This window comes from Tamandua tetradactyla, chromosome 12 (genome assembly GCF_023851605.1).
Source record: "Tamandua tetradactyla isolate mTamTet1 chromosome 12, mTamTet1.pri, whole genome shotgun sequence".
NCBI lineage: Eukaryota > Metazoa > Chordata > Mammalia > Pilosa > Myrmecophagidae > Tamandua > Tamandua tetradactyla.
This window is the reverse complement of record NC_135338.1, coordinates 91,712,388-91,856,566: the sequence shown is the minus strand read 5'-3', so window position 1 is coordinate 91,856,566 and position 144,179 is coordinate 91,712,388. Positions and strand designations below refer to the sequence as shown.

Genomic DNA, 144,179 nt, shown 5'->3' with positions numbered 1-144,179 from the left:
AAAACATGGAAATTGTTCATCAAAAATTTAAAAAGAAGAGGTATAGTATGCCCAAGAATTGGAGAAGAGTTAAGTGTCACACACCTACTCTATAACCACAATGAAATCACAAACAGGTATAGAGTGCCTGCCTTTGATGTATTTTTTCATTAAGTTCTCATAACTTCTATAAAAGGTAAATGATATTATGTCACTTTAGAAATAGAATAGAGTCAGAGAGAGAGAGAGCAAGCAATCACATTAAGGGGAGGGTGACAACAGACATTTGAAGACAAGTCTTTCTGGCTCTAAAGGTTTTGTCATCTCTCAACACCAATAGCCTCATTTTACTAAGTGTGCAATAATTTAAATATATAGTAAAAAGTTTCCATAATAACTTGGAAAATATGTTTAATGTTTCCTTAAAATTAGCATAAAAATGCATATGTATATTTTGTTAATATTTTACAGTTTTAAAATTTTACATGAGAGGAAGTATTAATTTACACCAAAATGTTATACTGGTTGCATTGAGAGGTAGATTTGTAAATAATTTTTTAAATATATTTTCAAGTGGTTGGTTCTTTTATACTTTTAAAAAAAGCGCTATGTTCATTCAAAGGAAAAGTTACCAACACATTATTTACAAATGACGGGGTGCGTGGAAAGCTCCCAGGATTGCAGATGAGCAGTGTCATCTGGCTCTTCCATGGCTGGGGGCAAGGACAGAGGTGGTGCTCTGAGCAAGGAGCTGGAGACGGAGCAGAGAAAGATTGATAGACTGGTGCAAGGTCTTGGCTGGCATCAAAATTGAGGGCCCTGAGATCAGAGTGCCCTGAAGTGCCCAAGGACAATGCCACTGGCAGGCAAGACCATTCCAGAAGGAAGGTGGAGAAGCACCTCATGCTCTGTCCCCTGCTACTTACAGGGACAAAAACCACAAGCAATCTTCTTTTTTCATAGGTGTTTGGACTTGATGAGTTGCTGAGAAGCTCCCATCATGGTTCAACCTTCAGGTGTTATGGCCAAGATATGGTCAACCCCGAACAAGCCTCTTGTGTGCTTTCAACCAGGTCTATTGTTCAAAGGCAGGGGCTGGGGAACAGTGAAAGGACAGCTTCTCGGTAAGAGGAAATTCCTCTTGTTTAAGATTGTTTAATCATTTCCATGAAAATGGAGTTGTCTAGAACCAGGAACTGGAGCAATAAATGGACTTCTGTGCTTTGGGCTCCTCTCTGAACGTGAGCTCCTTTCTTTTGAAGGAAGGGAATTAAATATCTCCTTTTAACAGCATTCTTATGACAGCTAAACACCAGAAACATGCCCAAAAAGCATTACAGATTGCTCAGGGCAACTTGTGTGTGCTTCAACTTGAGTTGTTTTACTGTTATTGTGTGATATTTTAAAAGGACAGCCTAACAGAGTCATAGATTATCCTGGAGAGGTGGCAGGGTACGTGGGACAGTGCCTGCATGCTCAGTCCTACAGACAGAGTGGAAACCCAGCCTCCTGCTCTCTAGCTGGGGGCCTCAGGCAGGCCACATAACCTTCCTGAGCCCCCATTTTGTCACCTGCAAAACTGGGAGGCTTTAACAGCTGTCAAAGTTAAATGAGCCAAAGTTTTGTGAGAGCCTCAACACAGTGCCTGGCACATAGGAGGTACCCTAGAGGGATCCCTACATATAGCACAGTTTCAGATGTGTTTTTGGCTGCAGAACACTTTTCTTTATAAACAGAAGCACTATCTAAACAGGTAATAAGAGCAGAGCTACCTGTGTTTAGCTAACCCTTCCATTTGGTCGCACCTCTGGAATCACACAGCAGGAGCTGGTCTTCATAGAACACTTAAAAAAAACATTTATCAGACTATTCACAACAGCCAAAGGAGGAACAAAAATGTCCATCAATTGGTGAATGGATAAACAAAATGTGGCGCTTCCATACGATGGAATATTATTCAGCCATGAATAGAGATTAAGTACTGATATACGCTGCAACGTAGCTGAACCTTGAAAACATAACGCTAAGTGAAAGAAACCAGGCACAAAATACCACTTATTGTATGACTCCATTTATATGAAAAGGCTACAATACACAAAGATGTAGAGAGAAGAATTAGCTTAGAGATTATGGGGGGGGGGATAAAATGTGGGTACAGAGTTTCTGTTTGGGATGGTGAAAAGGTTATGGAAATAGATAATGGCGATTCGCACAACATCGTGAATATAAATAATGACACTGAATTGTACATTGAAAAATAATTAAAAGTACTTTCTTCTTCTCCCCAGAACACAAAGACCTCCAAATAGTCACAGCTCAGGCCAGCAGGACCTGGGTTTGTAGACATAGGGCCACATACTCCCCCTCGGGACAGCCCTGCCTCTGTTCCAGCATCTCATCCCAACTCCCTCTGTTCTCTCTCCAGTGTCAGGACCACACACAGCTCTCCAAGTGTAGGCTGCGTGATGCGCAAATCCCCTCTCAACACACCCATGTATAAACATCCCTCACACACACACAAAAGGGAATACTTAAGATGCATTTCTTTCACGCTTGAGGTTAAAAATTTGGGAGAGTGGTGCATGCACCTTGGGTCTCAGTTTAGACAAATTTACTAGATTTAGGAGTCTTATGTCCTCCGCAGGAATTGTGTGGAGGATTACAAAGTATATGATTCATAAGTTTTGCATTCATTAGTATCATTTCTGTGCTGCCAAATGCATAATTCTGACTCACAATTCCCGCTGAACCTATAAGCAAGAGGATTTATTTTACCATTTCATTTTTATTCACTGTTTTTCCTTCCCTTTCAGTGTTTCCCTAGGACCATGTCATAGGAATATTTCAATTATGGTTAGCTATGGGATTGCCGGGTTAGGGGGTGGGCAACTGGGGGCTGGCTCTGCACGGACGGTACCTAGCCCCTGGCGGGGGACGAGGATGCTGCCCATGAGTCTCGTAACCCCAAACCGGCCAGGTCAGGGGAAGCACCCCTTTCAGGAAGTCACCCCTCGAGGCCAGTGTTCAAGCCAACCCCAGGTATTAGGATTTCCTCCTTAATGTTTTCTATTTTTTTCCGTACCTTGATCAACCAATGTATTTTCTTTTTGATCTGACTATCCTAAAATTTTAAAGTAGCCCCATCATGAAGAGACAATTCGCAGAAGAAACATAGGGAAAGATGTTCACTCTCACACATAATGAAATAATTTGCATTTTAAAACAACAAAATGTCATTTTTTCCCACCTAGCAGATGGCAAAGACCAGCAAGTTTGATACTACACTCTATTAACAGGTGTGAAGAGACATTTTGGTGGGAGAATAAATTGGTATAACTCTTCGGCAACGGCCACCCAAATGTGAAATGTCCATGATCCTTGATTCAGCAATTCCACCCCAGGGGCTTTGTCCCAGAGCCACAGTGGCCTGTATGAGTGTTGCTGGAAAAAATACTGCAGCTGTGCAAGCTGGACTTGCTTTATATTTATAACTTCAAATGTGAAGCTGGCACTCCAACTCTGCCCAGCAATTCTACCACTCTTCTGAGCCAAATACTCCCTCCATTCCCAGATGACCAGCTCCTCGCTTCTTAAACCTCCAACATGCTCTGCTTCCTTCTCTCAACTAGGACCTTTTCTCAGGCTTCATTGAGTTACAGATGCAGACACAAACTTACTTTCCCATGTCCACATCTGCCAGCATGCCAACACCTGTGCCCATGTTCTCTGCCTTCCCTCCTGAATAACACAAGAAATGTCCTTGCTCCTAAGGCTCTGGGTCAAAAAACTCATCACCCATTCACAGACTTCAGTCCTACAACTGCTCCTTCTCTCTCCTGCAACACTGGTTTCTCCTGCATTGTTCATGTCTATCGATGTGTAGACTTGCAGTCATCTCAGCTGTGTTAAAATAAGTTCTCCTTGACCTTTTGCGCACCTCCAGTTACTGGCCCATTTCCTTGCACCCTTTCATAGCAAATGTCCTGAATGAGTTGGCAATTCTCCGTCTCCACTTCCTTTACTCTCATTTCCTCCTTAACCAATTCCAGGTAGGGTTTCATCCCACCGTTCCACTGAAGTGGATCCTATTGAGCTCACAGGTGGCCTCCATTTGCCAAACCCAAGGGTCAGTTTTCTATCTGCATCTTACCAGACTTCCCAGGAACGTCTGGTTCCGTCGACTACTTCGTCCTCTCCAAACCCTTCCAGCTCTAGGCTTCCAGAACAACACACTCTCTTTGTTTTCCTTCTGTATGGCTGATCCCTTCCTCTCTGGGTCCTTGACTATTTCTTCCTCCTCTGGCCAACCACTACTTGCAGGATGTCCCAGGACTCAGTTCTGAATCTTTTAATGTCTTCCCCAGCTATCCACTCTCAGGGTCCTGTCATCTTGGGGCTCCAAGGCTTTTAAGTACCGTTTATGTGCTGAAGACTTTCACATCTACATCTCCAGTCCAACCTTGCCCCCAAATTTCAGTCTCAAATATCCAACTGCCTCCCTCGTGTCTTCTCTTGGATGACTCAGAACCTCAGATTCAACTCTTGTTTTCCCCCTGCTCTGCCTGCTTGTCTGTGCCAACTCAACACCATTCTCCCCCTTTTATGCTCTGCCTTCTACCACAGGAGCTGGGAATCTGGTGATTGTATTTCTAGAATTCCTGCATACATGTTTCCAGTTTAGATTCCATCAATAAGAAGCATTTGCATGAGATTTGCAGGGGAAGAAGAGAAGCAGAAATCAAATAATTGCCCTTCCTGGGCTTCAGCTATGGCCTCTAGCATTTTTCTAGGAATTTCTGACCTCTGAAGCTGAAATTATTAAAAAAGACTTCCTGAAATTCCTGCAACGTTCTCCTTCTCTGAAGGCTGGAGATGAACCAATTTAGCAAGGGCTCTTTTCTCTGAAATTTGTTCCTTTACTCTTTCAATGGTTTTGCAACTACCTACTACATGAAATCCTTCTCTGCTTAAAACACCTAAAATCGTTTCGCTTCCACTATAACTTCTAATTCTGGTTCTCAAACTTTAACAGGCATCAGAAATATCTGGAGGGGTTGTTTAAAGGCAGATCACTGGGCCCCACCCCTAGAGTGTCTGATTAGGCAGGTCTGGGGTGGGGCCAGGGGACGCTCAGGCTGCCTGTCCAGAGGTCACGCTTTGAGAACCACTGATCTAAACCTTTCTCCGTTAATGGTGCCACCATCTATGCAGCTGCAGGGCCAAAAAACTCAGAAGTCCTTCTTGATCCTTCTCCATCCTTCACAGCCCCCACCTCACCCAACACTCCACCCAGTCCATCAGTGTGTCAGTGCGCCCTCTGAAACGCACCCCCAAACCAAACACCTCTCATCATTTCCATGGATCTCATCGCAGTCCATGATAATGCCTACTTTGCTTTACTAACAGCCTCCTAACTCAACTCCTTGCCCTGTCTGTTCTTCTCCTACAGTTCATTGTCTATACAAAAGTCACAGAGGTCTTTTAAGTAATGTAAATCAGATCATGCATGTCTCTGCAAAACTCTCCAATGACTTTCTGTAGGAATTTAAATAAATCCCTTAATATGTCTATGCTGGTCTGAATTTTTTATGTACCCCAGAAAGCCTATCTTGTTTTAGTCTATCCCTGAGGGTACAAACCTACTGTGTTTAGTCTATCTCCATGGAAATGTGACCCAGCCCATTCAAGACAGGTCTTAATCCCTTTGCTGGAGTCTTTTATAAGAGGAAAAATGCAAGATATTTTGGAGAGAGCTCAGATAGAAAGAAAATGCCCCAGATGAAGCAAGAAGGACCCACAGGAGCTGAGAGAGCCGTTTTGAAACCAGAGTCTAGGAGAGAAGGACCAGCAGATGTCAACATGTGCCTTCCCGTGTGACAGAGGAACCCTAGATGCCAGCAGCCTTTCCTCAGAAAAGGTAGCTCCTTCTTGATGCCTTAATTTGGACATTTTAGACAAGTGGAACTGTATGTTTGTAAACTAATAAATCCCCTTTGAAAAAGCCACCCCATTTCTGGTATATTGCATCTGGCAGCTTTAGCAAACTGAAACAATATCTTACATCAAGGGTCAGCAAAATATCATCCGTAGGCCAAATCTGACCCAATGACTATGGTTATAAATAAAGTTTTTGTGGAACCCAATCATGCCCTCTCATTTATATATTGCCTCTAGCTGCTTTTGTATGACATCTGTAGAGTTAAGTAGATGGGACAAAAACTGTGTGGCCCACAAAGCCTAAAACATTTGCTATTTGGCCCCTTTACAGAAAAAGTTTCCAATCCTTGGCCTGCAGAGCACCAAATGATCTAGTATCCACCTACTTCTTCAGCCTTGCTGCCAACTGCACTCTCACCCATTCACAGGGCTTCAGCCTCACTGGCTTTCTTTCTGTTACTCTATCTAAGCTGTTACCTGCCTCTGGGCCTTTGCATTTGCTGTTTCCTCTGCTTTGATTTTTTCCCGCAGATCTTGACATGGTGTTTCCTTCTCATGAATCCAGAGAAATGTCAGCTCTGCAGAGGGGCCTTCCTTGCCCCCCTTAGCTAGCCCTGGCTAGCTCTATCACATTACCTTAATTTTCCTCATTGTACTTGTAAATCTACTGGATTATGTCCTTTTTAACTATCTGTTTCTCTATCTATCATTTATCTATTTATATTGTGATGTTCATTGAGTCTCTTCTTCTAGCTCACTAGATTGTAAATACTCTGAGGGCAGGGAGTTTTTCTCATTTACTGCTTCATCTCTGAAAAATATCTGGTGCTCAGTAGACATTCAATAAATACATTTTAAAGGAATTAATATGTGTGCAAATTTTAGTGCATTTTGATGTGCTTTGCAAATTTTTTTGTAACAGCAAAAGATAATAAATAGTCTTAATATCCATCAGTAGGAAACAGATTAGAAAAATTATAATTTTTCATTCATTCACATATTCACACTCAATTGGAAAAAAAGAAAGTGAGATCAATCTATATTTGTAGATATGAATTTGTTTCTAAAAAAACAAAATGGCAAGAGGTAATATGGTGTGCATAGGATATTCCCATATGTGTTATTTAAACAGTGGGGGAGAATTATGTGTATATACACATATGCAAGTATATATGTATATATATAATATTTTTTGAAGGAGAAACTGGGAAAGCAGTTAGTTACCTTCAAGGAAGAGGTTTGGGAGGTGTGAGATGGAAAGAAAGTCTTTTATCAAAATCCATTTTGTGCTATTTTAAATGTTTACTATGTGCATGTATTAATTTTAAATGTAAAAATCAGTGGAAAAAAGAAATTTCTTATACAGCATGAAATTTATTATTTTTCTCATTTTACAGGTAAAAAAACTGATCTCAGTGAAGTTAAGTAGCTTGTGCATAGGAAAAAAGTATATATATATATATATATATGCCCTGACTCCCAGCATGTTCTTCCTGCAATGAGGCCACAGCCTTAAGGCTGTACAAGGATGACATACCACCTGATATATCACCTGATGCCCGCAGGGCTGGGCTGGGGAAAGAGGTAGACGTGTTCCGGTCTCTTCCCTCTGCACTAAAGAGATAATTAGGCTGCCCCGTCCCTCAGCCCTGGATATCACCGCAGCCCTGAAAGAGGAATAAAAAACAGGAATACTCCATGACAAGGGCCTCTCAGGAGCCATTTCTACTTTGGCTTCCTCAGCAAACACCACAAAAAAACTCTCTTTCTTCCTTCAGAAATTCTTCTCCCCAGTAGGTCTCTAAACTGAGGTTGTAAATGCTCTCTTTAAAGGACAGTCCCCGAAAGTATTCTCAATTCAGACCTCTCCTTAAGAACTAGAACCTTCCATCGGAGAAGCGCAAGTGGCCTTCCATGTTGAAAAATAACCACATGTGACTACGTTCCAAATGTTCTATAATGTTCTAAATTTTCAACCACCACACAACCATAACTTACACTGCAATTATGATTTAGAGCCCAAGTGATATTTTCAAATTTAGGATCTTGCTTATTTCAACAAAGCAACCAAATGTCAGAGTTTATATGACTTTACCAAAGTCTCATACTAATTGGAGACATTGAAATCTATTTACTCCTGAGGCTGTCTATCCCCAAATCCTCTGCTATGTTCTCTGCCCCAGACAGAACCTGCAGGTTGTTCTTTCTCTGCTGTTTTCCCATAGTTATTGGAAAGAAACTAAATTCCCCAGTTACTCCTCAAAGCCTCTTCTCAGGAGGTGACTTTTCTTATTGGAAGAGAGAGATAATTAAACATAAAAGAAGCAGTGGTGAGGCCCCAGGCTGGTCTTTGCATCTTCAAAAGCCAATGCCTTCTACTAATTCTCTCCCATAAGTACTTCCACAGAAGAATATTCAGAGATAGCAGGGAGAAGAAAGATTGATATTCCTTCCCTTTGATTGTTTCAGATTAATAAGCCAATATTTGTGGGCATGTGAATCTAAGCCAGCCAAGAAAAGCAACTCTAAAATGAACAAAGCATGGGCAAGGCAACACCTCACTGGGAAAGGGGCACCATCTGCCTGTCACTCACCATCTTCCCCCAAGAACATCAAATGGCGCTATCTTTCAAGGCATAGGCCATCGGATTGGCCATTAGATCTGAATCCCTCTGTGTGAATGCAAAATGCACTTGACTTATTCAACCCAAGAGGGACTCAAAACCAACAGAGGATTCCAGAAGGTGTTCAAATGATCTATTAATCAACTGGTGTGACTGAATTTTCCTCTATCCCTACCAAATATTTGGGATCCTGGTCATACATGCTACTTTCTGCTCTAAGACATTATAACCGAATTAGTATTCTCACAAATCAAATCATTGAACTAAGAAAGGGTGATGTGATTTGAATTTCACCCTCACATAGAAAATAAATGTCCCATTTTCCTACTTTGTTAGTTTGATTAGAAAAATAATACATGAACATTGTAAAACAAAAAGGAGGGGAGAGAGAAATTTCATATGGACAGTGCGGTGGACGTGGAGATGCACCATCCACAGTCCCGTTCATGGAGAGACCTATTGCCCAGCTACCGGGAGTACGGTCAGCTGCAAGCTCAGGCCATCCAAGCCCTTCCCGGGAGAGCCCACCTTCAATGACTCATCACTGATGCCTGGCCATTTTGGCCTGATAGGGGAGAAGTTTGATGGGCCACACACACTCCCAGGTTCCCCATGGGATTGGCCTAGACTTTGGCAAGCCTATATCCCAGTTTGACTTCTTTCTTGCCCAATCCTGCTGCCTCTCCCTCCCCTCAGAGGTGCTGATCTCCATAAAAACCCCCATCTCAGTCACCTTCTGGAGAGGTCAACCTGGGACAATTGGCACTGAGAGTAGTACAAGAAGGCAGGCAATAAGACAGAGTTTGGAAGGTAGGATCACTCCCTGTCTGGCTGACAGCAAGGACTCCATTACTGGTGGAAGGTGGAGTACAAATGGCCTTTAGCGCACGGTAACAGTCCAGTTGTTAAAACCCTCACCACCAGTAAGTTGCAATGGTGTCCCAGTGGAAAGAAGTGCATTTGTGGGCCTGATTTATCAAAAGCGCAGGGAAATGTAACCATAAGGACAATATATTGGATGACTATGGCTCAGCACCACTAATACCATAGAAAAATTAATGAAAAACAGGCAATTAAGAATCAGTCTAAAAGTTAGAAGGCCTTTTTGGTAGCTTACAAAGAAGCTTTCATCTCTTGCAGCAGGAGGACAGAAAAAGCTGAGCACCAGGCTCATGACTCAATAGTAAGAGTGAACAAACTCTAGAGCTGGTTAAAACACCAAATAAAGGTAGTTATGTCAAGATCAGGGTCTCAGATGTGGAACGAAAAAATGGGACCCGGATATTTAGGATGAGGAACTGGGCAGATGCCCCTGGAATTTTTAATCCCCAGATTGTTTTGAACCCTCTGAGTCAGTAGAAGAGAGCTGACACTCCCTATTAAGATGTAGCATTTCCCATTGCTTAAAAATAATGCAGAAGCCTCTTCCTCACAATACACACCTTAAGATATACCCCGCCTTAGGATGTCTCCCCATTCCTGGCCACTAGACCTATAAACAGCATAAGTTACAGTATAACCCAGCTGAGGACATGCTGAGCCTGATAAGGGAGAAAAGGAAGAAAGGAACCATACTCCACAGTCTGGTGAGACCTAGCCACCATGTAGCAGGAGCCAGGAAAGCACGCATGGGTGCTTTATCAAGGGGACCAGTACCTAAGATTGACTAAGGCAGAGTTTATTGATTTGGAAGCTCTCTCCCAAGATACACTCTGGCATGGACCTCAAGAGATGGTCCAAACTTGCTCCTAGAACAGCACCTAGAAGCATGGAAGTAGTGATGGCTCATGCAAAGTGAAGTTGAAATGCCAGCATTGCCATGTAAGATGCCAGAGGAAGGAATTAAATGGTACAGAGAAGTGGTTATGCTGTATTCAATATACCATATAAAACCAGCAGACACAACAGATGATTATGTTAAGAAAGAGACAAAGAATATATCATTTTTTAAGGCCATGATGCATACACTGGTTAAGGGGCACCAACATCATTAAAAAGCCTGGTGGTGGCTGTCCTCTGTAAGGCAGGGCTGATGGCAGGAGAGGCAGGGCTGATGGCAGGAGAGATCTGGACTCACTGAGAGCAGTGGAATGATAGGACCCTGGAACAATAAAGGCCAAGCATCAGTGATTAACCACCAGAAGCCAGGTAGACCCAATGATCATAAGAATCAGAGATGGGGTAGCAGCAAAGGAAGTCTGACCCAAAGAAAGCAAAAAAGATTAGAAAGTTATAGAGATAATGAATAGAACACAGTCACTAGGGTTAAAAGAGATAGGCAGCCAACAAAGGTGCTACTGAGCTTGTATCATTAGAAGAAATCAAAGCTGGATGACCAGAATGCTGAGGGCAGTCACCCCAATAAAATATCACAATCTCTTGCCCATATTCTAGATTTGAGCCAGTTCTCAGGCTCAGAATTCATTGACCAAGAGGAGAACATGGCAAGTATGCACAGCAATGATTTTCCCAGTCCTTCCTCAAAGAGACTACCACCATTTTTTTTAGGTAGCTATATACTTGGGAAAGGGGAATACTCATGTATTTTGAGAACTATTGGACACAGGGTCTGAGTTAACTTTGATACCTATACACCTGAGGCACCACCATTCCTTCGCACCCCTCATGACCCCTCATGAGACCAGGTAACAAGTGAGGTTCTGGCTAAGTTCTGGGTTTCCATGGGCCCGTGCTGTATTCACTTTAAGCAGGAGGGGCCCAGCTGTGCATTTGGGATTGACATCTTTAGTAGTTGGTGCAACCCCCATATTGGGTTCTTGCCTGTGGGGTGAGAGCTATCATAGTGGGAAGACCAAGTCGAAATTACCGAAACTGATTCCTTATTTAGGGACAATTCTCAAAAATTCTGGCATTTGTGCACAATTTCTGAGAAAAGGGCACTGCAAGGATGCAAATAGCCCTCGAGGCTAGAGATAGGGTCTCCCTAAAAATAGAGACACTTGGAGACATTCCAGAATAATAAAATCTGCCTCCTCTTCCAGGGGAAGTTTTTTTTTTCCTTCCAGTGTAATAAAACTGATCTTTTCCTGGAGGGGAAGATGAGCAGCCCTCTAGAAGATTAATATTTTCCAAACTCAGTGTTACTTGCCTATGAGACAGAACTATGAGTTCAGCATTCATTTGAGCTGGCTCTGTATTATTCTTTTGGAACTTGTTGTGCCACAGGCAATAACTTGTTTAAATCTATTTTGGCTTGTTGTTTCCTTACTAATCAAATTTATAAAAGTGTGCAAAGCAAACCTTAGGGACTTTTTGACTGCTTGATTTGATACTCTGTCTTCCCCCAAGACCAAATACTAAACCTAAATCAGTGTTAAATCCTAAGAAGGACAGTAGAAACTAGAGCCACTTTTAAGGAGCTATAGCAAGGGCTGACAAATTATGATTCTCGGGCAAAATCTGGCTGACCACCTGTTTCTCTAAATACTTTTATTGGAACACAGGGAGGCCCATTTACTTACATATTGCCTAAAGCTGCTTTTGTTTCACAACAGCAGAGGAGAATATTTGTGACAGAGATTATGAAGTCACAAAGCCTAAAATATTTACTATATGGCCTTTTACAGAAAAAGTTTGCTGAAAACTGATCTGAAGAGTTCATGGTATGTGACCTTCATCATATTTCAAATTGATTCATTATGGTCCTTGGCAGAAACCAGATGGATCCTGAAGTATAACAATAGACTACTGCAAACTCAACCAAGTAGTAGGCCAAATTTCAGTTGTCATGCCAGATGGACTATCTTTCTTCAGTCCAATTTAGCATGGCCTTAGTTACATGGTTGTGGGTATTGATTTGGCACATACTTTCTTTTCTACCACTATCAGAAAGAGGACTGGAAATAGTTTGCATTCACATGGAATGGGCAACAATATACTTTCATAGTTTTGTTCCAGGGATTAGTGTACTCTCCAGACCAAAGAGATGTATATGTGTTGGTAACACACATACACACCTAAGGATAGAAGATGAACTCAATGAGGATTCAGGGCCTGCCGCAATACAATTTTATAGGTTCAATTATTAGGGGTATTCCAAGATATCTGCTCAAATTAAAAGGTAAAATCTTGCATCTTGCATCTCCCAGCATGAAGAAGGAAGCACATGGGCTTTTTCAGATTCTGGAGGTATCAGATTCCACACTTTGCAATAACATGTTCAACCCATATACTTCATGAAATGAAAGAAGTCTATTTTGAGTGGAATCTGGAGCAGGAAAGAGCTTTTCAGGTCCAGGCTAAGGTACAAGCAGTCCTTCCACTTGAGCCACATGACCCAGTAAAATCTTTGATATCAGTGGTGGAAAAAGATGCTGGGTGAAGGAGGTGGTAAGTTCCAGTAAAAGAATTACAAAGAAGGCCACTGGGGCTCTAGAGGAAGGCCATACCATTTCCAGTGGGGAATTACTTGCCTTTTTCAAAAATCAACTTCTGGTAGAGATGGAGTGCCTGACCATGGAACACCAGGAAATCCTGAGTCCAGAACTACCCAGGTCTAGGTCTGTCAGACTCACCAAGTTATAAAATGGGTGGCTCATCAGCCCATGGAAAGTGGAGTGGGATGAAGCTGAATAAGAGTAGGCCCAGAGGACACAAGCAAGTGGCATGAGCCAGAGTCCAGACCTTCCAATTCCCACAACTGTTGTACCAGCCCTCCTTCCTCACCCCACACCCATGGTTTTATCAGTAGCCCATATGATGAGCTAAAGGAAGAAAAGACCCAATCTTGCTTTGTGGATGGGTAGTTTGGTATGTAGGTACTAGTTGGAAATGGATAGCTCCTGCACTAAAGCCTCACTCAGGGGTGGTCATAAAAGAAGGTGATAATATCAATCTTTCCAAATGGGCAAAGCTTTGATTGTTGCATCTTTATGTGGAAGGAGAAATGGCCCAAGATTAGAATACATATGGTTCATGGTTCATGGTAAATGGTCTGGTTGACTTATCAGAGGTCTGGAAGGAGAAAGATTGGGAGATTGATGGCAAATAAATCTAGGTAGAGGCATGGGGATGGATGAATGGCAGTGAGCATGAGGTGTGGAGATCTTTTATCATATATTAACATCTATCAGACCACCTCAATGGAAAAGGCAACAAACAACCAACTGGACAAAATGATTCAGCCATCCTGGTGTTGCCACAGTGGGCAAACAGATGGAGGAATGTTTGGGTCCAACAGCACAGGTCTCACTCACCAATGCTGATTTAGCTACTGCTGCTACTGAATGTCCAGTCTGCCAGCCACAGAGACAACCATGAGTCCCTGATATAGCAACATGCCTCAAGGAAATCAGTTGGCCACTTCAACCCTTCCATCCTGGAAGAGCCAGAGACTTGCTCTAATAGAAATGGATACATATTCTAGGTATGGGTTGGCCTTTCCTGCCCATGGGTTCTCAGCAAACACCACTACCCAATGGCTTATAAATTCTGCATGGGATTTTATATAATACTGTGTCACACTTTGCAGCAAAGGAAGTGTGGGAGTCGGCACCATAATGTACCACCCAGGAGCTGCTATCCTCATAGAGCACAGGAATAGTCTGCTGAAGGCTTAGTAGAAACACCAGTTTGAAACAATCCTCTATGAAGATGGAGTGCCAGCCTCAAGGATGCAGAGGACACCTTGAATCAAAGATCTTTCTATGGTATTGTGCCTCCAATAGGAAGAATGCATGGGTCTGAGTACCATGGGATAGAAATAGTAATGGCCGTATTTAATATTATTCCCAGTGGCCCACTGGAGCACTCCATGCTTCCCATTCCTGCAACTCTGGTTCTGTAGGGTTAGAGGTCCTGTTTCTCAACAGAGGCACACTTTTTCCAGGGGAACAGCAGAAGTCTCTCCGAATTATATGCAATGGTTGATGTCCACTCGTTTCAGACTCCTTGGATACACGGACAAACAGGCAAGGTGAGGAATCTCCATCTTGATAGGGGAAACTTCCCTGAATATGAGGAGGTAGAACTACCACTGCTCAATAAGAACATATGTCATACCAAGTCAATGCACTTGGGTGCCTCTTGGTACACCCTTGCCAAATTGTGATGGTAAATGGGCAAGTATGGCCACCCTGACTTAAGAAAGACCTGGACACCAGTGTCTCAGTCCCCTCAGGGACAAGGGTCTCGGTAATTTTAGCAGATAAGAGACTGCAGAAGTAATAGCTGAGGGTAACCGGAATCCAGAAAGGATAGTGAAAGAAAGAGATGTTGCGTTCCAGGCATGGAAGACCAGCTGCAATGGCAGGCACTTCAGTGCCTACTAACCTTCTTCTAAACTTCCCACAGGAAGGGAGGAGGCTCACTGGAAACTCAAAGAAGCTGTTACCAGAATGTATAAGTAGATGAAGTGGCACAGCATGGAATGTGGATACTGAGATGCACCATCCACATCCCCACTGAAGGAAGGATTTGTTGCCCTAGCTGTGAGGAGTACTGCAGTAGACAACTTCCAGATGTCAGCTCCTCCAGGGTTTGCCTCAACCACAGAGTTACCTCGGTCAAGGGGATGCCCTTCCTGGGGGAACCCACATCCAATGGCCAGTTTTGGGGTGTATAAAAGTCTGGGCTTTTCTGCCGAATAGGGGGAAATTCTGACAGGCAAATATGTTCCAGAGTCCCTTGTATGGTTGGCCGAGCCTGTGTTAGGTCTGCAGAGCAGTACAGCTTCTCCTTCTGCCCAGCTCTGCTTCCATCCCCTCCCATCTACTGTGGTAGACACAGAAATGAGCTGCATAGAACCCCATTCATGAAAGGACTTGCTGCCCAGCTGCAGAAGGAGCAAAGAGCATTCAACCTCCAGCTGTTAATTCCTTCAAGGTCTATCTCAGGGACAGAGATCTGTCCAGTCAGAGGTCAGTCCCTTCTCTTGGGCAGCCTATGTCCAGTGGCCAAGGAAGGCAAGGTCATAGAGGCCTGGCCATTTTGACCCCATGCACAACATAGCTGGTGGACAATATTTGCTCCAGAGTTCCTTCCTGAGTTGAACAAGTTTCTACTGGGCCTGTATGCAGTTCAACCTCTTCCTCTACACATTCCTGTTTCTCATCCCCACCCCCTTCACACATGTTGATCCCTAGTAAATGTCTTGAACCCCAAACTCTATCTCAGTATCTGCTTCCAGAGAACCCAACCTGCAATAAAAAGAAAGAAAAAAAATGTGAATTAAAACCACCCAAAACTACAACCCCCACCATAAATATAGAGTATGTCTCAAAGACATGATAACTCTGTCATAAGTACATGAAATCAGCCAAATAAATCGTAAACTGTTAAGTCACCCTTCTGTTTATTGAATGACAGTGTCAAAATCTCGATGTTTTCATCAGGACAGAATATAAAAGCCTGCCAGTACCATATCTGTAAACCCCAAACATTTTAGGAATGCTGCATCTGTGCCATCCAGACATGCTGACATCCAGTATTTTGCTGTAAATATCTCCAGACCTCTTACATGGGCATTACTTATCTGTTGCTACATAACAAATTACCACAAACTTAGCAGCTTAAACTATGCACTCTTATTATTCTGCAGTTTCCGTGGGTCAGGAATCCAGGCACAGCTTGGCTGGGTCCTCTGCTCCAAGGCCTTTCTCAAGGGTGCAATCAAGGTGTCAGCCAGGGCCCCCCTGGGAGAAGATCTACTTCCAAGCTCACTCAGTGCTTGTTGGCAGGACTCAGTTCCCCGTGGACTGCTGTTGGCTGGAAGGCACTCTCAGTTCCTTGCCAGGCAGACCTTTCCAACATGGTGGCATGTGTCATCAAAATGTGCAAACCAAGAAGGCGATAGAGAGAGTGTACTACCAAGCCAGCAGCCCCCATCTTTTGCAACCTAATCACACACGTGACATCCCCTCAATGTTGCCACGTTCTATTGGGTTGGAATCAACTTAATCAAGGGAACGAATTGCACAGGTCATCAATACCAGGAGGTGGACATTGCTGGGGGTTGCCTGCCATGCCATGCACATATATACATGTCTATGTTTGCAAAATTGAGATCATGCTATTTAATAATCTTCTTCAACTTTCTCAAATGTAAATACACTTCTATATCCATAAATGTCATCCATATATTATTGTTAACGGCTACATAGTATTCCACTTAATGGCTGTCACATATTTATTTGTGAAGCCCTATTGCTGGGCATTAAGTTGTCTTTTATTTTTCATTTCTATTAACGACACTATCACGAACATTCTTGCATCAACACATTTCCACATGCATAGAGATATTTCCTTGGGAAAAAAACTCTGAGAGGTGGGTGGAATTGCTGGGTTGATGGGCATGATCTTTTTAAAGACTTTTGTTCCATCGGGAAACATAACATTTAACGGACCTGTTAGGTCAGCAGGAGCCCTCCATTCTTCTCTGTAAATCATAGCACTGATCCCTGGGCATGCTGGATACACAGGAGACACAGGCCTCTTCCTACCCTGTCTACACACTTCTATTCTCACTGAATGGCAATTCACCAGCCTGCTGATCCCCCAGGTGGGATATCAGGACTTCCATTGTATGGCCAAATTGCCTTCCAGAGAAGTTGTTACAATTTAACCCCCTGTGGACAGTGTCTGGATTTCATCCCCATAGATTTCCAATCCTTTATTTGAAAAGGTGCTGACCCATCCTCAACGAAGTACATACATTCTGGGTTCTTTCTCCCAATAACAATGTAGGTCTCAAGTCTTCATTTCTTAGATGCTTCTGGAATGTGAATCAGACTAGAGGTAACACAGCAGGGAGTGGTAAAATCTGGTGAAGCCCAGACAGTCTGTGCCTCACTAATAGCCTTCAGGTTCAAAAACATTTTTAAACACTTTGCTGGCCCAGTGAAATATTTTTGTGCCTGGGATTAAACCTGACCTGCCAATTTATGATACATGATGTATACTTGACAGATGATTGGTCGGATAGTTATTGTCTCTGAACATGGGTAAAAAGCACTCTCTAAGCAAAACCAACTGCCTCAAACTGGTGACCAGAAAGAAGTAAAGACAACTGCCTCATATTGGTGACACATACAGAAAAAAAAGTCATACAAATGGGCCTGGCGCGAATTCCAGGATGGGCAAAATACACAGACAATTAATAGGCTTTCTCTTCTTGGCAAGCAAAACTAGGCATTGTGAAAAATGCAAATGAATAAACAAATGATAACAGCTTCTTGGTGCAGTGTCCTTTCCTCCTTACCTGTTACAGGAGCAGAGCTCACTTGCTTTCAGAACCTGCGAGCAATGGGAGATGGAGTTGAATTATAAACTCACCTACACTTGCCGTGAATCTCAGCAGCTTCAGTGCCACATCCCTGGAGAACTGACTGTGGGATTCATTAAGTTAATGAGGGGGTGGGCAAAGCTATAGCTGTGCAACATCTGACAAGTGTCACCTATCAACAAATTGGGGATCTTTGGCAAAGACTCTGGGCAAAGAGCTATGGCTGGTATTTGTTCACCACCAGAGCTCTGGGCACATTGCTGGGCACATAAGGGGGATATATTTAATAGGTACCCACTGTTTGACACATGAGTTGTAAGGGTACAAATACTGTGTTTATATCACCCTCCTTCCCTCTCCACAAGGAAGTGAATTTGCTGTTTTGGCATACCTTCCTCTGGTTATTTAATTTGGGTATTAAAACAAAGACTCTAATTCTTGATCTAATAATATGTAAGGATAACAAGGGAAGATGGGGAGATTTTACATTTAATTTTTTTTTAATTTAAATGGCTAGAAATGCACATCTTTTCTGGTTTGTGTACAGGTCAAGGACTGTTAGTCCAAAGTATCAATCTATTATTGGTTTTCATTCTTCATTATTTGAAGAACTGCTCTAATTGAATTTCTTTATAAGTCTAGAGAAGGAGTGTTAAGAAAAGAGGTATTCTGCATTTTCAACCAAGCCTTAGTGACCAGTGTCCTTCTCCCCGCCATGAGGTGTTAGTGTAGTCTTGAATACTGATTTACAGAGACACAGAATCCACTTTTCATTTCAATTCCAACTATATGGTGATTGAACCTGGCATCTGTGAGTCTAACAGAGATTGGTGAGCAAACTGCAAGATTCTTTTCCTCCAGGCAGTTGTGACCTCCTCCTGTTCTCTCGCTTTCCCTTTGGTCTCTTCCCTGGCTGAGCGTTTACTGACTTAGCACAGCAAATCTATTTCCTATCAAGGACCCTCGTACTGCCCAGTGCCACCTGGTGGCCCCTCTCTGCTGTTACAGCAGGACAACAAAAGCAGGGAGAGATCTTCTCAAAGCAGTGAAAATGAAGACGGATAGAGAAATCCAAGGACTGATGGAGAGAGAGTCCCTCCTTTTGTGGAACTACCCATAAGCTCACAAGTTGTATGAAGGCAGAGTAAGGATTGCTTCTGGTGAGGGTATTTACAAATATCAAGACTAAACTCCCTCCAGACAACATTGTCTCCAGAAATACCTTTTACATCGCATTCTGTCAGTGGATGAGCATGACTTTCCAGTGGCTAAACACTCCCCAAGGAAGCTCTCTCTTTACTGGCTTCTGAAAGCAAACCGGTTTTCCATTTTCTAGGAAATTATGATGAATCATCAATATTATTGATATTTAAGAGTTTATCCTTTCAAATGGCCGCAGCAACTTCAGAACGGCAATTCCTACTTCATTCAAAGTATCTCACTCTCACAATGGCGAGGGGCATGCTGTAATCCTGCCTCCCGGTTCGCATTTGGCCACGTGAAGATAAAAGAAGAAGGAAGAAGTTATCTTTTTCAGCCATGCTTTGGACATGACCACAGCAATGTTTATTGGATGTGATTTTTAAATTCCTCTATTTTTAAAACGAGTGCTGCTTAGTGATTTCTGCCCTTTTTCTTTTTTTGCGGTCAATTCCATTGTAGAAGCAGAATAAAAAGTTCTTTTCCTGCCAGCTTCATCTTTCCCATTGATTTCCTCGCCCAACGCATGCCCCTAATGGAGGTTGAAATGAATGCAGCTTTGCTTTTGTTTTCTGCCTTTGCTGGCACACCTCTGCCAGAGGCCAGCTGTGGTCTGAGCGTCCATGCACGCAGCCTGTGCGGGGAAGACAGGGTGCCCCCCACCCAGGCTGCCAAACAGAAGGTGAGAGAGGGAGGATGTGTTTCCCTTTGCTTGGCCTTGGACTACAAAAGAATTGTATTATTTGAAGTGAGCTGTATCATTTAAAATAAAATCTTTATAAGATACGTAAGAGAGCCAAGAAGTTAGCCATCCAGTTGGAAAGATAGAATTAAAATGCTGGAAATTCCAATATCCCTAAAGACTGGGAAAAGGAGCAAAAGAGAAAGAGAAGCTATAACAGAAGTGAGGGTTTAACAAATGAGTATGACTACCGAATCATTATATTAATATTTCATTTTAGTCTCCAATGTCTTGGAGCAGCTAGAAGGGAAAATCTGAAATTGTGGAACTATAACCCATATCAAACTTTGACATCAGTTCTATAATTACTTGTTAAAATGTACTCTGAAAAAAATGTGCTTTGAAATTTATTGGGTTTTTTTGTGTGTGTATATATGTTCTATTGCACAATAAAAATATTATATTCAAACCTTTTTTAGAAAATGCTGGAAATTTTTATAAAATGCCAGATAAAGTCCCTTATATTTGAAAACCTACAAAATAAATGTAGTCAAACTTGCCCAAACGGTCTAAATGGGGACTACGCACACAGACAAAAAGGGAAGATATTGTCAAAGAAAGTCTTTAGTCTTCTCCAAAGGCCACCGGTGCTCTATTCCTGTCGGGCCCCCACCCGCCCCCGCCCCACAACCGACAGCCACAATAGACCAGAAAAGCTGCACTGGTGGACTTTAGCCAGTACGTCCCTCCGATAAAATTGAGAAAGTTTAGCCTAGGATCTTATGGGAACTTGGTGGGGTATAATAAGCTTCTATGGGGCCATACATACCCCTTTTTCCCTTTTGGAAGAAAACGAAAAGACTTTGCTGGCCTTCCCTGCCTCTCACACACACACCCGCCATCCTGGGGAAACCACATGGTGTTTCTCTGACTCAGCACCTGAGTAGTGTCATGCTCAGAGGGGTAGTGTGGTTTCCCCAGAAAACTTCCAGAGTTGTCAGATGGCCTGAGGCCACAGCTTCTCTCAGGGCCACTCAGGAAACTTTACTAAAGGGCTTTGCATGCTCGTCCACTCAATTAATCTCAAGAGACCTGCAAAATGGATTGTATTTTCTCCATCAAAACAAGATTATAACTGAAGGTTCTGTTACTAACCAAGGACTTGGTAGCAAATCATAGCTGTTAGCAGCATGTTGACAAAAAGGCAGATACGCAAAATCAAAATCACCTCCCTGTTAGTAAACATTTACTTGAAACTTTGGTCATGTGCATGAGATTCCAACGAACCATAAAGAAAATCTGTAACACACCAAAATGCAACACTGCTGGATCATAAATACAGACTTCCAAACAAATGTTAACTACAATACATGTTAAGTCGTAATAACACCCTCTTAGAGTCTGAGACAATTGAGATTTTATAAATCTTTGAAAAGCTGTCCACCTAAGCTGAGTTATTGCTTTCTCTTTTGTCTCAATAAATCTCCTCCCAGCAAAAAAAGAGATTTTTCCAAAATATGTAGTGGTCTTAGAGCTGCCTGTGAAGTGACGATTATTCTTCTCAAAGAAAGGATACAGGCGTGGGATGCCTTGAAAAGCTTCGCCAAGGACTTTGGGGAGATTAAAAAAAGGGGGGATCTCGATTATGAGTCTCATGCTTATCTTTTTTCCACTCATATTAATGTATTCCCAGTATTGATGCCTATAGAAAATCGCCGGCAGGGGCATTTGATCAATGATGCAGATGTAAGCGGAAGCAGCCACCAGGATGGGGGCAGCTATGTGGGAGTGAAGTGGCTGCTTGCTCGCCTTGCACACTTATCTCTGAATTGCCCCCTTGCTCGGGAGCTTGGTGGCTCGACCATGATGGAGCACTCAGCAGAAAAGTCCAGTTAGGGCGATGATCCGAGGGCATCAGCTGCCAAGGGCATGCGCCTAAAGCATCTCCGGTGCTTCCAAAGGCAGCAGGGGAAAGTTTTGTGGGCTATGCTTTCCTTCATTGGAAATTGCAGTTTGAATATTAGGTAGGTGTTTACAAAACATCAGAGAGGTTGGAAATTGTTTGCAAAACCAATCTTACTAAATATGTGTGTTTATATTGAGTTCTTGAGAAACTATATTAAAGTCTGGCCAAAAAAAAAAAATCCAGTGCAGAGAAAATAGCAGAACAAATTTTAATGACTTTTTCCTGGTTACAGAGTAGTTCATGATCATTGCAGAAAATGGATAAGAAGAAAAAATAGGAAGAGACAAAATAAAGATCAGCCCAAATTTCATCATCCAGAGATAACCACTGTTAGGATTTTATATATATACAGATATCCTTTCTATCTTTGCAAAAAAAAATCACAAAGAGTCTCTATTTAAAGAGCATTTTCTTTATGCCGGCATTCTGCTAAATACTTTAGATAAATTAGCTTAGCTCATGCTTACCAAAACTCCATGAGTTAAATATTACTATCATTCCCATTTAATATGTAGATCACACAAATAGCAAGAGGCAAAGCTGAGAGCTGAACCCAGATCTGTGTAAACTCAAAATCAACTCTAAACCAGAGCTAAACAAAGCGAGGTCCGTGGACCAATATTCGCTTATATGTTCACTGTCCAGGCTGAGATAAGCAGATGAATCGAGGGCAAGCATTTAGAAACTTCTGTTGTGATTCACATTGTCTTATCTCTGTGTGTGATATCAGGCACTCCTCTTGATGAAGAGGGCTCGGGAGTGCCCAACTTGTATGGTGAGTGGCATGTGGTGTGAGCTCCATGCTGCCACACTGTAGGAACATGTGTTCATCTGCAATTGATTGGAAATTAAGAAAAAAAAAAAATAATACCTGGACTTTCACCCAAATTGAGTTGATTCTCATTATTTGCAGATTCTGTGTTTGTGAATTCGTCTACTCATTAAAATTTATTTGTAACCCCCAAACCAGTACTCACAGTGCTTTTGCAGACATTTGGAAACATGCTCAGAGCAGTGAAAACTTTGAGTCACATGACACATGCATTCCCAGATGAAGTCAAACAAGGTGACACTCTACCTTCTTGATTTGGCTGTCATATTGTAAAGAAGTGCCCTTTGTTGTGGCAGGCTCAGTGCCATGTTTTTCTCATTTTTGTGGTTTTTTGTTGGTGATTTCACTGTTTAAAATGGCCCCCAAGTGTAGTGCCAAAGTGCTGTCTAGTATTCTAAGTACAAGAAGGCTGTGACGTGCCTTATGGAGAAATTACCTATGTTTGATAAGCTTTGTTCAGGATTGAATTATAGTGCTATAGGCCATGAGTTCAATGTTAATGAATTCACAATATATATTAAATAAGGTTTCTTTAAACAGAAACACACATAAAACAAGGTTATCATTACTTGGCTGATGGAAATGTTGTGACAGCCTTGCAGGGCCCTGACCCTTCATTTCTCCTAGGAACAGCAGTTCAGTATTTGCTGATTCAGAACTGACTGGAGCTTGAAAAGTAGTGCTCTCAACCACAAGACGCCTCTCTAGATTGATAAAAATGAAGTAAATGCAGCAAAGTAGAGTGCTAAAAGATAGGAAGATACATGCAGTCAGCTGTGGAAACAACGGGTGCCCACAGTAGATGTCAGTGACTTCCTGCTCTGTGTAACCATCCTGAGAGACGGCTAGTCGGGTTGTGCAGAGCCTGAGATGGGAAAGAAAAATCCTAAGAAGTCCTTTTCCATTCCCACTACCAGTTGTCCCTCATCTCTGTCCTTCCCCTTAACATGATAGTAGTCTCTTAATAAAAGAACCTCCTTATTTTGATAAAACTTCAAACTTATGGAAATTTGCAAAAACAACTCAAAAACAATTCATAGAACCTCACCCAGATGCCCAGAGTTACCAACTTTTAGCATGTTTCCAAGTTTATTATATCATTCTATCTGTGTACAAATTTTCTAAATTTTTGAGAGTAGATTGCATGTTGCATACATCCTGTTCCTCTAACATTTAACATTTCCATGTGCATTGCCTAAGTAAAGGACACTCACTTATATCTTCAGTATAGCTATCAAGTTCAAGAAATTTTACATTTATATAAAGCATATAGTCCATATCCAACTTTTTCAGTTATCCCAATAAGGTCCTTTTGGGAAATTTTCTCCTCCATTATTAAATCCAGTCCAGGATCATGCATGAGATTTAATTGACATTGTCTCTTTACTCTCTCTCTCTCTCGTTTAAATTGTGATAACATAAAATTTTCCATCTCACTCACTCCCAGTGTACAATTCTGTGCATTCATCGCATTCACAGTGTTGTACTGCCATCACCACCATCTATTACCAAAACTTTCCATCGCTGGGAACAGAAACCCTGCACCCATAATCACAGCAGCAAACCATTCCCCACCTCTCCCCACCCCTGGTAATCTGTACTCTACTTTACCTCCTGAATTTGCATATTCTAGCTATTTCATACAAGTGGAATCAGAAAATAACTGTTCTTTTGTGTCTAGCTTACGTAACAATAGATTTCTTAGGTGAGACATGGAAGCCCAGAATAAAAAGGGGTTCCCTGACTCCCTTGCAGCTAGGAATGGCCACATAACTGTGTTTGGACAAAGAACACATACGGTGCTAGGGGTTAATTTTCTCATCTCTACCTCTTCTTCCACTCTACTGCTTGGGACGTGGGTATGATGGGTGAAGAAAGGGCTTCCCCTTAGGGCGGTGGAGACGAAAGCTGGAAGGATCCAAATATCTACAGGCTCTTTGGGGCACTATGGCTAGTCCATTGTGGGGACTTTCACATGAGAAATAGATACTCATTTTGAATAAGCCTCTGGCATTCAGGGTTTACTGTCTCTTGCAGCCAAAACCTCCTCTAGCAGTTTTCCCCGGTCTTCTATGTCTAACTGTACAGGAGAACCAGGAAGGGAGGATTTACAATGATACAGAACGGTGAGTAGGAGAGGATTCCCAAAGCTACATTTCATAAGAAATCCACTCTCCTTGGACCAGTGTTTTGTGCTGAGAGCTCGGCTGGCTGACATTCTGGGGTTGCGGCCAGGCCTTGGGGGACTCCTCACCTGGGGTTGACTTTAGAGATGGTGGCTCACCAATCCTGCTCATTAACTGCGCCACCTCCTGTTGCCACCGGTCACCGGGGGTGCTGGAGATGGCTTATTCCAGTTACGTACATCATTATTAAAAATTAAATCATAGGGCGATGTGACAGTAGCTTAGTGGCAGAATTCTCACCTGCCATGCCGGAGACCCGAGTTCCATTCCCGGTGCCCGTCCCTGAAAACAAAACACAAAAAACAAAACATTAAAGCATATACACTTACAATAGAATAAATTATTTTAAAAGCAAAGGTAATAAGTACTCAAAGCCCTTTGTTTCTTAGTTTTATTCTCTACACCTTACCACTGTCTGTACCCTTGAGAACCTCGGCATTTATCGCGCAGAAATTCTCATCCTGCTGTGCCCGCATTCATCTCCTCCCAGCTCTGCGTCCAGTGACATTACGATGGGGATGGGTTTTGACTGGGTTTCTACCGGGCTAGACAATGTGAGACCAGAAAAGGAATAAAGGTCCCTACCCTTGGGGACTTTACGATCTCATTGAACTGTCAAGAAAAACTAAAATAAAATAGCACGTGTCATCTCAGACTAACAACACCAAACTCAACTAGGAGACAAGAGAGCAAGAATCTGTTCTCAGTTTTGAAGCTGACAGTGGAGCTGTGGGCAAGCCTCTCGGTCTTGAGGTCCCACGTTTTCCCATCTGTAAAATCCCACTGGACTCTAAGCTCCAGCCAGGCAGGAACTGTGCCTCCTGCCTCACCGCTGCAGCCCAGCTCTCTAACATAATTTCAGATACATAGTACGCCAGGAAGCAATGCTTGGTGAGCGAATGCGTGGGCAGGAGCACCTGAGTTCTAGCAGCCCCTCCAGGTCTGAGAACAGGGCAATCCATGATCCAAAGCAAGGGGTGAGGGAAAGTGACAGAAGGCAGCCAGCAAGGGATGGTCAACGCAGGCCAGCTTCCTCGGACACCTCAGGGGGAGCAAGTCACGCTGGGCTCTGTGGCAAAAGTTGGGCAAACCAAGAAATCTGATTCTGAGATCACAGGATCATTTTCCTGAATATGATTCCTGGTGAGAATCATCAGATGACTCTCCTTTTCCCTCACCTCTGCTATCCAGTACCTGACTTCCTGCTTTGGTTCAAAACCACCTTTAAGACCAACTGAAGAGTATGTAAAAATCCCACCAAAAAACTTGAAACCACTTCTCGCAACTCCCCCTCCCCCATCATTCCTCAGCAGTAGCTGGCTCCAACCCCGATAGTCCCAGCAACATTTCCAGCAATCGCTATTTGCAAAAGTTACAAATGGAATGCAAACGTGCTAGTTTGTTTTGCAATGTGCTTACCACTCTACTTCTGATGTGGAGGGGCACAACATCGCCTGGCTGAGAACATTCAAATTCCGTCCTATTAGTTAATTTCGAGCATGATATTCTACCTCTTTACACCCTCCTCCCCACCTCAGCACACGGGGAAAGACACACACAGCTGTTCACAGCTTCTCCTTCGGAGATCATGAAAAAGCAAGGCCATTACCATTTTGTAGTTATTTAACATTCTCAGTTGCCTTCTGAGAGAATCCAAAGGTCCTGGCTGCTAGGTCAGAATTTTGGATGAGATAGTCATTATTTATTCTTGAATTTTTAAAAAAGACGCTGGATTGATGGAAAGGAGTACAATCTTCAGTGCAGAACGATGAACATTGAGATTTATGATGAAGACACACAAATGATGAGAGGTGTCAGTGAGGGAAAGATTTGTTCCCCGAATCCTGACATATCAGAATTAAGGGGGTACAGTAAGAATCAAAGGAGGCAGCTGTTTACAAATCCATTTAGGGGGACCATGGTGATCATGTGACCCCAGAAGTTTGCAGGGGTGCTGGGCGAGCCCGGGACTTCCCTGACTTCCCCGGGTCAGCGCTTCGCTCGGTTGTCAGAACAGGTGATGAAGGTCACAGGCCCGATGGGCAGCCCAGGTGGGTGCCTGAGATCGCGGGTGCCCTCATTAGGGGCGAGGAAGACCAGTTACAGGTGATTCCTGATTCTGACATGACCTCGAGCAGGTGTGCATATAACCAAACGCGAGGTCTTTTGTGCACTAACAAGCTAAGGGCGGCTTCACCACTATTACCCAATCAAGATGGCTCCGAACCAGACCAGCAAAGAGGAGTTCCCTTCCATGGAGGGATGGTGGGCCAAATGCATGCTCTCCTCTGTCGACAGAAAATCCAGACATTTCAGGTGGTCAGAGGGCCTGATGCAACACTTAGGGAGGGCTACAAAGCCGTCCTGCAACACCTGGTACCAGAACAACATTCTGCTTCTCATCTTTTCTGCAAGCATTGGTGATGTCCTGGAAGGAAGACACAAGTTTTCAACCCCAACACCCATCTTGTGTCTAACTAGGAGGGTTTTGATGAAAATGGCTTCTTACAGGGATTCCAGAGCCAGCTCACAAACACATATGAGAAGAACAATTCTGCATGAGAATTCCAGTTACTTCCAGCAGCTTCAGGAAAACCAACATCCTCCTTCTTGGAGAGTCCATGGGGGGTGCTCACTGTGGCCCAAGGGTGTTCTGGTATTAGAACATGTTCAGGGTTGGCATCTAAATGACGAGCTGGGGGAGCAGAGGCAGCCCTAACTGGACGTCTATGACATTGTGCTGGAGAAAGACAAGCAGCTGGATGTGCTCAACTGCAGCATATCCTGAGGAGAGACCAGAAGGAGGGCCAGAACTCCCGAAGCCCGCAGCTCTGGCCAGGCCTGCAGGCTGTGACAGGAGGGGAGCCTCTCCCAGTGGCTGCTCTGCTGCAAGCACTGCTCTTCCCGGTGCACAGAGAAAAACTCGGCGCCGCCTTGATCTGCTGGACCCACACCCCTCTTTACTCCTTGCCCGGCGCCCTCCACTGTGCTCGCCAGAGGCTTGGGGGAAGCCCTGCCAGCTGGGAGGGCAGCAAAAGCTGTTCCAAATGTACCATGAGCCTGCTGGATATTAGCATGCTAGGGATCATCTAGTCCAGAGATCATTTTTTCCCCCAAATTTGTAAGCATTGGAACTTGTTCTTCAAACAAATCTAACAGGTGGAGCAGATCAAAATGAAAAATTAAAAAATTAAAAAAAAAAAACAGGAAAAATTACTTTCCTTTTGTTCAACTGAGTTACCTTGGGCAATTTGGCCTCTCTGAGCCTCAGTTTCCTCATCCATAAAATGGAGATGATCGTGCCTATGCAAAAGCGTCATCAGGAGGTTTAAATGAGGAAATTAGCCCAGCTCAGTGCCTTGCACTTGGGTGTTCAATAAAGTTAGCTCTCCTCCCCTATGACTCCCTCAGCCCATCTGCCCTGCCCTTTCTCCCCAGCCAGGAACTTGGCCAGGTTATTGTCAATACAGACATCATTATTCCCAAGAAGTAGATCAAGCGAACACTTTACATAGTTTGGGCAAAAGTTTAGTTAGATGTACAAATGGTAGACACATTTGGGGGGTTCCATGACTTGGGGCTCTGGGTGGGGGCACCTGACTCTTGAGGTCGGCAGCAGGAAGGACGAGCAACCCCTTAGCCAGTGTTGGAGATAGGGAACAGCTGCCCACCTGCTGCATGTGAGCCCACTGGACCCCTTGGGGCTGCTGCAGAGCTTCTGCCTACATTAGCCCCAATCTATACACACTTCTCAGGGCCTGATAAGTTGCCTGAAAAGCTATATTACTCAAATAATTTGAGTTAAAATAGGAATGGGTGGTGATGACTCTAATTGGTTGCCACTCCCATATAACTCCAGCATTTTAACCCAAACATTAACGACTTAGCCTAAAGAAGTTTCTTGGGAAAACCAAGTCAGGAAAATGGACTTGCTTAAACAGAGGGGTGAGAAGGATAGAAGGGGGCAGGGGGTACCAAGCCAAGTATGTGGCCAAGTGGCAGTTGACCCAGCAGCACTAGGCCTGACATTCGCTGCCAATCAGGCTGCCTCTTTCCAGATCCCAGGAACACAGCCGTTTTTCAGAGACAGCTGCAAGGGGCAGTCAGTGTCCACAGCCTGCTAAAAATAGCTGACCTGGGGATTTTCAAACCTAAGAGTTTTGCACAGTATTGCTTGGTCAGTTATCACAAGGGCTCCTGATCATCTGACAAGAAAACCCCCATCTCAGTGACTCTCATTACAAAGATAGTGTGTACATTACAAAGCTCACTCTATTTCCCAGCAGATGCACCTCAGTGGCATTACTCTCTGCATCTGCCTACAGGGATTTATTTGTAAGGGATGGAACTGTTCAACAAAAGGTGCCACTCTTTCCTGTCCAGCCAAATTCTTCTCAGGTGGGTCCAAGGCAGGAAGACTCTGAGTCTGGGAAGATAACATGGGCCATCTGATAGGAAATGGAAGTACACTCTGCTGGAGTAGTGCTGGTAGTAAAGAGGTTTACCTGACCAGGGATGAATTTGGGGTCATGACAACAATATCTCCATTATGTCCTGCATAATAAACATGTAGTTGGGAGAGAAGCAGACAGTAGAGGAGACAGAGGGGCCAGCTAGCTTCTTCTTGCTCTTTTGGGTGATCTTATGGATCAATTACAAGCTACTTAGGAAACCATCGCTTTATTGGACCTCACATCGCATGCAATTATGCATGTGCATGGCTATCTTCCTGCTGAACTATGAGCCACTGGAGGGCAGGAACCCTTATCTCCCCTCTGTGTATCTCCAGCCTCTAGCACTGGGCCTGGCCCGAGGTAGGTGCCCCATAACTATTGCTGAGTGGTTGAATGAATGAGTCTGTGATGGAAATACTGAGCAGCAGGACAGATGCATTCTGTTCTCCCTCCTCCCTCTTCAGACACCCCGACCATTATAGCAGAAAAACATAACAGTACGACAACGAAAACCACTCACAACTCATAAACCAAGCAAGGAGAGGGAAAGGCCTAGGCACTTAGAAAACTTGCAAACTGGATGGTTCAGACCACAGGGCTGGCCTTGAAGACGGGAAATCCTCTCTTGATGTCTGTCCCCAGCTTCTTGTTGGAAGCTCTTCTTCCAACAAGGTGCTCAACATCAGGAAGTGTCACCCCCAAGATAAACATGTGGCAAGCCCAAGGAGCTCGCTGTAAAAGGAGCAGAAGAAGTACACGAGCTTTGCAAGGGGCTGGGAGAGAAGTGAAGTGCTATCGTGGGAATTCCTACATTCCTTTGCTAGGCTCAAGATACCTGCTTCCAGTCTCTCAGAGGAGGCGATGCCGAGTCTCCCCACTTCTCCGCAGGGTGATGGGAATCCCTCCTGCAGGGGAGAGTTTCTTCTGGTCCCAGGGTTGGCCAAGTCCAGCAGGCCCAGAGCTTGGAAATTTCCCCATGCCCCTCCTTCCTTACACACAAAGAAGCAGAAGGACTGAGCTTAAACAGCACTTTGGTGGGAAAATAAAAAGGCCTGGCACCTCTCCAGGGTAGCTGCTTTAAGGGGCTCTCCCCTGCCACCCCTTCACTATGTTTCTCTGGGGCCTGGCTCTGTATGGGTGGCCCTGGGGGCCCAGCCAACCTGATGCTCACATTCATTTGCCTGTCTTTTCCTTTCCAGGCATTAGGACAATCCGTGTAGCTTCCTCAAAGGACTCTTCTGCCCACACTCAAACCTCTTTCATAAACCAGATGATCATTTTCTGGGGAGTTACATTTCTTGATTTCAGGACTTGTTACAGTTAGTGCAAGAAAAGAAAATTTAAGTAATTATCTAATTCCAGTAAAACTTAATGGGGCCCTTCCCACCCCAGGCTAATGGTTGGTGCAAAATGTAATTTGAGTTAAACTGTCTAAGTCTGGGGAAGCATAAAACATTTGGCATGGAGGAGCTGTCTTTTCTAGCAGGCCTTTTGATCAAGTCAGGACTCCAAAGACTTTCAGCTTTTTTGGAGAGGGCCAGAGTTGGGAAAATGCCACCCAGTGTGAGAAGCACCATGAGGCTCCAAGCAAGGGTGATTTCTAAGACTGGTGGGTAGAGCAGCCATTCCAGCAGCGGTAAGAGTTCAAGTCACTGCTGTGTGACCTCGGGCAACTCAGACAACCTCTCTGGACCTAGCTTCAGGATCTATAAATGGAGACCACTATGCTCTTCTGGAAGGGGTGGGTTCTCGAGGACTGCGCACTTTGTCCACATATAACAATCAATCGGCATCTCTGCCCAAGTTGGCCCCTCTCGGATATTTCTTCTCTGCTCCCCCTCCTCCACCTCCCCTCCCAATTCGTCAACTGCTGAAACACCTGCTAGGCTGCAATCGCCTCCTCGCCGGGCGCTCGAGGCTGTCCCCAGGTGTTGGTCTTTGTGTCGGGAAAACTTTGCGAGAAAGCAAGGGCGCTGGACAAAGAGCTGGGGAGGGAGGGCGTTTGCCAGCCGGCGGTGCGCGGTCTCTTCCCTGGGCTCCGCTCGGTACCGGGCGCCAGCGGTGCCCCGAACCCAGCCTCGCTACCCGAGGAGTGGCAGTCTCGGGCCTCCTCCCAACGCGGTCGGGAGCTGAAAGACGTTAGGCAGGAGAAGCAGAAGCTGGACGCTGGAGTTGACTAGGGTGGGAGGAGGCGAGCCCAGGAGCCGAGCAAAGCTGTCAAACTGCGCGCGGAGCCCAGCGCGGGGCGGGGGAAGGAAGGGAGGCGAGGGGAGGCGAGGGGAGGGGAGGGAAGGGGAGGGGCGGGCAGGAGCCGAGAGGGAGCAAGCGGGCTCGCCGCGCCTGAGCAACCCCTGTCTGCCGCTGCCACCTCCGCCGCCGGCCGGGACTCGCCCGGAGCGCAGGGTGTGTGCCCCGCTGCGCGCCGCGCGGAGGCTCCGGCACCCGCCACTGCGCCCCCAGCCCCCGCTCCTCGCCCCGGCCCGCGCGGGTCCCGGCGGGCGCGAACCCACCATGCAGCTGCAATTCCGGAGCTGGGTGCTGGCCGCGCTCACGCTGCTGGTGATCTTCTTCATCTTCGCAGACATCTCGGAGATCGAAGAAGAAATCGGGTAAATAGCTGCGCCCGCGCCCCGGCCGGGCGGTGGCGGGATCTCTCCCCTCCCTCCCCTTTCCGCCGCTGCTTTGTGTGCGCCGCGCCCCCCACCCCTGTCGCTCCCCTGGAGAGGTGGTGGACGGCTGTGGCTGGGGGTGGCGGCGCCGGGGGCCCGGGACGGTTTGGTGAGCTGAGGGAGGGGGGCGCGGCTGCCGTGGGGTGTCCTGGGGCGGGGGACGCGGGCAGCCCCCAGCTGGCAAGCTTCCGGGAGCGGACTCGCCCATCCTGTTCCCCGTTCCCTAGCTGGTCCGTGCGCGGTGTCGCCGGGGTCGAGGGAGGGCGCCGGGGAGTGTCTGGGGCGGGCGGAGAGACCGAGAGTGGAGGAGGCAGGAGTTTCTTTGTCTCCGGCTCGGCCGCTTTCTCGCCTTAGCAAAGTGGGCTGGGGACGCGCGGGGATCTCCGCGTGGGGGGAAGGGATCCCCCGGCCCGAGAGGAGGGCGGGGGTCTGAACGCGAGGATGGGGACGGGGCTTGTTCCCCGCACACACCGCTACACGCACCACCCGCCCGCCCTGGAGCGGGGCCGTGGGGGCGCAGGCTGGCACCGCCAGAGGCGGGGCGCAGGGGCGGGGCTGGATTTGGACGCTGAGGCCACCCGGGCTCCCCCGAGTCTCCGTGCGCTCGCAGCCCGGGGGCTGAGACGTTTCGGGGAAGTCAGTACTGCCTCCCGGGGGGGTTCTGCACCCCAGGCGCGGAGTCTTGCCGTCGCTTTTCTTCCGAGCTCTCCAGGGGCCCCTGCTGGGGCACCCCGGCGCCCCGCGGCCGGAGACGGGGCGGGACCCCGAGCCCAGGCCGTGACGCGGGGCTCCCAGCAGCGCGCACTTGCTGCGCGGGACGCACCCACCGTGGGTTCTGGAGGCCGACCAGGCGCCCCGCCTGGCAGCCGCCCCTGTGTCCCGCCCGGCCCTGCCCCTCTCCGGAGCGGCTCGACAAAGAGCTGCCGAAGGGCGGTGGGGAGGATTCTGAGGTGCCCAGAGGAGAGCTTCCTGGCCTAGGCAGGGAAAATGTGAGCAAGGGAGGAAGGCCCCTTACTCTGTGGCGCTAGTGTGGAGCCAGAGACCCTCTGCCAGTCCGATGTGCTACTCCATTCGTCATCAGTGTGAGCTTAGGTTGGCAACTCTCAAAAGAGAGATGCCAATCCTGGGCCCAGGGTGCGGGGCCCTAAGGAACCAAACCTGGGGCAGGTGCCACATCTTGCTCACTCCTTTCCCCTGACCGCCTCCGCAACCCCAGTTCCTTCTCCGAACTCCTTTGCCCTTCGAGAACCCCTCTCTCTGCTGCCGCCTCCTCACCATCCTTAGGAACTTGGTTTCCCCAGGAGCTCCGAAAAGTTTCCCAAATACTCTGCAGTTAGCACACGACGTGCCACCAGTTCCCACGCGGAGAGGAAGAAACTCTGCTTTCTGTAGCTGTTTGCTTCTATAACGTGGATGGGAAAGGAAACTTGGGGTGATGATGGAGGCCCTGGAGAAGCCTTTCCTCTGCTCCATCTCTTCTCCCAGGTGTGAGCTCTGCCGGCCCAGATCACTTGCTGACCTTGGCTGTGGTAAGGAAGGATCAGCGTCAGCCCGTTGTTCTGCAGTAAAAACAAGATGTGCTAAGCTCATTCAGACGTCCCTCTTTGGTCCATTCACTGAACTCTTACTGAATACTTTCTAGGTTCCAGGGACTTTTAAGTTTTAACTTGCAATCAGGAAATCACTTTGCACATAATGCTTCTCTTTCCTGCCAAGTGCACCCACTCCCCGCTCCCCACATTGAGTTGTTCCAATAGAATGTCTAAGAATAAGCTCCAAAGCCTGAGCTAAGAAAGACATTTACGTTTATATTTAAAACCTGGAGCTCTCCTGTTGTGGGTGTGTCCTCTGGGATCTGTTTCATTGGGGTGGGGAAAAGTGCCTGCTTCCTTTTAACCTGTTCCTGCCTGGGTTGACCCTAAGAAAAATTGCTAAGCAGGTTAAATCTTCTGTGGATTCCTCCTCCTCACTGGTACCCACATCCTCATGCTGACCCCTGCCTTGACCAGTCAGGATCCGCGCCTGATATCCCCGGTCCCAGAATGACGGGGCTTCCCTGCGCTAGCACTGGAGCCTTACCCACAAGCTGCCCCACTCAGGTTTAACCCAGAGGAACAGAAGCATGTCCGGGGTTTGTCATGGTTGTTTGCCAACCACCCCTTACATCTGCTTACCAGGGAGGTTTCAGAGCACGGCCACTTACTTGATCTTTGGAACAACCCCAACTTGAGCAGCCGGGACTCAGCTGGAGTAAGAGTCCTGGCATAGCGACCAGTGAGGGGCCAGGAGCAGGCTCTTTCTTTCTCACCATATACCTTCCCGGGAGACCTCGAATCAAGCTGAAGTCTTGCTACTGCACCAGCCTTGCCCACCCTTCCCCAATTTGACCGTAGCCTGGACTAGAGAGGATTGTATATTCTGTGCCAGTGTCAGTTCCTGGGAGAAAACAATGGTTGTGAAAACGATAACTGTCCTGGAAGAAGCAGCGGGGACCTGTGATCTATTAGGAAGGAAGGGAAGGAGGAAAGAAGGAACCAAGGAACCTCCTTTTGGGGTAGTTTTTCCAAGGATTAAGGAATGAAAAGTGTAAGAGGGAGAGAATTATACATGTGTTGTCTAGAAGAGCAAAACTGAGATTCTCTTTCTTGAAATACTTGCTCCCTTTTTTTTTTTTTTAAATAAAATAAGGCTTTTGATGTGGTGCTCTCAAGGTCCTGTCCTGCCTGAGGGATCATATAACGTTTGTAAGGGCCAAGGTCTTTACTGAGGGCCTTCTCTGAGAGACATGTCTCTTTTCCTGTTAAGTGATTATTTCCATTAAGTTAAGTGATCAAATTTCCATTTCTAACTCATTCTTCAAAGCACTTTCCTGGGGCTAGATGGGAAAAGGAAACAGGCAAAGGGGAGTTCCCTACAAAGTACCCAAACAGCCCTGCCCAGTAGCCAAGGAGTGAATTCAAATTCTATATCAGAGATTGGGTGTGGCGCCTGATGAAACATAACCCCTGATCCATTCATACAGCTCTCCAAGTTTTAGAGTCACTTGGACCAAGTTATAAACTGAAATCTGGTCATCCCGAGCTCTCGTCTTGACTGGAACCTCCTGAGAGCAGGGGGCACAACTGACTTACTCACCACGGTGCCCCCAGAACCTGGCACAAAGAGGGCATTCAATAAATGTCCACTGGATGAATATCTTTCCAGGGTTTGACCCAATGATGGCACCACGACATCCTTGGGGAAGCTGAGACTCATAGAACCTTAGGACAGGAAGGGACCACATATACACACCTTCCCCCCACCTGTTTTTTTTTTTTTTTACGCATTAGGGCATTTTGAACCTGAGAACTTATCCAAAGCCACATGCAGCTGCTTAAGGACAGGATGGAAGTATGTGGAATTCCTCATATGCAACCTAATGCCCTGACCCCCAAATCAGCTCCTCTAATCATAGAGGAGTTTTAGGAATTCAGTTTAAAGGGGAGATGAGCAACGAGTACTAAGAAGAGTAACATTGAGAATGATGAAAATGATGATGATAGTCGTCAGCATTTATTGGGCACTTGTTACAAAGCAGGAACTATTCTAAATGCTTTATAGACCTCAACACATTTCATCCTTATGGCAACCCATTGGGTTACCTACCAGTGGCACCCCGAACTAGTGTTTGGTGAGCTGTATGTGCTAGGCAGTGTGCTAACTGCTTTAAAGCATTAGTCCATGGAACCCTCACCAAACTTTCTAAGCTCCATTTTATCAGTGAGGAAACTGAGGCTCAGAGAGTGGAATAACATGCTAGTGATAAAATGGGTGCTCGGTCTTAGCTCCACGGGACACCAAGTCCATGCTGTCACCATCACATTAGACAGCTTGTCCTCTGAATTCTTCTCCCCCACTACTCACACCAGGGTTCCTCTTGCCTGGGACACTCTCCTTATACGCATTATCCTTCCTTAGCATAGTTCCTCCAGGATACACCATGGTTTCATGCCTCCGTGCCTTCGCACATGCTGTTCCTCTTGCCTGGGACACTAGGTCTAGAATTAGCCTCCCCAACTCATTTCCCGGGGCTCTTCCAAGAGCTCAGAGTTCTCCTTATCTCCTGATCTAATAGTCTGGCCTCGCCTTTGTAGTTTTAGGGAAAGAAGGTGAATGATGAAGACTACAGAAGGACTTCAGGGCTTTTCTCCCCAAAATATCCCTCTGGTCCAACCAAGTTCAGTCTGGTGCTGGAGGACAGAATGGCATTAACTCCTGACCTGCCAGACAAGCTTACACTGCCAAGGTACTAAGCACCCGAGACTCATGGGGGGAACTCTGGGGCAGAGCCCCAATCACATTGCAAACCTGATTCGGATGTCCATCGAATGTGTCTTTGCCACGTCTACATGCCATCTGAATTGGGCATTCAGGAGACTGGAGCACAGGTAATGTTAAATATATTCAGCACCTGGCCCCTGTTTGAATAGACATCTGACCAGTCAGAACCGATGCTGCCCACCACACTGTGGCCAGTGGTACTGGTTCACACCAGCCAAACATTGGGCTGGGTCTGGAAAAGTAACAGGCAAGTAGAGCAGAGCACAGATCATCAGGTGTGATTACAGCCCTGTCAGCGGTCTCTAGAGAAACAGAACCAGCAGGCGAGATCTGTAAATATGAGAGTTATAAGGGGGTCTCACACCACCATGGAATGGAAGAGTCCAAAATCTGTAGGACAGGCTGAGAAGCTGGTGGCTCCAATGAAGGGTCTGGACAAACTCCACGGGAGAGGCTCACTGGCTGCAGGAGCAGTGAAAGGGTCTCTTTTCTTTAAAAGCCTTCAGCTAGCCCTGAGCAGGGAGGCTTAGTGCGCACGTTGGGCCTGAGTCCAGGTAGATGTGAAAGAAAACAACCTTGAGCAGTCGCAGTCCAGACACTCTGTAAGGGGCACACGTTTGCTCCAGGGAATGCAACTTTTCTGGAAAAAGCTCATTCTCCTCCCCAGTGCTGGTGCACTTGTCCAAGTGTAAACCGGACTGGAGGACAGCATGGGAAAGAAAGAAGGTCTGGTTTTAACTCACTTGCTCCAAGTCCCTGTTGCCTAGCATCAAATTTAAATTGTAAATAGATATTCATCTTAGAAACCAATTCCACCACTCAGGGCCTCTCTCCCCCTTGTAAAGCAGGGTTGCTAGGTTTTAAAATTGTTTAGGCTTTACAAATTGGGAATGTTGAAAATTACAAATTATAAATATTTCTCAGAGAGAGTGAAATTCTATAAAGGCTCACCATTGCTTCTACTGCAACATCCAAGGCATTGAGTAGTCTGGCCCCTGTCTCCCTCTCCAGCTTCCCTGGGCTCCAGCCATCCTGAATTGCTCACAGGTCCTCCAGGAAACACCATGGTTTCATGCCTCCGTGCCTTTGCACATGCTGTTCCTCTTGCCTGGAACACTCTCCTTGCACGCATTATCCTTCCTGCCACCCATCCTGCCTTCTCTGTCTCCTTCAAGGCTAAGGTCTGGACAACCTCTTTGCAAAACCTTCCCTCACCCTTCCCTCCTGTGATGGTCTGGGTTAGTTGCCTGTCCTGGGTGTGCCCTTAATGTCCCTCATGAATTCAGTAGTCATCATACTTTATTTATCCCTTACCCCCAGCCCTGGTACTAAGTAGATGGCTTAGTATGTATAGTCATAAAATATTTATGGGATGAGCAAACTCTGGGCCTAGGACATGGCAAAGGGTATTAAATTAAACACTCTATGCTTGATCAGAAAAACCCACTACTCTTCCCAAATATCCAACATAGAAGGCACAGCCCAGGTAAGGGTACGTTCTAGCTGTGACATTAGTCACCATCTCAGAATGGAAATGAAAGTGTCTATCTAGTTTGCAAAAGAGGAGGGATCCAGGGCATGTTTGTCCATTGCCAGTTCAGCTGAAAAGCAAAGATGCAGTGCCCGGGGCTCCTAGCCCCTGCCCAGGCCTTGACCCTTTCTGGCCATCCACGGCCATCCACTGCCACTGGTACCACCGCAGCCACCCCCAGCCAGCCTCCCTTCTGCTGGGCAGGAGGTGTCGGCGCTGTGCACGTTCCTTGCCGTCAGGCTCCCACACTGATTTGAGGGGCAGAGTGGGATGGGACCTGGGGGGCAGCTGATCCATTCCCCAGGGGTTGGTCACCAGAGAGGGTGCGAGAAGCTGTGTGTTTGAGAAATTAAGAGAGTAAGAAACACGGGATCACGTCAGCATGTGTCATCACACAAATTTCCTTTCTTGAGCCCTGTTCAGTGGCATCATTATTTTAAAACGCTGGCAAACCAGGGCTGGAGCCGTGGCAACCTGTGGCAGCCGCGTGGGTCCTAGAAACACTGGGGTTAGCGAGGCAGATAGAAGGGTGCCTGGACACGGCAGCCAGCAGCTGAGGGGGTGGGAGGTCACCTCCCCACCGAGGATCTCCTTAAGGGTCGAGAATTGTCACCCTCCCGGGTGGCAGCTGGGCTAGTTTTAAATTCTCCCCAGTTGCCTGCAGTTCGTCACTCAGCTGGGAAGCGCCCGTGTCCTGCCGGGGCCCGTTGGCCGGGCTGTTTTCTCGGCTTCAGCTTGGCAGCGGCTGGGCAGGGACTGGGGTCCAGGAGAGGCAGCGCGGGTGGCCGGCGTCTGCGTGTCCAGGTGGCCGGTGCCGCGGCTTCTTCAGCGCATCTCAGCGGCTCGGAATCCCGGTTGGCCACTCCCGGAAATCCGGGATCCCCCCCACCCCCCGGCGCTGCGTGGGTGTGGGCATGAGTTCTGAAATTGCACCCCAAGAATCAAACTCTCAGGTCTCTCAAGGCGTTACCCAAATGAAAAGGTTTGGCTGCTACTCAAGGAGCACGGGCCGCCTGGCTCTGCTTCTCGGTCCTTTTCAAGGTCCGGGCCCTCCTCTATCTCTGGCCTCTTCATCCAGGGCCAGAGGCTGAAATGGGCCACTCCTAGGCCAGTGGCTGCCCAGTGCCGGGCCACAGGTGGGTGGCCATCCAAACAGGCGGAGAAAGGAAAAAAAAAAAGTCCAATGTAGGGCCACAGCGGCTCAGTTCTCACCTGCCGTGCCAGAGGCCCAGGTTTGTTTCCCGGTGCCTGCCCGTGCAAAAAATAATAATAATGAAGCCTGATGTAGTCGTGACGATTGTGTCAGTTTCAACTTGTTAACTGTCATTTTCTGAGAACTTTTCTGTATCCTGAGATTATGCTCTTTTTTTTCTTTGGGGGTGATAAAATGTCATCTCTTTTATGAAAGAGGGTTGAAGGGCAGATGCCGGCTGTAATGCTCTTTCTTGGCCAGAGAAGTTAGTGACCCTGTGACGTCCCAACTGCAGTTTCTGGGAAATGTTACTGGTCCCTGAAATCTAATACTTTAGGATCTGCGACCTCAAGGTAACTGAGGGCATCACTTCGGGAAATATCGCCTCGCTCCTCACACGTTTTTGTCCTGTGGGGACTGATGCCTGCAGGGATTGACAACGACAAGTAATTTGGTTTTTCTGTGTCTTCTGTGCGCCAAACGATAGTCGAAGCACTTTAGCTGTGTTGAAGCCAGCAAGTCCTCCCAGCAAGGCTATGAGGGCTGTATTTTTATTTTCATTGCCCCCATTTTACAGATGAGGAGACTGAGGCACAGAGTGGTTAAATAACTTGCCCAAAGTCAAACAGCTGGTAGATTTGAATTGAATAGCCAGGCTATTTGGCTCTAGGAAACAAGGCGACTAAACAACATCCAGTCGGAACAATATGCAATACTTGTATTTTCAAGGGATAAGCTTTGGAGACACAAAGGTCTGTGCAAGAGAGAAGCCTGGAAAACAGCAACACTGAAAGAGACCTTGAGGGACAGTGTGGTAGAGCCGAGGCCGTAATGGGATATGGCAGGCAAAAAGATGGAGACAATTTAGGGTTGCCAGCTCCACAACACCTTGTTGCAGAATCAGGGGAGGGAGGGACCGTCTCTGGTTCTGCCTCTCCCTCTCTCTCTCCCTCCTCTCCCTCCCTGTCCTCCAGTCACCGGTTTCTCATCAGAATGGCCCTGAGGCACTACATTTGTTTGACCATCTCATTACCAGGGAAAGAGAGGTACACACCAGAGGGAAGAGAGAAACAACACAAATGATTAAAGCCTGCAGGAATTTGAGGAAGGACAAGAAGGGCTGGGGCAGCTGGAAGTGCTTTCCCAGGCAGGCTGGAACACAGGTCCAAGAGGGAAGGAAGCGCTGCAGGGGCATCCTGACTTTATGCAGGGAAATGGCATCTGCCCAGGAAGCCCCCATTTTCTGGGAGCTGCCCCTGTGCCAGCCGCTGTGCTGAGAGCTTTCACATAGGCCACCCTGTCTACCCATTTGCAGCCGAGGAAAGGAAGGCTCAGACGGTTCTAGCACTTGGCCAAGGTCACACAGCTTGTCGGTGGGGAGCTGGGATTCCAACTCGGTTTGCTAGAATCCGCTGTCCTGGCTGTCCTTGGGTACTTTTTTGTACTGAAACTTCTCTCCCCATCCCCATTCTTCCCTGGCCCTCTTCCATGGACCCCATTTTCTGTCTCCCATGGGGCCCCTGTAAAGGGGTGCTAGAAACTGTGGAGAGCGTAGAGAAGACTCATCGCACTTCCCCTCCTCCTAGCCATGAGCCCCCCACGGGCCATGACAGCTGTCCCTTTCAGGAGCACATTTCTGTGGGGTGTCAAGAAAGGGCACACGACAGCTGGCCCCAGCCACGAACTGGGAGCACTTGCTCTTAGGTTTCCCATCTCTCCTTTCAACAACAAAAATATTGGCCACACTCAGAGGAGCGATACCAGGGGTAAATTTACATCTATCTTGATAAATGCCGGCGCAGCTTAAATAATGAAAGGAGGAGGCATAAGATGTCTGGGGGAGATGAATTGGTAAACTGATGGGGCGGGTGACTTTTGCCTGCTATTTTCCGATAAGCGGCAAAGCCCTTTCTACTGCACTTCTGAGGTTCCCGAAATTCAGGAATGGACTTTAAATGGCCTACGGGTGCTGCACCATAATCAAAATGTTTAGTTCCTGGGAGAAGCAAAGAGAAGGGCGAAAGAGTAACCGATGACGCATCATCCTGGCCCAGGCAGGGAACCTCGGCTGTGTGCGCGGGCACCAGCATACTGACCCACGGCCTCCCCGGGGCCCGCTGATGGTCCAGCCTCTGGAGTGGACCTGGGCAAGGCTCCATGACTTCTTCCCCAGCTTTGTCAGTGCTGCCCATCAAAGCTCCAACCTCCCAGCATGGTATCAGAGTGACTCACTTAGGTCCTTGTTATAAATCTCGCCCACTTCCCAGGCTGAGACCTCCCTTCATTCCCGTCAGTAAGGCCTGCGAGTCCTCCCGGCGAGCTGGACTCAAGGCTCAGGCTTCAGGACATTTGGGCTACACCCTGGGAGCCGCTGGTGGTAGTACAGCAAGAATTGGGGGAGTGAGGGTCTCGTATCCACTTACCACCTGTGTGACCTCAGGCAAGTGGCCTCACCTCTCTGAGCCTCAGCTTCCTAATTGATACATGGCATTCCATAATATTCAGTTCCCAGTGTTTGGAGGAGTCAATAAAACACAGACCAAAGCAGCCATGAAAGTGCCTGGCAGGTGCTCAGTACACGATGTATTTTAAGAACACAGCCCTGGTTTTAACAAAGCAACTGGAATGCATGTATTCTTTAATATAAAAAATAAGACGGTGCCAAAAAAGTACGGTTGGGAGGGGATGGAGGATGGAAAAGAGAAAAAGACATGGATCCAGAATTAGCAAAATAGCACACTCTGATTTGTTTTATGTCTGTCCGGATATGCTCGCTGGAGGTGGTCCAAATGCCCAATGAGGAGGATTGAGGATTGTGGAAAGTACAAACACACGCTTTTGTTGGGCCACTCACTACATACTTGTTGGCCTGCCTGCGAGTCTAAAGTCAGCCGAGGGCCCCACGAGGTCTGCTGAAAGCCGAAACCCCAGATAGGCAGGACCAAGGCACCCCGCCCTCCCACAACCACCCCCCACTGCTCCTTCCCTGTTGCTTGCATGGAATAGCCTTTATTCAGTGTTTTGAGTTCCAAAGAGAAGCTGAAAAAAAAGAGTAGAACCAAAACGATGATGCCTGGAGATTTGGTTCCTGCCGGGCTGGGAAGAGCTGGTTTACAGCTGTAGTATTCCCTTTTAGGCCCAAACTGTGCAATTTCCATAAGACAACAGGACTGGAGAGCAGTGTGGCTTCCAGGAGCCAGGGAGTGCCAAAGCAGCGGGTATCAAGCTTGAGCTGCACCAGAAATCCCTGGAGGGCTTATTAAAACAGAGTGCTGGGCCCCACCCCTGAGTTTCTGATTAGAGTTTGAACTTCTAACAAGTTCTGGGTGTTGCTGAGGCTACTGATCCAGGGGCCACACATTACAGAAGCCCTGAGCCTTGCCACTCGAGTGAGGTCCTTGGACCAGCAACATGAGTATCTTTTGGAAGCTTCTGAGAAATGCAGAATCTGAGGCCCCACCCACATCTGGACCTGCTGATTCTGAATCTGCATTTTAACCAGATCCCAGGTAATTTGTACACACACTCTGCTAGTGGAAATAGTTGGTTTCCCTGCCTTCTGCAGAGGCTCAGCCCAAGAGAGAGTGAACAGCTGGGCCATCAGTCCAGGTGAAATTTTCCAGGTCTCTCTATTGTCCATCAGAGTTAGCCTAGAATGGCCTTCAAATGGATATCAAAAAAAATGATAATAACTATGACTAAAGCCACTTTTTGGATGAGCTTGTTATGCATTATTTCACATGTTCGTTATACGCAAACCCATTTTATTGTCAAGTAAATTGAGACTCGGGTTAAGTAACTGCTTAATAAACACAGGTTGAAAAAGCAGTTGAATTTTATCAAGGTCTATCTGGCTCATTTATCCATGTGGATTGGCCTCCTTCTCCCTTCATTCCTCTCCTAGATAAGGACTGAGGCAGGAGGCAAGACATGGAGAAATCTTAGCCAAGGATTGAATTGATTTTCTAAGGAGACTACAGTGTGTCTGTTCCAGAAACAACCTTGGCACAGGGCTGGAGCTCCTGACTGAAAGTTCTAGAGAAAAACTGGTCAGCAAAGCAGCCCTTGGCCATGTCACTCAAAGTCTCTCTTGTGCTGGGCTGGGATGTGATCATTCACGCAGTAAATGGCAGCACTTCACAGTTGGCACATGCAGTAACAGCTCCCTAGAGTTCTTGGGGTTCCTGAGTGGGTTTTGGTGGCCTGCCCAGCCTGCAATCTTATTCCAGACTCAGCTCTTAGTTATAAAAAGTGGAGGAATTGAGTGGGGAAGCCTCTCAGGCAATAGAAGGCGAGGATAGGGGAATTTTTTTAGAACTAATCTGCTTCTCCAGATAAAAACAGCCTCCAGATAGGCTAGAAGTCAAGAATGTAATTGTATTTATTTTTTGCCATTACCTTCTATTTAGGGCAAGGGATATTGGTGTTCTATTTATGGTAGAGATATAAAGAGTCCTTTTATGATAGATTCATTTCCATTGTTAAGTGAGTCAATTTAAATAAAAATATTAAGCCGGTAATGTCGAGTTAGCAAAACATTTGCAGATGGACCTGGAACAACTGGTGTCTGGGCAGCGACCTTTCAGCCTTCCTCCTTCCCCATGGCCCTTGTCTCGCCCCTGCGGGTAGCAACACTCCTTGCAAAACTTCTACAGTGAGTGTGATAACCCCAACCAAGGGAGCTTGTTACAGAGATGATTTCGGTCTTGTATCTGGGAGATTGCCCAACACTCAGAAAAAAAAAAAGAAGCCTAGAATGAAATAATCTTGTGGATGATTCAATAGGTTTATGCTAATACTCCCCCAAGCCCGGGTGGTCCCTCAGAGGAAAAGGAGATGATTTGGGTCAAAATAGAGACACTTGCTTTTAGACCCAAGAGGTGCCTCCCACCCCCACCCACCCTGAAACACCACTAGGTTAAATGCCGCGCTGCAACCTCCAGGCATGCTGTCCTCTCTGCAGCCCGTATTGCTGGTGTGGCGTCTTGCTTGCCTGCTAGACTGTAGTTGCCCCCAAGCCAGGGCCAGGTCGGGGGTGGGGGCGCCCTGCCAGGTTGTATTTCCAGCCCCTCCCCTCAACACCTGGCAGAGAGTTGGAACTTGACTGGAGAAGGAAGAACTGAGAAGGGAAGACAGGAGGAGGGAGTTAGCTCCCTGATTGGGGATCACCTACATTTTGGGATCATTTACATTATTTCCACATGACCAAAGGACAGATTTGAAATCTGTTGTCTGATTTGAAATCCTTCTTTATAGATGATGACTGCTTTTCTTTTTTCCCAATCTCATGAAGAAAGACCAGCCCACTATTTAAGTGTTCCTCACAGGGTAGAGTCACGGTTCTATACAGGCTCCGTGGTGGCCTCTTGCCGAGAAGCCAGAGGCTGGAGGTGTGGGGTCTGAGTCGGACCTCGGGAGATCTGGCTCCTGGCCGGCTGAGATCAAGCTGGTGGGGACCAAGAGCCGAGTAACGGTGGGCAACCTCGTCAAGCCTTCCGCGTCAAGGGGGGTTTTTAAATCAATGCTTGTCTGGCTGCCTTAATGGTCCCTAATCTTACCTTTGGAAACTCGAACATTTGGGAGTTGAGATCAATTGACATAAAATAAAGCAAAATATGTTGACTTTTGGATTTGCAGTCTTCATCAGAGTCCCATTGCACAGCCTCGTCTTTATCTTCTTTCTTGCAAACAGGCAGAGATTGGCCACTGGACAGGGCTGTCCTGCCTGGACCGGGTGGTGGCATATTTAACGTTCATTTTAATCATTTTCACCTTCGACTCGATGGTCCTCCATGAGCACAGGATCCATTTCAGTCCAGTTGTCCTCTGTGTGCCAGACACCTGGCACCCAGCGGGTACTCAGTGACTCTTTCTCCAACCTGGCGTTTCAGCTTAACCAGTACAAACTCTGTGCCGTGGTCCAGTCTGTCCCCGATTGGATGCAGCAGTGGCAGCCTTACAAGGCTCCTTCAGTGAATTTCCCTGTTGAATGCAGTCCATTCTCACTGGAAGCAGTGAGTCCTTTTGCTATGCTCTAAATTCTTTGTCCTGAAATTTTGGATCAGGCCAATAAACAAGTGCTGATCTATTTCTCCCATTACTCTAATTAAAAAGGAAAAAAAGCCCACTACCAGGGAAGAGGAAGGCAAGCTGTCAGACACTGAACCTCTACCATGCACCAGACGTTGCGTTATACACTGGCACATCCCAATGATCTCTTGATAAACTTGCAGCAGTGTCAGTCGCATCGTTATTCCCTCATCTCCCAGTAGTCACTTTGAAAGTCATCGTATTACAGCAAGATGGGTGTTCTGCATGAATTATGCTCAATATGCCATGCTCTGAAAAAGCATGTGAATGAGTGCAACAAAATATAGAAAAACTATTATCAAACACAGCTAAATTTTGAATTTCGGAAGCCTTCTTCCTTTGGCTATCAAGAGCATTTATTATTACCAACAAACAGTTTTGTGTGTCTTGAGTGTGCAGTACATCAGCCAAGTTGCAATCCCTGTCCTCAGAGGTGAGCCCTGACGTGTGATAAAAGCAAAATGGCAATATCATACTAATGGTACCTATAATTCATCCACTAGTAGCTTCCCAGGAGGGAGTCCCACCATGGGTGGGGAGCACAGAGAGGCATGTCCCGGAGAAGGTGGGAGTAGGGTGAGACATATGGAAGAGTGAAAGGACTTAGCTGGAAGAAGAATGAACTTGGTGATCCTCAGATGACGAGGATGACCCGAAACACAGAAGGTCAGAGTGTACCACAAGGAGCTGTTATTACCTCTGTTTCTTCACTGGAGTGGAGGCAGATTAAGTACCTTGGCATAGAGGAAAATGAGGTGAGACAGAGGAGATAAGCTAGGCTAAGGGCCTCTGATAGGTTTCAGAAGATCAATGAACCTCTTGAAATTATAGTCATTTTTCTCAGCAAAGGATCCGTACATTTTAAAGGATTCTCAAAGCAATCCACGAAAGCTTAAGAAGAGCTGCTGTGGACAATAGGGACCCTTGAAATACTTTGAACAAGAGCTATACAGTGCAATGTGTAAGGTACTTGGTGGGGGCAGGAGCTTGGAAGACCAGCCAGATCATCCAGGGGAGCAGGGCTGAGGGTCTCGGGTAGGGTGGTACAAATGGATAGGAAGAGGGAGTTGAGAGTCTTGTTACTGAGGAGAAATGACAGCACTCTGGGGACCACCAGCGATGGCTGGGATTGTAGGGGATCCAGAGGGGAAGTTGGGTTTTATGCTGTACATGCTGAGTTTAGTTTTAATGAGGATGATTTTGAGAGGAAGGGGTACATTACGTGGAAATGGGGGCATTTAAAATTCAACTCATTGATTATTGGAGTCGTTAGGGACATGAGGAGCCAGCCTGCCCATTCCCCTTTTACTTTGCAGGTAAGACCCAGAGATGGGAAGTGACTTGTCTATGTAGATGGTGGGCAACTGGGGACCAAGTCACAAAAGACTGGCGAGATCAGGGCTGGAGAGGGAGGTCAGTGTCCCAGCAGGCAGGGCCGTACGTAGGGAGGGGGTTGTTCAAGGACTGCCGGGCTGGGTCCTCAGTGGGTCCCTGGTGACATCTCAGAGGCCTCTTTCCTTACAATAGTGGGGGCGACATAGGAGAGAGAGGTTCCTGATAAAGCGGTTCCTGGCTAGGGGTTAAAAGGGAAGTAGAAGCAGGTTAGGGGTGAGGAGAAGGCAGGAAGAGGATACTTCACAAATTAGAGTATTTGTAAGAACAAGGTGAAGAAACGATGAAGACAGAGAAGAAAAGGGGAGGTTATGTGATGACACCACAGCCTTGACGTGAAAATGGGGTCAGTAAGCCGGAATGAGGAGGGTTGGAGACCCCGAGACCGTCTCTGGGGTGGGGAAGGCCATGGGTTTGAAAAGAGGGAAGAGTTGGATCCGCAAACCTTGGGGCTCTTTCTTGCCACGGGGGCTGGCCCGCTGCAGGCCCCTCTGCTTGGGCCGACCCTCCCACTGTCCTTTGCAAGGCTGGCTCCCCTCTCCTTCAGGGCGCCAGCCAAACCCGTCTCCTTCGGCAGCTGTCCCTGTCCCCTCCCCTGCCTGCACTCAGCCTGTTTCCCTCAGACACTGCTCCTCGCCTGGGCCGTTGGGTGTTCTGTCCGTGCGTGTGTTTGCATGTTTCCTGTCTCCAACATGAGATGTTAAGCAACTTCAATCTAGAGCCTTTATGTGTCTCCATCCCCACTGTGACCGGAGCCCAGCCAAGTCCCCATCACTCAAGGTGTGCAGCCTGGGCGTGGTAATTGGAAAACAAAGATGGGGTAGCTATGAGCTCAGCCAGAACCTCCTTTCTCTTCTCAGAAAAATTTTATAATGACAGTAATCAAACACAGCACCCAATCTGCCAAGCTGTTTAGATGTTTGCATCATCTCTTTTACTCTTCACAGTTCGCTCAGTCTGTGGAGTGGGAAACTCGGTGTTGGATGCTCAGCCAGTGAGGGCTGCGTGCTGAAGCCCTCGCGCCTCTTCACTACCTCTGTTTTTGGACAGTTTCAGGTCAAAGAGGCATTTCTGTTGGGGTAACAGAAAGGCGAGGTCCCCGTTTCTCTCGCTGTACTGCCTGGTAGTGGGTTCTGTGTCTCCTCCCCCCACTCCTGCCCAAGGCATTGCCCCATTCCCATGTTCCCGGGCAGAGCCCTCCGCCAGGTACTCTGCATGAGTACATGGTTCGTCTTGTCCCTTCGCCTGTCAGCCCACTGCGGACAGGTGAAGTTGGCAGGAAACAAATTCTCTTTGTGCCTGGATTATTCTAAACCTCAAGGAGCGGGCTGGCTATGCTCCCCCACATTCCCCAGCCTTCTTTCCTGGCACTTTCTACAGGCAGCTGATGGCAAGAGAAGCGGGGAGAGGGCAAAGCTCTGAGGTGGTCGGCAGATGAGGATCCTCAGTGATATGGCAAGCCATGGTGCCAGGACACTATGCAGAGCTACTAGCCAGATCCTAGAGACAGCCAAGCCTATGACTATGAGGTCCCCTTGGGGAGCTACCTGTTACTCCATTCTTACACCTCTCCCCTGTGGGTGCTTAGGCGGAAACCAGGCTCCCACACTGCACAGCCTGAACCTCCTACCCGAAGCTGCTGGAGACATTCAAAGCATGAACACCGAATCTTCCTAGAATGAGGGGACAGGAGGAAAGTCAGGGGTGTGACCCCAGGCCGCCACATACACGCTGCCTGCCCTGATGTCGCTTCATCCCCTCCTCTTAGCTCTAGCCAGGTGATGCTCCTGGCACCTGTTGGGAGTCAGTTGCGGTGACCCAGGTCCAAAGTCATCTGGCCCTGCTCTCCGCTCCTCTTCTCAGGTTGCTCCTGTTGTGCCATGCCCCAGGTTTCCCTCTGCTCAGGCTCTGAGCTCCCCATCCCCACCTTGTACCTTGTTCCCAATTTGAAGAACCCCTGTCAGAAAGAGCTATATTCAAATCCCATCTCCAGCAACCTCCTGCTGCTCTCCGTCCTTGGATGAGATGCTTAGCATCTCTTGACAAAATGGGAGTCGTTAAAATCCCACCCCTGAGGGCTGGGCTGGGGATGAAAGGAGAAAATCCACGGCAGGGACTTAGCCCCAGGACTTAGCTTACGTTAGCAGTGGTGACTATGACTATTCTCAGCTCTGCTCAGCGGAAGAGAGTTCTCTCAGATCACTGTTTGGACACCTGATGGTGACAGCGACCTGGCCTTGGGTGCCACCATCCTCCCTGTGCCACCAGCCTGCAGTGGGTCACTTGGTGAAGCCATTCCTTATGCCCTAAGGCAACGTGGCCAGGGGGCTTTTTCCCACCCTGAGTTCTAAGGGGACCAGGAAGCAGTGCCCATGGAGGATCCCGGGGGCAGAACCTCTCCCCACCCGCCGTGCCCCCAGAGCACAGATCTCCTAGAGCTGACACCCCAGGCACTTGGGACTGAGTACCCTCCTCAGAGGCGGCAGCGGCTTCCACTGCCTATTCATCAGCGGGTCGACCAGCAAGCTCCAGAAAACAGCCTCATACACTGGGTCATGGGGAGCCATATCTCCTTTTCCAACACTTTTGGTTTTTTGAATATTACAGGGGGAAAGGAGTATGCCCCTGGCTGTTCATTTTCTGGCCCAGTTTCATCAATAAGCACCTTGCCAGCTGGCACTAGATTTAGAAGGAGGGGAAACGAGCTGGGCCTGCATTCTTGCATACCTCCAGCTTCTGCTCATCCTGCAGGGAGGCTGGGCCAGGCTGGGGACATAGAGCTAACCCCGAATCCCCGCTGCACACCACTGTACCTCCGTGCTGCCTTCTCTGACCCCACCTCGCCCTCAGCTGCTCTCCCAGGAGCTTCATCCCCTAGAATTTTAGGTCATGTGGTTTCATCCAGAGAAAATCAAAGCCTGTCCCCACCCATGGTGCCCAGAGCATGTGCACTGCCCTCAGAGGCACCCAAGGGGCGCGAGGATATTAGGAAAGCACCGTAAGTGTGTTATGCAGGAGAGAAGAGCTAAAAAGAGACGAGTGTCAATGCCAATGAGTTACGAAGAAGTGTCCTCAAATTGGGAGGGTTTGACCAGTCCCTGTGGCAGTAGCTCTTGGGGTCTCTTTGACTCAGACCTCGCAGAGTCTGGCCATGGGGAGCTGTCTGCATGGGGTGCAGCCCCTTACCACCCCCTCCTCCTTTCGGTTGCTGCAGCCCCCCAGATTGAAGGATAGGCTGCAGGATGAGGAGGTCGGTCTCGGCACCTGCCTGGTCCCAACCTCCCGCTTCCAACAGCCTCTATCGATGCTTCCATGAGTGGCTTCTGTGTGCTGGGCACTGGGCTGGAGCCTTCACAGAATCATTCCACTTAATTCCCACCCTAACCCGGAGGGGAAGCCACAATACAGAGTTCATGAACTTGGAGGAGCAATGAGGTCATGGCAAGCTGAGATTTTGGAGCCAGCAAACCTGAGCCAAATTCCTGGCTCTGCCACTTCACTGCTTTCGGCAAGTCACTTCACTGCTTTGTGCCTTCAATTCCTTTTCTCTAAAATGGGGATATGCAGATAATAGGTTCTTTACTGGTTGTATTGGGGATTATATGCACTAATACAGATAGCACAAGCCTGGACATAGTAAACATGCAAAAATGTTGGCTCGTCCTCCCCCAGGAACTTACCCAGAAGTCTCCCAGCTAGACCAGAGTCAAAGCCAGTTCATCAGGCCCCCAAGCCTGTGAGCTCATTCCTTCCTGCCCTTGCCCGTTTTAGCTCCTCTCCTGAGCTGCTTCACTCTGGCCAACACCATCTCAGGGTCCTGAGAGTGGTCAGAACCTGTCGCGATTCTGGTTGAGAATCAACAAACTCTTCTGCTTCTTCACCCAAAGGTTGCAGTTTTTGTAACTAAGAAAAAAATCAAGAAAACTATAAGTACAAAGATCCAGAAGCAGAATGTGTTGCCAGCAGAGGTTGCTCAATGGGACGTAATTAAATCTGGCTGCAGGTTTGATTTCCAGACACAGGTGGGCACCCAGAACCTGCTGCCTTTCCTCATTTCCAGCTGGTCTCACCTCCCTGGAGCTGGCCTTGGTCCTGGCGTTCCTGGAGGGCACCACAGCAGCCCTTCCACCCACCTGCCCTGTCTCTGACCTAGCCCCCCCTCTGCCATCCTTCCCCATGCCATACCCTCAGCTGCTCTCCTGAGAGGCTGCAGGATTAGTAGCTCCAGGTGAGACCCTGCATTGGCTTGGGTGGATTTTCCTTTCCAGTCCATTCCCTGCTGGGCACACGAGCCACAAACATCTGCCAACCCTCCCTTCCCGGTTTCTATCACTGCAGTTGTGCTTCTCCTTTCCCTGCCCACCACAGCCCAATCCCCATGTCTTTTAGACCCTCTGCCTTTCCACAGTGCCTGGGGAGTCCTCTTCTACTCTGGGCAAACGTCAACCCCAATGTCTTCTCAAGTGGCCCTGAAACCACCTCCTGAAGGAAACCTCTGTCTTCACCCAGGCTACCCATGCCTGCCATGGACCCCAGTGGGAAGATAAGACCACATACCTCCCACTTTCTATTCTCACCCTCCCTCCACCCCTCCACTCTCATCTTTGGCTAACTCTTAGCAACTGTTCCTGTTCTCCTACTGTCTTGCCATAATCACTGACCATGGGGCACCTCCCTTGATGATTTTAGCATCAGAGCAGTGCCCATGCACCACTTCCCTTTTGCCCCTTCCCTTACCTGAGGTTCAGTCAGCACCCAGCCTGGGAGGCCCTTCATCAGTTCAACTCTGGTGACCATCTTCTCCAGTTCCTTCACCTCCCTTAGGCCTAGACATGCCTTCAAAATATCCCACTCTCCAGGTCTTTTGTTCATCCATCCATCTGCTCACTCACTCATATGTTAAGGATGAACTGCAAGACAGACCCTTCCCTCAAGGGGTTTACAGTCAAATAAGGTGGGAAAGAGTGAATTCTGGGTCCCAGTTCCCCCCAGGTCCTGTGTCCAGGTATCACTGGCAGTGGGCCCCTGAGCAGCCCTGCAGGCACGGGGCCAGGCTGTGCTTCTGTTGAACACTTCCCGGACCCTCTGGGTGACCCCCAACCTCTACAGGAGGCAGTGACCTGAGATATTTGCCTGGGCCTCAGGCCACCTACTCTTAACTCCCAGGTGCCTCCTTCATCTGTGTCCTCTGACTTCACCCTTGGAGGACCCTACCTTGACCCAGCTCCTCTGACCCATTTGCTCTGGTGCACACAAAGTCATCCACGGTCCACGGTTGTGCATCAGGGTCCCCAGGAGTGTTGAGAGATACTGGCACCTCTGCCTCGCTTCAGAGATTTGGTGCAATTGGTCCGGGGTACAGACTGAGTATCTTGTTTTGAAAAGTCCGCATGTGCAGCCGAGGTTGAGAACTGCAGGATGGACCATTCGTTAAGACCAATCCTGCACTTCATGGGTCTCTAGGCTTTGTAGGTGCAAAATTTAGGACTATCATGAGCCAGACTTTGGGTTAAACTTGGTGAAAACAAAGTTGAATAGTCATGATCCTTCCCTTAAGGAAGAAAAAGACAAAACTTACAGCCTTACTGAGAACAACAAGCCAGTAAATAAGTGATTATAATCCAATGGGACAAATAGATGTGTGTGTGTGTGTGTGTGCATGCATGCACACACATGTGTGTGTATGTGTTGGCTTGGAGGTCAGTTCATAAGAGGGACTTCTAAGGGAGGTTCCTGGAGAAGGTGACATGAGCTGTGTTTTCTACTTAAGTAGGTATTAATCCAGAAATGTGAGATTCAAATGCTCAGGGTCCAGGCAGGTAACAGTAATAAGTGTAGCAGCTCATTATAAGACAACATGGAGTGGTGCAGACTGTGGGAAAAATGTAGAGCAGACTCCCCAATCTAAGGACACAGCAGCTTTTCAACTCCAGGAATTACTATGGTTCAGTGTTACCAGATCTTCTGATTGTTCAAAAGAAGTCAGAAATTAGGGTATTTTGTAATGACAAGTCTCATGAGTTTTAAACATTGGCAATTGACTTTAGAATGCTTTAGTATTACACAAGCCTCCAAATACATGTTTGGGCCAGATATGTGGGCTAATGAAAAATAAAGTAAGGCATTCCTGCAAGAGAGCATGATGTTCAAAAACCACCACCATGTGAACAGGTCTGACACATTCCAAAAACTGCATGTTGCTTGGTGGCGTTAGAAGGTGGATGGATGCCTGAGATGGTGGAAGATGAGTAAAGAGAGCAAGGCAGGGCCAGCTCTGTGCTGTGCTATTGAATTTGAACTTTATCCTGGAAGCTCTGGGGATCTGTAAGGGAATTGTGAGAGTTTAAAGGAGGGAGTGACACAGTGCAGTTCGCATTCTAGCTGGGGCCTGCACAGGCTAGGCTGGCAGATGAGTACTCTCCGCGGAGAGGGGAGGAGCCAGGGGCCCAGCAGTGATCTAGGGCGGTGGGACGAGGGGGCAGCAGGCGCAGAGGGCAGGGGCACCAGCCTCCTCAGGCAGTAAAACCCAAAGGCCGGGTGATCTCTGAAGGGTGCCTGGCGAGGGAGAGTGGAGAGTGTAGACTCCTCCCTGACTCTGGAGTGAATGAAGTGGTGGTGCCACTCTTTATGAGAACACTGGGGAAGACAGGGGAAGGGATGGTGAGTTCCAGGTAGGCTCGCGGTCTGCATGGAGCTGCTCAGCATGTCTTGATTCTGGAGCAAGGAGCCACCTCACCAGAGGTGTGGCCAGACGTGTGTCAGGGAGTCATTGGCATCTGGTGGACGACAGAAGTTGGGATTTGGACAAAGTGGTGCATGCTTAGGTTGGGCTCTGAGTAACCCCGACATCTCAGGGATGAGCGAGGAAGGCAGAGGGTGGGGTGGGGCAGGTGGAAGGGTTGTCACTGGATGAAGGAGAAGGTTGCCCAGGGCCCAGGGGAGATCTTGGGGTCTTGTTCAGTTCATGGGCAGAGCAGAGAGAACCGGCCGGGCCTGAGTCCCGCACAGTCAGACCCGCTCAGGAGCCGGGGAAAGAGGAGAGTGCCTCGGCAGCCAGGGCTCCTGGGGATTCAGTCCCCCGGGGCTCCCCAGGAGATTCCGCTGAGCACACCCCATTGCTGAAGAAGAGACTCACAGTGGGGGTGGGGGGGGTTCCTCTAGAGGAGCCTCCTCTGGGCAGGCCCCTCGCACCCAGCAGGGACAGCAGTGGTTCCACTGGGGCTAGTCCACTCCGTTTCCTCACATCCACAGCTTCCTGATTCTCCCTAAGGGAGAAAGCTGAAAGCAGCTTCCCCAAGGACAGCTCTTCCCGGGGGACTCTCCGGGGGCTCCGGAGCAGCGATGGGTCCGTCCCATTCCAAAGGGCAGTAGCAGTCCCACGGCGAACACCGGCATCTGCCCACGGTGTCTCCTGCTAATCCCACAGTCGCACCCCACGTCACAGCTGGGGCGAGGGCTCCAAGGCTAGCACCCTCGGGCAGCAGAACCTCTTCCCCACCTGTTCTCCTTCCACCAGCCATGGGCAGAGACGACCCAATGCCTCCTGCGTGGGGCCCGTGGCAGCGGCCAGGGCCGGGAGTGAACATTTCCCCAGGACCAGGCAGGGCTGTGGAGGGGACCCGCCAAACACCCAGAAGAGAAAGGACTTCAAAACCCTCCCCAACCCCGGAGCCCTCCAGGGATTTCCTCATAAAAAGGCTGCATCCGTCCGTCCGCAGGAAGCTGCTTCTGGCTGTGGGTCTGTCGGGAAGTGAGTGCAAGGGAGGGAGGGAAGCCGGATTTAAGGCAGGGCCCTTTCAAGTCCCAGAGAGGCAGGTTCAAGAGAGACACACGCTCTGCCACTCTTTGAAAGAGCGCAGGTTTATCCTTACATGCAACACGGATTAAGTGAGAAGTTTTCAGGGCTGCCGACCTGTCGGGTCAGGATTTGCCGCAGTGTATTGCTTCTACAATGAAAAGAGAGAGAAACAAGGCTGGCCTGACTGTGCAGCACGAGGCCCCGTGGCAGCCAGGGATGGGCCCTCAAAGGCTGGGCCGTGAAAGAGTGAAGGAATTTTTCTATAAAACTGCTCATAATTGTAGCTTTTAACGGCTGAAGAACATTTTATCCTTTGTGGTGCCGTGTGAAGAGAGACTCTAACCTGAATATTTTCCCAATTAGCTAACCAGCTGTCTCAGAACATTTGTTGATTAACCCTAGCTTCCCTCTGCAGTCTCTGGTGCCTCCTCGCTAGAGTACTAAATCCGGACATGCAGCGAGTAAAGGGCGAGGTGCAGGGGGCTGGCTTTCTGTGAGCACCCGAGGTTGGTTACATGCAGACCTTGATCCAAATCCTGCTGTGTGACCCAGGGACAAATCACTTAACCTTTCTGAGCCTGTGTGTCCCATTTCTAAAGCCAAGGAAGAACTGAGAAAATTAATATGCCCCCTGGTACAGCCGCAGCAAAGACTGAGCCCAAATGAATGAAGTTATTAATATTTGTAATTGGTCTTTTGGGAAATGTACCCCGCTCCTATTTACAGGAAGGGGCTGTGTCTGGGGTTGTGATCAGCACTTGGGATGGTGCTGGTGTCACTCTTAGGGAATACATTTTGGTGGGGACAAGGAGGCTGTAATTCACTGTGGAAAAAACATATTTGACAGTATTTTGTATTTGGACATGTTTTGAACTGTCACTTGGCATGAAACACTAAAGAATGTTAGGCGGAGCAAAATCTTGGGTATGAAAATAGAGAAACATAGAGATTTGTCACTGGGGGCACCCTCTGCCAGGGGAACGTAGAATCAAGGAGGGATTTTATGTCATTGTCAGCGGGACCTGGGTTTTAAAGTGTTGGGAAGAGGTGATTTAAAATAATGGATTTTCTGAGCCAGAAGGAATCTTAAAGATGCTCTGAAGATTCTAAGGCAGAGTCTTACCCTTTCCCTGGGGTCATTCATCACGTCCGTTCCCAAGAACATGTGTCCTCGAGGGAACCCCTCTTGGGGTGTTTGCAGAAATGGGAGCACTGATGTGCCAGTTTGAAAGGATATATGTACCCTAGAAAAGCCATGTTTTAATCCTAATCCCATTTTGTAAAGGCAGCCGTTTCTTCTAATCCCTATTCAGTACTATATGTTTGAAACTGTAATTAGATCATCTCCCTGGAGATGTGATTTAATCAAGAGTGATTGTTAAATTGGATTAAGTGGAGGCGTGTCTCCACCCATTTGGGTGGGTCTTGATTAGTTTACTGGAATCCTATGAAAGAGGAAACATTTTGGAGAAAGCGAGAGAGATTCGGAGAGAGCAGAAAAGAAGGACATAGCCACGAGAAGCAGAAAGTCCATTAACCAGCGACCTTTGGAGATGAAGAAGGAAAATGCCTCCTGGGGAGCTTCATGAAACCAGAAGCCAGGAGAGAAAACTAGCAGATGATGCCGTGTTCGCCATGTGCCCTTCCAGCTGAGAGAGAGAGAAGCCCAGACTGTGTTTGCCATGTGCCTTCTCACTTGAGAGAGAAACCCTGAACGTCATCAGTCTTCTTGAACCAAGGTATCTTTCCCTGGATGCCTTTGATTGGACATTTCTATAGACTTGTTTCAATTGGGACATCATCTCGGCCTTAGAACTGTAAACTAGCAACTTATTAAATTCCCCTTTTTAAAAGCTGTTCTGTTTCTGGTATATTGCATTCCCGCAGCTAGCAAACTAGAACAACCAGGAAGCGCCGCCTTTCCGGGCAGGGGGGAGGGGTGGGGGAGGGGCAAGGGCTGAGCAAGGCCCACTCCCAGCTGAGCCTCCGAGAGCCCTCTTGGTGGAGGGGTGAGGGCAGAGAGCAGACCAGAGTGGGTGGAGGAGTGGGTGGGAGTGAGGAAACTGGCAGCTGGTGTGCACGAGTCTTTAAAGAAGTTCATGAAGAGCTGGGGCCAGACAGAGAATCAGGAATTAAGGTAGGACTGTTATTTGAAGATGAGGAAAGCAAACGTTAGTTTTAATACAGTGGGCAGGAGGCAGCTGCGTGGCGCCGTACTTAGGACCCTGGGTTCTGGAACCAGTCGGGTTCAAATCTCGGTTCCACTACTTCATAGCTGTGTGACCTCAGGCAAGCTTCTCAACTTCTCCATATTCCAGTTTCTTTGCAGAAAGAGGGTAAGAATCATTCCTGCCTCACGGAGCTATTGTGAGGTTTAAGGGGATTAATGCAAAATACATGGAACAGGGGTCCACATATAGAAAGCCCATGATAAATACCAGAAATATTACACTGTGAAAAGAAGCTGTTGAACATACAGAAGAGAGAAAGAAGAGTTGGTAGAGACAGAGTCTCAAAGGGCAGGAAGGGCTGGGATTAGCAGGGCCTCATTGGAAAGGTGACTTTGAGCAGAGATTTGAAGGAGGGAGAGCAAGCCACAGGGAGATCTATGGCAAGATGATCCAGGGAGAGGGAACAGCCAGTGCAAAGGCCCTGGGCCTTCCTGGAGCACACTTGGCAGGTGTGAGTAGGTGAGCAGCCATGCTGGGAGGGTGAGCCCACTTCTCTACCCAGAAGGACAGCTCCAGCTTTTCTGGCTCATCTATTCATCCCTAAATCCTCTCTGGAGTACATATGTTGATGGGAAATGTGCCTCCCATGGGAATAGAGAAGAGCAGGACCTCAATCCTCCACTACGGTCTGGGCAGTGTGAGTAAAGCTGCAAGGAGGCAGTGGTAGCCAAGTGCAGGGAGCACTGTGCTGCTTCAGGGATGAGCAGGACACAGAGGCAGGAAGAAAGATCCAGGTTCACTGCAAACAGGGTCTTCAGAATGGGGGAAGGTGAGGACTCAGGCTGTATAGTCATGAACGCCTTCCAGAAGGAGTCTTCAACGCAACCATCTCCAACTCAACAACAGCATTAATATGTGTCACCCCTAGGGTTTAGCTATTTAGAAGCTGAGTTTTTGAGTGGTAGGGATAATAATGCATGCTGCATTATTTTAGAAGTCTCTATCTTATAAAGTCTGCTTCTTTTATAAGATTGTATAGGCTGGAAGACTCTGTGTTCCACATAAACTAGTAGTTACTCCCAGCATTTGCATCCCCTCTGATTTGGTGCCTTGATTCACTCTGAAAGTGTTCTGGTTTGGAAGATAATTATATGGTCCCCCTGGATGTCGGTGACCCACAGTTTCATGATGAGAAAGAGGAACAAGTGTGGTGGGAAGTACTTGGCATGCAGATGATTTGCCTACTTGTATTTTGATGCACAGATCTCTGTATGACTGCTTTTATATAAAGATTAGGAAAAATTGGCTGGCACATAATCAAAGCCCGAAGTTTTCACGGATGTTTTCTGAAGGTGAGCACGTTTTCTGAAGGGAAAGTCGAAAGCGAGGCAATACCTTTCTGTGCTCCCACAGGGGCTGGCTAACAAGAAAAGTTTGCTAAAATCAAAGCAAATGGATAAATCAAACCAAGCTAATATTTAAAGCGAAGGAAAAGGGGATGGCGAGAAAAAGTCACTGAGTAGTCAATGAGTAGGAGAAAAGCTCAGGGGCCCGTGAGCTTGATGAGTTAACACTTTCCACTGGCACTGATGGCATCCTCTGAAGCTCGGAGATCTCAGCTGTCACGGAAATGCCACTATCCAGGTGAAACCTATGCTGGTCTCTTCAGAGCTGCTTTGTCCAGCAGTGTCTCAGTAAGTATCTCTGAGGTTCGAGAGTTTCGGTACAATGGTGAGATTTGCTGTATAGGATAAGCTGCCTTAAAGGCAGTCAGCACATCAGTCCAGCTGTCAGGCCTGACCTGATGAGCAAGAACTGAGTGTTCTGAAGCCAGAGGAGAGTGATAGACTGTTGGTAGGCTTGGTTGGCACTGAGAAAACATCAGCATTGGGTGCACATACCATAGTAGGAGTGTTGCTTGCTGCTTATAAAGCTGGAACTGTTGATAAGGGGACTCTACTGTCACACCGGAACCTGGCTGCCAGGCCAGAAGAGACTGGCCAGTTCCAGCTTCTGTGTGATTCTTGACAGCTCTCAGACTGGACTGAAGCCGGCAACCTGGGGCTTCCTGGTTTTCCCTGTTGGAGCTGTGACTTCAGGAAAGTTGTGCTTTTACAGCAGAAGTCTGTCTCAACTTGAAGGATGCCATCAAGGGGAAAGATGGCAAAGATGTCTCTGATGTGGAGAATAAGGAGCAATTTTCTTCTGACATCCTAGAGCAGGAGTCAGCCAACTATAGCTCACAGGTCAAATCCAACCTTTCATTGTATGGCCTTCAGGCTAAGGATAATTTCACAGTTATAAATGGTTGGGAAAAAATCAAAAGAATGTTTAAATCAAGTGCTTTACAATATGTCATACATTGTTCTAAAGCTTTGCATTCATTAGCCTATTTAATCTTTGTATCAACCCTGTGAAGTAGGTACTATTACTCATTTTATAGATGAAGAGACAAATGGTAGCTTCTAGATAGATTAATAGTCAAAGATCACACAGCTAATTATTCATCCAGCTAGAATTCAAACCTGGGGCACTCTGCCCAAGAGAAAAGTTGTCCAGTGCTGTGAGAGCAATGTGTAAAGGCCAAAAGGGGATGCAGGTAACACATTCTGGTGAGTCCATAGGAGGGAAAAGCACAGTGTTCCAGAGAAGCAAGGAAGGCTTTGAGGAGACTGAGGCCATGAGTCTACAATGACAAAAGAAAACACTAATGTTTAACCCCATTTAAGCAAAATGGTATACCCGTCTCCCAAAAAAAAAAAAGAATTACGTTCTTCTCATTAGTAGACATGTTGCAGAAATATTATACTCAATTTTTATTGTTTTTAATTTTGTCAATAAGTTTGTAGAAATTTGTTTTCTCTCTTGTTAAATAAGTACCCACATAATACCTCTGGTTTCACTTCTTGGCCCTTAAAGCCTGAAATAGTTACTGTCTGTCCCTTTTAAAGAAAAAGCTTGCTGACCTGTACCCTACAGAATAAAGAAGTCTTGGAGTGACAATGAAGTTGGTTGGCTACACTAATAAAAGGTGGGAAATAGTATGGATGCAGTAATCTCTAAGTTCTTTGGTTTAGGAAGTATGACCTGAACTTCAGGCTTTCCAGAGACCCGAGCAACTACGTCACCTCTGACCCACTGAAGCTGCCTTATACCAGGATGACTGGGAAGCTTGGAAGAGGTTCTCTGCTAGGGCAGGTGGTATCCAGGTGGTAGGGGATGGTCTTGTGAGACAGATCCAAAGTGAATTGACAAGGCCATGCATGAGGAATCATGCAACTGTCTCTTGCTCAAGTGAATCAGATAGACCCCGTGATAGCCTCTTAGGGAGTGCAAATTAACCTAGTCCAAAGGGTGGGCACCACATTTGCCACTCTGCCAGGGCAGCTGAAGATACTGTTATTGCCAAGATGGTCATGGACATCTGTAGTGGATCAATCAAGGCTTGTGGCCTGCTGCCCATATGAACACTGGGCCAAGTACAACCCACTGCTCAGATGGAGGAAGAAAGGGGCACTGAAGTTCACTTTGCCTGCAGTAAATTCAGAAACCCTTATAGGAATTTCCAAAGGCTGCCATAACAAAATATCACAAACTGGGTGGATTAAAACAATAGATTTATTCTCTCACAGTTCTGGAAGCCAGAAGTCTAAATCGAGTTGTTGGTAGGGCCCTGCTCCTCCTGAAAGTTCTAGGAAGAATCCTTCCTAGCCTCTTCCTACCTTCTTGTGTTGCAGCAGTCCTTGGTGCCCCTTGTCTTGTCCTGTGACACATCACTGTAGTCACTGCCTACAGGGTCACGTGACATTCCCCCATGTGTCTGTGTATCTCTGTGTCCAGAGTTCTCTCTTTTATAAGGACATGAGTCATTGGATCAGGGCCCACTCTAATCCAGTATGACCTCAACTTAACTTGCTTACATTTGCAAAGACCCTTTTTCCAATAAGGCCACATTCTGATGTTTTGGATGAACAATAATCTTGGAGGGTCACTATCTAGCCCAGTAGTCTACCCTCTGGCCCACTAAAATTCACATCTGTCCTATATGTAAAATATATTCACCCCATCCCACCACCATCAAAAGTCTTAACCCAGCATTAACTCTGTATGTAAAATCTCATTTAAATATCAACTTAGACTCATCTTCTAAGTCAGATGTGGCTGAGACTCTGAGTGTGGATGGCCCTTCTGGAAAAAAAGTCCCCTTCATCTATAGACTGTGAAACTAGAAAACAAGTTTTCTTGCAAAGCACAGGAATAGGATAGACATTCTCATTCCAAAAGGGAGAAAATAGAAGAAATAAAGAAGTCGCTTGTCCCAAGCAAGTTCAAGACTCAACAGGATAAACTCAAGGCCTGAGATTAGTCTTTATAGTTCAGTGCTCTACTGGCCACCTCACCCTCTCTTGCCTTCAGCTTTCAGACTTTCTTCATTTTACCCTGCCTGTGTTTCTTTCAGTCTAAGCTGGCAGTGCGTCTGCTGATATAAAATTCTCAAAAACCTTGTCAATCTCCCACGGATGTCAAGGGGATCCGCAGCCTTCGACACAAGAGCTGTCCACAGATCCTTCCTGCATAGCCCATCTCTGCACCTGGTGTCTGGTGAGGTGGCTAATGAGATCCATGAGTCCCATGTCTCGTCTCTTCAGTGAAATGAGCTCCAGCAAATTTGTCCCAGTTTCCAGAGCATGTTATCTGGATAACAGAATTACCCAAATCACGGTTCCTTTTCCTTAATAGTTCCTCCTTTGATTTAGCTCTTTTTTCTTGCATTTTATTATAAACAGCAAGGAGAAACCAGGCCTCCTCACCTTCCACATTTTGGTTTGAAACCTCCTCAGCTAAATATTCAAATTCATCTCTCACAAGTTCTGCCTTCCACCCAGTAGCAGAACATTTCAGGCAAGTTTTCCACCATTTCATCACAAGGATCACCTTTTTCTCCAGTTTCCAGTGGCATGTTCCGCATTTCCATCTGAGTCCTCCCCAAAGCACCTTTAACCTCCATATTTTCACCAAGTCTCTTCAAGGCCATCTAGGCTTTTTCCCTTAAGCACTTTAAAATTCTTTGACCCTCTACCCATGATCCATTTCCAAAGCCATTTCCACATTTGTAGGTATTCATTACAGCAGCACCCCACTTCCCGGTACCAAAATCTGTATTAACTTCCCAGGGCTGCTGTAGCAAAGTACCACAAACTGGGTGACTTAAAACAGTAGAAATTTATTCTCTCACAGTTCTGGAGGCCAGAAATCTGAAATCAAAGCATCGGTAGGGCTGCGCCCCCGCTGAGAGTTCTAGGGAGGGTCTTTCCTTTCTAGGGAAGGCTTCCTGGCTTCTGGTGGTTGCTGAAAGCCTCGGCGTCCTTGGTTTGCAGATGCATCACTCCAGTGTCTGCCTCTGTTAGCACGTCTTCTCCCTTTGTGTCTGTGTGTCTCTGTGTCCAGATTTCCCTCCTCTTATAAGGACACCAGTCACTGGGTTAGGGTCCACTCTAATCCAGTATGCCACCACGTTAACCAGTTACATCTGCAAAAACCGTATTTCCAAATAAGGTCACATTCTGAGGTTCCACATGGACAATGAAACCAATATAATCCCCTAGCTAAGTAAGCTCTGGGCCAGAGGCCACTTTGTACCATTCAAGCACTGGTCATCTGGCTGGAGCTCTGCTCAAGGTGCCAGGCACCGATACTTTGAGGGGCCTCTCCTTCCTTGACCCTATGGTTTTCTCACTGCCTCTTTTTAGCACTGCCACATCAAAAGCCAGACCTGACCGTCTGGAATTCTGTTGGAAGCCCTAGCTCTGTGTTCATGTGACTGACCTAGATCACCCTCTTCCTTGCTTTTCTTCCCACCCCACCCCCACGTGTCCTACAGCCCATACGCTTAGTGTTTCCCTGAGATGTAAGCAGCCAGGATGAGCAGTGGTTTTTTAGGTGCAAATTAATAAAAGTATTCAATATCCCCGCAAAAAAGCAAAGGAAGAATCATATGTAAATTCATGAATTGTACTTTAGTTTGATCCTTCATTCTCAAGATTAATCAACTGTATAAATTGGGTCCAAACTCTTAATTAAAGCTGACAGCTCTTGGAAGTTCATTTACTGAGGCTGACTTTCCAATGAGAAAGTGCAAATGTGGGAAATTCAAGCATAGCTGTGAGACTCCAGCACGCTGGATATTACCTTACTTATAAAAAAATTGAGCTTGGAAAAAAGGCTACGCACAGATGCAGTTTTCAGGCTTGCTATTGCTTTTCATAAAACAAATCCAACTGTGCATGGTATGTTGTTTTGGTTTTTACATAACCATTTAAATTTTATTTATTGCCTTATTTAACTTGGAGGGAAAATGTCAGTAGTGAGAAGGAGATTGATATTCTAACATTTGAAAGAGTCAACCTCTGTCATCACTATGGCTGAGGATATTGTAGCAGGGTCAAATGGACAATATTATTACTAATATTAAGCCTTGCTTATAGAGTTCTTCATAGTTCGCCATATGCTTTCACATATAGTTATCATTCAGGTGATCTAGGTGCCTACGTTTCTATGATTTCAGCACTTTCTGAATTATCCTTAGCCATTTTTCTCACCTAATTATCTTCTCCTGTCACTCAAGCAAGCAGGTATCAGCATTCTCCATTCACAGGGACCGCACACTTATTTTAGTAACATTGGAGGCAAAACCTAATTAGGAAAAAAACAAATCTCTTGTCAATTCATGTGACTCATTCTAGAGTCAACCAGCTGCAGTTTAAGTTTCTTCATATGACATCTGCCTCATCCCATGGGAGACTGTGAGATGCAATCCTGTCTTCTAAAAGTATGAATAATACGTGGGAACATGGCGTGCAAACTGCCGGGAAGACTTTTAGAAGAAAAGCTCCAGTTAACATTGCGGTGTTTGGTTTGATATGATGAGTCCCAGGTGGGCAAAGGCGAGTCCCCGGTCCTTCCCTCTCGGCTTGCATTCTAGTGTGGTGAGCAGACCAGGAAGCTGAAACTGGGACACAAGCCCCCATGCCTTGGTTTCTTCAACTTCCCTTCATTCGCCTATAGAAATGAAGAGATTTCTTGAAAGCTTCCCATCTGTGATTCTATGAAATAATTAGATACAAGAAGAAGGTGACAAATGCCATAGCAGAATATAATGGTCTGGAAGGAGAAGGAAAGGGTGGCTGGGAAATAAAAATTGGATGGTTTTGCAGGGAGGCACAGGTGTTGGGTTTTATCATGGAAAGTGATGAGGATGGGCCAGGAGAAGGGTTTCCTTTCTGAGAGGTACCAGACAGAACACAAGAAAATTGGAGGTGATTTTGTTCCTGGCCTTGGGGGATATTCGGTGATGTCTGGAAACATTTGTGGTTGTCGCAATGGGGAGGGCAAGGGTGAGCTGTTGGAATCTAGTGGGCATAGTACATAAAACAGTCCTTCACAATCATTATCCCACCCAAACGTCCATAGTGCTGAGTACGAGCAACCTGAGTTGGAAGAAGCAGTGGTGGGAGCAGGTACATGCATTTGGGGTGCCCAAGCCAGCCATGCTGGCTGCTCCCCAGGACCTAGCCTGGAGGCAGGAAAAGAAAGAGTGGGCACCAGTTGTCACGTGGCATTTGGTCCTCTTTAAGCCTCTCGCTAAATTAAATTAGATCCAGTGCTGTCCTCACCTGGAGCCCTCTTAGATTTCATGAGGGACTGAGCTGGGGTTTGCAAAAGTTTGATTTTTGTATAAACAGTTTAAAATTTTATGAAGTCAAATCTGTCTACATTTTCCCGTATGCTTTCTTCTGAATTAAAGAAGTCCTCCAAATATAGTCCTCGCCCCTCACCAAAGAGTTGATAAATATTCTCTTCCATTTTCATTTCAGTTCTCATTATCTGCCTTCATTAAATATTTAACTGTTTAATCCAGTCTTTCCCAGTGACGTAAGTACTCCTGGTGATATATATTTTTAGGAGTTTCATCGATAAACATTTTTGTGTTAACTGTTGTGGGTGTGTTTGAACATATAACCGTAGCATCAAACCTGTATTTTCACAGTTGCTTAGGCTACAGTACAATTCTAAAGATGAATCCATTTTCAAATTTAAGTAGATAACAGTGTGGGTGATAAGTATGGCAAAGTGGTGATAACGATATTAGAATTAATGAAGCTTGGGAAACACTAGTTCAGTCCATTTGAACTCTATTTTGCTGGCTAGACTAAAGTAACAGTCAACTGATTTCCCCCATTTCACCCCAGATTGTTAGCCAACTCCTCCAAACCATTTACTGAATTTGCCATTGCTAATTATTTTTTTAAATCGTATATTGTTTCTTATATGCAACAGAGAAGGTTTGTTCCATTAACCTTTCTTTAGTCTTGAGCTATTACTGTACTTTCAATAACGGTGTTTGACTTAATATCTGACCCAGCAGGTCTTCCCTTCACACAGTGATTTTGAGGGGTGGGGATGGAGGGATGTGAAAAGTCAGCGTCTCTGTTGGCAGCAGCACAGCCAGCAAAGCACTTTGGTCCTGACCTCAGATGATTACACGTTACAGGGCCAGAGCTGGCTGGACATTCCCAGGTCCCAAGTTGGAAGTGCAAGTTTTCTGGTACCCGAAGGGAAATGTGAGAGGAACAAAAAGAAGAAAGAAAGAAATATTAGGGTTTAAATTAAACTCAGAAGAAGAAATGATGCTGGATATAATAAAGTAATAGACTTGAGTGATGAGATTTTAGACCTAAAGAGTGAATTACATGGAATGAGACACTGGGCAAGTCATAGCACCCTTCATGCTGGCCTTTCAATCTAGTAGGAAAAGGCATGTATATGTGTTTATACACAGACACACATACAAGGCTATGCATACAAGTTTGTTATATATACAGGGTTTTATATATATATATATATACATTTGCTAATCCTAAGGAGAGAGGATAGAAAAATCCAAACTTAAAACCGGCATTGAGATTTGGATTAACTTCCCTGAAAGAGTCCTCATTAAATGACAGGGTTGCTTCACACACAGCTCCCCCTTTCATTTCATTTGTTCTGTGCAGTGCACCAACACCATGACTGCAAGTCTAGACAGAACTTAGAAAAATGGGGAAAATGCTAAGAAGAAACTCCCCAAACCGCACATCCTATAAACCAGTGGGAAAATGATTTAATTTAATACAAATAATTAGTCTCACACACAACTTTTCTAAATCACATGCAGGGCACATCGGTCCAGGGACACACCGGTCCAATCATCCCCTGGTCCTGGGCAATCGTGAAGTAGGGCAAAGTGTGTGGCCAGACAACTCTGGTCCAGAATGGAATTCAGCAGAACTGCATGGAGAGTGTGGGGCTGGGAAGAGTCTTGGGGTGCTCTTACTCCAAATGCTTATTTTCTAGAGGAAGGCTCAACGCACTCCTCTACCCAGTTACCCATCTACCAACTCCCACTAAAATGACACCACTTACTTGTTCTCCATCCACCAAAAAGCAAATGTATTAGCACATTTGGTTCAAGGCACTTTTGGGTTAAATCCTGCTGCCTCTGTTGAACTCAAAGAGTCTCAAGTTTGGAGAAAATGTGATGGACAACATTTCACCATGTGTGAGTGAAAGCAGGAGACAGGTAGCAGATGTTGACTCATGCCACTGCAGATGCTGAGTCATGTTAGAGCAGATGCTAAACTATGCTGAGACATGCAATAGTATAGGATTAACAAAGGGAGGCTAATCCCAAAGCAGTTTGTCTCAAGTGGGAACCATGGTGCTAATCAAAACAATGTTCAAGTGGGAGGCAGCAGAGTATCTGGGGTGGGAGAAACTTCTCTGTAAAATGGCTGGGTTTGTGGCCCAGTGCTGCCCATTCTGGAAAGGCTTGAGTGAGATCTTATCCTCCCTCTGTAGTTTTCCAGGTGGGCTGAGGGATCTCCTGAGGTTTGACGAGGGCTTTGCAAAGAAGAGCTAGGTTTATAAATAATGCATTTCCTTTGTCTTGCAGGAATTCTGGAGGCAGAGGTACAATCAGATCAGCTGTGAACAGCTTACATAGCAAATCTAATAGGTTTGTAAATTAGATTTTGTGTTCATTTGTTTTTGCTGTAAGGCAGCTATTAATCTGCTTCTCCTGTTTTTGCTGGATGGTGCCCTTCTTACTTAGCAAACAGATCTGTTTCATTTCACTTTGACTTTGCGTTTCTTTAATCACTTTTGGGGGGGCAGCTGTCGATGAAAGATCACATGAAACTGCCCAAGGTCCAGAGGCTGCAAAGATGGAAAACGCAGATGAGTAAGAGTCACTTTCTGGAAAAAGCCCACCCACTTTGAAGCCCTGGGGCCAGCAATGCGCTTACTAGTAGCATGGCTATTTTGTTGAGCAGTGGAGACCCTGCAGGGAACCAGGAATTTTGCCCAATTTCATTGTAGTAGATGGCTTGTCCAGAAGGTTAAGATGGAAAAAGAAGCATTCAGGAACTTTGCTGAGACCTCTTAAAATCTTTAAGAACTCATCTCAGTTCATCTTAACCCTGTTATTGAATATACATGCCAAATTCTGAAAGAGTGAGGCCACATGTGACCGTGCTGGGCTAGGAGCCTACGGGCCAGTCCTCGGCCAGGGAGACAGCCCCAGTATAGGGGAGCATGCAAATGCTTTGAAAGCTGCCTCCTCGCCATTGTTTGTTGGGCCATGCCTCAGCCCCCATTCTCCAATGGTAATTGCACCCCAGACCTATGATCTTACAAGCCTGAGCTTAAGGAACACTGAATAGGAGAAGGAAATGTCAGGTTATTTGACATAAGCAAAGGCCACTATTCAAAACGAAGTCCTTGCTTTTAATTTCAAAATATTTTATCTTGATCCGCGTGGGAATGAGAGGTTCAAACTATTCATGATACAAAATTTAGCTGCCCTTCCAAATTGCCTCCTATGATAGGACAATATGAGACCTATCAGGAAGGCCTGTTCCTGACTCTGAATGACTGGGGAAACTGTCCCCTCTGTCCCTGACATCATTGCACCTACATCTCCAATGACCTCTTCACCATCTTGAAGCTACAGATGAAGCTTAAGCTATGCCCGGTGCTATGGGAGTTTGTAGGGCAGGGGCTTAGGGAAGGAATTTCACCCCTCTGAGCCTGTTTTCCTCATTCAATTAGAATAATAATGACATGCCTTCTTGGAGGGGTGTTGCAAGGATTAGAAATATAAGGGTCTGGCCTAGTGCCTGACCTGTGGGAACTCCACTGATGCTTGGACATAGCCACGGCCTCAGAGTTTGATGATGATGCACTGAGGGTGAAGTTCAGGTGCTGACAGATGAAGCGGCTTCAGCTTGAAAGGCCTCTCAGACATCATTCAGCAGGTGGGGACACATTCACTGAAGAGGGATATCTCCACTCACCAATTCAACTATTTGTGTAACACACAACATGTCAACCCTGGGAACCAAGGTGGGCCCTGGGGTTACCTATTCTATTCCCTCTGTTTTCCAGATAAGAAGGCAGAGGCTAGAGACCCCAAGTGCTTTTCTCCTAAGCCCCCAGCCAGATAGCAGTGAAGCCCAGAAAAACCATGGCTAGCAGTCCAGGACTTCCTCCAAGTTTTCGCTAGGCAGTGGAGAGAGAAATGGGATTTTGCCTCTATGCATTTCAGCATTTACCTATTCCCTCTCCTACTTCCATGACCTTGTGTCCAAGAGAGGCCTGGACACCATGCTGGAGGCTCCTTAGCAAGTCTCTTCTGCAAACGTCCATGATAAAATACCTCTGCAGCACCTCCTTCCTGAGACGAGCCTGAGGTCAGGAAGCTTCTGAGGGGCATCGCCCTAGACTGAATCCACATTAAACTCCAGTTACCGTTTTGCTCCTTGAGTTAGCTCTCTATGTCTAATTTACTCTGATTACTGGTGAGGCCCCCAGCTAGGCTATTCAGAAGACATCACACAACAGGAAAGTGTTCCTGTCCCATGTACCTGCTGTAAGCCGTAGTGAAGCCTTGGGTCTTGGGTTGTGGCAGCTGAGTGTGTGTCCTGTGGCCTCTGCTCTGGCCTGTGGCCCCCTCAGAAGTAGGTGGTTCAAGGGATGCAGCCAGAGCCAGCTCATTCTTTTTCCTCATAAGGTGCAGGAGACATTGAAATCCTTACAGAATTCTAGAACCTTAGAGCTGGAGATCTTCCCCTCTATACCCTCTTTCTGTAGATGGGGAAGCAGGTTCAGAGAGGTCAATGATTGACCTATAGCCACACATCTTAATGAAGACTTTCCATTAGACACACTGCCTCCTTTCATGAAAATAACAAAACACCCAGAAGGTTGGGTCCCCTATTTCTTCTCTCAGGTCCCCTTAAACCCACAGGCTGGGAGGAGCCCTCCCTCAAAACCCTTCAATGTTCTCTCCTCGGAAAAGTTGCATATCTTTGAATCCAAAACAAATGATATCAACTAAAGGAGTCAGGATATTGAGGAGTGGAGGAGTAGAGGATGTAGGGAGAACAGAAAAGATAGTACCCACCCACCCACCCCCAAAATGAATTTCTTCTCTATGTACAAAAACGCAAACTACAGCATTGGATTTAAACCTCATCTGAAGGCATTTCATCTTTCTTAACTTGGCTGTTCTAAGATAAATGCAGAGGGCATAGATGCCTGGTTTGAACTCTTTAAAGCTCCAGAATTTGGCATCACAAATCCACTTAATCTAATTGGCAGAATCTGCCGTCAGCCCAGACAGAAGGAACTTCTGATGTGGCCCACGTGCTTTCTGTGTGCATCCACCGAGAGCAGCCTGGCGCCTCCGCTGCCTTTAAAGATATCCTCGTAACCTAGTTTCTTAGAAACCTACTAGCACAGATTTCAAGCTGCTGAATTATGGGCCATGTAAGCCTGGTGTTCTCGAGCGGGCTGTGCACCTAGAATTGTGAGCCACCCTGGGCAGACAAAGCCAGCCAGCTCCTGCATTCCTGCCACAATTCCCTGGAGTAAAATTCACCAGGTTTAAATTCATATTGAAATTCCACAAATGCTTATTTATTGAGCACCTGCTAGGTGCTCAATAAATTGGGGAATAACAAGACAAACGAGGGAGAGCCTCAACTTAGAGTCAGCACAAAAAAGAGACACTGCACAGATAATTCTATAAGAGAGGTGTTTTCAGATGGCATCCAGAGTTACAGAACAGGGCATGATGAGAATATGGAAGAGCAGGGCAGAACCACAGGCTATAATTATACTGTCCCAGTATGAGTTGTGTTTTCTCTTTGTTAAGTTCATAAACCATCGAATGACCCTTTGCTGCTAGCAAACTGCTACTTGTGGAGTTGCTTATAAGCAGGTTGAATAAGAAATATTCCTACTCTGTAGTGACTGCTAGGTTTCATTGCCAGGAATCTTGGAGGGGGGGGGAAAGATAATTTTCTCATCCCCCTTTCTTGTCTCCAAGAATGTATGTGAGTTATACCTAAAGGAGAGAGTTTGTGCATCCTAGGAGATAAATAGACCTACTTCCTTCTCAGGTAGTAACTGCACTTTTGTTCTTCCAAAGAAGTTTACATTTGAGCCAGTGTAAAAACAAGACTATTAGACTTGTCATTGTCCATGCTAACGGATCATGTCTCCCTTTTCCTGGTTTTTATTTTTATTTTTATTTTTTTCCTTTCCAGAGCCGAGGTTGTAATAAATGGCTCCTCATCGCCAGCTGTTGTTGACAGAAGTAATGAAAGCATTAAGCACAACATCCAGCCAGCCTCGTCCAAATGGAGACACAACCAGACACTCTCTCTGAGAATCAGGTACTGGTAATTACCTACAGGACAAGAGACAGGCTTGGCTCTCTTCAGCAACAAGCTGGCAAATTGCCGCTCTCAATCAATCTAAAGAATTCAGGACAGAAATAAAATGTTTACCTCCTGCTGAGGCAGGTTTCATCTGTAAGCGATCAATTGGAACTAAAAACCCCAGGCGAGTCCGGCAGCCCAGCAGGAGGACGCGGCGGCTCGGCCGGGGAGGTGGTAGGTGCTCCCTGCTGCGGTCTTAGGTTCAGAGGGGACGAGACTCGGGAGCGAAAGGGCCCTCCGGAGGCCAGCCCCCTGAAGGTGCAGTCCTTGGCTGCTGTAAGAAGACGTTCTTGTTTGGGCCGCCTGCCCTTTCTTTTGGAGGCGATGCTCCTCCACTTTGTTTTTGGAGAGCTCCCCTCTCCCATAGTCCTTTGGGCTTCAGTGGGCTCAGAGGGCAGTTCTTTTCCTGCTCTTTGCTGAGTGAGGTTTTCAGAGCCCGGCAGTCACCGTTGTTGGGGAGTGGGCGTGGGGAACTGTAGAGAAGGCATTAATGACTTCAGTGCTTTGGCCTCTTGGCTTTGATAGAGCTGTGATGGACCAAGCAAATATTGGTCAATATTGGTCAGCCATTCATGTACTGGCTTTGTGCTGGGTGGGCGGTTCACATATAAGCAAAAATATGAGAGCACAGTGTGGTAGACGCATTAGGTGTGATTGTAGCATACAGATGGCTGGAAATAAAGAGGTAAAACTGAAGAGGGCTGGCCAGGAAAGAGTTGTCATGAGTCATGGACTGTGAAGGATAATTAGGAGTTTTGCAGGTGTGTGCAGCTGCATCCCACAGGCATCAAAGTCGGAAGCATCACGGTGTTTGTGCTCAGTGCAGTGGAAGTGTGACGCGGGAGGTGGGGGGCGGGGGACAGTGAGGGTGGGGTGGTAGCCAGGACCAGATGGGGGAAGCCTTGCTTGCCCTTAGCGGTTGACCTTTCCAAGCTGTCACCATGGGGAAGTGAAGGGAGAATGATGGGCTTGGGCACAGCATTCCGCCCTGACCAGAGCCACCCAAAGTGTCACCACACTGAGCAGAGAGTTGCCTCCTCCAGTTGGACTCACTGTCAAAATGGGAATGACCCCACCCACTAGTTTTTGAGACTTCATTTGGGGACATGGAGGGGGATGGGGAATAGAGAAGAGTTAGTTCTAGCTAGGGACCTAGGAGCTATGAAACCATCTAAAGGTACTGACTCCAGTGTCCACCATTCCACTGCCCTCCTCCCCATGTGTAGGCCTCTCCTGGGGGCTCCCAGGCTGGCCCAGTGCCCTAGCCATGCTGCCCTGACAGCTGCAGGCCTGCATTACTGACCCCTTTAGCAACAGGCACTGTGGAATCTGTGAGACCACTTGTATTAATTTTCCAAGGCTGCCCTGACAAAGTACCACAAACTAGTGGCTTAAAACAGCAAAAATGCATTGTTTCACAGATCTGGGGGGGTAAAAGTCTGAAAATAAGGGGTCAGCAGGGCTGCACTCCCTTTGGAGTCTCTGGAGAAGAATCCTTCCTTGTCTGTTCTAGCCTCTGCCAACATAACTTGGCTTGTGGCTGCATCACTCCAATCTCTGCCCCTGTGGTTACCTGGCATTCTCATCTGTGTATCTTCTCTTCTGTATCTTATAAGGATGCTGATGATTGGACTTGGGGCCCACCTGGGAAATCCACGATGCTCTCATCTCCAGATCCTTGACTCAATTGCACCTGCAAACACCCCTTTTCCAAATAAAGTCACACTTACAGATTTTGGGGGAATTCAGAAGTAGATAAATCTTTGGGGTGGGGAGGGGCACTGTTCAACCCACTACCCCACCTGGAAGTGAAATCCTCCTATAGCATGAGCTCATCTGCAATCCTTTCTCCTTGTCCTGCCATCATTGGTTAGAGGAATGGACTCACCCTTTCAGATAAGAACAGGCTCTAGCCTTCATGGTGAGCCTGCAAACGCACAGGAACTTGACTGGAACAATTTGCCTTTGCCCAGGAGAGATAAAGAATTTATTTCAAATTTAGCCAGTTATTCACCCACATTATTTATAATAAAAGATTCCACAGGTGATTTGGAATGATGTTTAATAATTGATAGTAATTTCTCATAATTAGTTAGAAATTAATTCACTCACAGAGGTGTTTATTTATGGGCTTTCTGGGGATTCTCTTTGCTTTTAAATACTTTGGGGTAAGTAATTTGCAAGAGTCTTAGCGATTTCCCATCTGCATTGGTCTGTGGAGTTACATAAAACCCTCCACAGACAGCAAATAAAAACAGTGCCTCTGTTTTCCATCCAGAGGTACAAATTATTCAGCAATTTTGTTTCCCCAGTGAGACAGCTACAGATCCTGGTCATTAATAAAGGAGCATCCAGGAAGGAGATCCAGCTTGCCAAGTGTCCCAGCTGCCCTGGGTACACCTGTCTCCTAACCCTAGACACACACTGGATCACCTGGGGAGCTTCCTAAAGAGAATTAGAACTTTTCAGAAGGTCAGCCCATGTTTCTGAATACTTTACCGCTCCCCAAGTGATTGGAATGATTGAATGTGTATGACCTACCATGAGAGCCTCAGACTGCGTGCTCCTCCAAGCCGCCATGCCCTCAGACCTCAGGTACACTGGGCAATGGGGAGCCGTGGTGCAGCTTCTCACATCTGCAAAGTGCCTGCAGAGTCTGTCCCTCCAGGCTCTAGGGAAAAAGGCCACTCCCTACCCACACCCCATTGTACCCCTTCTAGACAGAGCCTCGTGACCAGAAATGAAATTAATTTGGGCAGATCTGGGCACACAATTTATTTTCTTTTCTTAATGACTTGAATCATTTCTAAAGATCTTTTGGGCGATTTAGACTGTTCTTTATCCCTTATCATTCAATGGCTTTGTGGAAATTTGTTCTAAGTAAAACTCTCAGCCAGGTTTATACGGTTTGAGTAAAACTTCGCTGGTGATTTGGAGAGAACACCCCTCCTTTTCCTGATTCCAGTCCATCCTAGCTGTATGCCAGGTGATTTGAGAAGTTTCCCCCTAAATCCAAGTCACCCTAGAGCATGGAGACTTTCACCCATTCTGAAACAACTCAAAGTAACCCTTCTCTGAGGGACAAAAGAGCTGCCAATGTGTGCACACCCCACCCTCGTCCATGGCAAAGAGGTAGGGAGCACACTCCACAAAATGGACCAGCTCACAGCCGATGGGCCATGTTCTAAAATGCTCAGAGGTAGAATTGTTCGAATACCTCTCAGTGTCCAAATGCCCACTCAGCCCCTGGGGCCACCTTGGCCCAGAGATGGCTTCCTTGGAAGAAAATGAGGCTCCTGGGGAATGAGGGGCATACGACATCCTGATGTCCCCTTCCTAGCTTAGGATCCCTTGTCAGGTGATGACCCTAGAGCCCCCAAGTGGGGGGGTGCAATGTAGGTGACTAGCTGACTCCATTTGCCCAAGACTGAGGGAATCTGGGACCCCAGACTCTCAGTGCTAAAACTAGGCAGTCATGACAAACCAGTATAGAGTAGCCACAGCAATCAGCTTGGCCACCACAGTGGCCTCTGGGGTATTTCTGACCAGCCCTTCCCAAAACCGCTTCACTGAGGCATCCAAACTCAACTTGTTCCACCTATTTCCTAGACCGGGGCACGGTGAGAAAGGAGAAGCTAGGATTGGCAGAGGGCAGCTGGCAGCAGAGAGACTTTTTCCTCATGTGTGTTTGGTTCCTGTAGGAAGCAAATCTTAAAGTTCCTGGATGCCGAGAAGGACATTTCTGTCCTCAAGGGGACGTTGAAACCTGGAGACATTATTCATTACATCTTCGACCGCGACAGCACAATGAACGTGTCCCAGAACCTGTACGAGCTCCTCCCCAGGACCTCTCCACTGAAGAACAAGCACTTCCGGACTTGTGCCATCGTGGGAAACTCAGGGGTCTTGCTGAACAGTGGCTGCGGGCAGGAGATTGACATGCACAGCTTTGTCATAAGGTAATGGCAGCCCTTGTCCCAGTAGAGTAAATCAAGAAACACTGGTTGTGTTAGTCTCTTCGCAGGGATTCTCAGCTTTGGCCGTGTATTAGAATTGCCTGGGGAGCTTTCAAAAGCCCCAGTGGCCAGACTGCACCCTGGACCAATCAAATCGGTGGGGGGGATGGGAGCGTGTGTGATCCAGTTGATTCCAGCACACAGCCAAGGCTGAGAATCGCTGATCTAGAGCAGAAATGGACAAAATATAGCCTGCCACCTCTTTTTTTGTAAACAGAGTTTTATTGGAACACAGTCATGCCCATCATTTGCATGTCATCTGTGCCTACTTTCACACCACACATCAGAGTTGAGAAATTGGGCAGGGATGAATAAGTCGCTACAGAAAGACCTATGGCCTGCAAATCCTAATATTCATCATTTAGCCCTTCCCAGAAGTTTGCTGAATCTTGATCTAGAGCCTTAGAAAACCGCCTGGACTGGCCAGTTGTTGATCCAAGTTTGCAAAACTCTTTTAAGTGTCCCAAAAGGTCGTGCTCGTCAAGTAATTGTATTATCCTGTGGCCAAAACCCAGGAAGCAAAGAGAAGAAAGAAACTTGGATTTTGTACTTGACCATCACTTTCACAGAAACATCAGCACTTACTTTTCAGTCCCCTAGGACATGTGGACACAGTTACTCATGGTTCTGACCCCTGACCCCTGACCCCTAACCCAGAAGTCTTAGAAACAAGGCACTGCCATTCCCTGGTCAAAAGTAGGGCAGACAGAGCCTCGAGTTTCGAGTTTCGTTCCAAACAGCTCCCAGCCCTGGCAGGACTGCCTACCATGTCTCACGTTTCAAAGAGAGCTTTGTCCCAGGGCTTGCATGTTGAGCCTCCCCAAATCTCTGGGTATGGGAAGATACGAGGTACTTACTCTTGAATCCTCTTTGATTGAAGAGACACCACAGCCTAGCAGCCAAAGTCATTTTATTTTTATTTTCCTTTGCTATGCTCTGTGTGTGCCTGGCATGTCCACAGGTTAAGTCCCTACTTTTCAAAGCCCTGTGGTCTAAAGATTGGTTGAGAGAGGGCAAGGTGAGTGGAAAGGAAGCGTCTGGAAGGCAAAGAAGGGGCAAGGGTTGGGTGGGGTGCGTGTTAAAGGTGAGGGCATAGAGCAAAGGATTTATCCTAGTGGGGCCAGGTCACCCGTGGGGGTCAGACAGGATTGAGGGGGTATGGGCCTCTCTGACCCAGGGTGACACACACAAGTCCTGCCTCTTACTTTGTCACAAGGAGTGAGTTTTAACAGTGACCCTTCTGTGCTCCACTGGGCCCTGCCCCAGGACTTCACAAAGGAAACAGCAAACTCTGGCCAGCAGTTTCCCTTTAGGACAGCTACACGGCAAGGTGAGCAGCATGGCCTTGAGAGTCCAGTGCTGGACCTGCCGCTGTTTGTCACACAACCTGAGCAGTCGCTCCCCTTTCAGGGCCTCCATGTCATCATCTGTAAAATGGATGGATAGGACTGACTAGTTATAAATACTGCATGCTGCTGTAGCCCAGTGCTTCTCAGACTTTAATGTGCATGCAAATCCCCTGGGCTTATTATAATGCAGATTCATCGTGTCTGGGGCGGGGCCTGAGACTCTGCATTTTCAGCAAGCTCCCAGGGGGTGCCGCTGCTGCCCTTCTGTGAACCACACTCAGAGGACCACAGCTGTCACCTACTCTGCCTTCCTCCACGTCCACACCCGTCTGCACATACTAAGAGAAGAGGGATCTTGAATGCCAAGGAGAGGGCAACTCAAAAAAGATGCAATTGCCCCTTGGCCTCTAGGTCTGAGCACGTGGTCCCCAGAGACCTGCATGTCTCTGGGGTGGGCCTGAGGGGTGCTGAGGACAAGGAGACAGGGCCTCACACCGTACAGCCCTCATGTCTGATGCTGGGGATGTGGACTCCTCCAAGTGCTCCCATCCTAGGGATCATCCTGTGCCCTCCACTTGGAGACGTTTTACAAGCCGCAGCCCTGCACGATGAGTAAGTGGAGTGTGCCGCAGGGGTTGGTAAATGAGGTGACGTATATGAATGTGCACCCCTGCCCCCAGAAGGGGCACAGGAGGTATTAGTTCCATTCCCTGACTTTCTTGGGAGCTGGTCGAGGTCCCCCCACCATTCAGCATGTGCCTCCCCTGTGGCATTTGTCTCTGAATGTTGTCCTCTGTTAACCCCATGTCTTAACCCCCAGGTGCCCCCAAACTGTGAGTGCCCCCAAAGCAAAGTGGGGTGCCCACTTCTGGGTCTCTGGTGCCCAGGCCGTGCCAGGCACTTGGGTGGCTTTGGTGAAATAACAGACAGCACGAAGGTCCTGACGGAGGGGTTCTCTGTCTCTGCCCATCTGTGTTTTCATTCATTCCCCCTTGTCCCGTGTCCTGGGCGCCTCCCCGGTAGGAGAGAGTGCCATGTGAGGAGCACTGAGACCCTCAAACAGTCAGCATGGGGAAAACAAGCACATCCACAATGACATGTGTTGTGGGGGGACACATTGCATGCAAAACACAGTGAGCTGTCAAAGCGTGGGGCAGCCACATGCTCCCGGGGGATTCAGAGCAGGCATCAGGAAGAGGCGGCCTTCCAGGGTGGCTGACTTTGGCAGGTGAGACTGGTGAGGACAGGGAAACAGCAGGAGAAAGGCATGGGCGCCAGAAGGTAAATTCCTGGACCTGGGAGGCTGTCTGCCTGATCAGGCTTAGGTTGCACAAAGCCCTGGTGGAAGTTGAGTCTGAGTCCGGTTGAGACAGGAGGGCCGGTCCCCATGAGGTCCCCGTGAGTCTGCAATGCCAGGCTGGGGAGAATGTGCCTAGCTCAGGATCATTTGTGTGCAGAGTAAGTTCCCAGTTGGCTGGGAATCAAAACATCATTGTGTGACCACATATGCACGCATATGCACACACACACACACACACACCCCTTCCATAGGGAGAAGCCTGTGTACAAGTGCCCTTTCACAGACAGACCCTCCTCCTCATCACTCTGTCGGGCTGTTCTGTTTGCATCCAGCTTGGCAGTGAGGATGGTCAGGTGCAGGGACCTACAGGCTGCACTGCTGGGCAGAGCCGGGTCATCTGTCGCCCAGGCAGTCTTGCCCAGTCTTTCCGGGCATGCCCTCCTCCTCCTGGGCCTGTGGGGCTGTGCTGGGAGGATCTGACTCCTCTCCGGCAGAGACCCCTGCCCGCCCCAGCGATGCAGCCCACCACAAGGACCCAAGGTCGAGAGTCGCTTTGGGAGACCTGGCCCTCTGGTGGGAGAGGCGGCGCCTTCCTGCCCCACCCACCCCCATGGAGAAATCAGGCTGAGTGAGCAGGAGCACGTGCAGGGGGGCACACAGGCAGCGCGGCCCCAGAGCATCCTCAGTTGTAAAGAGACACCCAGACCATCACCACTGGAGAAGCCTCTCCTGCCACCCTCTTGCACTTCCGCAGGTATGGAGGCCTATGGCAGGCAGGGGCCAAAGTTGAATGACGATGGCTCTAGTCATAGGTTTCTGCGACCCCAAGCAATGGGACTGGCCGATACCGTAGCTGGGGCTGTGTACCCTGGCCCATCTTCCCCGACCACCCTGAAGCCTGCCGAGGGTGGGCTGTACCTCTGCCGCACCCTTTCCCTCCTGCAGCCCCTACTGGCCCTGGATAGACCCCGGTAAGTCTGAACTGCATAGAATCCACCCGTCCTGGCCTCTCCGGACCTGGGGGTTGGCCTGGAAGAGGCCCCAGGCCCTCAACAAAGTCTTGGAACTTGGCTCAGCCTGGCCTCAAGGCAAAAGGGGTGACCAAGAGCTGGGTGGCCCAGGTGGGCAGTGCTGCCCCATGTTCTGAGGCCGGGGCGCCTGAAGGTGGCCCAAGGCAGTTCCGTCCCCTTGCAGTGTTTAGGCCAAGTCACAGACAGGAAGGCCCTCGGGGTGGGAGTGGGGAGAGCGGGCATTTCAGGGGGTTCAGTCTAAAAGAGTGAACAGGCTTTAGGTCAGACCTGCCTGAGCGTGGATCCTGGTGTCCCCTGACCAGCTCTATGACTTGGGCAAGTTGATTCACACACTCTGGGCCTCAGTTTCCCCATCTGTATCATGAGGGTGGTTACAGCTCAGTTGGTGTTAAATGCACTCACCTCTGGGAAAGGGCTAGCCGGTGGCTGCCACACTCCAGGTGCTTAAGAAATGTTCATTTTCTTTCTGATTATCCTATTTTCTCCCCAGTTGTTGAAGGAGGAAAGTCCTTGCTTAAAAGGAGGGAGAAATTGTTTCTTTCTGAATCTCATCATTTAGTCACATCCCCAGCCTCTGTTCTCTGATTTCTCAGACTTTTCCATTGGCCAAAGAGCTTAGCCACCATCTAATCCTCCATGCAGGCAACAGCCAGGCGTCCTTGGCACTCCCCCACTGCCCCCCTCCCATCGGCCCTCAGCACAAACCAAAGTCCATGTGCGTGCACCCAGGAAAATGGGAGTGTCCCCCAAGAAGGTGACTTCTGGGGGAAATAGAGGCTGTCCCCTGCACCCCACCCCCCAGGGATCCTGACTGGTTCAAAAAGAAATTACAGAGGCCTCTTAACTTGTCCTTTGTCACCCAATTCCATTCCCTCCGATACATGCTGCAAGTTAGTTTCATTTGCATTTGTCTAAAGTGCAAATCTGCCTAAATCACTCTTCTGCTCTAGACCCTTCAATGGCTCCCTATTGCCCTAGGAACCAAGTTCTTGAAACACAGACCCCTGCCTGCCTCTCTAGCCCCATTATGTCCACACTCCCCACACAGGCAGAACAAACCACTTGCCTTCCCAAATACTCATGGTGTTTCCTAAGAGCCCTGATTATAAGACCTACTGGATGAGCTTGTAAAGATAGATATCAATTCCTACCCTCACCTGTTGAATCTGAATCTCCAGGAGAGGGGCCTAGGGAATCCATCGTGCATAAATGAAACTCTACTCTGTCATCCTTCTAGACATTCCTAGTGGTCACCACTCTGGGAATACCACCTGATACGCCCCATTCCCTATAAATGTGTGACAGGGTTAACATTTATTGAGCGCTTACTGTGTGCAGCAGTGTGCTGAGTGCTGGGTGTCTGGTGACTCGCTTAACCCCAGTGAGGGAGCTACTGCTGTGACTTATAACTTTATAACATTTTAAAGAAACTGTTTCAGTTATTCCTTCCTCCTTACAAAGGTAGCTACAAGGAAGCACAGAGAGGTTGAGCAAGCAGCCCAGAAACACACAGCTGTGTTTTGAACCTGGGGGTCTGCATTCCAAGCTTCCCTTCTATCAACAGGTGGGTCCAGCACCCTCATCTTGCTGGCCGAGAGCCTGCTTGCTTTTTGCCTCCTCTCCTTAATCCTAAATCGGGGCAGCAGGCGTTTTCTGTCCCCAGGGTCCCCTGGTAGATGGTAGCAGCTCAGCCACCGCTTGCGGCAGGAGAAGGAAGGCTGACAGGTGGGAGGTAGCAAAGGCGGGAAAATGCCCTGAATCTTTGTTTGGGAGTGAGGAATACCAAGGAAGAGGCAAAGAATGGGATGGAGATTAACAGAAGCAGCAGCGTCTCGGTTTCTGCAAAGGGACCGTGTTGCCTCGCTTTCCGGCAGGTGTAACCTGGCCCCCGTGCAGGAGTATGCCCGGGACGTGGGGCTCAAGACCGACCTGGTGACCATGAACCCCTCGGTCATCCAGCGGGCCTTTGAGGACCTGGTCAACGCCACATGGCGGGAGAAGCTGCTGCAGCGGCTGCACAGCCTCAACGGCAGCATCCTGTGGATCCCGGCCTTCATGGCCAGGGGCGGCAAGGAGCGCGTGGACTGGGTCAACGAGCTCATCCTCAAGCACCACGTCAACGTCCGCACCGCCTACCCCTCCCTGCGCCTGCTGCACGCCGTCCGCGGGTGAGCCGCCTCCGGGGGGCAGGGCGGGGTGCCGCTGGGGGCGGGGTGGGAGCACGGGGGGGTGGGGAGAGGGAGGAGCACCCCTTCGCCAGCTGTATGGCCGCCGCAGGTCATCTAACTTTTCTGAACCTTCATTTCTTGAGAAACGAAGGGGTCTGGCAGATGGGTTTCATTGGGGGAGCCACTTCTGACCACTGGGCGGGCCTGCCTGGAGAGTTGTGTTGAGAAGGATCCTGAGGTTGTGGGGAGCTCAGTGGGAGCAGATGCCAGAAGGTGGGAGGGGAGATGGCTGGAGGGTCCCATACCTGCCGGCCCAGATAGGCGATTTCCGAGGAAGAGAAGCAGGATCAGGTGGCCCTTGCCTCATGTACCCTGGAACAAGTCATCTTAAGCTCTCGGAAACTTGGTTTCCTCATCAGTAAAATGGTCTGATACTAATATTGTAAAGCTATGAAGGTTGCATGATAAATATGCCTAGAATGTCCAGAAAAAAATGAGCAAAATGCCAGTAGAGACGCCCAGTCAATGTTACCTTCGTAACAACCATCATCTTCATCACTCTCACATCTCTCCTTCCCAGTGAAATTATCTGCATAGCACAGCTGCCTGGCTGGGCTGAGGTCCCCAAAAGAGGGTCTGATGAGGTGCGTTTTGTCTGCGAGGTCCTCTTCCTGGGATGGAGGAGAAGCTTTCATCCAGGGACTGGGAAGGAGGTAGGAAGAGTTCAGGCATTGGAATCCCCTCCCCAAGAAGAATTTTGAGGAGGATCAGAATCAAGTGAGGTTCTCCTGTTACCTGTGTGTCTCTAACTCCAGAAGAGTTCCAGAAAGATGAATAGAGGGAATGCTGAGGAGGGTCTAAACTACTCCTGGAACAAGTCCGTGCTCCCCGACCCCGCACGAGATGAGGCTCTTCGATAGCCTCAGCCAAGCAAAGTTGTAATTGCCAACCTCCCGTTTGCTTCTTCGCACCCATGTGACATGCAGGGACCTCCCGGGCAGGCCCTTGGTCCAAGAAACTGGTTAGTAATGATTCTAGTGCTCGTCCACAGCAACCACCGGAGAATAGCTGGACAGTAAGCACTCATTCGCTCTATTACAGTTCCCCAGCACCGTGACATAAAATCAGCAGTCATTTTATTATTTCTCACAATTACTGTTGGTCAGGAATTCAGCGAAGGCTCAGCTGGGTGATCCAGCATAGGGCCTCTCACCCAGTTCCCAGCTGGTGGGCGGGCGGAGCTGGAACGGGGATGTGGGAGCATCTGGGGACTGACCACCCCGCGTGCTGTCTCCTTCTCCCTCTCCCTCTCTCTCTCCCTCTCGCCCCACTCTGTGTAATTTCAGGGTATCTCCGTGTGGTCTCTCTGCATGGGCTGGACTGGGCTTCGTCCCAGCCTGGTGGCCTGAGGGCAGGCTGCTGACACGGTAGTCAGAGGCTGCAGCAGAAGCTGCCTTGCTTTTTAAGATCCCATGTCACTTCTCTTATCAGCACACCAATCACAAAGGTGGCCCAGTGTCTAGGGGAGGGAACATAAAGCCCACCCCTCAATGGGAGAAGTGTCAAAGAACGTGCGAACGTGTTCTAAAACCTCCACACCTGCATTCAGTAAACATTTATTGAACCCTGTTCTAAACACTGTGATGCACGTCAGGAATAAAAAGAAGTCCCCGCTCTCAACCAAATGACAGATAAGTAAACAGATAAGATACCTTCAGATGGTGCTATCAGGAAATTTTCCCCTGGGAAGATGTTAGTTTGAGCTCAGATTTGAGTGGTGAGAAGGTACCAGCCGTGCCCAGATCTGGGGGAGGAAACTTCCAGGTGGAGGGACCCTCAAATGCAAAGGCCCCGAGGTAGGGGCACGTGGTTGAAGCAGAGTGAGCAAGGAGCAAAGGGCGAAGGGGTATGCGATGATGTTGGCACAAGGGGCAGGGGCCAGAAGACATGTAGCCCTCGTGGGCCGCGGCGAGGTGTTTGGATTTTTATTCCAAGTTTGAGGAGCAACCATGGAGGTGAGGGACAAGGTCTGGTTACGTCTTTAAAAGATCTCTCCTCCTGCTATGTAGAGAATAAATGATCGGAAGACAAGAACGGGAGCAGAAATATTTGTTGGGAAGCTGTTGCAACAGACACAAGAAATAATTGTGCTTTAGACTAGAAAGGTGACAAGGGGATGCAGCAGTTTGGTTGGTTTTGCTATAAAATTTCAAGGTAGAGGCCACAGGAGTTTGCTGATGGGTTCTATTTAAGGACCATAAGGGGTGAGAGAAAGAGAAAAATCCACAGTGATCCTTAGGATTGGGACTAGAGGAACAGGTGGATGGTGATGCCATTTTCTGTGATGGGAGAGGCTGGGAGAAGCCCACATGGGGCGGGGGGTTGTTGAGGAAACAAGCTCTTTCTTGGGCATATAATTATAAGATGCTTATTACACACACACACACACACACACACACACACACACACTTCTGACTTCCCAGCTTGGGATCAGGGCCTCAAACCCATTGTCTATCCAACCACATGGCAGATCTCGATTTTGCTCTAAGAACATGAGAAACCCCGGTGTATAAACCCCCTGCTGACAGCGGGATATTGGGTTGCTCTTCAGCTGGGCCCTAACATAACTGGTGAGACCCTGGGAAGCCCTTGAGTCACACACCAAGGATTCTAGTTGTCCTTAGTGGGCATCCAGACATCAACCATTCCCCCGGCAGAGACCTGGAGAGGTTCAGTTAAGACGCAGCCACGCTCGTGGCTGATGGAGCCAGCCAGAGTGGAACCTGAATGGACACAGAGCCCTGGAGCCACATCCTGCATCCTGGAGGTTGACCAGTCAATTCCCCTTTACCATCTCCACACATCCTCCCTGTCACAGAGACCTCAGCAACCCTAATCTTGTGGGTTTAGGCTCCATGCCTCATATAGTGTTTCTTCCTGGAAAGAGGAAACTATGTTGATGGTTTTGGGGGGTCTGGAGGGATAAGGGAAACAGAGGGGATGCTCTTTGATAAAGTGAGAGAAAGTCCCCTGGTCAGGAGGGGATGGGTAACCACCTGGAAGGAACCTGTGAAGCCAGAGCTATTTCCAGCTATAATTGGTTCACTTTCATCTGTCAAAATAGCATTAAGCAGCAGTAATAAGCCCTTTAAACAAACAGATTATTAATTCTGAGGTTGCAGCATCTTCTTTTGCAGGAACTCCTGAGAAGAAATAGCACAGGAGAGAAGGGTAAGGTGGGCCTCTGCTTTTATCAAGGAGAGGAGAAGGAGGAGGTCAGGGAAAGGGACACCATTGTCCCTTTAGAATTCCACCAGTGATCTTCTTCCTCCATGGGGCTACGGACCTCATAGGGTCTGGGGTCTAAGAGGGCATCATTGAAAAGGTGGGCAGCGTCTGCAGTGAGAGGAAGGGCATGGCTCTGTCACGGTGAGATCATATAAGGCTATCTTAGTTTACCAGGCCTGCTATGACAAATACCACACCACAGTTTGGATTAAACAACAAGATCTCATTGTTGCATCGTTTGGGGGGCCAGAAATCCAACTCGATGGACCATGCTTTCTCCTAGTCCGTGGCATTCTGGTGATGGCGCACCACAATCCTTGGCATTCCTTGGCTTGCATCTCTGTCTCCGTCACTTGGCTTCTACTTCTCTCTCTCAGTCATCTGTGTCTCTGTCTAGATTTCCTCTCCTTATTAAGACTTCAGCCTTAGGGATTAAGTCCCTCCCTGATTCAATTTGGCCTCATCTAAATAGCATCTTAGAAGACCCTATTCACAAATGAATTCACACCTTAGCTAATAATGACATTTTCAAAGGCCCTATTTACAAATGGATTTCCACCCACAGGAATGCAGAGTAAGACTTGAACATGTGTTTTGTTGGGGAGGGGACATGATTCAGTTCCAACACTACAAAAGGATGAAAAGGCTGGCAAGGGATGCAGAACCAAGCCACATGAGAAGAGAACAAGGGGCTTGTAGAGAAGAAGACTAAGGAAGAACATGGCAAGAAGCAAGGTGCCCTAGTATCAAAAAATGTGCTTTGGAGATAGGAGACCTGGGTTCAAATCCCAGCTCTTTTACTTGCTCAGTTGCATGACTACCTTGAGCAGATTGCTCATCTCCCTGAGTCCTGCTTTCTCCATCTCTACCCTGGGGAACTCTCCCTACCTCCAAAGCTGATCCAGAGTAGGCAGACAATAAATCATGGTCATTGTGATTATGGCAGCTGCTGTCAATCACCTGAAGAGCTAACACCTGGGAAAGAGACTAGCCTTGTCCTGCAGACTCAAGAAGTAGAACTAGGACCAACATGTAAAGTCACATGCCTGCCATGCCAGAGACCCAGGTTCCATTCCTGGAGCCTGCTCATGCCAAAAAAAAAAAGTAAAGCTGCAAAGAAGAAAGTACATTTAGACTCAGTTTGATGAAGAATTCTCTAACAGAACAAGGGACTAAGTTAAATTAGACTATCATGAATTCTTCACCTTTTAGTTCAAATAATGGACTATAGGTTGCAGAATCATCTTGTTGCCCTTTTTTAAAAATCTATTGCCCAGTAACCACCCTGTTTATGGGAAGAGTAAACTTTTGAGGTACCACTGTATCTTCATATTGCAAATGAGGAACTTGATGCTCAAACAAGTTCAATGATTAGTGGAAGGTCTCCCAGCCACTAAGTTGCAGAACCAGTAACTGAACCATGTTATCTGGCGCCAATACAATGCATCGGATGCCACAAAAGTTTGCATCCATCCAGTTTGGGATCTGGGGCCCAAAAATCTCAGGGAGCTGGGGGCCACCACTCCGGAGAAATGGGCTTGGTAGTCCAAGGCTGGGTAGCTGCATTTCAAGACTCCACGGACACCCTGCAGTTGTGCAGAGCACGGGGCAGGTTTCCCACCTGGTGAGGCAAGCTGAAAGGGCAGAATACCACAGAGTCCCACCAAACACCTGCCAGCTCCAGAAGCATAGCACAGTCTTACTGAAATCCCAGTTGTGGTTCTCAAGTGGCATCTGCCTCTTGACCTCTGCCTTGGCTACTCAGACTCCCCCGGCTGCCCCTTCACATCCAAGCCATCTTTGAGAAGAAAAGCAGGTGTTCTGAATGATCCCACACACAGCTTGTAACACAGCAGGCGTGTTCATGTGCAATCAGGTGCCTCAAGGGCTCACTCAACATCACCAAGCTGAACACTCATGGGAGGAACTGAGATACCCTAGTAGTAGCAAGTAGGGTTGCCATGAAGACCAAATGAAGTCATCGGTAAACATTCCCTCTCCTAGACCTCAATGTTAGTTCACGTCCATCTGAAACTTGGCACATTGCAGAGCCAGTGAAAAGCCATTTCTTCTCACATCAAGAAATCTAGGTGGGGGCCAGGTCCTACACTTAATCAGTCTCGCAGCTCACATTTTTTACTATTTTTAGGCTACTTCTTCTCACCAATTATTTAATTAAGCCGTAAGTGCCATGAGGCAGGGCTGATGCCACTTTCCTTCATGCAGCGTTCCTGTCCCTTGCCCAGGGCCTACTACTCAGAAAGTGCCACATGCCTGGCTGGAGGCTCTCCAGAGAACTCTCCAGGGAACTCAGGCTGAAGAAGGACTTGTAGGAAAATAGATGAGGGGAATGTATCACCATAGCTAATACATGTGTGCCAGCACAAGCATTTACTCATGTAATCAGAAACTACCATTATCCTCATTTTTATAGATGAGAAAATTGAGCCTCAGGGACTAAGTAGCTTGAGCAGAGTCTGGGAAGGGACAGATCTGGGACTCCCACCTTGCTCCTGATGGCCACCTGCCCCCTCCATTACACAAAACCAGCAAATAGTGTCAAGGACCCCAGAAGAAGAACATCCGACAGACAAAAGCCAGAATGAGTCTGAATCTATGTATTGAGAAACTCAAAATGGGCTTTGAAAATTGGATTTTGAGTAAGAAGAACCAAAAAGATAGAGGCAGATGGTGTCAGGGCTACCAAGGAGAGAGGGAAGATGGACCCCTCCACTTCTACCCTGTATCTGTCTTCTCAGTAAAAGTGCCCTGGGCCACAGTGGCTCAGCAGGCAGAGTTCTCACCTGCAAGGCCAGAGACCCGGGTTCGATTCCTGGTGCCTGCCCATGAAAAAAAATAATAATAATAAGTGCCCTATCATTTACCTGGACAGGTTAATGAGGCCTTTAGTAGCCTCACTTTCAGTCCCACCTTGTTAAGCTAAACCAGTTGTTCTCAAAGTGGTCCCCAGGCCAGGGCAGCATCACCTGAGCACTTGTTAGAAATGCAGATTCCCAGGCCTACCCTCCTGAGTCAGAAACCCCATGGGTGGGGTCCAGCAAGCTCTGTTTTAACTGGTCCTCCAGGTGATTTTATGCCCACCCAAGTGGAAGAACGAAGTTTCTCAACAAAATCAAGACCAATCAACATTCCAGGAGAAAACTTGGCAGCTGACCATGATCTTCACCAAATAAGGTGGAATTGGAGATGGGTGATCTTTGCTTCAATGTTCTAACCCCAGGATAAAGATGGACACCAATGAGGATGATGTCAGCCCCAAGCCAGAACCTCAAAAAGGTGATCAGCCCAATGGCTCATGAGCACCGAAGGATGGAGAGGCCGACGTCGAGAGCAGGATGTGCTCTCTGGAAAACCCTGGGCACCCTGGAAGGTCTCCTTTCCTAAGGAGCATGGCAGACAGACAGACGTGGGGGACAGTGTAGTCACTTCATACCTGACTTAATCAGCTACTTTGACAAAGCATTTCTTGAACAGCAGGGAGAACTGTGACATGACTAACTCCTTGAGGAATAAAAGGGAATGAATATTAACTTCCATCTCGGAGCAACCTTGGAGTTTCTGTTTTCATCCCCATTTTGCTCATAAAAAAATGTTGTTTCCGGAAATGTTAAGTAAGTTTTCCAAGTGGGGAGGAGAAGGGAACTAGGGTTAGAACCCACTTGTGAAGGCTTCCGTGGGTAGATCCCTTCTGATTGTCCCCTGACATTTAAAGGATACTAACTGAGTCATGCCCACCATGGGGAGATCTCTATGAGTTTCACACCAGACTCAGTCCTTGTCGCCATTTTTATCGGTGATGTAAATGAGGGCATAAGGGTCTGTATGTCAGATTCACCAGTGGTGTGACTTTGGGGGATACCGAATATTTGGGGCCACAAAGGTGAATCCAAATATCTCATGAGCTGCTGAAGCAATGAGCTAATCTCAGAGGAACACAATTGGTATGGACAAATGCAGGACTCCGTACTTAGGTGAAAACAGCTGGGCAAGTACAGAAGGAAGAAGAGCATCAATCTTAGGAGGTGTGTAGTTGCTCAAAAGGATGACACGATCTTAGGTTACAGCAGTGGGCATGTATCATCTTCCAGAGCCAGGGAGGTCAGCAATGGCCTTGTTTTCTCTTCATGGTCAAATCCCACTTGGAGAATCAAGTTCAGTACCATCCTGGAGAGGGACCAGGGCAGAGAAATTCAAAAGTTGAAGGGTTTGGGGAAAGGAGAAGGCTCCAGGGAACGTGAGAACATTCTTTCTTTGTTCAGCAAATCCTTATTAAGCACCTACTTGACTCCAACTGGAGGAGTGCACAGATCAAAAACAGAAGGTCCCTGCTCTTGTGGGGCTCACAGGTTTGGCCTGTGAGGTTCCAGGTGTAGAACCAGGACTGGGAGAAGAACTGCCCAAGTAAAGACCATCTGCCTTTTAACAGGGAGTGAGTTCGGCAATCCTGGAGGTGTTCAGGCAGCTGTGAATGCTACTTACTGGGAACATGGAGAGGGAAAGCCACATCCTACAGCCCAAGGGGAGTTAAATGGCCTCCCTTCCCACTCTGAGACTTTGATTGCATGTGTCTGTGAGGAGAGAGCCTGACTCACAGCATTGTCTCAGGACTGCTGTCCATCTGATACAGTTGGTGAATCCTGGAGTCACGGTGCTCACGACGGGGAGTGTGGAGGAGAGGCTCTGAGCAGGAAGCTCACCCAGCCTGCAGTGCCCACGAGGTGGGCTTTGGCCCCCTGCCCTGGCCTGGGCACACATGCAGGTTTCCAGGGGGCCTCTGTCTCCGCCAGCCTGCAGTGTGGCACCGCGCCCGGCAAGGGAGGGCAGGGGAGACACTGAGGCAATTGAGGATGGCCGCGGGAAGTGGGAAACTGGTGGGCAGCTGGCAGTGAATGGCTCTAATTCAATTACAACAATGGAGGAGGCTGTGACCCACAGCGAGGGCGGCCTCTAGGGCGGGAGGGCGGCGGCTGGCCCAGGCGGAGGGGGCCAGCCTGGTGGGGCTTAATGAGGCGCCCACGCGTGCCAAGCCCGGGCCTGCGGGTGGCACCGCTCCAGCTCGCCGCCCAGCCCGGGTGTCAGAGCGGGCCCAGCTGCCGCCCGAGGTGGGCAGAAGCCCCAGGGCCAGGCAGCAGGCCTGGGGAAGGAAGAGAAAGATGCCCAAGAATGAAGGCAGAGACCAGAGCAGGGCTGTGGTTCCTCCCACACGTGCCCATTGCAGCACAGAGGCGGGTACTGAGGCCAGCGGCCCCACCCTCCGCAGCTCCCCTCAGGCTCCTTCAGTGCAAAGGGAGTGGGGCGAACTGGGCCTGCCTTTCTAGAAGTCTCTTATGTGGCCCTGTGTTACATGGATAGGAAAAGGAGGGAGGTCTAAGATATAAAAGCAGAGGCAGCGATTGGCATTGGTTATCTTGTTTTTGTTTTTAAAGACGAGTCAAGCGAAGCTGTGGGAAGAGAGAAGGAACAAAGATATCTGTGTCCGACTGTAGTCAATTAGTTGTAACTTCCACCGCCCGCAGACCAGCCGGCATTGGTTTATTTTTAATGAATTGTCTCCTCGTTCTTTGAGAAAAAAAAAAGTAGCCGTGCGCATAGTAAATGGAAAAGTCCAAATAGCTTAAAAGGATGCAGCAAGAAGTAAGCCTCCACTCCAGGCCGCTAGCCCTCCTCTGCTGGTTGTGTGGTGTGTGTGTGTCCGTCCAGAAATATCCCCCTTTTTACACGTAAGCACCTTGCTAAACTCTGGAAATTATTCCATATCGATCAACACATATTGCCTCGTTCTCCTTCTCGGCCGCCTTTCGAGCTGCGCTGTCTGTGTACCATGATTTATGTCATCAGAAGCAGGCATTCGAGGTTGTTTCCAAGTCTTTCGCTAATATAGTCGATGCTACAGCAGTCAGCCTTGCCCTGATACCTGCGCACATATGTGCATCCATAGCCTTGCCTTTTAGGCATAGAATTGCTAAAACGGGAGGCAGATCCACGCGTTGTTAATTTTTATAGATATTGTCAAATCTCCCTCCCTAGCCATAGGTACCGATTTACACTCCCTCCTACAATATCGAGAGCGTCTGTTTTCCCACGACCTCACCAACATTGTTTGTATCAGCATTTTTTATCTTTGCCAATCCAGTAAAAATGGTATGTTATTATTGTTTGAAATTGGATTCCTTTAATTATGCATAAAGGTTGAATTTTATGTTTTCCCTGCTTGGATTAGTATCCATCTAAATTCCAGAATCTAACTACAACTTTTCAATCCCTAAGAAATGGCCTTGCTGGGCCCCTGGGGACAGAAGCGAGAGCTGTGCCTGAACTCTGCTCTCTCTCAAGGCCCTGCGGGATCTACCCTGTGGCAAAAGCCCCTCAAGCAGCAGCATCAGATGTCCTCTTCGTCTCTTTGGGTTCATGTCCTTGGTCTGCCTTTTAGATTTGCAGACCTGGCGATTGCCTGAGGAGGGTTTAGAATGAGGCAGGGCTCACTCAGCTCTTCAGACGTTGCCCCCAAAGTCTGCGCTGGCCTTTGCTTGCTGGTTTCCTTTGATTGCATCATTAGATAAGAATATGTACAGCACCCACTGGGTGTCATGCACTAGGCCAGGCTGTGGGAACATACAGTGAGGAAGAAGCAGGAAGTCAGTCCACTTTGTTCCTTGAATTTTAAATTGTAAGGGAGGAGACAGGTGAGTAAATAAGTAAGTACATGTAGCATGATAAGTGCTAGGTAGGGCAGGAACGTCGGAGCCACCCAGGGAGGTCCATGAGTGGACGCTGAAGCTGAGACCAGAGGAAGAAGTTGTTGGCCATGCGTCCACGGGAGGTGGTGGTGTTCTGGAAGCAAAAGGCCTTCCTTGCGGCAGCATGGCATGTGGGCCGGCGGGGAGGAGAGAACAGCTGGAGAGATCTTCAGGCCCAGATCACAAGGACTCCCAAGCCTGGCTGAGCAACTGTATGTTAGCCCACAGGCTCTGGCTGTGCGTCGGGGGAGAGTTTGCAGTGGTGTGGTCAGATGTGAGATTAGCCGGGCTTGCTTGAGTGAGAGCATGGGTGTGGGTGAGCGTGGAGGCCCCTCCTCAAGCATCCCATGGCTTGACTAGCTGTGCACCCCAGTCCCAAATGCTAAGTCAAAAACCCCCGGTCTCCATCATAGTAGCTTCATCCTGAGCTATCCCCCAGCATACCAGCGCCCTAAATGGTGCTTCCTAGGAAGGGGGGGCAGAGGAGAGGCTGCAGAGGCTGGTGCTGGGAGTCAGAGAGTTCTGAGCCCCACTTTGCTAATGATCTTGCACAAAGCCTCTCCAAGTCGCTCTTGACAACCACTTCTAAAGCATTTCTGCTCTTGAAGGACCGTCTGAGCTATATCCCGCAAAGTAATTTTTGCTTCTTGGAGAAAGCACTTTTTGTCCCTTGCCATGTGCAGAGCCAGGAATCCAGCCAGAGGGACAAATGTGCTTTAGAGGGGATTTTGGCAATCCTCATTTATTGTTGTCCGTGCTCATGAAATACAGTGCTTAATCGTCACAGCACTTGGGGTAACCAATTTGAAAAATAATTACTGCCTTCTAATTAAAATCTCGGGACTGGGAAACTAAAGGTGCATTGTCGTTACAACTTCCCGGATGCACCCACTAACCTCACTGGGGAAGGCAAAATTAATTAGTGTTTTGACACCCAGCTGTTATCCTAAGGAAAGATTCCACAAGTTGACCTCACACACAGACTCTAAATTGGCCAGAGCTGCTGAGAAGACATAAAGGAGATCGAGAGTGATTTGTTCCTGCATAACTCAGTCAGCTTCTTTCACAAGCTGCTCATTAGACGGCAGCCCTGTGTCCCTGTCAGACTTTACTCAGGAGTTCTGGTCTACCTGCGGAGGCAGAATTGGGAATAAGTGGGTCCCTCCGTGACCCCGGGCTATCAATTCATTTTGGAGCCTTGTTTGCTGTTGACACCTTTCCCAGTTAGTGATTCTGGGTGAAAAGCCGGGCACCAGGTCCGACAGGTGGGCCTTTCTAGCCCTGACTGGCTGGCCACAGTTAGAAAGCTGCTTGCATTGCTAGCTTGCTCCTTTCTTCTTTTCTGCTTCTTTCCATTTGAATGAAATATTTGGTGAGCACAAGTGAGGATAAGTCAGGATAAATAATTCTAGGCTGTTATAAATAACAAACCCTGGAATCTCATTGGTTTAGCACAACAGAAGTGTAGTTTTCCCTCTTGCAAAGTGCAATATGCATTGGGAGGGGCTTTTTTCCCAGCAGTGACTTGGGATCTAGGATTCCTCCATCTCATGACTCCACCATCTTAATATGAGACTTTGAAGTTCTCAAGGCAGAGAAAGAGAAAGCGGGAGAACCTATTTTTGAAGAACCTTGCCCCAGAAATGACCCATGTGCCAGTCATGTGACCCCAGCCCAATCTCAGGAGGCTGGGAAAGGGAGGGGAGCACCTGCGGGGATCCAGGTACCTTCAAATCCTCATTCAAAGGAAGGAAAGGCCTGGCCCCTGCTCTTGGGAAGATCACGATACTGTTTCAGGGGGGAGACCAAACCAGGTAGTAATGAATCACCAGCCACGTTGATACACACGGGAGCAGTAGCAACAAAGTGTACAATAGGTGGAGGTAATGAACTCAGTGGCTGGGGAAAAGAGGATGGAATGAAGGGAAGGTCCAGGAAGACGTGATGCATGTACTTAGTTTTGGGGAGAGAAAAGAGAGTTCAGCAAAGAGATATGTTGGGGAAAGTCATGAGGGGGAGGGGGAGGCAGGGAGCAGATAGCAGGTACCTGTGTTACCTTCAGACACACCTATGAACCATCTTACACCAATGATGACATTTTTTCTCCCCCTTGCTAGGCATAGCATTGATGGTCTGAAAAGCAATTCATTTCTGAAAGCCTTGCAGCGAGACTACCAGAAAATAAACAAACCACAAATCCCTAATATGGCATTGGGCCAGTGTTAGGCACTGAATTCACTCGGGGAGAGAATGTCAGTTTGGTGCTCACGTGTGGCTGAGCAGGGTCAGCCACAGCAGCAGCCAGCTCACTGCAGCAGCCTCCCTTACACAACACGGGGTGAAAAATGCCCGAGACCCAGGAATCAGGAGGACTGCATTTTATCTGAACTCTAGCTAACTAGTTGCATGGCCTTGGGAGTCCCCCTAGATCTCCATGCTTTCCTCTGAAGCTGAAAGAGTGGAATCTAGAGGGCCTGTGGGACACCCACACAACAGTCTACTCCCACCCAATTGGCCTCTTACAGTGTCTTTAAATATATATATTTTAATTAGTTCCTAACATTCAAAAATCCAGATTTTATGTCCTCTTTTTAAAAATCAGAAAATCTGGCACCACTAGACTGGTTTTCCCACATGACAATAAGACTGGCTGCCTCTGTAGAAGGCACCGTACCACCACTCCACCACGGAGGCCAGGTGCAGGAGTCTTCACCTGCGTCCCAGCGCCCAGCTCCCTGCATTATAGCCGCTGCCAGCCACTGGGCTAGATGAGTTCTCCAGACCCAGTCATTTTCCTAAATCCATGTCTGTTCATTACTCTTTCTCTTGTTCTCTAAATAGATCTCACTTTTGGGTTCTTTGGGCAGAACCACCTACCACAGCTGGAGCAGGGATTCTTAGCCTGGGTTGCACATTTGAATGACTAGGGGAGGCTTTAAAAATCCTCATGTTCAGGCCATTCCTGGTGCTGGAGCCCAGGTGTCCTTCCTTTCAAAGCTGCCCAGGTTTTTCCAGTGTGCAACCAGGTCTGAGAGCCACTTGAGTTAAGACTAAAAAGGTGCGGGGGTAGCCAAGAGCAGGAGGTGAGCTCCCATTTTTGGAGATGTTTAAGCCAAGGTAGATGAGCCCTTGCCAAGGATGTGTGGGAAAATCTAACCCCAGCTGTGGTTCAGATAGGAGTCTTCTCCTCCTTGCACTCTCCCTGCCTTTGCCCCAAGGATCCTGCCCAACTCAGCTTGGCCCCGATGAGCGCATAAAGTGCTGAAGTGGTCCAGAGAAGGGCTGTTTATCTAATAAGCCCCAACCTCAGCATCAAGCTTCCTTCTGGGCCAGCACCAGGCCTCCTAAATGTTTTCCAAGGTAAAAGAAGATGGCAGTGTGGAATAGTCCTAGAACCATCACGATCGACCAGCCCCATTCCCTTGGCTGCCCATGTGTCTGCTGAGGCTGCATCAGGAAGGGGCGAGAACGTGGACCTGGAATCAGAAGACCTAGAGAGGAGCTCTGGCTCTACCCTACAAACTGGGGGCCGGGGTCCATTCTTTTGCCCTCCCTGGGCTGCAGTCTGTGGCGTAGGCCAGGGAGCAGACGCAGAGGGGAGCACACTGTGTAACATGCTGGGTGGAGATGGCAGGAGCTGGTTACTGAAGTTGCTCCAGATCTCACTGGAGCAATAGGGAGGGAATGGGAATTGCCGTGTTAATGACCAGGGAGGTTCGAAGGTGCAAGAAAGAGGTTTGAAATGGTCATTTCTGAGTGGACATTTAGACCTTACCTAGAGGCTCAGAGCAGAGGTGAGAAGCAGGATCACAGCTCTGATCACAATGTCGTCGGTTGGAATGATCGAAGCAGTTACAGTCAATGGTTTGAGCTTCATGGGAAGTCTTCCAGGCATGGCACAGTCCTTCCCCTGTGTCACAGGCAGAGTTCCCTTCTCCGAAGCTGGGATAGCTGATGCCTGGGTGCCCCTGCCAACCCAGAACCAGGCCTTCAGATGGAGAAAGGGCTGGATTTCTGCGTGGAGGGTGACTTGGGGTGGGCTCTCACCGCAGAGGGGACTGCTGGTACAGTGAATCCGTGATGAAGGTCAGCCATGTGTCCACAAACACCTGCCCTGTTGTGTTTGAATTGTGTTGTGTTTGCCCCTGTTGGGCCTTTGACCCTCCACCCGATGCCCAGTTGGGGAATGCAGCCACAGGGAAGTTTCTTGGCCCAGATAGGATTAGGTAGGAAGAGGTGCACAGACAAGGACCTTCAGCTGACAGGCTTATGGGGCATAGTAGTGGTTGGCTGGAGGGTGTCCCAAGAGAATCCCATTCACACTGATTCCGGCCACCTGAGACCCTGGCCTCTATCAGTGATGTCCTCGAGAAGATCCAACCCACCCAGTCCCTGCAGATGACTTGGGAGTGGGGAGAGGTCCTTGAAATACTTTTTGTTCTATCAGACATCAGACGAGTTTCTGAAATTACGTGGTAATTAGGAATCGATAATCATGTCTAATTTAGAGGCTGACTCAGGTTCAGGGTTGTCTCTCTGGAAGGTTTTTGGGCCCCTTCATTTAAGAAAACTTTTGCACAGTGCCTGCCCATGTAAAAAAAAAAAAGAAAACTTTTGCAAAAGTAAAAGGTGCTTGGGCTTCTAGAAAGCCTGCCCCACACCCCACACCCCCTGCCCCACACCTTTTAGCTACAAATATTGTGACTAATGTGAAAAAGTTTCAACTTTGGGTACACATTGGGTCGGGCATACTTTTACTTCTGGCATGAATTAATAATTTAACTGATGAGTTCGATTATAGTCACACACTTCATAGCATCAAAATGTCACATCATCACATCAGAATCTACACAGGCCTTTGCCACAGGTGGGGAGTGAATTTTCCTTACAATGGCAAGTGGGAGTTTGCAGGATAGGAGCACACTGAGGATGCTTGAGGGCAGAAAAATATGGACAGCGTCATGTCTAGAGACATAGTGGTAAGGAATTATTAAATCTTTCCACCAAGGCAAATTCATTGCATTTAATGGTCAAGTGGAAGTTTTTGCTAGAAATAAAGAGGTTAGAATACCAAATCCAAGTGGGAGAAGAACAGTTATGGAAAGTGAGAAGGATGGCAAACAGGATTGATGTTTTCACACTCCTGCGGAAGCTTCTAGATGGTGTTGGGATGCTCAAGCTTGAAAGGTATATTGGAAATCATCTGGACTGCACCCCATCACTGAGTAAATGTGAAAAATAGGCCCTGCAAGAAGTCGCTTACTCAAAGGCATATAGCTAGCTGGTGACAGGACAGTTCCAGGTCCTCTGGATGGTTTCTCCTTCAATGGATTCTTGATGAAGATACTCCAGGATACTCGTTATAAAGAACCTAGCACAATGCCTGACTCAACACAGGAAGCCTCCACCCAACTCCCCACCCCCATCTAACACTTTGCTCTTTCCACTACTCAGTGCTCCCTCTCTTTACCCTTTGAGGCTAGGAGGCAAGGACTCTCATTTCAGAGGTAGATACTCCGAGACTGAGGTGACAGGTCTTCAGGAGCAAGTAAGGGCAGAACCCAGCCTCACAGGGCAGACCATGTCTAGGGACCTCTCAGCTCTCCAGGGAATGGTCACAGACGGTCAATCTGGGTCAGAGGGTGGGCATTCTGCCAGGAAGGACATGAAGGAAATCCAGCAGTGCTCAAGAGGCATGAAAGGAAATCCCTGTTGGAGTGGCAGGATCAAGTGCCTTATCAGAGGTTACAAACTATGGCCTGTGGACCAGATCTGGCCACACCCATATGCACAGTCTGTGGCTGCTTTTGTGCTTCAGTGGCAAAGTTGAACACAAGTTGTATGGCTGCAACATCAGAAATATTTGCCATGTGGCTCTTTACAACAAAAGTGTGCAATCTGTGCTTTAGATTGCAACAGTGCTGAGTTTAAGGGCTGCCTCTTTCTCCCTGCCTGACCTTGGTCAAGCCACTTATCATCTCCGAGCCTCATCTCTGCATCTGTACCTGCCGACTGGCTTGTTTTGAGAATCCCACTAAAAGCACCCAGCCTAAGGGGCAGTGCAGTTGTTTCACAGATGGAGATTATCAGTCCTCTGAGACTGGAAATGGGAAACCAGGATCAGAAACTTGGCTGGTCTCAACTCTTCCTGGAGTGTTAGGAGGCACTGTTGGATAGGATCAAATGTTCTTCCTCCTGGAAAGGGTAATTCCCATGTTTGTATATGGGGTTTTAATCCCTCTCCTTTTTCGTTTCTCACTTCTTTTTTTTTCCCCCAGATACTGGCTGACCAACAAAGTCCACATCAAAAGACCCACCACTGGCCTCTTGATGTACACCCTGGCCACACGTTTCTGCAACCAGATCTACCTCTATGGCTTCTGGCCCTTTCCACTGGATCAGAACCAGAACCCCGTCAAGTACCACTATTACGACAGCCTCAAGTATGGCTACACCTCCCAGGCCAGCCCCCACACCATGCCCTTGGAGTTCAAGGCTCTCAAGAGCCTGCATGAGCAGGGGGCTTTGAAACTGACTGTCGGCCAGTGTGACGGGGCCACGTAAGGCGGGCGCCCTGGGGGATTCGGGGGCTCACATTTTCTGCCAGCTACACCACAGGCAGATGAGAGTTGGGGTGGCACAGACAATAGAACAAGCAGGCTAGTGGTTTTCTTTGTTAAAGTGTAAACAGTGATCAGAATATATATATCTATACCTGCATATATATATATTGACCTGAGTATTTATAACTGTGTGGTGTTCATCTAGCATCAGGCAGATAAGCCACCGGAAAAAGGTGAGGAGAACCCACCTGAATCGGACTGAGATGCAGTCCACTTTTGGGGACAGGAGGACTTGACACGAAAAGAAGCCAGTCCCTTGTCTTTGGATGACAAACTGTCTCCCAGGTTGGAGGATCTTTGGGCTAATGGATGAATGGAGAGCCACCTATTGTCAGCTGCCCTGAGCCTCTGGGACTTGTGGATTCTGGGTGAGCCAAGACCCAGAGGGGACGACTTGACCCAGTCTAAAAAGGTGCTTTGCAAGGAGGAGAGGGAGGCTGGAGGGCTCAACAAGGCAAAGGAGCACAAGGAAATCAAGAAGCAGGGATCACGTCCTAGCTGAGAATCTGTTCCATGAACATAGAATTGAAACTGCTCAAGGTTGACTGGGGTTGGTCCGTATGTACCAGACGAGCCTCTGTAGCAATGGACAGGACCAACACAATGGACGGTTCATCTTCTGGCTTGGCAGTACCATCAGGAACCTTGGGTAGAGCTGGCACATGCACTGAGAGAGCTGTAGTGCTCAAATCGTGTTTTCAAAAACTCAAGACCACCTATGAAGGGTCATCACCTCACCTCAGTACAAGACAGGAGGGTGTCCAGAATGGGGTGCTTGCCTTGGGTGTTCTCTAAAGCAATTTGAGTCAGTTGAGGAGGAGACCCCTGGGATTTCCCTTTAGGGGCTAGCCTCCCTCCTGCCCTGTAAAAATGTCACGTGAGGGATGGTACTGTCCCCTTCTCCCACCAGGGAAACCACAGCAAAAGCTTGAAAGGGCACTGTCAAGATAAATGTCATCCCTTTTAAAATACATGCGCTTGCCTTTCTGGGTGCCTCACGAAGCCCCAGAGGGCAAGGCCCCGATGAATGCTTAGCGTCCAGCCCCATTTCTCTGCAGCAGCTCTTCTTTATTTGCTTTTTGCAGTGTGCACTCTGCGGGGCTTCTGCAGCCAGACTGCTGTGTCAGTGTCACTCACTTGTCACTTTCGAACCCTGATGGTCACACAAGCAGGCACTGAGCTCCAATGCTGAGGTTTTCAGCTCTGCAGGAAGAGGTTCCAATGGCCTCCTACCCCCATCCCTACAGGTGCAATCACTTTAGAATTTTGCAGAAACCCTTTTTTCTCCCCCTTATTAGGATTCACATCGAAAACTTTGGTTTTGAAACCCAAAGCCAAATGCAGTGTCCGAACACTGGACCTAATCTCCCAGGGAAATCTGGGCTCTATGCCAATAATTTGGGGGATGGAATCACAGGTCACACAGAGAAGCATTAGCTGGCTTGATTTGTTAGATGTCTCACCTCGCTTGATAAATAGCAATGTTTTAAAACATATTTGAAAGATAAGTACAAAACCATTATCTTGAAGGTGAAGGGAGTTAAGGAAAGTAATCAAGGTTTGCTTCCAAACATACACAACTGGACATAATTAATCAGTGGCAATTTGGAACAGACATTTGCTCTGAATTAATGGCAGAGGGGAAGCAGGTGGCAGTGGGGGAAGGCCACCCAGGACCATGCACCCTGCACCCAGCGCTCCAGTCCAAGGCAGCGACCGCGAGGATGCATCTCATGATGTTCTTCATTGTCGTTCTTGTTGTTGCTTGGCTTCGGAGATTTGGGATTTGCATTAGAAAATGAATATTTTACAAAGCAAAAGTCCTAATGGCCTCTGAGGGAACTGAGTGGTATGGACTCATCAGGAGAAGTGGAAATAATTAGTATCATATTTTCACACTTTTCCCCAGCCTTTCATCTTGATCTCATAGACCTTAGAAGACATTTAATTTCTGAGGCTGGCAGTGTTTTCTCTGGTTGACAGGTGGAATTACCAGCAAAGCTTTGGTGGATTCGCCAAGGCACGGAATTAGAGGTCTGGGATTCCAGAACGGTCCATAGTGAGTCCTGAGGAGCGTCCAGAGGTCAGGCCCTGCAGCTGGTCCTTCAGGCTGCAGACCAGGCAGCACTCCCACCCATCGGGGAGAAACTGGATCTGATGGGAGCTGAAACGGAAGGAGCCCTTCCAGCCTGCCTTCAGGTTCCATCCGAGAAGGGCTGGAGACAAGGACATCCCCTGTGCACTCAGAGGGTGCTGTGAGTTTTTTGGCCTTTTGACAAAGGCCAAAGGATTTGTCAGCAGCAAGGCTGCAACTTCGGGACCTCGTCTTTCCCTCACCCCTCATCCTTGTCCATCTGTACACACGTGCTCAGGGAGGTAGAGTCTTTCCTGCCTGTTTAGAGCTCGATGTGAATGAGGCTCCACTGCGGACCCTGGCACTGGCCAGCGGGCTCTGGATGGGTACGAGGAGTCACAGCCTGTACCCATTACCTGATCCGTCATTGTAGTGGTTACAGCCCGTGAGGTCCACCAGCCTTAGCAGGCCCTCACTTCTCTATCTCCCTCCCTCACCCACTCTGAAGCCCTTCAGATTATCTCCATTTTCCTTAAGACCCTGACTGACTCCCACCTTCAGACTCCTACTTCACTAAAGAGTGAACCTTCTGAAATGAGACCCTCCCCATTCGTCCTGCTCTTCCCACTTCCGGGGTAGCAGCGTCCCTCCTTTTGCCAGTCATATTTGCCCCATTCACTCAGTCATCCTGCCTGCTGCCTCTGTCCCCTCTGTCCTCCAGCTGGCACACACGCCTCCCACCCTGAGCCCTGAGCCTCTGCCTCACTCTCCCTCTACCACCACACCTGGAAAGACTTCTCAGCACTTGCTGCTGTCACCATGCTTCAGTCCCCTCTCCCCAGCCTTCAGTTCCTCCTCCCAGCCTTCCAAATCTAGCATCCCAGTGACCTTCCTGTTGCCAAGTTGAAAGGCCCCCTTGTCGTCATGAAGTTCTCTGCATTTCTTGCCTCCACAGTGACCACTCTGGACACCCCTGTCCCCTTGGCACCCAGAATGCCATATGTTCACGGTTTTGCTCCTACTTCCCAACTCCTCTTGCTCCTTTATTTATATATTTATTTACTTGTATATATATGATTTATTTATTGATACCCTTCCCTTGATCTGAGAAGGAGTTGAGGTAGAGCTGACCATTGGTTCCCTCTCTTCTCCCCACAATGTAAGCTTCTCCGTGCTCCTCTGCTCCGCCCCCTTTTTTTACATCCCTATACCCCCTGCCTGCCACCTCTGCCATGCATCTCTTCCCAGGTGCAGGCTCAGATTGCACACTGCTAGCTGGACATCAACCCTACCTGTTCCAGCAGTGCCCTAAACTCAACACAACTAAGGCCAAATTATCACCTCCATCTGCTCTTCACCCACGATCTCTCCTTTTCCTGTTAGAAGACCCATGACCCTCTCGACCATCTCGTGCTGAGATCCTAAAGTCACCTTTCACTCTGCTTCCATGTATTTCCTTGCTACGCATTCCCACGAGCCCTAAGCCCACCTTCTTTTCTTCTCACTTGGGCAATTTCAGCAGTCTCTTCTCCCAGATTTCCTCATGCATGCTGACATTTTCCAATTCATCCTGAGCATCCATAGGGATTTCTATCTCCAGCACCTTAAAAGTTTCCACTGGCCTACAGACCAAAGTACCAAGTCTTTATCCTGACATTAAAGACCACCCAATAAGATCTTGCTCTTCCTTTACACAGTCCAGAATTCAAACTAGAATAAGTGTCATTCTTGGAAGGTCACCTGCGTTTTCCTCCCTCTGTGCCTTTGGTCTTGCTCTCCCATGCCCTGGAACACTTCTCTTCTGTTTCCCTCAAGGCCCACTCAGAAACCACATTTTTCATGAAGCCCTCCACCATCGCTGGGGTCTCTCCCTCTGCTGAACCACCATAGCACTTTATTTGTACCTTTCTCACGGCACTTATCATATTCTGCCTTGTATTATAGTTATTTGTGCACTTCGTCCTATGACCGTTCTTAGATTGTAAGCTCGTCAGGGCAGGGACAGTGTTTTATTCATCTGTATCCATCTTAGTGCCAGGCGTGGTGCACAGCACATGGCAGTTGCTCAATAAATGTGTGTTGAATTAAATCCTGAATACCTGTGGAGAGCTTTATGGTTTGTGAAGTGATTTGCATCTATGATCTCACGAGAACCTCAGAAAACCATGAGGGTTGGGAAGAAACAAGAATCATTATCGCAAGGTCATAAAACTGAGGCAAATAGCTGTTCAGTGAAGCCACAGAGCACATCAGTGGCATCCATAGCATTTGCATGCAGGTCTTCCCTTGCCCACTCCAGGCTTTTTCAGTTAATCTTCATGGATGGGTCATTGTAAACTGAAAGCCAACTCTGCAGGTCCCGTTGCACCAGGGCTAGCATCACTTTCACAGAGGCTAGCGCTTCCCTGCCATTCTCCACTGCAAGCCAAGTACAAGGAACCCCCACTTACCAGGGTGAGCCTCCACGTAAAGCCTAGCACATGTGCCCGTCAGCACAAGCAAGATCTTGCTCCTTTTGGGGGCAGGGGGGGAAACAAAGCCATTGGAATTTTTCAGGTGGGGGAGGGGGGTGTGGAGCTTAGGGGCCTCATAAATCATTCCCACAGCTGCAGCAAACCATCAGTCCAGATGGCAGTGAGACCAACGGCTCCAAAGGGCTGCTGTTTGATAAATCTCTTCATGCCTAATTAAGGCTCCCCTTCCAGAATGAATGGAACGGGGACGTTTATGGAGGCTGCTCAGATGGGCCTCCAGACATGCGTGATACTTCATGAATGCCCTTAATAGCACCCCCAATGACACCGACAGCCTGCCCCGGCCTGCCTGTCTCACCAGCGCTGCTGGATGTCATCTCTTCCCGTCTTCATTCCCGTCCTCTTGCTTCCCATCTCCAAGGCCCTTCCCCGTGGCATCTCCCCAAAAACAGGGAGAGCCCAGAGAACTGATATGCAGCTCTTCTTGGGTACCTGGGGTCTGTCCTGGGGAAATGCTGTGAGATGGCAGGAAGGGAGGAGGACGGAGAGCACCCTGAGCCATCCTCTGAGACACAGAAAACAAAGGGGCTTCTGTCTTGCTGGCAGCCCATGCACAACAATGGGAGGTTTCCATGGTTACTGTCTAGAAGCAAAGTTTTAGTGGCCTTTGGGTTGTAGGATGAGAGGAGGAGTTTAATTTCCATCCTTAGCAGTCACTGTGGGAGGGGCTTATTTCAGTGCATTGAGCCATCCAGCCCCTTATCAGACCTTTTGTCTAGAATCACCCCAGTTGTCCACAGCCATAGCCCAAAAGAACCATCCAACAAAGAGAATAAAGGCCTTTTGTCGCCTTTCTCAGCCTTTCTCACCATTTCCTCGGCCATCCTACCTTCCCTTAGAAACTGGGTTGGAAACTTCCAAAGGGTTCCAAGAACCGTGTCAAGAAAGTACACAAAAGCTCAGGCCAGGACAATATTTTCAAATATTCAGGAGGCTTATTCACAACTGACACAACGCCAGCCACAGGCAGCCAATCATATGGGGGAGTGATAGAAAATGACAGCCGAATGGCTAAGAAGTGGGAAAGCTGCCCTGTGGCCCACTCGCTCCCCAACATGGGGGCCCAACAGACGAGGAGGGCTGCTGATGTTGATGCATCATACTGAGTGCATCATTTCAAGACTGGCTCAGAAAGACACCCCTTCAATTTGTTCAAAGTACCTTGATCTTCTAAAATGAGATTATGACAGTGGAGCTGCTGGACAGAGTCTATGAAGAGCTGACAGGCTCATCAGAACGATTAGTACTTAATGGAAGTTGGATGTAGCAAAGACGACTATGATGGGGTGAGTGATTTTTCTCAAGGAAAGTCAGAATTGTGCTTTCCATTCCAATGGCAGAGGTGGGCGAGACTATGACTTGTGATAACAACCATGGGACAGGTTGCTTGGCTGATTTTCAGGCTCATGAGCAACCATATCTCTGAGCAAGAGCTCTGGGATCATCAACCAGATCATCCAGAAACTTGCCCCTCAAGAACCTGTGGTACATGGATGAGGCCACTCAGCTCTGGTGTTTTCTCCTCTATAAAATGGAGATGACACTTACCTATTGATAGGGTAGAGATATTGGGCAGGGTGGAAGAAAGGCTCAGTGCTTCAGAGCAAATGAAATGAATGCAGCTGTGAGTTTTGAGGATTCTGATTATCAACATTAAGCCATGCCACTATCCTACTTCTACTTGTCAGTGGTTTTCCATCGCAAGGTCTTGAAGCCTCCTCCCCTCTGGCTCATGCTGTTTCAACCGCACCAGCTTTTTTATTTTTCCTAGAACTCTCCAACATTCTGCTCTCTTGCTGTTCCTTCTGCCCGGTCCTATGTATGGTTGCCTCCTCCTGATCTTTCAATCTCAAATCAAACATCCTCTTTTGGGGAAGTCCTTTCCTTAACTAAGAACTCTCTATTACATATCACATTATCTTGCTAGGGTGTCTTTGTATCCCTGAAAGCTATCTGAATTATCTCACTTACGTTGTAATTTTCAACCTTGAGGAGGTTCATGAGGCCTAGGCCATGCCCTGGAGAGGATTAATCAATATCTCTAGAAGCTGATCCTTCTGGTGCGATAAGGTCTGAGAAACACTGACATAGTTACTCCATTGTTTCATTGTCTGCCTACACTTCTAGAATATTCTGTGGGTGCTTATTTTATCACAAGTGTCCCCATGCCCTGAGTGGCAGAAGTGACTGCCTTTCAGTGTAATTAACTGCATTTACCAACATCAGGACCCTACAGTTTCTTGGTTTGGAGCTAATTTATATTTAACATCTCTTTCCAGAGCACTGGCAACAGGATGGCAATGGAACCACTTCCCTGGCTCTCTCTGGGGGCACAAGCCAGCTTTGAATTTCTCCCAGTGACTCTTTTTCCACCCATGGCCTGGGTAGATGACCAGCATACTCCCCACTTTAGCCCAGCAGGTGGGGGAGTTTTTCCTGTCCCCATTTCACCCACTCACAGTGCGTCATGACCGTTGCCTTACCCAGAGGCTCATTCACAGCCCTTGCAGGCATTACAACCCCAGCCCCACTTCAAGGCACAGTGGTTGTCAGCCTGGGCTGCACATTGGAACCCTGGGGGAGCTTTAAAGACCTGGGACTTCTGATGGGATTCATCTCAGGAGTGACCTGGGCATTTCCCCAGGTGGCTCTCAGGTACGCCCCAAGCTGGGACCCACAGACCCAGACCCAGTTCCCAAACCACTGTATCCTCTTCAGCTTGTGTGATTGCAAATTCAACTGTGGAAGCACAAGAAGGTGAAGAGGCATCTTTGGACAGGCTCCCAGGACTAGTGATGTGCAGACTATTGACTTGAATAGTATCTGTGAGAGGTACAGGGGAGGGCTGGGCGGGTGATCAGCGACTAAGGGAGTGGCCCTGGCCGTAAAAGAGAGGTAATGTTCACTGAACACTAAATGTTCTACACTTACATAGCCAGCTCAGCCTCACAGCCACCCCTTGGAGGCAGATGCTGCTAACATTCCCACCTCACAGATGAGGAAATAGAGGCATAGACAGTGATTAACTTGGTCAAGGTCAAAAAACTAGGAAGTGATTGAACTGGACTTGAACCCAAGCAGTCCGGTTCCAGCGTGGTGCAGCATCAGACTTGGCCTTTAGCAATCTGGCCACTTCCTGGAATTGCTGTTCTCAGGCAAGGCTCAGCCATCGGCCCCTCCCCACCCCCAGCTGTCACCCCCAGGCCCACCCAGCAGAGATGTTTATTAGAGCAGGGACAGTGATAGGCTCTAGCTGCACAGCCTCAGGCCCCATGACTGCAGCTGCTGCCTTTTGAACTTGGTAGGGAAGCTGGGATTGGGCGTCCTGCGCTCTGCGCACCAGCTGGGCTACTTGGCCCAGGGATTAGGGCAGAGGTGGGGGCACTGCCGAACTGTAAACTGGTAGGAAAATGCGAAACAGAGGACAGAAGCCAATGGATAAAGAGCAGGATCTCAACAAATACAGATAGGAAAGGGCAGAGCTCATTCCTGTGAACACTGCAAGCGGTTACCCCAAACAGGAGACTTGCTCCAATGTCTGCCTTGAAATTAGGATATTTGCACCAGGCTGGATTATGGCAGAGAAGTAACCCTCCAGCCTTTCTTTGCTGTGTCGAAAAACTGTAAATGTCAGGATAGCCCCTGTCCTAACCCGCCACCACTTTCTGCCTGAGCAAGGTAGATCCAGCCACTTCATTTCCCATCTCTGTTTCCTCGTAAGTAAAATGGGAATGAGAAAACACTGCCTGGCTCAGATATTGTGATGATTAGATCAGCCGCATGTTCTGGGTTAAATCATGTCCTCCAAAAAGATATGTTCACACCCTAATCCCCAGTGCAGGGATTTTGAATGTGAGCTTATTTGGAAATAAGGTCAACGCAGATGGAATTAGTTGAAATGAGGTCAAATGGAAGTAGGGGGGTCTTAACCCGGTATGACTGGTGTCCTTAGAAGAAAAGACACACAGACACAGGGAGGGGACTGCCATGTGATGATGGAGGCAAAGACCAAAGGGCTGCAGCTATAAACCAACTAATGACAAGGATGGTCAGCAGACACCAGAAGCTGGAAGAGGCAAGGAGGATGTGCTGGTTTGAAACTGTTGTGTACCCTAGAAAAGCCATGTTCTTTAACCCTCATCCAATATTGCTGGGTGGGATCTTTTTTAGAGGGTAGGGGGATCTCTTTGATTAAGTTGTTTCCATGGAGATGTGACCTACCCAAAAGGTGGTACCTTTTGATTAGGTAGTTTCTATGGAGATGTCTCCACCCATTCAAGGTGGGGTTGCTTACTAGAGCCCTTTAAGAGGGAGACATTTTGGAAAAAGCTTTAGAGTGAGCAGAGCCCACACAACCAGAGACCTTAAGGAGATGAGAAGGAAAACACCCCCAGGGAAGTCCCTTAAAACCAGAAGCATGGAGAGAAAGCTGGTAGGGATCACCATGTGCCTTCCCAGCTGACAGAGGTGTTCCCGACCCATCAGCCTTTCTTGAATCAAGGTCTCTTTATCTGGAAACCTTAGTTTGGACATTATAGTGGCCTTAGAACTATAAATTTTCAACTTAATAAAGTCTCTTTTTAAAAGCCATTCCATTTCTGGCATACTGCATTCCAGTAGCTTTAACAAACTAAAACAAAGGGATTCCCCCCTGTGGGTTTCCAAGGGAGTGTGGCTCTGTCAGGACCTTGATTTTGGACTTATGGTCTCAGAGCTGTGAGACAATAAATTTTTTGTTATTTTAACCCACTCAATTGTGGTAATTTATTAGGGCAGCCCTTGGAAACCAAGACAAGTTCTTAACTCAAAGAAGACAACTCACTCCCTTCTTTAGGCCTCTCTCAGGCCAAGGGCACAAGACTAGTTCCTGGTGAGAACTATTCAGTTCACATCTGACTTAGCTGTCACTGGGGCTAAGTCTACAGGGTATGCAGTAGATGCCCAATAAATACTGTTGAATAAATGCCCAATAAACTGATTGGGCCTCCTTCTATTTGGAACCACAGTTATGGTCATAGTAACATAAGAGTGTCCAGTCAGCACTCCTAATTTAATGTTGGCACCCTAAATTCCCTCCCTTCTGCATACCAAAACAGGTACTTTTCTCCAAATGGCTTTGTGCCCCTGCAGCACCCTAGCAGGGTCAGGTAATCATAGAACCACTTGTCAAGTGTCAAGAACCACTTATCAAGAAGCATTTGTTGAGTGTCTACCATATACCAGCCCCTGCATGGGGCACTTTGCCTCAACTCTCTGCTTTCTCCACCAGCCCCCTGAGGTCATTTATCCCATTTTATAGATAAGGGAGTCAAGGCTCTTGGCTTATTGTGTGGCTAGTAAGCAGCAAAGCTGAGAACCAACCTAGGTCAAACTTGAAGCTTCCTTCTAGGAATCTTCGCCTCCTAATCTGCCCAGCAATTGAATCAAATTCATTCATTCATTCATTAACTTACTCATTTAAGATACAACAGGGAGTGCCCACTAGGTGTCTTGGTACATGAACGTCCTGTCCTTGCTCCCAGCAGGGCTCACAGTCCAGTGATGAGAGTGGGAGATGGAGGGCAGACACATAATACAGGGCTGGAAGGGCTGCTGTAGAGAGATGGACAGACTGCTGCCATGAAAGAGAGAGAGAGAGAAAAAGAGAAGGAGAGAGACAGAGCACAAAGAAAGAGCAAAGAATTCTGCTTACTGGAGAGTATGCTGGGGAGAAGAACACTTCAAGGGGGCTACAAAGAAGAGAGTGTGCCCCTTGCTAATATATGAGGTCCTTCCTCTTCAACTTGCAATTCTCTATACAATAATAGGGGAAACAAAACTCTGAAATAAGCCTTAAAGACTGAATCCATGTGCCTATGAAGACAGCTTTCCTTTCCTATGCTGACATAAGGACTGTAAAGAATGGCAGAGGGTGGGACATGGGTATGAGCTTTGGTAATACTCTGACTCCCACCTACCCCCCAAAACCTGGCAGCCCTCTAGCTCTGGGACTCTGGAGATATAGTTCATATGTACAATGTACAGCCCACACCAATGAGTCACTCAATCAGTCTTACCAAGAATAAGGAGAAGATGCATATGTTACCAGAGTGTCTGCCTCCATTCATTCAATTCAATTCTACTAACACCACTGAGAGATGGAAATGAATGAGGCGCTGTTCTTACCATTGTAGGACACACAGGCCTTGCCTCTGAGAGTTCAGGTCTCTGACTACCCAGACTTAGCAAACTTAACAGGTAGAAGGCACAGTTCTCAAAAAGATCACCCTCACTTCAGACACCAAATGCAAGTTTAGGGGTCTCAAGAGCCAGCCTCACTTCTGACCAACTGGCTACACATTTGGGCATTCCCACCACCCCCTCAGGCTTGGTAATTCACTAGAACAACTCACAGAACTCAGGAAAGCTCTATACTATGATTAAGTTTCATAACAAAAAATATATAAAGTAGAAGTAGCCAAAAAAATAAATCACAGGATGAGGTCAGGGAGGGCCCCCAAAACAAAGCTTCCATCTTCCTCAGGGATACAGGAATATGATGATGCTCAATGAGTATCACCAACAGGGATTCAGCATCCAGAATTGTTATTGGGGCTTCATTATGTAAGCATGATTCATTCGATCATTGGCCATTTTTTTTAATTTGCTACTACTGCCAGAATGGAATACACTAGAGATGGAAGAGTTTTTATAAAGGGAATTTATTAAGTTACAAGTGTACAGTTCTAAGGACATAGAAATATTCAACTAAGGCATCCAGAGAAAGAAACCTTGACTCAAGAAAGGCCAGTCTGGGAAGGCGTGTGGTTGTCATCTACTGGTCCTTTGGTTTCTGGTTTCAAACAGCTTCCCCAGGTGTGTTTTCTTTCTGCATCTCTGAATGCAGACACGTGTCTGTCTGTGTCAGCTCTGAAGCTTTTTCCCAAAATGGTTCCCTCTTAAAGGACTCTAGTAAGTGACTCACCTGGAATGGGTGGAGACACATCTCCATGGAAACCACTTCATCAAGAGATCCCACCCACAATTGGGTGGGTCATACCTCCATGGAAACAAGTTAATCAAAAAGATCCCACCCAACAGTATTGAATCAGGATTAAAGAACATGGATTTTCTGGGATACAGTTTCAAACCAGCACAGCCACCAAGGTGAATTCAATCTCCACTGTCCTACAATGTGGCTCCAAGCCCCAACCCTCTAATCACACTGCTGGTCTTCTACTCCCAAGTCATCTCCTTAGCTTAGCATAAACTATCTAGTGGTTCATCATGAGTCACCTCATTATCCTAAGTCATCAGGTATAGTCCAGAAGCCCCCACCATGAATAACAAAGAGGCTCAGGAAATTCCAGGAGCTTGGAGGTTACCTCCTAAGAAACAGGGACAAAGATCAGTCAAGTTATTTATTGCACACAATATAACACATGGCAGAATGAAATAAGGGGAAATAGCAGTCTAAGCACCTGGAGGTAGAGGGGTTTCAGAGCAGGCTTCACAGAGGAGGTGACAGATGACCTGGATCTTAAAGAATGAGTAGGATTTTGATAGTTGTATGTTGACTCTCTCAACTATCCATCCCACCCCTTCTGAGAAGGCTCAACCCTCCTTGATTGCAGCAAGGGGCAAGGAAAAGACTCTATCTGGCTGCCTCACTGCTGGCAACCCCCACCAATTTTCAAGTCAACAAGAAAATCAGCCCTATCACCTCTTGCCCAACCTCCCTCTAGGTCATGTATGGATTCATTAGACCCTTGTTTGTGGAAGACCGTCTCAGCCATGGCAAGGGAAGAAAAGTGTTAGAAAGGAAGTCACACCTGAAAAAGAAAAAATACTCATTCGACTGTGGGAAAGAAAAGAATTTATTCATGATCTTGCAAGAAAAGGCACCCAGCCAAAAATGGTGCCTGGTGCACCAAGCAATAGAATGCCACAGGTTTTACATCCTAAGCTTAGCATACAGGTCCCTCCCCTGTTTCTTCACTGGTTGGATACTCCAGAGGTTGCAGCCAATCCAGATAGTCCAACTAATTCAATTTTCCCACAGAAGGTTCCCACTTTTGATTATGTTTTACATTTCAGTGTCCCTGGCCATTATTTATTTATACTTGTTTTTACCTATATAAGGATTTGGCACGAATTCTAGGTTTGCATCAGAGGCTCTCCCTTTTCCCTGCCTGCAAGACCAGTCTGAGACATTTTGCAGCCCTTTGTTTAGTGAGTTCCATTTCTCTCATCCTCGCCATCTTGTGTGAAAGCTAAACGTAATTTTATCTTACAAAAGGATAGACTATTGCCATCCTATTGTGCTCTGAGGCTGTAGCCTCAGCTCTTCTCATGCCCCCATCTGCACTCCACTGTACCTTCCCCTGATACCTCAATGTTCCATGCCTAACCAGTTTCCTCTGTTGAAGCTCTTCTCCTTGTAACTCCATCACCAGTCCAGTCTCTGGGAAAATACTATGGAGTTTCCCAGGATTACTGTTAACTGTGAAGGACATTGAAGCACAGGAAAGCTTTCTCCTGGTCTTTCTTGGGGAAGACGGCAGTTTTTTGCTGCCTTCCGATGGGAGTCAAACTGGACAGAGACGAGGAACTGAGGATGCAAGCAGTAGGAGCCCCATAGATCGCTGAGCTGAGCTAGCAGGACCCTGTACGTTTTCTAACAGAAGACCCTATAACCAAAGCAACTACAGTGGGCATGGGGGGCTGCTCAGTAGATTCTTGGCTGCACCCTCTGCTCCACTGCTCTACTTGGTCAACATCCAATTGTACTCTTGGATTTCCTCATTTGCAGCCAAATTCTGTGGCCGGCTCCTCCTCCTCTCTCCTTCTCCCAGTCATTATTGAATGGGACCTGCTTTCTTGACTTACTTAATATTTTTAATTCTCTAATATAACAGACTATGTCTACACATACAAGCACAACATTGTACCTTGATAAATTCCCTAAAGTTTCTAAACAAGTGCTAAACAAGTGCCTTTATACATGTTTACTACTTAGCCTAACATACGTGCTTCATTCAAAATAATAGATAATCTGATCAAATCTACCCAACAGAAGGAAAAGTTGGAGCTTGAGGCAGCTGGACACCTTAAACCATCATCTGCAGTCTGGCATGGGAATTCAAGTTCACAAATAAAAGACAAGCAAAAAGTCAGGGCCAAGCCCAGCAACCACAACTCCTCTGACTATGTCTTAGATCACCCTCCTGTCTTTCTGGGTTGGGTGCCTGGTCCCTCTCTCTCTTCTCAGCCACAGGTTTCACTAAATAAATCCAGTCTCCAGATGTAGCATTTCTGTTTGCCTGCTCCTCTTGGGCTTACCCTGCCCTGGCCTCTCCTAGCTCAGGTCCATTCCTGACTCCTCTCCTTCCGTCCTCTAGCCTCAGAGTCATGCCAAAGAAATCTCCCTCTAGGAAGCCCAGGTGCGGAAAGTCCACCTGGAATTTCGCAGGCCCCACCCCCAGGTACTCCACACCCAGCTGGTCAGGTATTAGTGCAGGAGGGAAATGCATGTAAGCTCCAAAGAAAGACAGAAACTCAGATAAGAGGCACCATCTCCAGAAATTCCTTCTCTCAAGTCCAATCCTGTGTGAGTAGCTATTAACAGATAACAAAGGAAACGCATCCCTATTGCTTGATCATATCTTCCTTAATAATTGCTCTGGATGGATTCAGTAGGGGGAAATAAGAAAACAGACTTAAATTTTAAAACCAGGCTTTGTCTTTAACTGAAAGTCTGCATGAGAAAAGGGGGGTATAGAAAACCCTCACAAGCAGAAACTTATTGGCAACTATGCACCCATTGTCAAACATATAAAAACTCCAGGATTTCTTTTATATCAGGGTGCAGGGTAGGATTCCCTCTAAGTGCCTTTGGTATGCAGAGGATGAGGGGAAGTCATGCATCTCAGCAGGTAAGGGGAAGTCAAATCTTACAATTTTGCAAACTCCAAAAAGGCTGCTTGAATGGGGTGCAGATGACATTCATTTGAAAGACATCACAATGTTTGTCCAGTACACCGTTAAGGAGCTATCAACTCACTGAGATATAGGTTTCTTTCTCTCCCCACCCCTTTGGCTGTTGTGGAGTAAATCTCTTTATTTCGATCAGCTTTTCTCCACCTACATCTCATGGACACCAGCATTAGGAAGATTATTTTTCATTCTGGTTACATTTTTCTTTGTTGCATCTATTCCACTCAAGATCCTTTTGCTGTCAGGAATTCCTTGTTCAGTGGCATGGGAAGATAAATAGTTTTGAAATCGTATTTTTTATCCGTATGATATTCCATTTTGTCCTCCTCCAACTTTCCTAGATAAACCTGAGCCAAGTTTTCCCAATTCTCAATTCTGAAATCAACTGCAATTATTCCAAGTCAAGCCCCTAGAGTTGATCTTAATGATTTTCAAATATTCCTTTTGTTAGGTCGGGAGAACAGGGAAGGTCACTGTGACTCGAGTTGTGCAAAATGTGCCGCTCCTTCTGGATGTCACCTGACCCCCTTGCTTAAAAACCTCCCGCATCAAGACCCAGGCACAGACTCACCAGCCCCTACCTTGGGCTCTGTGAGCTCCACCCAGAGCGTAGGAATAAACCTCCGCACTCTAAGGTTTCTTTGTCTGCCTTTTCTCTCTTTTGCCTCCTAAACCTCTCACCTTTCTTACTAAGAAAGCATCCGATCATTTTCTCTTATGACTTTTTTTCTATTTTTTTTAAAAATCAGTACTGTCAGTAAGATTAAGCCAGGAGAATAAAAATCTCTGTAGGTATTTCAAATAGGAAGGGATTCAAAGCAGGGAATTAGAAGCGTACGATGCAGTTGGATGGGCTGAGAGAATAAAAATCAGGGAAAGCCACCAGTAACTTTCAGGAAATTGGAAAGTTCAGGGACCCAGTAAACTGCCACTGGTGCCATTTGTGATCTGGAAATGTGCTACCCCAAAGCATAGGGTATGAACAACAGGAGGACGTCCCAGAAGTCACAGCAAAACCTCACACCTGCTGTCTCCTAAAGCCCATGTCTCATCCATCATGTTGCTGAAGCAATAATGACCTCAGTTTTCTTCTACTCTCCCAATCATACATGGGCACCTCCTGCTGGTAGAATTTCAACCCAAATCCTGCTGGTAAGGGAGGCTGGAAAAAGTAGTTCCCAGACAGCCAGCCCCAGAGATACAACAGAGAATTTAGAAGGGAATGAGGATGACTCTTAGTTTCCCAAATCCAGCACATCAAGTAGCCACAATTCTTCAAGTACTGTATTGAGTAAATGGAGCTCAGGCTTAGAAGGTAATTTTTTCAAGGACTATTCTGGCCTGGAAAGAAAGGGACTATTTTGTATGGGGAGCAGAGTTCAGCACCTCAGCACTGGTTCTGCCAGTATCTCACTAAGGTTACCAAAACCTGCAACCTTGAACAAGGGCAGTATGCTTGCTCACCCTGTCTGCGAGTGAGGGACCTGAGATGAGGTCCCAATTAGAGTCCCTTTCCAAAAGGAAGAAATGAATGGCAGGAATAAATGCAACATGAAAAACAGTGATGCCTCACAATTTGTTCCCTCAATTAAAAAGAAAGCCTAGTAGGAAGATCTACCTAGAATCATACCTGGAGATGGGTAGAAGAAGTAGAGAAGCCCATTCCCCAAACTGGTCTTTTAAAAAATATTTAAGATAATAAGTTCACATGACAGTTGTTAAGACTGAGGAAAAGATGTTAGAGAAAACAAAGTGAAAGAAAGGCATTGAGGCTTGTAACTCAGTGGCGGTGCCTTATCCGGGGCTTTTAACTTCGCGGGCAACAGTGTGGAAACCAGCCCTTGGCCAGAATTCATCCCTGTACTCATTCCCCCATGGGCGACACTAACTGAACTTCTGTCTACACCAGATGGTTACTTGAACTCAATTCAATTTTCAAACAGCTGAATAAGGTGACATCTGGCCTTTCTCAGGAGTTGGGGCACAAAGAGGAGCATTGCCTGCTTTTGCCTCAGACACTGTCCTTGCCAATCCTGAGAGATAATATTAAGAACAACATGACTTCCATTTTGGAATTGCTGTAGGGCTTCCCAGGGGAACATTAACTCATAGGCTACATTCAAACCATGCTTTTCTTCCTTGATGTGCTAGAAGAAGGTAGCTGGCCTAGGAAGCATGAAAAGACCTGTTTGGGCTCTGTAATTCTAGCCCATGGTTCTTAGTCATGATACCTGGTAGGTGCCACCAGGGTTTAACTTAGAAGCAACTACTCCAGGGAATTGAATATGTCAAATGTCCCCCTATAAGTATGTATATGGGGCTAACCTAAGGTGCCTAGTATATACTCAGAGTAGATAATAAGTGCAGGTCGGTTAACTGAGTCCCAAAACCCTGCTATACTAGGGTTTAGAAGTCAAGCTCCAAACACAAAGACTTTTTTGTCATCCTTTAGAAAGGATAAAAAAAAAAAAAAAAAGGAGGGGAAAAAGGCCCATTTATACTGGAGGTAAAATAAAGTCTTCAAGAAGTCTATTACAGGCTGCAAACTACATATACTGTCCCCATGTCTCACCCGCACCCCCAAGGTCTCCTTTCCTTCTGCCATATCTTCAAGCAAAATCTTCAAGGGAAAAAAAAAAAGCTAAGTAACTATGTGTTTCTGGAAATCAGGTCTTTTATTACTCCTATAAAGAGAACAAACTGGGCTTTCAACAAGCTTTAAATAAACCATCAAATAAACTCTCAAAACATTAAGAGACACTATACATCTTCTAAGTTGAAAAAGGCCATGATAAAGCCACAATACGCTATTGTTTCACACCCTGAAAGTTCATAGAGACAGCACAACAGTTTTAGGTCTGGAGAACAGATTGGTGGGTGGATTTTGTTCTGGACAGTCAGAAAGAACACTGTCTTTTCTATATTCAGTGACCCTAGCCTATCAAGCTTCTTAGAATTAACAATGATCTGTCATCTACAAAAATTCTACAAGATCAGTTTTTCCCCAAGTTATAAAAACCTGGTCCTTTTGTGCCTCATCAGGTAAGTCTTTCTTATCTTAGTGGGATTGAGTTCTTGCCATTCCCAGAGCTAAGCAATATAACCACTCTCCACATAAAAAGAAGATAGGATGAGTAAAATGCCTTTGTTTGCTTCCAAGATGGCAGTTGAGACAGAGCTGTCTCAAGTTCCAATAAAAACAACTTGTAGTGATCAGTTGTACATAAGATTCCAAGCATAGTCAGCCAAAAAGAGTTTTTTTAAAATTGTAGGAATATGTCTTTTATATAAAATGAGGATTGAAAACATCCATTACTTCTACTCCCTCTAGAAACTTCACTAAAATGATTTTTTTTAAGGGATACAAATCCATGGGCATATGAAGAAAGAGAGGGACGACAATAAAAGGAATTTAGAAGATGGAAAGCAGATGGATCAATGGGAGCTGACTTGGCTATGTCCTAAGCTGGCAGCAGGAAAGGTGACACCAGATGCCCACAAAAGTGGAGATAATGGTGGGGCTAAAAACAGGAAAATTGGTTAAAAGACTTTAAAGAACTGATGAGCCCCTCAGATTGGCTCTCCCCACCTAGAAGCTGAAGAAGATAAAGCCAAAGAACCATGGATTCCAGACAGCGTTGACGACAAGGGTACCAACTAAAAGTAGGGGGAATGAGTGACCATATACCTACAGAATACTGAGATTCCCCTCTCCACACTAGCCTTCTTCCCCATCAGCCTCCGGAACATTGGCTTTCAGAACTCAACCTCTAGGTAGAAGGTTACAAGAGACTCCTTTTGGAATTGTGAACAGCTCAAGAGAGAATACCTGAAGATACTCACACCAGGGCCAAAACAGATCACTGTACCCTGAAGTCCTAGGACAAATAACTTGTGGCAAAGGCAGTAGTGGCCTATAAGCATTCTGCCATCTGCTCTCCCACACTTCCCCACCCACTTGCATTAGACTGGACCTAATTGTAACCAGTTCTGGTCAATTCACTATAGGCAGAAGTGCTATGGTGCTTCTGGATAAAACAGAAGAACCAGCACCCATTACTCTGGTTATATATTCCCTTCATGAGGTCCTGAAAAGGCTGCATGATTCAAATGGAACAACTAAAAAAGAATGGAACCTAGATCAACTTGGATCCCTGAGTGACTGTGGGGCCGAGCACCATAGCAACCCTCACTGGATATGTTGTTATGGAAATGAACATTTATTGTGTTAAGTGCCTGAGAATTGGAAAGTGTTTGTTCTAAAATATAAATCTAGTCTCTTCTGATTAAAACAAAGCATACATATACACACACACACACACACACACACACACGTAGTTTTTGACCAGCTTTTTGGAGAACAGTGCTTAAATATGAGTAGTCAAGGATCACTAGACATGCTGATGTGAAACTGTCATTTACCCCAGAAAAACTGTGCTTTTTAATCCTCATTCAGTATTGCTGGGTGGGATCTTTTTTATCATTTCCATGGAGATGTGACCCACCCAATTGTGGGTGGTGACTTTTGATTAGATGGTTTCCATGGACATGTGTCTCCACCCATTCAAGGTGGGGTTACTTACTGGAGCTCTTTAAGAGGGAGACATTTTGGAAAAAGCTTTAGAGCCAACAGAGCCCACACAGCCAGAGACCTTTGGAAATGAAAAAGGAAAATGCCCCTGGGGAAAGCCAGGAGAGAAAGCTAACAGACATCTTCATGTGCCTTCCCAACTGAGAGAGTAACTCTGAACTTCATTGGCTCTTTCTTTGGAGTTAAAGTACCTTTATCTGGATATCTTAGTTTGGACATTTTCATGGCCTTAGAATTGTTAACTTGCAATTTCATAAATTCCTCTTTAAAAGCTGTTCCATTTCTGGTATATTGCATTCTAGCAGCTTTAACAAACTTAAACACTAGACATTTGCAAAGAGCTTCTAATATGAAAGATAGAGGCTAAAACAGAGGACAGCAGTTTGGAGAAACAAAGATAAGCAAGAGAAGAAACACTAACATTAATAATTTAAACAAAATAAGAGAAGATATTGCCTTCAAGAAATGAGACCAGAAGTGCTATATAGAAAAAATAGAATTCAAAGAAAAAATAACAAGTCCTTAGACTTTGAAATATATTAGCAAAAATGAAAAATTCAATCATTTGAAAAGAAACTTGAGAAATTCTCCCAGAAAGTAGGACAAAGATGGAAAAAAAGAAACATACAAAACAAGAAAATTATAGACTCAATTTAGTAAGTCTACGATAGTCCATAAAGACTATGGAAAGAGTGATAGTGAAAAATGGTGGAGTAAGGGACTCCAGAAAACATGACCCTTCCATAAAAGCAATGAAAAACTTGGCCAAAAAAAAAAAACCAAACCAGCAAGAATTCAACATTTTTAGAACTCTGGAAATGGAAATTAACCAAAGGCTTATAGCAATCCTGGAAATATTTCTTCAAGAAACAGCTGAGTCTTGGTAAGAATAGCAAAATTAGTGGTGTTGGTGATTTTCCCTAGTCCCATTTCCTGCTTTCCAGCTCAGCAATAGCCTTGAAAATTAACAGTCCACATTCCTGGTGTGGCTTGGCAGCAACTGGAGAGAACAGAAAGGAGTTGGAACTCTTTCAACGTCTCATTCCAGAAGATGTGTCACGATCTGACCCATCTGGTTGGTTGGAAGACTCCCTATAAAAGGATGACATGGAGTTTCCCCAATGCCAAAAGTTTTCTCCCCAGGGGCTCATTCGTCCAAAGTGTTTTTAACTTTGCTGCTGCCTGAAGTGATGGATAACAGATGGGGAAACAGTGGGCTAAAAGGCTTAAAAGGAAAACCTGGTAAATGAGATGTCCATAGGAATTCTGAGAAGCTCTGACATATTCCTGGGAATCTAGAAACCTAAGCACTTGTGTGTGACTGTATGTACGCTCAGAAAAGAACTAAAGAGGCTCTAAGTTTTCATGTCTGATCGTAAAGCTCTGTGTAAGTAGGAAGTGAAAGCTAAGGTGGAGTTATAAAATGCCTAGCTGCTCCAACACACATACACAAAGACCCTTGGCAAAGAGATTTACTGGTTTTAGGCATTTAAGGAAATCTATGTCCAATCACTAGTTTACCACTAGTCTCTTACCTAGGTAGAGACTTCAGTGGCCACACATAAAGAATATGGAGTTTTATGAATTAGCTCAGAAAAGTGACTAAACAAACAAAAACATCTGGAACAAATAGCATCAACAATAAACACTGGGAATGAGGGATAGTCTGATTGCCAAGGTTGCCACATTATTTCAGATATCCAGATTTCAACAAAAATATATAAAATGTGCAAAGAAACTAGAAAATATGGCCTATATACAGGAGAATAAAACAATCAATATAAACTGTCCCTAAGGAAGGCCATATGGTGGCCTTACTAGACAAAGATTTTAAATCAGCTATTTTAAATATGTTCAAAGAGCTAAAGGAAACCATGTCTACAGAACTAAAGAAAAGTATGAAAACAATGTCTCAATGATTAGAGAACATCAATAAATGGGTAGAAATTATAAAAAGGAACAGATATTTTAGAGTTGAAAGTGACAATTGCAGAAATGAAAATTTCAAAAGGGAGCTCAACAGTAGATTTGAGCAGTCAGAAGAAAGGATCAGCAAACTTGAAGATAAGAAAGTGCTGGTTTGAAGATATTATGCACCCCAGAAAAGCCATGCTTTAATCTTGATCCAATCTTGTGGGGGGCAGCCATTTTTTTAATCCTGATTCAACATTGCAGGACAGAAAATTTTGATTAGATCATCTCCACAGAGATGCAGTGTGCCCAATTCTGGCTGTGACCTTTTGGTTAGATGGCAATGTGACTCCACCCCTTCCAGGTGGGTCTTCATTAGTTTACTGGAGTCATTTAAAAGATTTGAGGAAACATTTTGGAGAGAGCTCAGAACAGAGACACGGATGTTTGGAGATGCTTGGAGCCCAGCAGACATTGCCATGAGCTTCGCCATGAGCTGTTAAGTAAACCAGAACCTGGAGAGAGCCAAAGGGAGCCAAGAGATGAAAGGTAGCCCTGGAGAAGCAAAATGAGGAACCTGACAGCAGTGGAGGCTGAAAGCAACGGAGCCCAGAAGCAAGACACGAGTATGTGCCCTCCCAGCTGACAGAGGCATCCCAGACCCATTGGCCTTTCTTGAATTAAGGTATCTTTCCTTGGATGCCTTAGTTTAGACATTTTTATAGGCTTAAACTGTATATTTGTAACTTATTACATTTCCTATTTAAAAGCCATTTCATTTCTGGTATATTGCATTCTGGCAGCTTAACAAACTAGTACAATAGGTAATTGAGATTATCGAATATGAGGAAAGAAAGAAAAAAGAGTGGGAAAAAATGAACAAAGCCTCAGAGACTTGTTGGACAAATCAAGAATACCACCATATGTATAATGGGAGCTCTAGAAAAAGAGGAGAGAGAAAGGGAAACAAAAATATTTGAAGAAATAATGGCTAAAACCTCCAAAATTTGATGAGAAACATCAATATACACAACCAAGGTGCTCAATGAGAACCATATCTAGACATATTATACTCAAAATGCTGCAGACAAAGAGAAAATTTTTAAAGTAGTAACCATCACATACAGGGATAGGGAATCCTCAATAATATTAACAGCTTATTTCTCTTCATGGTGTTCAGAAGGCAATGGGATGCCATATTTAAAATGCTAAGAGAAAAAATATGCCAACCAAGAATTCTACATCTGGCAAAACAAAGCTTCAACACTGAAGGAGAAATTAAGATACTCCACATAGGGAAAAACTAAGAGTTTGTCACTACCAGACCTACCCTACAAGATATACTAAAAAGAGTCCTTCAGACTGAAATGAAAGAACAGTAACTCAAATCCCCATGAAGATATGAAAAGCACTTGAAAGATAACTACATAAGTAAAGTTAAAGACAGTTTAAATATATTTTTGCTTATAACTCTTATTTTTTCTTCTATATTATTTGAAGGATAACTGTGAAAAGCAATAATTATAATCTATGTTGATAAAGGCACACAATGTATAAAGACGGTATGTGTGGTAATAACAGCATAATGGGGGAGGGGAAGATGAACTATATAGGAGTGAAGTTTTTGTATACTATTGAAATTGGGTTGGTGTTCATCCAAATTAGACTGAGAAAAAGGGTCTAGCAGGTGGAATATATAAAGAACTCTTTCAAATCAATAACAAAAAGAAAAATGATACAATTAAAAGAGCCAAAGATTTTGAATAGACATTTCTTCACAGAAGATATGCAAAAGGACAATAAGCACATGGTTAATGTCAGCATCATTATTCATTAAGAAACCATAATTCCCCATATGTAACTTCACACCCACTAAGATGGCTATAATAATTTAAGTTACGGCCAGGCCACAGTGGCTCAGCAGACAGAGTTCTCGCCTGCCATGCTGGAGACCCAGGTTCGATTCCCAGTGCCTGCCCATCAAAAATAATAATAATAATAATAATTTAAGTTAAATAACAAATGTTGGTGATGATGTGGGTAAATTGGAATCATCATACAATACAGGTATGAATGTAAAATGATGTAGTTATTTTTGAAAACAGTTTGACAGTGTCTCAAAATTCCAAGTGTATCCCCAAGAGAATTGAAAACATTGATTCACATAAAAATTTGTACATGAATGCTCAGAGTAACACTATTCATAGTAAAATGAAAATGGGAACAGGACAACGATCCATCAACTGGTAAATGGATAAACAAATATTATATATCCATATGATGGAATAATATTCAACTATTAGGAAGAACTAATATGTACTACAACATAGGTGATTCTTGAAAACATTATACTAATTGAAAGAAAACAGACAGAAAAGTCCACATACAGCAAGATTTCATTTATATTAAATGTTCATAATTGACAAATCCATAGAGACAGAAAGATTACTTGTTGCTAGGGAAGGGTAGGGAGAAAGAATGGGAAGTTACCATTAATGAATACAGGGTTTCTTTTTGGGGATGATGAAAATGTTCTGGAATGAGTTGTACAATCTTGTGAATATACTAAAAACCAATTAATATGCACTTGACTGATGGAAGTTATGGTATATGAATTATATCTCAATAAGAGAGAGAGAGAATAAGAAACAGAGAGATGAATGAAAAAAACTGAAGGCAAAAATACTAGCAAATAAATAATTCAAGAAAGTTCTCCATAACTTTAGGAAATAAATTGTGAAACTTAAAAATACCCACCAATTGTCCTGCAAAAGGGCTGAAAATAGACACATATACCTTCTATCTAATAATATAGATGAGAAATTTTTTGACTAACCCTCCTGAAAACAACTAAAAATGCTGGACAAAAATATTTAAAACATCAAAACACTGTCAAGATAGTAATGCATGCCCTATTCTAAACCTAAGTGAAAGTAGAAATCCAGAGAAGTAGGTTGAGCAATGAAATTGTTTCTGCCTTGCAAGCATGTGCCATTCTGAGTGAAATTAAGCCATGGTTTAAGTGGGACAACAAAGGTGACACCACCAGGATAAGGGGAAATCAGAAAAAAAGTACCTCCATTCCCAGGTATCTGCAAGGAAAGTACCTTGGTATTCAGCAGAACAGGAAGAATTAAAAATAAAAAATCTGAAAGCTTCCTTTGAGTAGTCATGACCAAAATCTGATCTATCTTTATATCTATTTCCAGTCCTGAAGCTTATTACATGGATAATGCAAAATAAACCTCAAGCTATGAATGTAGTTGAGGGGCTGGTAGTATTCCTAGGTACTGAGCAAAAGCCAAATGAAATATATTCTAGAGGAAAGTACCCTCATTCTACTCCAAAAAAGGTTTCCCACAAATAAGTTTTCCAAAAAATGAGCAGCACACAGACCAAAATAACCAAGCAGTCTCCACTTTGTCAGCATTTGTACTGAGAAAAGCAACATGGCCTTTGTGCCTAACAAATTAAGCATACAGCTACCCTATTAGTCATCAGTTCTGCTCCTAGTTATTTAACAAAGAGAAATGCAACATAACGTTTACACAATACCTTGTACATGAATTTTCATGACAGTTTTATTCCTAATAAACTCAAAACTTGAAACAATCCACATGCTGGTCAGTAGGAGAATGAATTTGAAAATTGTGAAATAGTAATACAATGGAATACTATTCAGTGACAAAAAGGAACAATCTATTAATACCTGGATTAATTTAGATTTTTTTCCCTTCCTTCAGGTCTTTAATATTTTTGTCTGAAAGCCTGTGAGTGAGTGAGTGGGGAAGGAAGAAGAGACTCAGTTTTTCTCTCTCCTAGCTCCACCCTCTCCTTCTCCAGCTTGCTAGCCATGTGTGGTGGTTTAAGTGGCAAGTACTCCAGAAAAACATGATTTAGTTCTGATCCATTCCAGTGAGCGTGAACCCATTGTAAGTAGGATCTTTTGATGCGGTGACTTCAGTTACGGTGTGGCCTGGCCCAGTCAGGATGGGTCTGAATCCTATTACTGGAGTCCTTTATAAATGGAATGAAATACAGACAGAGAGAGAGAGAGGGAAAGCCCCAAGGAGCAGCCAGAAGGTGAAATTCACCAGAATCCAGAAGAGAATGGAGAGGCCAGGAAAGGCCACCATGTGCATTGTCATGTGACAAACTAAGGACTAAGGATCACCAGCAATCAGCCCCAGGATGCCAGTCTTTAGGGAAAAAAAGCATCACCTTGATGATGCCTTGATTTGGATATTTTACCAGCCTCAAACCATGAGCAAATAAATTCCCATTGTTTAACCCAACCTGGCATTTGCTTGAGCAGCCTCGGAAACTAAAACACCATGGCTGAGGCCTCCTCTGACTGGCCATGTAGAGTCCCAAACATTCGCCACTGGGTACCTAAAAGTCACTCTTCAGATACTCTTTGTTCGGGTCTCAACACTTTTCAGTTGGCCTTCTTGGGCAAAGTCCCTTTCAAGGCATCTCCAGGCCAGAAATCTTCCTCAGGTCCATTTGACTCATGGGAAACTCATGTCACTGCCTCCTAGAAGCCCTGGCACTCCCAAACTTGGCGGCCTCAAGTTGAGAGCCTCAGTCTCTAACTAGAGCATGCTTCAGGCCCCCAATTACAGGGAAGACACTCTAGCTTTCCAAATGGCCCTCCTGATGGCCTCTCGCTTTTGCTGCCTCCCTTCCCCTATAGTGGGTTGGAGGAATGAGGCAGGTCTTATTGCAAACTATCCACACTCTCCCCCCAAATATCCTCTTTCCAATTACCAATTTCAGTGAGATGGGTGACAGGCTAAGGATCGGAATGCTGGTTTTAGGCCACCCCTTTTGCAATTCCTGTATAGATGTCTAGCACCTAACTTTGGAAATTGAGTGGCTTTGCAGCATTTAATCTGTTCCTGGCTTCTGTCATCTCTGCTTAAAGAGAGATGGAGAGTTCCATTTTCATATGCTGTTACAGGTGGAAATTCAGATAGTTCACTTGAAAGCCCATTCTCAAGGGTCAGGTCATCTCAGAGGCCTAGATTTCTTCGAATTCAATCTCTAAGGATCCAGAGGAGAGACATTTAATAACTGAAGGGCCATTATTATGGCTGACTGAAAATTAAAGAACTGCAAGAAGACAAGAGCCACACCTTGACAATTTGAAACAAGATAAAAGTACATTATCTGTCCCTTGCCTCTGGTTTACAATCTCATTAAAATCTAAATTCCAAATCAGTAGCATCTCTGTTTCCATGACATCAAATGGTCTGTCGCTAGAACTGTTCCCTAGCCAGGAAGTGAAACTTTACGGCAATGGATAGATGGATACAGAAGTTTGTATGCTGGCTCTCCTGGTGTCAGAATGATTTGGAAGCTCAAGTACCCTTCTTAAGTCAGTAAGAGGTTTCTGAAATGCCTGGGTCTCTAAAGGTTGCTGTTGAACACACTGAATTGTAGTTATAAAATTTATTGCTGGAAGGGACCTTGGAGATGTTCTTGTCCGAATCAAATAAATGATAAGCACCTCGCTCTCACATTCTTGCTCATGGCAAATGTCTAATTAAGCCGAACACCCTGTCCACTGAGCCCATCTTTAGCCGATAACCATCAATCCAAGAGGGCATGAGGGATGAAATATATTTGCCATCCTCAATTCTACTTAATTCTCTTATTTTATAGATGAGGAATATCAAGTCCTATCACTTGTCTAGGGTCACATGGCTAGTCAACAACAGAGAAAGAAGAACCTGCTTATTCTTATACCCAGTCCAGGGTTCTTCCACCAGTCTGCCCTGCAGAAATGAGAAAGGAACCCATCCTCTTACTTACCTTTGGCTGGGACTCATTTGGTTCATCCCTCCCATCCAGCCTCTCCAAAAACTCAATGCATATTCTAGTTGTAGATGTGATCCAATTGCTATCTTTACCAGAGTCTCTCCTCTTCCATCCTGAAATCCTTTGCAGAAGCATCAAATGAAGCTTCAAATGCTTTTCAGTGGACAAGAACTACTCAACTCACTATTTCTAGGCCCTCCCAACTTTAGCTGTAAGTCAAATGTTATGCTCTCAAGTTAAACGGCCCAACATATTCCTGGAAAAGTAAAAACAGAATACTTCCAAGTGCACATCATGGGTGCACTGTATTCTCAGAATTAATTATACGTGCAGTCTTGAGTCTAGAAGGAGCCAGAGAAAACAAAACCCATCCCTTTAGACTCTCAGCATCTTTCTGAATCTTTTCCAAATGAACATGCCTACCTCTGTCCAGATAGGAGATTACTTGTGGGTTAGAGGTGAGTGGGAATGCAGACACAGAAAAATAGTGCATTCTATTCCTGGATGGCATATTACCGTTCCATATGAGGGGGGCAAGCCAAAACATATGGCATTCCATCTGCAAGACAGAGCTGGCTGGGTCCCATGAATGGCTTTTAATGCAAGTAGATTCAGCCCGATTTGGTCTGCTTCCAAAGGAGAGGAAAAGCCAGTGATTCAAATATTGTGCAAAACCATTGAAATTAATGGCACAAAACAAGACTCATTTGTATTCTGCCTAATTTAAAAGATGTCTGCTTGGTGTAAAGTAATGAATTCGTTACGGGGCTGTGTGGACTGGGTATTCAGTAGTCCTCTTGAAGCAACAAAATGCCTTTTTCCTTCTTTCAAGCTACTCTCTGTTAAGTTATTATTGTGCCATTTTCCCCTAGGAAATCCACTATGCATTCTGGCTTCAGTAACGGGCCAGGTTTCAAGAGGTTCACAACACTAGCCAAAGCCGGTCCTGCTTCATTCCCAGGTCCAGGCTGGGGAGGAGAATTAAAAAAAAAAAAAAAACCTCTTTAAGAGCTGCCTAATGTCGTGAGTCATTTTGTGAGTGGGAGACCAGTTCCTGCCCCTTCAGTAAATCTCCGTGGACTACTTGTTGTAGCCAGTAGACCAGGTGAGCAGGAGACCTGCCCTTCCTAAATGCAGTGAGAGAGAACTTCAACTTCATCCTTGGGTGATGGCATGGTGCCACCATGTCACGTGATGCATGAGCATGCCACAGAGGGTTCATGGGCAGCCCCAACTCAACGGCAGCCTCAGTTATTGCTCAGTCACAGACTAACACCCCATCCAGTCCTGAGATAATGACATCACCAAAGGATGATGACCACTGTGATGCTGTGGTGAGACTCTGCTCTGAGCCAGGTGCCATGCTACACAGTACGCGAGTTATCTCATTTCACTCTTACAGTGACTGTCGGAGGGAGGCACCATTCTCCCCACTTTCCTGATGAAGAAGTTGAAGTCAAAAAAGTAAGTTGCTGTCATGGTTTCCCAGGGCTGCCATAACAAAACCAGAAACTAGGTAGCTTAAAACAATAGAAATGTCTTGTCTCACAGTTCTGGAGACTGGAAGATTGAAGTCAATGTGTTGGCAGGACCCTGCTTCCTTTGAGAATCTGATTCATGCCTCAGCCCTGGCTTCTGGCAGGGGCCAGCAATCCTAGGTATTCCTTAATGTGGCATAACTCAATCTCTGCACCTGTTGTCATGTGGCTCTGTCTGTGTCCAAATGTCCTCTTTTTGTAAAGACACCAGTCATTCAAATTAAGAGCCCACCATACTCTGATAAGCTCTTATTTTAACTTGCTAATTCCTTCTGTAATGATCATATTTGCAGATAAGATCATATTCTGAGGTAAGGGGGGTTAGAACTTCAACATATCTTTTTGGAAGACAATTCAATCCATAACAGTTGCCAGGGTCACAAAGCTAATAAGTGGCAGACGAGGATGCAAACTAGGTGTTCCTGTTCCAAAGCTGAGGCTGAGATTAAATAGAAAAGGTGGCAAGGCTGCCCCTGAGGGGATGCCCATTTTAGGTGCTGCATCTCTCCTTGGGATAGCTTGGCCTATTTTCTGAAGTACTACTTAGCCAACATGGGGCTGACAGGAGAACCAACTACTTCCTTGTTCAAAGCAGTGTGGTCTGGGGTCTGCAAGAAACTTTAATAGCATAATTCCCACCAGGACCAGACTGACCTTAAATGAGGACCTCCTCTCTACACGGCTCAGGGCACACCAGCAACCAAAGCCAAAGCTCACCAAAACTCTCCCGAAAAACCCACAATGCTGATCTCTTTCTATGGGGTGAACACCATGTGTTTCTACGTTGTCCTTTCTCAATTGTCTTAGCCATGTGGTTTTCAAACTTATTTCAGCAACATAGACCTTCCCACCACAAAAGGAAATCAGGAAGAAGAACCCCTCCTTTCAAAGAGAGTTTGGGGGGCTCATGGCTTCCCTCTCCCCAGAAGGACAGGTCCTGAAACTCCTAAGGAATCCAAGAGCTCCAAGAATCCCTATTGGAAGTTTTCTATTTTAGACCAATTTTTCACCTTCCATCTGTAAAGTTCATGGCAGACCCAGGAGTCATGGACACGTATTTCTTGGCTTTTTGCTATGAAGCAGAATTATTGTGGAAAGCTGTAGGGCTTATTTTAAACAGGAGCCACTTTCCCAATTGCATGCATTAAGAGAACTGAAGCATCCCAGAAGGTGGAGTTCAAGGCAACCCAACCTGAATCATTTCCAAGGGAAAGCGTTATTAGACCCCTTCAGTCAGAAGTGGACTTTTCTTCTGTATCAGACTATGTGGCGGGTGCAAAGCAATTGTGCTGTGTTTATTGCTTGGTTTGTAGGAGGTCATAGAAGTCATTGCATCTGTTTATCATGTGGCCTCTGGTGCTTTTAAGATGGGTACAAATGGATGAAGGAAATTAACAGAAGATAGTTTTAGCTGTCCAACATCCATTTAAAGCAAAAGAATAAAATGCAGATTACTTGGAAAGGCGGCTCGGGGACTTTCTTTGCTGGAAAATCATGGAGGTTCTTTTTTTGTTCCTTCCCTTTCTTCATTTCAACACTCAGTATGAGGCTTGGTGCAATTTATTTCAGGATCCCCCCTCCCTCAGAGCATACACATCCGTGTGCTTCATTGAGAAGCTATTTGTCAGCAGCTGACCCAGCAAGTGCCAATCTAGGCAAGCTTCATGGACATGGTTGTGAAAGTAAAACAGCGGGATGAGACAGGACACATGATGCTGAGCTGGAGCTCAATCCCAGCAAGAGGGCCTGGCTACCTGGGGTGGGAGCCATCTCTTGCTTCTAAAGGAAAATTGACTAGTCTAAGGCTTGGAAGATTTCCTTTATGCTGAGACATTTACCCCTGCCTCCTCCAGAAGCCAAGTAGAGCCTTCCTCCCCCTGCCCCCTCCCTGTCCCCACTCAGCCTCTACCCCATACAAGCCTGAATCTCCTTACTTCTATTTCAGGAATGGCCCCTGCCTCATTCTCCACATTATCCAACACCTTTGTGTGAATTGGCCCAGAGTTGTTCAGTGTTTCAGGCCACCTGAAGAAATGGCCTTTAAATCTTGTAATGTGTTTAGCCAACATGAGTTGTTGTCCCCAGTTCAGTGTGTAAGTAATAAAACTTGCCTCTTCTTTCTACAATTCAAGTTTATTTCTATTTTGAGTCATCGCTCCACTGGTCTAGGGGAAATTCTAACTCAGTCAGTTCAGGGTTTGCTTTGCTGTAACTGCGTCTGCATCCCACAGATTTATGCAGTGTCATGGTGTGGAGTGGGGACGCCATCTGGTCCTTGGTATCAGGTGTCAACTCAGGCACCTACCAACACCCCCCTCACTCTTTAGACTGGGCTCTCCACTGCTCCACGAGATGCTGGGGGTGGGGCTGGGACACCTTTGTCCTTCTGGGCCTTGGGGTGGGGCCGGGTGCTGCTCTCTCACCCAAATCCTAGCTTCTGGGCCTTGGGGTGGGGCTGGGTGCTGCTCTCTCACCCAAATCCTAGCTTCTACCACTGACGTCTCTAGAAACACACTCTCTGCCTGGAGTTCCCACCCTGGGAATGACACTTAGCCACTCATTTGTTACATTTGGTTTGACATGATTTGCTGCTGCAGGGGGTGGGGGTTAATACAGGGAATTGGTGGGGCGGGGGTGGGGGGAAACAAAGACAGGAATTACCGAAGGACAAAAACAGTCAACACTTATTAAAACTATGACACTGCCCTCCTGGTGGCCAGGATGTGGTCTGTCTTCCACCCTCTCTAGAAGATATTCCAAGCTCGAGAGAGTCAGAGGCAAGAGCAGGCAACCTGTGGTCATGGGAAGGGGCAACCGGGACCCTCCCTGGAAGGCTGAGTGTGAGCCAGAATGGTTAGCAGTGCATTTTTGGAGAGAATGTCCCCACACACAGACAGAAATGTCCTTCGCAGAGCTCAAGGCCATTTCTGCAGTGACCTCCTAAGGAGGGTGGACTCTTGCAGCAGGTGCCTTCCTTCACTTGATACTACATGGGCCATGTGCTCAGAATGGGCATCAAGACCCTGGGGCCGTTCCAGAGAATCCAGAAGTTGAGCTGTGGCTGCTGTGGTTGTGAAGCCTTTTTTATTTTTCAGTCTTCACCGCTCATGTGTTATTTCCTCAAAACCATACATGAGGGTCCTCTCCCCAAAGCCCCTCCCACTGGGGCAGAGAGTGATGACAACCGTGGCCAGAGTCACTGAGAGAGCAAATTGGCTGTCCAGCAGACCTAGGTTCAAATTCCAGCATCACTCAGCCTGGCAGTGTGGCCTGGGGAGCTCCCCTTTTCTATTTGTAAGTGCACCCCTTTCTATTTGTAAGAGCCTAGAAGATGGCATCTCGGTTTCTCAAGGCTGTTGTAATAAAATGCCACAGACTATTGGCTTAAAGAACAGAAATGTATTGTCTCACAATTCTGGAAACTTCAAGTCTGCATCAAGGTACCAGGGGCCACACTTCCTCTGAAGTCTGCATGCTGTGGTGGGGGCAGGAAATCCAGGATGCTCGTTGGCTGGGGGCATAACTCAATCTCTGCCTCCCTCACATGGTTGTGTCCTCCCCCCCACCCCCAACTGTGTCCACTTTCCCTTCCTTATAAGGACACCAGTCATTGGATTGAGGTTCACCCTACTCCAGTTTGGCCTCATCTCAACTAATAACATCTTCAAAGATCCTATTTCCAAATGTGTTCACATTCACAGGACCAGGGGTTAGGACTCGAACATGCCTTTTGGGGGGACACAATTTAAGCCATAACAAATGGGGTGATAAGATTTGTGTGAAATACCTGGCCCAGTGCCTGGGTGTGGTTTAGAGCCCATGATTCTGGGAATTCCGCTAATTCCATGGTCACACCCAGTGACTCCTCACAAGGTGCCTGGATGCCATCCCCAGCCCATGTCCTCACCACCTTCATGGGCAGGCAGAACTGGGCGGAAGGTATTCTCCAAGACTCCTCTGCTCTGGGGCTCCATGCCCTGGGGAGGCATAGGCTCCACTGCCCCACTTCCCTGGGAGGCCCTGTCTTTAGGACCTGCCCTGATGAGCCCTGATTTTTTGGGTCTGTGTAGGGAAGGGAGTGGGTGGAAGAGTAACACCATGTGTGGCAGACTCTGGAAACCACTCTTCTGCTCCACATAGTCAATTACCAGGATTCAGCCTGCATGAAGGAGCGCCACCAGGAAAGTCTGCTGTTCGGAGCTGGCTACTCCTCGCTGGGCAATCTCACTGCCCCTTGCTATAAGCTGAGCCTTTCAGAGCATCCCACCTTTAACATCTCAGAATGTGACCTGGGCCCTCATTTCAAGGTGGGGAGATAGCAAAACAGGGGTCTTTGAAACTGAACCCCAATATTTCTGAGGTTCTTGATGATTGGAAGCCCAAGCCTGGTATGACTTATTTCCCTTGGCTCTGAGGCAGAAGCTGGCATGTTTCTCTGGGGCAGGCTCTCCCTTGTGCTGGGAGAGACCACTCCGTGGCTCTTTTACCTGGTGCAGACAGACGGACACAAGTGACCTCAAGTTGGGCAGGCTGAGTCTGATGAGCATCACAGATGCAGAGGCTCTCAAGGGGATGTGGGACACCAGGTTTCATACGTAAAAGAATCTCTTCATGGGAGTCAGGGGCATCTCTCCAAAGACTGTCCTGATACTAGTGGAATTGCATTCACTCTTACCTGGTCTAGACAATGGGGGCTGGTGGCTCTAAACTGGGTTAGGGCAGGAAAGGAGGGGATCGTTAAACAAGACCCTCTCCTATGGAGGAAGAGGTCCCATAACTTGGAAGTGGGCCTTGAGCTAAGAGAAGAGATGGCTATGGGGATGGAGGAAAGGAGCAGGACATAGGGAGGGAAATCACAGGGGCCATAGACTTAGAAGCAACGGAAGCCCGAGGACCAGTTTCCTTGTTTTTGTTTTTGTTACACTTTTTATTGTGAAATATAACATATATACAAAAGAGCAATAAATTTCAAAGTCTATTTTAACAACTGGTTATAGAATAGAATTCAGAGTTTGGTTTGGGTTACAATGTCAGGTTTTTTCCTTCTAGCTGCTCCAGACACTGGAGACTAAAAGAAATATCAATATAATGATTCCAAGTCATACTCTGTTAAATCTATCTTCTTTGTTACAGCTCCTCCTTCTCCCTTGATCCTCCTCCCAATCTTTAGGGATATTTGGGTTCTGCCCATTTTTAACTTTTTTCATGTTGAAAAGGGGTGTTGACAATATGGGATAGGGGGGTGGAACTGGTTGATATACTTGGAGAGACTGGCACCTCTGTGTTTCAGGATGTCTGGCCTAGGAACCATCTGAAGGTTTTAGGTTTCTGAAAAGTAAACTTAGTGTGTGCAACTTTTATAGGATCTCAAATAGAGTCCTGGATGTTCTTTAGGGTTAACAGGAATGATGTTGGTTGGGGTTTGGCAAACCATGGCAATTAGCAATATCTAGCTGAAGCTTGCATAAAAGTAGCCTCCAAATAGCCTCTCGACTCTTTTGAACTCTCTTAGCCATCGTTACCTTATGTTGTTACACTTCTTTCCCCCTGTTTTGTTCAGGATGGCATTGTTGATTCCAAAGTGCCAGGGCCAGACTCATCCCTCGGGGTCATCTCCCACACTGCTGGGAGTCTTTTACCCCTGGATGTCATGTCCCACATAGGGGAGAGCATAATGATTTTCCTTGCAGAGTTGGGCTTAGAGAGAGAGAGGCTACATCTGAGCAGCAAAAGAGTTTCTCTAGAAGTAACACTTAGGCATAATTATAGGTATCTTCTCTGCTACAGAAATAAGCTTCATAAGGACAAGCCTCAAGATCAAGGGCTTTGGCCTATTGACTTGAGAGTCCCCAGGATTTGAGAGGGTATCTGTTCTAGTTTGCTAGCTATCAGAATGCAATATACCAGAAAAGAATGGCTTTTAAAAAGGGGAATTTAATAAGTTGTTAGTATACAGTTCTAAGGCCAAGAAAATGTCCCAATCAAAACAAGTCTATAGAAATGTTCAATCACAAGCATCCAAGGAAAGATACCTTGATTCAAGAAGGCCAGTGAAGTTCAGGGTTTCTCTCTCAAGTGGAAGGGCACACGGTGAACACAGTCAGGGTTTCTCTCTCATCCAGAAGGGCACATGGCGAACACGGCGTCATCTGCTAGCTTCTTCTCCTAGCTTCCTGTTTCATGAAGCTCCCCAGGAGGCATTTGCCTTCTTCATCTCCAAAGGTCACTGGCTGGTGGACTCTGCATTCTCTGCTCTCTCCAAATCTCCCATTCTCCAAAATGTTTCCTCTTTTACAGGACTCCAGAAACTAATCAAGACCCACCCAAAAGGGTGGAGACACATTTTCCCCAATTCAGCTTAACAACCACTCTTGATTGGGTGACATCTCCAAGGAAATGATCTAATTACAGATTCAAACATGCAGTATTGAATAGGGATTATTCTGCCTTTATGAAATGGGATTTAGATTAAAACATGACTTTTCTAGGGGACATATATCCTTTCAAACCAGCACAGTATCCTAGGGCTACTTTTTAAGGTTTTCTTTTCTTTCTTTCTTTCTTTTTTTTTTTTTTCTTTTTGCATGGGCAGGCACTGGGAATCGAACCCAGGTCTCTGGCATGGCAGGCAAGAACTCTGCCTGATGAGCTACTGTGGCCTGCCCTTAAGGTTTTATTTTCTTTATGTAATTTCTTCAAACCTTGGTGAAGTTTGTGTTGATCTCTTAGAAAATAAACGGAAGGACCTGTGTTTAGCTCTGGGGTTAAGGCAGACTGCAGGACGAGGAGGAGAGATGCAAAGCCACTGTCGGGTGAATGCCCGCGCTTCAGTGCTTGCGGGCAGGTTGTCTGGATATGTGTGGGATTTGGACACTGACGTGCCTGAAAAGCATCTGATGCAGTGACCATTCACCTCCTAATGCAGGAAGAAATAAGATGCACACGAATTCATTTAATCACCAGGTAGATTTCGAGCACTCACTATGTACCAGGCTTTGTGCAAGGTACTCAGGGTACAGGATGATGAAAACAGCCCTGGCCCTTGGCCCGATGGCGCATCTAATCAAGGGGAACGGATAAGCAATGGGCTCATAATTAGACATGCAGTGTATTCATTATGACTCTGGTGAGTCCAACAAAAGAGAACTGGGAGCTATGAGAGACCACATGAGCGACCTAACCTACAACTTTTATTATTTCATGAAACCTTATGTTTTATTACATCCTTAAGAGTAGATTATTGTATTATTTGAACATCAAATTTTATTGAACTCCTCTAACTGACACCTGCTAAAAATGAGATTCTGGATGCTGTTCGGGCTTGTGTACATGCTTCTAGGACAGAAACCAGCTGTCCCCCTGCAAATACAGCACCAGAGCAAGAGCGGCCCAAAAACCAGGGCTGGTGAGGAGCAGGGGGAGAGGACATTTCAGGAGGAGAGGCTCTCCGGCAGCACCTGGCACAGCCCCTCTCCTCTGCCCGTCCCATCTTCCACTCCTTTCTCTACTGCCCAGAGGATCAGGTCTCCCCTCTCCTTCCCAAGAGTGACCCTTGTCTTCCCCAATACCCGGTTATCCCTTTGCCAGCCTGTTACCCAAGATCCAAGCTCCTGCTCTACCCCCTCAGCTGATGAGGGACACTTATTTCTTGCCCTCTTCCCTCTTCTTTTAACCACAGGACAAATACAAAACAACCTCTAGACAGTGACCAGCAGCGATTGTGCATTCCAGCGACTCTCCCGGTGCAAGGTGCACTGAGCTTTGCCGTTGAAAGGGAGATTATCTCTTCAGGTTTAATGAGAATCACTGTGAAAACAGAGTTTCCTGGAAAAGGAGGGTGAGGAGGAAACGCCACACTAAAAAGAAAAGAAGGATCTCCCCCCAAATTAGTGTTACTAACACAGCTCATTATGCAGCCACTGCTGGCATTTGCCAGCGGTGCTTAGATCTGAGCTGTAAAAATGCCTTTTGAAAGGCAGATTGACATTTGCCATAGCCATGCCCAAGCCCTCGCCCCCTGACATTTAAGCACTTGCCATGACAACTGAGATAGGGAAAAGGAGAAGGGGGCAGTGATTCATCTCATGGGAGACAAGGCAGCCGGGGCTGGGGAGAGGGCGACAGAGCATTACTGCTCCGTGTGAGTGACCCTCGTCTCCCATCTCTTTGTGTGATTTCCTTTTTAGGGAACATTTAATAAGAAACAGAAGCCAGATTTGGTTGAGCTGAATGCAGGATCGCCATGGCAACCTTTCTTTGGAGGTTAGCCAAGTCAGGTAGTGACAGCAAAGATGAGTTAAAGGTCACCTCTGCCGGGAAAGATGGGCATTGATAAAGTATTTTAACAAGACCCAAAGGAGCTGGTATTTGAAAGCTCCCTAAAGAGGATCAACGAGGTGCTAGGAATGGGAGGCAAACCACAGAAGGGCAAGAGGGGGGCACCCTGGGAGGGGCTCCACCCCAGTCCCAGATAGTGTGGAGCTGCAAACACCTCTCCGCACGGGTAGGGAGTTCCAGCCACTATCAAAAGCACAGACTTGAAGCAATTCCTAATTGTACAACAGAAGGGTTAACAGCCATTTCTACTAGGCATCTGGAGGGCAAAAAATTCACCTATGTGGATTTACATCCAAGACATGCATTCCTGAAAAGTTGCAAACAAGCCAAATTTTTGAAAATAAAATGGCACTGACATTCTTTACCTCCCCAGAGGTGCTTTATTTAATGTATTTCCTACTAAAATATCACTTTAAAATCCCGGAGTTGAGATGATCTCTTTGCATGATGCTGAAGCCAGAAAGCTTAGAGGAGCACATAAATAGAAATGTCTATGTGGCTGGTCCCCAGAAAAAGATGTAAAAATGAATTTTAAGCTTGAGAAAATAAGAAAAGGTGTCCAACTTTATTCATAAATAAGTAAATGCAAATTTAAATAATAGTTAAATAAATGCATACAAAATAATAACACTTGTACTTATCACATAAGCAAAGATCTAGAACTGTGATAATATCCAGTGTTGATAGAACATGGGGAAATAGGCATTCTCATACATTCTTGGTAGAAGTATAAATTGTTGCTGCTCTGTTGAAGGGCAATTTCCAAATATCTATTAAAATTTAAAATGGAGGTGATCCAAGATGGCGGCTTAGTAAGGTACATGCGTCTTAGTTCCTCTGACTCCAAATCAACTAATAGGTGAACAGAAACAGTACAGAACAGCTCCTGGGGCTACAGCAGGGAATGGACACACAGCGTAACCCAGTCTGGGCTGGCTAGTCTGACTGCGAAACTCGGCTGCGGTGAGATCCCCGAGCGGCGTGCGATTTCCCGATCAGCGGCAGCTGCGGCGGTCCGAGCTAATCCCTCCCTCCTTCCCGGGCTGGCTGAGAGACTCGGAGAGGCAAGCTTCCCAGCCAAGGCGGCCGGCGCCACACTTTTGCGGACGGCTTCGAGTCTCGGCTTCGAGTCCGCAGCTACGAGTCTCGGATCAGAGGGCTATCCAAAGTCTGGGCTGGCAAGTCTGACTGCGAGACTCGGCTGTGGCGAGACCCCCGAGTGGCGCGCGATTTCCCAAGCAGCCGCAGCTGCGGCGGTCCGAGCTAATCCCTCCCTCCTTCCCGGGCTGGCTGAGAGTATCAGAGAAGCAAGTTTCCCAAGCCGAGGCAGGCGGCGCCCTTCTTTTGCGGGCGGCTTCGAGTCTCGGCTTTGAGTCCACGGCTACAAATCTCGGATCAGAGGGCTATCCAAAGTCTGGGCTGGCTAGTCTGACTGCGAGACTCGGCTGCGGCGAGACCCCCGACCAGCGCGCGATTTCCCGATCAGCGGCAGCTGCGGTGGTCCAAGCTACTCCCTCCCTCCTTTCCGGGCCTGCTGAGAGTATTGGAGAAGCAAGTTTCCCAAGCCAAGGCAGGCGGCACCCCTCTTTTGCGGGCGGCTTCGAGTCTCGGCTTTGAGTCCGCGGCTACGAATCTCGGATCAGAGGGCTATCCAAAGTCTTGGCTGGCTAGTCTGACTGCGAGACTCGGCTGCGGTGAGACCCCCGAGCGGCGCACGATTTCCCGATCAGCGGGAGCTGCGGCAGTCCAAGCTACTCCCTCCCTCCTTCCCGGGCCGGCTGAGAGTCTCGGAGAGGCAAGTTTCCCAAGCCGAGACGGCCGACGCCCCTCTTTTGCGGGTGGCTTTGAGTCTCGGCTTCGAGTCCACGGATACGAGTCTCGGATCGGAGGGCTATCCAAGCCGTGGTGCCCCCCCCCCCTGCGGGAGGCTTCCTGGTCCAGTGGGGAATCCCCCAGGCCCGCTGCGGCCCGCGACCAGCCACAGGGTCCCCTCAAGCCGTGGCAGCTGATGCCCCCACTACGCACGGCCCCTGAACCAACGGAGAGAATTGGATCTGAAATCCCCAGGCCGCGGAGATCGGTGACTGGGGGAGACCCATTCCAAACACTTGAGACAAACGTGTGCCATGTGCGCCACGTACTGGGCAAGATAAGAAAAACAGATCCCAGAGATTTCACAGAAAAATCTTACAACCATGCTGGGTCCGACACCCAGAGAAATCTGAATAAATGCCCAGACGCCAGCAGCAGAAGATAACTGTCCACGCTCAAAAGATTGAGAATATGGCCCAGTCAAAGGAACAAACCAATAGCTCAAATGAGATACAAGAGCTGAGACAACTAATGGTGAATATACGAACAGAAATGGAAAACCTCTTCAAAAATGAAATCGATAAATTGAGGGAGGACATGAAGAGGACATGGGCTGAACATAAAGAAGAAATAGAAAAACTGAAAAAACAAATAGCAGAACTTATGGAAGTGAAGGATAAAGTAGCAAACATAGAAAAAATAATGGATAGCTACAATGATAGATTTAAAGAGACAGAAGATAGAATTAATGATTTGGAGGATGGAACATCTGAATTTCAAAAAGAAACAGAAACTATAGGGAAAAGTATGGAAAAATTTGAACAGGGTATCAGGGAACTCAAGGACAATATGAACCGCACAAATATACGTGTTGTGGGTGTCCCAGAAGGAGAAGAGAAGGGAAAAGGAGGAGAAAAACTAATGGAAGAAATTTTCACTGAAAATTTCCCAACTCTTATGAAAGACCTAAAATTACAGATCCAAGAAGTGCAGCGCACCCCAAAGAGATTAGACCCCAATAGGCGTTCTCCAAGACACTTACTAGTTAGAATGTCATAGGTCAAAGAGAAAGAGAGGATCTTGAAAGCAGCAAGAGAAAAACAATCCATCACATACAAGGGAAACCCAATAAGACAATGTGTAGATTTCTCAGCAGAAACCATGGAAGCTAGAAGACAGTGGGATGATATATTTAAAAAACTAAAAGAGAAAAACTGCCAACCAAGACTCCTATATCCAGCAAAATTATCCTTCAAAAATGAGGGAGAAATTAAAACATTCTCAGACAAAAAGTCACTGAGAGAATTTGTGACCAAGAGACCAGCTCTGCAAGAAATACTAAAGGGAGCACTAGAGTCAGATACAAAAAGACAGAAGAGAGAGATATGGAAAAGAGTGTAGAAAGAAGGAAAATCAGATATGATATATATAATACAAAAGACAAAATGTTAGAGGAAAATATTATCCAAAGAGTAATAACACTAAATGTCAATGGACTGAATTCCCCAATCAAAAGACATAGATTGGCAGAATGGATTAAAAAACAGGATCCTTCTATATGCTGTCTACAGGAAACACATCTTAGACCCAAAGATAAACATAGGTTGAAAGTGAAAGGTTGGGAAAAGATATTTCATGCAAATAACAACCAGAAAAGAGCAGGAGTGGCCATACTAATATCCAACAAATTAGACTTCAAATGTAAAACAGTTAAAAGAGACAAAGAAGGACACTATATACTAATAAAAGGAACAATTAAACAAGAAGACATAACAATCATAAATATTTACGCACCGAACCAGAATGCCCCAAAATACGTGAGGAATACACTGCAAACACTGAAAAGGGAAATAGACTCATATACCATAATAGTTGGAGACTTCAACTCACCACTCTCATCAATGGACAGAACATCTAGACAGAGGATCAACAAAGAAATAGAGAATCTGAATATTACTATAAATGAACTAGACTTAATAGACATTTATAGGACATTACATCCCACAACAGCAGGATACACCTTTTTCTCAAGTGCTCATGGATCATTCTCAAAGATAGACCATATGCTGGGTCACAAAGCAAGTCTTAACAAATTTTAAAAGATTGAAATCTAACACAACACTTTCTCGGACCATAAAGGAATGATGTTGGAAATCAATAATAGGCAGAGTGCCAGAAAATTCACAAATACGTGGAGGCTCAACAACACACTCCTAAACAACGAGTGGGTCAAAGAAGAAATTGCTAGAGAAATTAGAAAATACCTCGAGGTGAATGAAAATGAAAACACAACATATCAAAACTTATGGGACGCAGCAAAGGCAGTGCTAAGAGGGAAATTTATTGCTCTAAATGCCTATATCAGAAAAGAAGAAAAGGCAAAAATTCAGGAATTAACTATCCATTTGGAAGAACTGGAGAAAGAACAGCAAGCTAACCCCAAAGCAAGCAAAAGGAAAGAAATAACAAAGATTAGAGCACAAATAAATGAAATTGAAAACATGAAAACAATAGAGAAAATCAATAAGGCCAGAAGTTGGTTCTATGAGAAAATCAATAAGATTGATGGGCCCTTAGCAAGACTGACAAAAAGAAGAAGAGAGAGGATGCAAATAAATAAGATCAGAAATGGAAGAGGAGACATAACTACTGACCTCACAGAAATAAAGGAGGTAATAACAGGATACTATGAACAACTTTACGCTAATAAATACAACAATTTAGAGGAAATGGACGGGTTCCTGGAAAGACATGAACAACCAACTTTGACTCAAGAAGACATAGATGACCTCAACAAACCAATCACAAGTAAAGAAATTGAATCAGTCATTCAAAAGCTTCCTAAAAAGAAAAGTCCAGGACCAGACGGCTTCACATGTGAATTCTATCAAACATTCCAGAAAGAATTAGTACCAACTCTCCTCAAACTCTTCAAAAAAATTGAAGTGGAGGGAAAACTACCTAATTCATTCTATGAAGCCAACATTACCCTCATACCAAAACCAGGCAAAGATATTACAAGAAAAGAAAACTACAGGCTGATCTCTCTAATGAATATAGATGCAAAAATCCTCAATAAAATTCTAGCAAATCGTATCCAACAACACATTAAAAGAATTATTCATCATGACCAAGTAGGATTCATCCCAGGGATGCAAGGATGGTTCAACATAAGAAAATCAATTAATGTAATACACCATATCAACAAATCAAAGCAGAAAAATCACATGATCATCTCAATTAATGCAGAGAAGGCATTTGACAAGATTCAACATCCTTTCCTGTTGAAAACACTTCAAAGGATAGGAATACAAGGGAACTTCCTTAAAATGATAGAGGGAATATATGAAAAACCCACAGCTAATATCATCCTTAATGGGGAAAAATTGAAAACTTTCCCCCTAAGATCAGGAACAAGACAAGGATGTCCACTATCACCACTATTATTCAACATTGTGTTGGAGGTTCTAGCCAGAGCAATTAGACAAGAAAAAGAAATACAAGGCATCAAAATTGGAAAGGAAGAAGTAAAACTGTCACTGTTTGCAGACGATATGATACTATACGTCGAAAACCCGGAAAAATCCACAACAAAACTACTAGAGCTAATAAATGAGTACAGCAAAGTAGCAGGTTACAAGATCAACATTCAAAAATCTGTAGCATTTCTATACACTAGCAATGAACAAGCAGAGGGGGAAATCAAGAAACGAATCCCATTTACAATTGCAACTAAAAGAATAAAATACCTAGGAATAAATTTAACTAAAGAGACAAAAAACCTATATAAAGAAAACTACAAAAAACTGCTAAAAGAAATCACAGAAGACCTAAACAGATGGAAGGGCATACCGTGTTCATGGATTGGAAGACTAAATATAGTTAAGATGTCAATCCTACCTAAATTGATTTACAGATTCAATGCAATACCAATCAAAATCCCAACAACTTATTTTTCAGAAATAGAAAAACCAATAAGCAAATTTGTCTGGAAGGGCAGGGTGCCCCGAATTGCTAAAAACATCTTAAGGAAAAAAAACGAAGCTGGAGGTCTTGCACTGCCTGACTTTAAGGCATATTATGAAGCCACAGTGGTCAAAACAGCATGGTATTGGCATAAAGATAGATATATCAACCAATGGAATCGAATAGAGTGCTCAGATATAGACCCTCCATCTATGGACATTTGATCTTTGATAAGGCAGTCAAGCCAACTCACCTGGAACAGAACAGTCTCTTCAATAAATGGTGCCTAGAGAACTGGATATCCATATGCAAAAGAATGAAAGAAGACCCATCTCTCACACCCTATACAAAAGTTAACTCAAAATGAATCAAAGATCTAAACATTAGGTCTAAGACCATAAAACAGTTAGAGGAAAATGTTGGGAGATATCTTATGGATCTTACAACTGGAGGCGGTTTTATGGACCTTAAACCTAAAGCAAGAGCACTGAAGAAGGAAATAAATAAATGGGAACTCCTCAAAATTAAACACTTTTGTGCATCAAAGAACTTCATCAAGAAAGTAGAAAGACAGCCTACACAATGGGAATCAATATTTGGAAACGACATATCAGATAAAGGTCTAGTATCCAGAATTTATAATGAGATTGTTCAACTCAACACCAAAAAGATAGCCAACCCAATTACAAAATGGGAAAAAGACTTGAATAGACACCTCTCAGAGGAGGAAATACAAATGGCCAAAAGGCACATGAAGAGATGCTCAATGTCCCTGGCCATTAGAGAAATGCAAATCAAAACCACAATGAGATATCATCTCACACCCACCAGAATGGTCATTATCAACAAAACAGAAAATGACAAGTGCTGGAGAGGATGCGGTGAAAGAGGCACACTTATCCACGGTTGGTGGGAATGTCAAATGGTGCAACCACTGTGGAAGGCAGTTTGGCGGTTCCTCAAAAAGCTGAATATAGAACTGCCATACGACCCAGCAATACCATTGCTGGGAATCTACTCAAAGGAATTAAGGGCAAAAACTCAAACAGACATTTGCACACCAATGTTTATAGCAGCGTTATTTACAATTGCAAAGAGATGGAAACAGCCAAAATGTCCATCAACAGACAAGTGGCTAAACAAACTGTGGTATATACATACGATGGAATATTATGCAGCTTTAAGGCAGGATAAACTTATGAAGCATGTAATAACATGGATGGACCTAGAGAACATTATGCTGAGTGAGTCTAGCCAAAAACTAAAAGACAAATACTGTATGGTCCCAATGATGTGAATCGACACTCGAGAATAAACTTGGAATATGTCATTGGTAACAGAGTTCAGCAGGAGTTAGAAACAGGGCAAGATAATGGGTAATTGGAGCTGATGGAATACAGACTGTGCAATAGGACTAGATACAAAAACTCAAAAATGGACAGCACAATAATACCTAATTGTAAAGTAATCATGTTAAAATACTGAATGAAGCTGCATCTGAGCTATAGGTTTTTGTTTTGTTTTGTTTTGTTTGTTTTGTTCTTATTATTATTACTTTTATTTTTTTTCTCTATATTAACATTCTATATCTTTTTCTGTTATATTGCTAGTTCTTCTAAACCGATGCAAATGTACTAAGAAACAATGATCATGCATCTATGTGATGATGTTAAGAATTACTGATTGCATATGTAGAATGGTATGATTTCTAAAAAAAAAAAAAAAAAAAATGGTCAGCACAATACTGCCTAATTGTAATGTAATTATGTTGGAACGCTGAATGAAGCTGCATCTGAGCTAAAGTTTTTTTTTTTTTCTCATATATATTTTTGTACTTTTTATTTTTATTTGTGTTTTCTCTCTGTGTTATCACTTTATTTCTTTTTCTGTTGTCGTGCTATTTCTTTCTCTAAATCGATGCATATGTACTGAGAAATGATGACCATACAGCTATGTGATGATATTAAGAATTACTGATTGCATATATAGAATGGAATGATTTCTAAATGTTGTGTTAGTTAATTTGTTTTAATTAATAAAATATAATAAAATTAAAAAAAAAAGATGTAGTAGAGAGGCTGGAGAGAACTGCCTGAAAATGTAGAGCTGTGCTCCAGTAACCATGTTTCTTGATGATGATTGAACAGTGATATAGCTTTTACAATGTGACTCTGTGAATGTGAAAACCTTGTCTGATGCTCCTTTTATCTACCGTATCAACAAAAGAGTAGAACATATGGAATAAAAATAAATAATAGGGGGAACGAACATTAAAATAAATTTAGTTTGAAATGCTAGTGGTAAATGAAAGCGAGGGGTAAGGGGTATGGTATGTATAACTTTTTTTTCTCTATTATTGTTTTATTTTTCTGTTTTTATTTCTTTTTCTAAATCGATGCAAATGTTCTAAGAAATGATGAATATGCAACTATGTGATATATTAAGAATTACTGATTACATATGTAGAATGGAATGATATTGTTTTGTTTGTTGTTAATTTTTTTTAATTATTTAATAAAAAAAAAGGTTTCCTGCTGCCAGAAAGTGGAAACAACCCAAAAAAAAAAAAACAAAACAAAACAAAATTTAAAATGGACTTCCCTTTGAGCCTGAAATTCCACTTTTACTTATGTTCTCATACACAAAGCTATGTGGACATGGATGTTCATTACAGTATAATTTACATACACACACAAAAAAGATTAGACTTAAAGATCCAGACTGATTGAATAAATTATGGCACATTGAGGATGATAGAGGGAGGAGAGCTGGGGACATATTGAAATCAGAAAGAAAGATACATGTTAAAGATTGAGATGGTATAATCTAGGAATGCCTAGAGTGTATAATAATAGTGAAATGTACAAGGTACAATTTTAAAAATGTTTTTGCATGAGGAAGAACAAAGGAATGTCATTATTGCAGAGTACTGAAAATAGATGGTAATTAATATTTTAAAATGTCACCTTCTGTGTGAGACTAAAGCAAAAAATGTTTATTTGTTACAAAATTTATATTTTGACTAGTGCATTTCCTAATATAACTTATGTAGATAGTGTGATTGAACGCCATAGTACTTGGAATCTCAGGTAGTCCATGAGATTTTGTTAGTTTGTCCAGAGTGATGCCCCGATGAATCCCAGAGTGATTCAATCAGTGAGTGGAAAAGTATCTGCAAAGCCCCCTTCAGGGAGTGGTGAGAACGGGGAGAAATTCAACTTCCCCAAGTTGAATTCTTGATGTTCTCACAAGCAGTGTAGACAACCAAAGCTATAGGCTGAGCCCCCAGTCTCGGGGTTTTTTCATATGAAACTTAACCCCGCAAAGGATAGGTCAAGTCTACTTAAAATTTAGGCCTAAGAGTCACCCCCAAGAGAGCCTCTTTTGTTGCTCAGATGTGGCCCTTCTCTCCAGCCAACACAACGAGCAGTCTCACCACCCTACCCCTGTCTACGTGGGACATGACTCCCAGGGGTGTGGACCTTCCTGGCAACATGGGACAGAGATCTTGGAATGAGCTGAGACTCAGCATCGAGGGATTGAGAAAAACCCTAGAATGAGCTGAGATTTAGCATCAAGGGATTGGGAAAACCAATCCCTTCTCGACCAAAAAGGGGAAGAGGGAAATGAGACAAAGTGTCAATGGCTGAGAGATTCCAAACAGAGTTGAGAGGTTATCCTGGAGGTTATTCTTATGCATCAAGTAGATATCATCTTGTTATTCAAGATGTAATGGAGAGGCTGGAGGGAACTGCCTGAAAATGTAGAGCTGTGTTCCAGTAGCCATATTTCTTGAGGATGACTGAATAATGATACAGCTGTAACAATGTGACTGTGTGATTGTGAAAACCTTGTGTCTGATGCTCCTTTTATCTACCTTGTCAACAGATGAGTAGAACATATGGAATAAAAATAAATAATAGGGGGAACAAATGTTAAAATAAATTTAGTTTGAAATGCTAGTGATCAATGAAGGCAAGGGGTAAGGGGTACGATAGGCATAATCTTTTTTTTTTTCTTTCCTGTGTTCGTTTTATTTCTTTTTCTATTGTCTTTGTTTCTTTTTCTGAATTAATGCAAATGTTCTAAGAAATGATGAATATGCAACTAGGTGATGATATTGTGAATTATTGATTATGTATGTTGTTTTATTTTGTTTCTTTTTTTAATTAATAAATAAATTTTTAAAAATTATGGCACATTCATGCTGTGGAATAATATGTAGCTGTTAAAGCAATAAGGGAAGTTCAGCAATGTTGATGTAAAGCAATCTTCTTGATATATTAAATGCAAAAGGCAAGTATAGAATTGAGAGCGTCAGATGTCCTCCTGTACTCTGTCTACAATTTGCATTTTTTTACTAAGTGCATATATTAATTTTTCAATTTTTAAAGTTAAGAGTAAAAGTCACCTGGGCTTTGCATTATGGCCCACTTGTAGCCACAGTGGACCTTGCTGGTACCTCCCAGCATCCACCCTACCCTCCTCCCCAACAGAACCTCAGCTCTCTCTTCAGGACTCCTTCCCTCCTTAAGAACCCCAGGTGACTCAAGGGGAAGAAATGAACCAGCTCCAGTGGTGGACCCTGAGCTAGTTTTATAGAAAACTATGGCACCTCCTGGAGAACCTGTCAGAACACATAATGCTGGCCCTACCCCAGAGGTTCTGATTCAATGGCTCTGGGTTGGGACCCTGAGAACTTGCATTTCAAAGAAGAGCTGCTGCTTCTGATCTGGGACCACACTTTGAGCACCCTGGATTTTAGTCAAGTACAGAAAACTCCTCCTTTTGCCAATGATGGCTTTGGAGATAGGATGCCTGCACCATCTGAGGCACAGTGAGATGTGTGATGGAATTTTTTTGGAAGAAAACTTACTTCCCTGAAAAAAGAAGGGAATGAGCCAGATTTCTCTCTGTTCCCCTGAATGTAATCGAGAGAGGGTAAAGTAATGGCTGCTACTGGCAGGCATCCTATAGCCACAAGAAAAATCAGCCTTA

At 46.4% G+C, this 144,179-nt stretch overlaps 1 protein-coding gene, 1 long non-coding RNA gene, 1 other non-coding gene and 1 pseudogene across 3 annotated transcripts; all 4 read left to right on the top strand.

Annotated features, from left to right (window-relative positions):
• Window positions 1-25,546: 25,546 nt before the first annotated feature.
• Window positions 25,547-31,281, top strand: LOC143652710 (7-methylguanosine phosphate-specific 5'-nucleotidase pseudogene; annotated as a pseudogene).
• A 331-nt stretch (window positions 31,282-31,612) lies between these two features.
• On the top strand, window positions 31,613-100,790 carry ST8SIA2 (ST8 alpha-N-acetyl-neuraminide alpha-2,8-sialyltransferase 2). The gene is made up of 6 exons (XM_077124115.1): window positions 31,613-31,710; window positions 66,256-66,318; window positions 69,914-70,042; window positions 73,789-74,046; window positions 79,658-79,951; window positions 96,276-100,790. Exons 1-6 carry the CDS (start codon window positions 31,613-31,615, stop codon window positions 96,559-96,561), a joined length of 1,128 nt encoding a protein of 375 aa, XP_076980230.1. The 3' UTR covers window positions 96,562-100,790.
• On the top strand, window positions 54,105-54,249 carry LOC143652897 (small nucleolar RNA U109). The gene has a single exon (XR_013160944.1). It is a non-coding gene; the product is annotated as a small nucleolar RNA U109 (small nucleolar RNA).
• A 24,102-nt stretch (window positions 100,791-124,892) lies between the features above and the next one.
• On the top strand, window positions 124,893-133,725 carry LOC143651667 (uncharacterized). Its single transcript, XR_013160119.1, has 3 exons — window positions 124,893-124,992; window positions 132,745-132,815; window positions 133,253-133,725. It is a non-coding gene; the product is annotated as an uncharacterized LOC143651667 (long non-coding RNA).
• Window positions 133,726-144,179: the final 10,454 nt, after the last annotated feature.

Coding starts and splice junctions, on each gene's coding strand:
- ST8SIA2 (XM_077124115.1), top strand. CDS start 31,613: ATGCAGCTGCAATTCCGGAGCTGGGTGCTGGCCGCGCTCACGCTGCTG. Junction 70,043..73,788: donor ACACTCTCTCTGAGAATCAG/GTACTGGTAATT, acceptor TGGTTCCTGTAG/GAAGCAAATCTTAAAGTTCC. Junction 79,952..96,275: donor CTGCTGCACGCCGTCCGCGG/GTGAGCCGCCTC, acceptor TTTTTCCCCCAG/ATACTGGCTGACCAACAAAG.